The 144,179-nt window shown below is 41.3% G+C and overlaps 1 protein-coding gene across 1 annotated transcript; it reads left to right on the forward strand.

The window, feature by feature from the left end:
• Positions 1-66,081: 66,081 nt before the first annotated feature.
• LOC134347693 (tissue factor pathway inhibitor-like) lies at positions 66,082-111,895 on the forward strand. Its single transcript, XM_063050081.1, has 5 exons — positions 66,082-66,359; positions 76,330-76,530; positions 95,849-96,028; positions 106,096-106,281; positions 111,482-111,895. The coding sequence occupies exons 1-5, from the start codon at positions 66,296-66,298 to the stop codon at positions 111,493-111,495; spliced, it is 645 nt and encodes a 214-aa protein (XP_062906151.1). The 5' UTR covers positions 66,082-66,295; the 3' UTR covers positions 111,496-111,895.
• Positions 111,896-144,179: the final 32,284 nt, after the last annotated feature.

A 144,179-nucleotide genomic window follows, 5' to 3' on the forward strand; every position in this document is an offset into this window, starting at 1 on the left:
TATTCCCATTCTTTCTTCTTATATTTTTATGTTCATACGGTTAGGGTTAATGAGTAGTGGACATGCTATGTTGGCTCCAGAAGCATAGCAACACTTCAAGGCTGCCCGGGCAAAATCTTTGGATGATGTTGGTCATTAACACAAAATGCTGCCTTACACTGAATGCATTGATCTTTTGATGTGCCTGCCACAAGAAAAAAAGCTAATTGTTATAACAGTGGGACAGAAGCTGTCTTAAGCTTGGTGGCACATGCCTTCAAACTTTTGTATCTTCTGCCCACTGGGAGGGAGAAAAGAGATAATGTCCAGGATGGGTAGGATCTTTGATTATGTTGGCTGCTTTACTGAGGCTGTGGGAAGTACAGGCAGAGTCCATGGAGAATATGCTGGTTCCCGTGATGTGCTGAGCTGTGTCGATAATTGTTTCTTGGGTCATAGACAAAACAGTTGCCATAGCAAACCATGATGCATTCCAACCTTTCAGACAGTGGAGTCACTTAGATCCTCTGAAACTTCTTTTTCATACGCTGTTTGCCAGGGCTAAGGGTTTTGTGGATTCTGAATTGGCTAAGGAGGCCCATTTGGGTACCACACACTGTTCCACAGATGTGGTGAGATGGTTGACAAACCAGGTAGGTGGCTGGGTATGCTGTGACATGGTGTGTCCCTTACTCAATTTATGGGTCTCTTAAGCATGGCCAGAGATCCTTATTTCTGGAATTTCTGGAAGCAATTCAAAAAGCACAGGATATATACAATCCAAAGAGGAAGAAGTATTCTAAAGGAAAGATAACACAATTGTGGCTCACAAGAGAAGTCAAAGCCATCATGAAAACCAGAGACAGGACATATAATAGAGCAAAAATAAATGGGAAGTTAGAGGATTTGGAAGCTTTTACAAACCAACAAAAAACTATAAAGTCATTAAGAAGGTAATAATGGAATACAAAAGTAAGCTAGCTGATAATATTAAAGAGGATACCAAACGCTTCTTCAGGTACATAAAGTGTAAAAGAGAGGACTGCTGGAAAATGAATCTGGAGAGGTAGTAATGGGGACAATGAAATGGCAGACAAACTGAATAAGTCTTTGGCATCAGTCTTCACGGTGGAAGACACTAGCAGTAAGGTGGAAATTCCAGATGTTAGGGGACATGAAGTGTGTGATGTTACCATTACTAGAGAGAAAGGTCATAGGAGACTGAAATGTCTGAAGGTAGTTAAGTCACCTCAGCCTGATGGTGTACACCCCAGAGTTTGGAAAGAGGTGGCTGATGAGATTGTGGAGGCATTAGTAGTGATCTTTCAAGAATCTCTATATTCTGGAATGGTTCCGGAAGACTGGAAAATTGTAACTGTCACTCCACTCTTCAAGAAGAGAGAAGGGCAGAAGAAAGAAAACTATAGGCCGGTTAGTCTGACCTCAGTGGTTGGGAAGCTGTTGCAGTCAGTTATTAAGGATGAAGTTTCAGGGTACTTGGAATCACATGATAAAATAGACCTTAGTCAGTACAGTTTCCTCAAGGGAAAATCTTGTTTGACAAATCTGTTGGAATTTTTCAAAGAAATACTAAGCAGGATAGACAGAGGAGAATCAGTTGATGTCATATAGTAGATTTTCAGAAGACTGTTGACAAGGTGCCACACAAGAGGCTGCTTGACAAGCTATGAGTCCTGGGTATTACAGGAAAGATTCTAGCAAAGATAAAGCGGTGGCTGTTTGGCAGGAGGTAAAGTGTGGGAATAAAGGGAGCCATTTCTGGTTGGCTGCCAATGGCTAGTGGTGTTCCAGAGGGGTCTGTGTTGGGACCAATTCTTTTCATGTTATATGACAATGATTATATGATGAGCGTTGCAGAGCTCTGGGCCTATATTCACTGGAACTCAGATGAATGAGGAGTAGCCTAGTTGAAACCTATTGAATGGTGAAAGGCTTTGATAGAGTGGATGTGGAGAGGATGCTTCTTATGGTGGGAGAGTCTGAGACCAGAGGTCACAGCCTCAGAAAAGAGGAATGTCCTTTTAGTATGGAGATGAGGAGAAATTTCTTTAGCCAGTGAGTGGTGAATCTGTGGAATTCTTTGCCACAGTCATTTGTAGGGGCCAAGTCTTCATGTACATTTAAGGCAGAGGTTGATAGATTTTTGATTGGTCAGGGCATGAAGGGAGAAGGCAGGAGATTGGGGCTGAGAGGAAAAATGGATCAGCCATGACTCAATGGGCTAAATAGCCTGATGCTGTTCCTATATCTTTTGGTCTTATGGTCTTAGTACCACCCAGATGTCCCTTCTCCAGTTTGAGTGATCAAATGCCAAAGATTTCTAGGAGAATGGGGGGAGGGGTGAGATGTTGTGCTTTGTCAAGGAGCCTTTGAAGATGTCTTTGAATTTTTTCCTGTGGCAATCTCACCCCCATGACAGAGCTCAGAAAAGAATGCCTCTTTCAGCAATTTGGTGTCGGGCAAGCAGACAAAGTGCCCTGCCCAACATAGACTACTGAGTGTAACAAGGGCATAATTGCTGGGATGTTGACCTAGCTTAACTGCTCACAGTGAGAGGAGCAACTGAGACATTTACAGAGAATCTGAACACCTATGTATAAATGGGTCCCACAACCTCAGATACCACCTGCCCCATCAGTGGTAGAGTTGCTTCTTGCACTGAATTTGAAGGAATTTGCTGAGACCCCTGTATGTTGGTGACAGCTTTCCAGTGGTTTAGATTTGACTCTCCCTGTGAATTGAATATCAAGAAAGGTGGATCTATATTAGAAATAAAATTGAAAAGTACAACGGGACAATAAGGACAACAAGGACAATAAAAAAATCCAAATAATTTTAAAATCCACCGTAATATTCAGAGTAAAGAAAATGGAAATGAGAATTTTAAAAAAAACCTTCACCTTGCTTGGCTTCCAACCCCATTGTTACTGTCATCTTACTTTCATCCTTGGCATGGATTTGAAAAAAAATATCTCAGCTAATGATACCTGTGGAAAACATCAAGTGCACTAATTTGGTTCTAGTTTTATGACAACACTGCCAGGAGACAAACGGTTAACAGGGTGGTACTTACAGTAGTGATAATGAGGCTATGGATTTTAAAGCCATGTGTAGGCTGCTCTTATGTTCAACTGAACTGTACAGACTCCAGCATTATCTGAATACAAGTCCATTAGAAATGAACAGCTGAAAATATATTTTAAGAATTATCTTTATGTAATGAACCATGTAATGACATTCTTCCTCCTCCCTCAATTTTCAAATGTGCTTCCAATGTATGTTAAATTTTAAGCTTTGTGTATGCTGCACAAACTCAAATTATAAAATATATATTTTTCAGGGTAGTAACATTACAAGAGGGAATTTAGACAATGACCTATTTTAATCTTTTCCATAAATTTCCTCTTACGTGAACACTTTTGTGGCATGTACTTCCTAAATAATTTCTCAATACTGAGAATTGGAAAAAAAAATAATTGCCTGTCATGTGTTAATTCTTCTGTAACCATTTGCTTGAAGGTATTTATGATTGACCCAAAATGATTGAACATCAAGTCAGTTCTCTGCTCTGCAGGGAAGCAGAGGTTGGGAATTACTTCAGAAGCAACAATCTAAATGCTTGATACTGTCACACACTATTAAGCAAGCATGCTAAGTGTTGTATATGGAGTACATTTGCATTTAAACACAAACCAAATTAAACACCTTTCTTCTAACAAACTTTTATTCCAAACTTTCTGGTATACTTGATGCATTACCATTACTTAAGATAAACAATCCATAGTAAAATACCTGAGAAATATTGTGCTGCAGGCAACAACAGGTGGGCCATTGGAATGAATCAGTATCACATTTATTGTCATTGACATAAGTTGTGAAATGTATTGTTATTATATATGTGTATATGTATATATGCATAGCTATTGCACAGTACTGTAGTAATTTTATGTATTGCACTGTGCTGCTGCTACTGTAAAAGAACATGACATTTGTGAGTGATGATAAACCTGAATTCGATGTGGGTCTCTATTTGGGCTGAGAGTGGTAGGGGGAAGGGAGAGGGGAATCACGGTTGGGAAAAGGGAAGGAAGAGGGGAGGGAACAGGCAGCACCAGAGAGACATTCTGTAATGATCAATAAGCTGATTGTTTGGAATCAAATCACCTTTCCTGGTGTCTCAGGGCTGGCTATGTCTACACCTGCACCACCACCCACCCACCCTTGGTACTCCTTCTCTGCTACTTGTCCCACACCCTCCTGTGGTGCTCTATCCTCACCGTTCCTAACATTCTTTGCTCCAGCCAGATTTGCGAACTCTCTTTCCACTCCAGTACTGTGCAAAGTCTTGGACACCCTAGGAAAAGAGATGTGCTTAAGGCAGTTGCACTGTGCTGTATGAGATTTTTTTAAAAACAGCTTTTGGTTGAAACTAGCGGAATAGCAATTCTGGATTATGTGTTACGTAATGTTTGAGATTTAATTAGGGAGCTTAAGGTATAAGAACGGTGAGGAGACAGTGATCCAATATATGACAGTTTTCACCCTAAAATTTGAGAAGGGAAAATCAGATATATCAGTATTACAGTGGAGTGAAGGGAATTAAAGAGGGACGAGGGAGGAGCTGGCCAAAGTTGATTGGAAGGGGACACCAGCAGGGATGATGGCAGAGCAGCAATGGCTGGAGTTTCTGAGAACAATTTAGAAGGTGCAGGAAAGATACGTTGCAAAGATGGAGTGCTCTAAAGGGAGGATTAGGCATCTGTGACTGAAAAGGGAAGTCAAAGACAGCATTAAAGCAAAAGAGAGGGCATGTAATATAACAAAACTTAGTGGGAAGGTAGATGATTGGGAAACGTTTAAAAACAAACAGATGACAATTAAAAAAAGACATAAAGAGGGAACATTTGAAAAATGAAGGTAAGATAGCCAATAATGTAAGAGGATACAAAAAGTTTTTTTCAGAGATAAAGAGTAAATGAAAGACATGAGTGGGTATCAGACCGTTGGAAAATGACACTGGAGAAATCGTAATGAGGGCAAAGAAATGGCAGATGAACATTATAAGTGTTTTTAATCTGTCTTCACTGTGGAAGACACTAGCAGAATGCCAGAAATATGAGAATGTTAGGAGACAGAAGTGAATGCCATTGCTTTTACTAAGGAGAAGGTGCTTGGGAAGCAGAAAAATCTGAAGGTAGATAAGTCACCTAGACCAGATGGGCTGCATCCCAGGGTTTTGAAAGAGGTAGCTGAAGACATTGTGGAACGTTAATAATGATCTTTCAAGAATCACTAGATTCCGTAATGGATCTGGAGGAATGGAAAATTGCAAAAGTCACTCCAGTCTTTAAGAAGGGAGGCAGGCAGAAGAAAGGAAATTATAAGCCAGTTAGTCTGACGTTAGTGGTTGGAAAGATGTTGGAGTCTTTTACTAAAGATGAGTTTTTGGGGTACTTGAAGGTGCGTGATAAAATAAGCCAAATTCAGCATGGTTTTCTAAAGTGGAATTCTTGCCTAACAAATCTGTTGGAATTTGTTAAGGAATTAACAGGCAGGATGGACAAAGGAGAGTCAGAAGATGTTGTTTATTTGGATTTTCAGAAGGCCTTTGACAAGATTAAATAAATCAGGGGAGAAAACACGCCGCTCTTGATTTTCATAAATTGACTTACTTCTCCATCTATTCTTACAGCGGCAGTTTGTTCCTAGTACAGATTTCTGATTAGGCGGAGGTCTTTCGAATCTAGATCTAGAGTTTTCTGTAATATTTCAAATAACTGATTTTTTTAACGTGTACAGTGAAACAATATTACAAAAAATAAGAGACATCTTGGGAATCAAAGTTGGCGGTTTTTTTTGGCGTGTGCCTGTGTGCGTGCGAGTCTGTGCGTCTGCGTCTGCGTGTGTGTGAGTGCGCGTCTGTGTGTCTGTCTGCGTGCGTCCGTGATGATGTCTTTTTCATGGCTTTTTACAAGGCGCAGAGCGAGACAGAGACTGTGTAGCACGTCACTCCTCACACAGACATTTTCACAGTATTTTTCCCTTTTATTTTATGAGGTTGAGTTGCGATCTCGACACTCAACCCGGCGCGGATGGAAAGCATACTCGGGAGTGGACCCGACTGGCTTTGAACCCGGGAACCTCCACTCCCAGGTCCGGCACCAATGTCATTGCGCCACCAGCCAGCCCAAAACATCAATAATTTCAGATATGCAGATGACACTGTGTTAATTACAAGTACGGAGGAAGAACCACAAAACTTAATTGATATAGTTGTTGAAGAAAGTGCAAAAATGGGTCAATCTATCAATTGCAAAAAGACAGAATGTATGGTGATATCCAAAAAGAAGGAGAATCCTATCTGTAGGCTGAGCATAAATGGGGAAGACATAAAACAAGTACAGAACTTTTGCTACTTAGGAAGCTGGGTGACATCAGATGGCAGGTGTGACATGGACATCAAAAGAAGAATAGGGATGGCAAAAGACACCTTTATGAGAATGAAGAGTATACTGATCAATACTAAACCAGGCATGACAACCCACCTCAGAGCACTAAAATGTTACGTTTATCCAGTTACGTTATATGGCTCAGAATGTTGGACAATACCTAGTAACATGAGGAAACGAATTGAAGCAGCAGAGATGTGGTTTTTGAGGAGGATGCAAAGAATATCATGGATGAAACAAATATCTAACAAGGATGGCATGAACAGAGCAAACACAAAAAGAGAAATAATGTATGAGATCATGAAAAGGCAACGTAACTTCATTGGACATTTGATTAGTAAAGAGGAGTTAGAATGCACGGTAATTATGGGAAAGATTGAAGGGAAGAAAGCAAGGGGAAGACAAAGACACATGATGATGGAGACAGCAGCCAGAGAACTGGAAATGAATAGCAATGAATTGTTCCACTCGACCCGAAACAGGAGTGTGTGGGCCATGGCAGTCAAAGCTCAAACTGGGCATGCACTTGAGGATGATGATGATTTGACAAGATGCCACACATAATGCTGCTTTACAAAATTAGAGCCCATAGTTTTACAGGCAAGGTACTAACCTGGATAAAAGATTATTTAACTGGCAGAAGCAAATAGTGGGAATAAAAGGGGCTTTTTCTGGTCGGTTACCGGTGACTAGTGGTGTTCCACAGTGGTTGGTGTAGGGAACACTCTGTTTCAGGTAATATCTTAATGTTTTGGATGGAAGAATTGATGCTTTGTGGTCAAAGCACTTCCTCACAGTAGACCTGAGTGCTGTCAAGCAATAGTCATTGAGGCAGCTCACCCTGGTATTCTTGGGCACCAGAGTGATTGATGGTCTTTTGAAATAGATGGGAACCTCTGATTGTGACAGTGAGAGGTTGTAGAGGCCCTTGAACACTTTGGCCAGTTGGTCGGCACGGGTTTCCAGTCCCTTGCCTTGCGAGTGTTCACCCTTTTGAAGGATGTTCTGCCATCAGCTTCTGAGACAGAGATCACGGGGTCTCCAGATACTGTGAGGATTAGGAGTTTGGTCAACATGCGTCTAAGGAGCTAGGTCAGCGTAAGTAGAGACATTTAACAAGTTGAGATTCACAGTGTTGTGACGGTAATTAGCACTGAATAGATTCAGAAAGGGTAAAGGCTGGAAAAAATGGCCTCATCAGATAAGTAACTCTGGCGAGGATGAAAAGTCTAGAGTTATGACGCCTGGCCAAAGATATGGACACGGAAGCGAAGCAAATAGCAGTGTTTAACAGAGAGAGATTGAGACATACAAGAATCAGGATGCTGCATTCTGGAGCAAAAATGAGCTAATGGGGGAACTCACTGGATTAGACAGGATCTTTGGAGGGAAATGGACAGTCAGCATTTCAGGTTGGAATCCATGAAACAGACTGAAAGAGTAAGTGAAGACGGTCAGTATAAAGAGGTGAGGGGGAGGGGTGGGGTAAGAGCTAGCAAATGATATGTGGATCCAGGTGAGGAGGGATTGATTAGCAGATGGAGTAAGGTGGAGATATCTATAGAGGGTGGGAGATGGTCTGTGGAGGCAATAATGTACTGCAGATCATAGAATCTGATAAGAAAGGAAGGTAAAGAATAAAACCAAATAAGAAAGGTAGGGAGAGCAGATGGGGGGAGTTGGATAGGGAACCCATTGGGAGAAGTGTATAGGTGATGGGTGATGGGGGAGGGGAGGTGGAGAAACTGGGTGATAGGGCAATGGAGAGGGGATGTGAGAGGATCTGGATAGATCAGAAGCAGAGAGAAATGGGCAGCGGAGGAGCAGGCTACCTGAGAATAAACAATTCAATGTTACTTCCATTAGGCTGCAGACTACCCAGTAGAACATAAGGTGCTGTTCTTCTAGTTTGTACTGTTACGTACCCCGTAACTGGGTTGCCAAACCAGCAGAAATGGATCACTCAGTTGGAGTCTGGAATACCAGAACTAAGAAAGTTTTATTAAAGAAACAAGCAACACAGTAATCGAAAGGATAATAAATGCAACAATTCAACAATGATAACCACACATGTGCACAGAATTAAGATAACAGCATCAATCAAGCTCTATCGTTGTCTAGGGGTAAATGACCAATTTCAAAATGACTCAAAGTTCAGTCCAGTTTGTAGTTCAGTTCGCAGTAATCGTTGCCATGGCGATGGACAAGGTGGGGGAAGAGAGACATAGAATAGGAACAACTGATCATTCAGAACACTGCTTCACTCACAGACCAGCGGGATGGCTCACAAACAGCATTTGGGCGGGTCCTTGGTGATGTCACCTGAGGTCACCGACTGTGACCCCTCCTCCAGATGCGGTCGATCCTCTGCAGTGAACCCGGCACCCAGGCAAGGGCGGACACACACCGGGTTCCCGCTGATCGTACCTTTCCACCCTTGTCGTTGTCTGGTACTTCTCACCACTCGTGAGAAGCGCACCGCTTCCAGGGTCTCGTTACCTCGGGTGGCGTGTGTGTCTGTCTTAGCGAACCTGTCCCTTTTTATCCCCCTGCTGGGGTATCGCCTGTCCATCACTTCAAACAGTTCAGGGTTCAAAGGGGGGAGCCGCTCCAGACAGCTCTTCCTCCCACATCCCTTCATTACACATCTCCAGACGCTGCTCCATTGTTCCTTATCTCTCCTTCCCCTGAGGGCAGGTGGCAGACCAACTGCTGATGCCACTGATGCTAGCCCAGGCCAGCAAACATCTTAATTTTATGTGTATTCTCGTAACACTTCCCCCCTTTAAGGATTTTTACCGGGAGGTAAAAATTACAAACATGACTACATTATCGGATACATACACAATATACATCTTTAACAGTTATTTAGCTAATACAGAGAATTTGAAGCTGTCAACACCTTGACAGACAGTCATCACATTTTCTGTTCCTTTTACACGTGTTATTAATAATCCCTTAGACCAGGCTCCAACTCAGCAAACTTCATAGTGGCCAAAAACACTGATGAATTGCGACCAATGTAACCTCTCATTTGGTTTTGTCCCGGACCACAATAACAAGGGTCGTCCCATTCCGACTCAGTTTTCTCTCGCAAGGGCTTAGTAGGAGGGGGACGGGTATTGACCGCAGAGTTATTGCAAAACTTCCTGCAGTACCCCACCATCTCCAAGAGCCTTCTGAGGGCCCTCTTGTCTGTCGGGGTTGGGAGGTCAGCGATAGCCTGCACTGCAGCTTGCATCGCTGCCAGCTGCCCCTGTGTCACCACAATTCCCAGGTAGGTGACCCTCGTGTGGCCGAATTCATTTTTTTCAAGGTTCACTATCAAGCTGGCTTCAGACAGCCGTGTTAAATTGCCAATACACACCTCTGTGTTCATCAGCCCTTTAGTCACTGAATTACTCAAAAAATATGGGTGTTGTTTACTAGGCCGCCCTATTGTAACCACAATCGCCCAACGTCCCAGTTCTTTGCATTTCCTCGGGACAATCAAACACATGGGCGCGAGTCGTTTAATTACTCCTTCGGGGATTAAGGGAGAGACCTTATCAGTAGACCTGGCCAAAACAATAGCCTTCTCCCATCTGACCGATCCCATCCTAATCTTTTCAAAATGGTTCTTTTCTCTTAACAGGGGGCCCCTAGCTTCATTGATTTCCACGCTAACACCGACTAGGTTTGTTAGCATAACAAAAGCCGGTGACCGTCTCAGTTCGCGTCGGTCATGATCAATAACATTCTTCCCCCTGGGCAGCCGGTAAATCTCTTTCATGATTCCACCAACTGTTTCCTCCAGCACCGCAAAATGTCCACCGGGGGGTACCTCGTGGGCCATGTTAAAAACCTCATCCCCATAACTCTTTTGCACCACCCCCCACTCCTCATCTGCGGATGCTGTACTTGATTTCCCTTTCTTCCTTAGCACTTCCTCATCCGCACAATAGCTTGTCAAGGCTGTGTCAGAGAGAGCGGTCTCTGCAAAACCCATCAGCCCCTCGTCTCGCTCCTGCGTCTGCACAAATTCTTTCCTGGCTACTGCTACGTCCGTCCCAGCTCCCTCACTACCTCTTATCTCACTACACCCTGTCTCATACAAGGTTGGCAGAAATGTTTCAGCCAAATTCACCATCGCGGGCGGGGCCTCCATGCTGGCAGGCTGACCCGTCAATCTCACGACTGGGAACACGATTCCTCCGGCGATGTCATTACCGAGCAAGACTTCCACGTCTTTCATCGGTAATTCGGACCTCACCCCGATCGTGACTAGTCCAGAGACCAGGTTGCTCTGTAAATGTATCTGGTGCAAAGGGACTGACTCTGTCCCTTCCCCAACACCTTTGACCTCTACCTCCCCAGTCTGGGTCTCTGAGCTAAACTCTAATACACTCTTCAGTATTAGTGACTGACACGCTCCCGTGTCTCTCCAGATCCGCACTGGAACTGGTTTTAACCCCTCCTTCACTGACACCAGTCCGGCCGAGATAAACCTCTCGCGCCCTTCCTGGACTTTTTCAGACCTGTCCTTCCCTAGCGGTTCGCTTAACAGCTCAATACAGCCATTCAAAATTTCCGCTTTTCCTTTCCCCGTCTCCTTCCTTGGGGCAAAGCACCTGGACGCAAAGTGTCCGACTTTCCCACAATTATAACAGACGACCCCAGGAGACTTCCTACCAGACTGCTCCCGGTCTACCTTATCCTTTTCACTAGTCCCCGGCTTACTTTCTGACTTTTCCGGTGGACTCTCCCCGCCGTCCTGACTACCCTTCTGGTAGCCTTTACTCGGGGCAACCTTCATTTTATGCGTCAACGCATACTCATCCGCTAACTTAGCAGTTGCGGCTAACGTGGCTGCCTCTTTCTCATCGAGGTAGGGTCTCATACCCTCAGGGACACAACCTTTAAACTGCTCAATCAGAATCAGTTGCAGCAGTCTGTTATAATCCCCCTCTACCCCTTTCGAGGCGCACCAACGCTCACAATATGTTTGCATCTCACGAGCAAACTCCAAATACGTGCGGTCCCACCGCTTCCTCGCATTCCGGAACCTCTGCCGGTATGCCTCCGGGACCAACTCATAAATCCTGAGGATGGCCTCCTTCACCACCTCATACTTCTGGGCATCTTCCGCGGATAAAGCGGAGTAAGCTTGTTGGGCTTTCCCTTTCAGTACACTCTGAAGTAAAACAACCCACTTATCCCTCGGCCAGTCCTGACTTATAGCTACTTTTTCGAAGTGGAGAAAGTACCGATCCACATCGGTATCGTCAAATGGGGGAACCAGCCTTACCTCCTGGGTCGCCCGGAACCCTCCACCTTGGTTCGGCACGAGCCCCTGCTCGGCCCTTATCTTTAACTTCTCCAGCTCAAATTCCCTTTCCCTCTGTTTCTCCTGCCTTTCTAACTCTCTCTCCTGCCTTTCTAACTGCTTCTCTTCGTGTTCTAACTGCCGTACCCGGAACTCGTGCTCGAGTCTCAGTTTTTCAAGCTGTACCTGTACTGCGTCTCCAGCAGGTTTTTCAATAGACACCTCCCCCAGCTCACCTTGGGGAAACACACCTTTAGATACATAGTGCTCTACAATAGCTCTGTGTATCTCCTCTCTCCTCATTGTCGACTTCACCTTAGCAAGATTCACCCGTTTGGCCACAGCTATCAATTCCGATTTCCTGGCATCCTCTAATGCCTCCAAGGTCGGCGCCTTTATAAATTCCTCAACCTCCATTTCTGCTGTTTGTCTTTTCTTTCTTTCGGGAATTTTAACCCAATCAATTTACTCCGTCCCAAATTTAGCGTTCAAAATCGCGGACGAGAACCCCACTTATGTTACGTACCCCGTAACTGGGTTGCCAAACCAGCAGAAATGGATCACTCAGTTGGAGTCTGGAGTACTAGAACTAAGAAAGTTTTATTAAAGAAACAAGCAACACAGTAATCGAAAGGATAATAAATGCAACAATTCAACAATGATAACCACACATGTGCACAGAATTAAGATAACAGCATCAATCAAGCTCTATCGTTGTCTAGGGGTAAATGACCAATTTCAAAATGACTCAAAGTTCAGTCCAGTTTGTAGTTCAGTTCGCAGTAATCGTTGCCATGGCGATGGACAAGGTGGGGGAAGAGAGAGATAGAATAGGAACAACTGATCATTCAGAACGGCTTCACTCACAGACCAGCGAGATGGCTCACAAACAGCATTTGGGCGGGTCCTTGGTGATGTCACCTGAGGTCACCGACTGTGACCCCTCCTCCAGATGCGGTCGATCCTCTGCAGTGAACCCGGCACCCAGGCAAGGGCGGACACACACCGGGTTCCCGCTGATCGTACCTTTCCACCCTTGTCGTTGTCTGGTACTTCTCACCCACTCGTGAGAGGCGCACCGCTTCCAGGGTCTCGTTACCTCGGGTGGCGTGTGTGTCTGTCTTAGCGAACCTGTCCCTTTTTATCCCCCTGCTGGGGTATCGCCTGTCCATCACTTCAAACAGTTCAGGGTTCAAAGGGGGGAGCCGCTCCAGACAGCTCTTCCTCCCACATCCCTTCATTACACATCTCCAGACGCTGCTCCATTGTTCCTTATCTCTCCTTCCCCTGAGGGCAGGTGGCAGACCAACTGCTGATGCCACTGATGCTAGCCCAGGCCAGCAAACATCTTAATTTTATGTGTATTCTCGTAACAGTACATTTTATCAAACTTGGAATTCGTTATACTGGAGGTGTAGTGTTTGAAACCGAGGAGCCTTCATGGAAATGTTCATTTGGAATCAAAGATTGAAAGTTGAAGGGGTATGTTGGAGAGAAGGCAAAAGGTGGGATGGGGAGGAGGAGATGGTGGTAAAAGGAAAGTAAAGGGAGCAAAGAGTCGGGAGGAAGTTTTTAGAATTTACCTCTGTTCTGTATCTGTTTATTAATTAACATCACAGCCTTCTAGTTTATGGGTATCAGCTTGATAAAAACCAATGTAGCTGTATTGAGAAGCTCAAAAGGATATCTGCCTTATTAGTGAGGTGTTCTGGTAGATTAAACTCCATCAACAAATTGAGCTAAAGTCGATTTACAGGCAAAGTCAGAGGAAATAACCACTTCATTGATCAAATTACATTATCTTCCACAATGCCATTCTTTAAGAGATAAATGGAGAAGGAAGAATTAGATTTTTTCTTTTGTGAAGTATTTTTGTAATGAAAATCTATTTCAAGTTATTAATCTGCATCTAAAGGACAATGCATGGGCATAGCAGGCCTAAATGCAACATGTATGATCAAAAAAGGAACAAATTAGGTAATGCTGAATTCAGAATTACACATCTCAGATGATTTGAGGATTTAAAGGTTTTGGAACTTAATCAAATACTGGGTTGGAAGAAAATGAATAATCCCAAACTGTGGCTAATGGGATTTTTTTTGTGTGGATAGTCTGTGTTTCCCAACAACAATAGGGACTGAAAAGCAAATAAGAGAGTGATTCTATAATATAAATAGTCAAGGAAGTTAGTAGATATTTTAACCAGAGAAATTAGTATTTATAGGGCATATCCTCAATACAGTGATTATTTTGTTCATTCTTGTGATTAGGTCTTCATTTTACCCTTATTTATGGAAATTTAATCAGAATCAGGTTTAACCTCACCAGCATACATCATGAAATATGTTGTTTTGCAGCAGTATACAGTATTGCAATACATAAAGAAAAAGCTATCAATTACAATGAGAAATGTATATATAAGTCATGCAAAAGAGAGCAAAAATAGTGAGGCAATGCAAATGAGTTCATTGTCTCACTGTCAATTCAGAAGTCTGTTGGGGGTGGGAAAGAAGCTGTTTCTAAAATGTTGAGTTTGTGCAGGCTCCTGTATCTCCTCCTTGATGGTAGCAATAAGAAGGCATGCTTGAAGAACCAGTATCAACACTAACCTATCATCAGAAGAAAGCAGTAAAACAATCCTGAACTTAGTTTACTTATGAATTTGTAGAAAGTGGTTTTATAGAGAAATGCAGAATAACCAAGAGAAAATAAAAGCTGTTTTAATTATAACTGTCAAATAAATCAAGGATATTAGCAAGACAAATCTCAAATCATTTTAAATACCTAGCTAAATGCTATTTAGTTTAAAGAAAACTGGCTCCAGATTCACCCAAAGTTTGGCAGTCCCAAATTGACTTTCAGTTGCATACCAACGGAAGATCTGACGGATTGTGTAACAAGCTGCTTCAGGCACTGCTAATGGCTATTTATTACATTTTGTTCCACCTACCTATCAGAGGTAACAGAAAAGCCCCAGTCACAAATTCCATCCATAAACATGAAAAGCATTGGATCTGCAAAGCAGTGGACCAGGGGTCATTCAACCTGTCCAGAGGCTACAATGCCAGCATTTTAATCCAAAAGAATTCAACAACCCTGTTATTTTTGTGCCTTTTCAAAATCTGCTGATTTATCTGCTCCTCAGTGTCCTGATGATCTGGATGGGGGGTGGGGGGTGGTGGCGAAAGAAAAGTTCCAATAGAGTAATTGCTTCCTTTCTGTTACTGCTTTCAAAATCAGCTTCAGGTTTAATACCTCTGGCATAATGTATATAAATATTAAATTCAATGGGTAGTGCAAAAAGAGAGCAAAAAATAATGAGCTAATGATCATGGGTTCATTGTCCATTCTAAAATGTGATGTCAAAGGGGAAGAAGCTGTCCCTCAAATGCTGAGTGTGTGTCTTCAGGCTACTGTATCTCCTCGTTCATGATAGCAATGAGAGAAGGCATATCCTGGGTGATGGGAATCCTTAATGACGGTCGCTGCCTTTCTGAGGCATTGCCCTTTGAAAGTGTCCTCGACGTTGGGGAAGCTAGTGCCCATGATGGAGCTGACTCAGCTTACTTACAAACCTGTGCAGCAGTTCCTCCATACCAGATGGTAATACAACCGGTTGGAATGCTCTCTACAGTACATCTGTAGAAATTTGCAAGAGTCATTGGTGACATACCTAATCTCCTCAAACTCTAGATGAAATATAGCTGCTGTCATATCTTCTTTGTAAAATTACATCAATATATTGGGGCCAGGCTAGATCTTCAGAGATCTCCAGGGACTTGAAACTTCTCCCCCTTTCCACTGCTAATTGGTGTGTTCCCTTGACTTCCCTTTCCTGGTCCACAATCAATTCATTGGTCTACTAACACTGAGTGCAAAGTTGTTGTGACGCTACTCAACCAGCTGATCTATGTAGCTCACTCCTGTATCCTCGTCACTATCTGAAGTTCCACCAACAATAGTCTTGTCATCGGTAAATTTAGAGATGGCGTTTGAGCTGTAGAGGGAGTAGAGCAGTAGGCTAAGCACACACCCTTGACATGTGCCATTGTTGACCGTCAGCAAGGAGGAGATGACATTTCAGATTTGCACTGACTGCAGCCTCCTGATGAGGAAGCAGAGGGAGGTAAAGAGGTCCAGGTTTTGGTGCTCATTGAGTAGAACTGAGCGTATGATTGTGTTGAAAGCCAAGCAGTAATCAATAAACGACAGCCTAGGTTCAGCCAAGGGACCTAGACACAAATTCAAAGTTCAAACTTTCAATGTTCAAAGTCAATTTATTATCAAAGTACATATATGTCACCATATACAACTTCTTGATTCATTTTTCTCATGGGCATACGTAATAAATCTATAATAGAATAAGAAGCATAATAGACTCAAAGAAAGACTGCAACAAGCAACACACACAAAATGCTGGAGGAGCAAGCAGCGTCTAGAAGTACAGCTGACATTTCAGACCAAACCTTCAGCTGATGATGATGCTCAGTCTGGAGATAACTGAGATATTGAAGTTGGGCGTGACATTAATGAAGCTTTCAGCACATGATGTTTTCAGGAAAAAAACATGCTTAACATAGTGATACCACATTCCCTTCCTTAAATCAGGAATTAGCTGTCAAAGCTCTGGAAAGAGGATTAATTTTAATTTGGGAATAAACTGTCTCTCAGTCTTAAATTCTCAGTATGAATGCCAGGAGGACACATTCAGTCCTGCCGAAGCATCTTAGCCCGAAACGTCAACTGTACTCTACTTAGATGCTGCCTGGCCTGCTGAGTTCCTCCAGCATTTTGTGTATGTTGCTCAGATTTCCAGCATCTGTAGATTTTTCTCTTGTTTAAGCCTGCACCAACTTGGGCATTCTACCGGTGTGCAAAACACAACAGAAAGAAATAATAATAATAAACAAAAATCAATAAATATCGAGAACATTTGATGATGAGTCCTTGAAAGTGAATCTGTAGGTTATGGGAAATTTCAATGATGGGGCAAGTGAAGTTGAGTGAAGTTTTTTTTTAGATTATGAGGACACTCAGTCCTCGTTTATTGTCATTTAGTAATGCATGCATTAAGAAATGATACAATGTTCCTCCAGTATGATATCACAGAAACACAGGACAGACCAAGACTAAAACTGACAAAAACCACTTAATTATAACATATAATTACAACAGTGCAAAGCAATACCATAATTTGATAAAGAACAGATCATGGGCACGGTAAAAAAAAGTCTCAAAGTCCTGATAGCCCCATCATTTCATGCAGATGGTAGAAGGATGAAAAACTCTCCCTGCCATGAACCTCCAGCGCTGCAAACTTGCCGATGCAGCACCCTGGAAGCACCTGACCACAGCCAACTCTGAGTCCTTCGGAAAACTTCGAGCCTCTGACCAGCCCTCCGACACCGAGCACCGAGCACCATCTCTGCCGAGCACCTCGCCCCCGCCCCGGCCACCAAACAACAGGCAAAGCCAAGGATTCGGGGCCTTCCCCTCCGGAGATTCTGGATCGCACAGTAGCAGCGGCAGCGAAACAGGCATTTCAGAAGTTTCAACAGATGTTCCTCTGTGCTTCTCACGTCCGTCTCCATCAAATCAGGATTGTGCATGACATCCTACTTGACAGATAACCGATATCCATTCCGGAGTGGCCACTGCGCATTGCTGTTGCGCCACCATCTTCTCTTCTGAAAGTTATTCCCTTTGGTTCAAGAGCCTGATGGTTGAGGAATAATAACTGTTCTTGAACATGGTGGTGTGAGTCCTGAGGCTTCTGTACCTTCTTCCTGATAGCAGCAGCAAGAAGGGAACATGTCCTGGGTGGTGGGGAGTGGCTGATGATAGATGCTGCTTTCCTGCAACAATATTTTGTGTAGATCTGCTCAATGGTGGGGAGGGCTTTACCCACGATAGACTGGGCCAAATGAAGTACTTTCTGTAGAATTTTCATTGAAGGGCATTGGTGTTTTCATACCAGGCTGTGATGCAGACAGTCAATATACATCTGCATTACACATCTATAGAAGTTTGTCAAAGTTTTAGATGTCATGCCACGACATTTTAGATTCTCAGACTCCTGAGGAAGCAGAGGTGCTGCCTTGCTTTCTTAGTAATTATACTTATATGTTGGTGCCCAAGGACTGGTGCTCTGAAATAATAACACCAGGGAATTTAAAGTTGCTGACTCTCTCCAACTCTAATCCTCTGATGAGGACTGACTCATGGTCCTCTGGTTTCCTCCTCCCAAAGTCAATAATCAGCTCCTTGGTTCTTGCTGACATTGAGTAAGAGGTTGTTGTTATGGCACCACCCAGCCAGATTTTCAATCTACCTCCTATATTCTGATCGTCACCACCTTTGAACAGGCCTACAATAGTGTTGTCATCAGCAAACTTCAATATGTCATTGGAGCTGCGCTTAGCTACACAGTCATAAGTGTAAAGCAAGTAGAGCAGGGGGCTACGCATGTGGCCGTGAGGTGCATCTCTGCTGATGAAGATCATGGAGGAGTTGTTGTTGCCAAGCCAAACTGACTGGGCTGTACAAGTCAGGAAATTGATTATCCGATTGCTCAAGGTGGTATTGAAGCCAAGGTCTTGGAGTTTATCGATTAGATTTGAGGGGATGTTGGAAAACTTCTACAAAGTAAAATGTTATGACATAGGGGACGGCAGAGTTTCAACGGCAGAAGAAGGTGAGTGGGCTGCCATCCAGAGACTGAATCCAAGGAAAGCATTGGGTCTGTATGGAGCATCTAGGTGAGTACTGAAGACTTGTGCTGACGAACTGGCTGGTGTGTTCATGGACATCTTCAACCTCTCACTCCAGCTGTGTATGGTACCCACCTGCTTCAAGCAGGCTTCAATCACACCAGTACCTGAGAAGAGAACTGTAACCTTCCTCAACGACTATCACCCAGTGGCACTTACATCCACAGCGATGAGGTGTTTTGAAAGGTTGGTGTTGAAGGATATCAGCTCCTGTCTGAGTGGCAACTTGCATCCACTCCAATTTGCCTACCAAAGCAACAGGTCTACGGTGAATACCATCTCATTGGCTCTTCACACAACCCTGAAACCATGGAACAGCAAGGATGCTTACATCAGGATGCTCCTTATCAATTACAGTTCAGCATTTAATACCATTATCCCCTTTAAACTAATTAGAAAACTCTACCACCTGGGCCTCAGTACCCTCTTGTGCAACTGGATCCTGGATTTCCTCACTTGCAGACCCTAGTCAGTTTGGATTGGCTGAAACATCCCCTCCACCATCTCCATCAGCACAGGAGCACCACAATGACGTGTACATAGCCTCCTGCTCTATTCACTTTACACCTATGACTGTGTAGCTAAGTACAGCTCCAACACCATTTACAAGTTTGCTGTTGACACCACTGTTGTAGGCCATACCAAAGATGGTGATGAATCAGCATACAGGAGGAGAATGAAAATTTGGCTGAGTGGTGTTATAACAACAACCTCTCACTCAACGTCAGTAAGATCAAGGGACTGATTGCAGACTTCAGGAGAGAGAAACAAAAGGTCTATGAACCAGAACTCATCAGAGGATCGGAGGTGGAGAGGGTCAATAACTTTAAATTCCAGGGTGTCACTATCTCAGGGGATCTGTCCTGGACCCAGCATATAAATATAAATGCAAAGAAAGCACAACAATGCCTTTATTTCCTCAGGAGTCTGCGGAGATTTGGGCATGTCATCAAAAACTTCGGCAAACTTCTACACATATGAGGTGGAAAGTGTGCTGACTGGCTACATTATGGCCTGGTATGGAAACACCAATACCTTTGAGCAGAAAATCCTACAAAAAGTAGTGGATTCGGCCCAGTATATCATGCATAAAGCCCTCCTAACCATTGAGCACATCTACATGAAGTGTTGCCGTAGAAAAGCAGCATCTATCGTCAAAGATCCTCACCACCCAGGCCATGCTCTTTCCCTGCTGCAGCCATCAGAAGGTACAGGTGCCTCAGGACTCACACCATGAGGTTCAAGAACAGTTATTATGTCTCAACCATCAGGCTCTTGAACAAAAGGGGATAAATTCACTCATTTAAGGACTGTAATATTGTTATCTCATACTCGTATTTATTATTATTTATTTAAATTTGCATTTGCACAGTTTGTTGTTCATTGATCCTGTTTACAGTTACTGTTCTAAGGATATGCTAAGTCTGCCCGCAGGGAAAAGATTCTCAGAGTTGTGGGTGGTGACATGTCTATACTCTGATAATCAATTTTGAACCTTTGAGCTTTCATTGAATGCTGTACAGCAGTCGATAAGAAGCATCCTGATGTATACATCTTTGCTGTCCAGATGTTCCAGGATTGAATGGAAGAGCCAATGAGATGGCATCTACTGTGGACCTGCTGTTCCAGTAGGCAATTGGATCAGATCCCTGTCACTTTGCAGGCAGCAGTTGATATGTTTTATCACCAACCTATCAAAGCACTTCACAGATGTAAGTGCTACTGGATGGTAGTTATTCAGGCAGGTTACCATTTTCTTCTCAAAGCCTGCTTGAAGCAGGTGGGTACCTCAGACTCCAGAAGCGAGAGGTTAAAGATCCCAGTGAACACTGCAGCCAGTTGATCAACACAGGTTTTTAGTACTTGGCCAGTACCTGTCTGGGCCGGATGCTTTTCTTGGTTCACCCTCTAGATGTCTGCTCACACTTTGGCCTCAGAGACTGAAATCACAGAATTATCGGTGGCTGTGGGAATTCTTGACGGTTCCTCCATATTTTGATGGTCAAGTGACGATAGAAGGTAATGAGCTCATCTGGAAGTGAAGCCCTGTTGTCGCCTGATTTTACTTTATAAGAGGTGATAGTATTCAAACCTTCGAGGTATTTCCATTATCTGTGATCCAAGGCCGAGGTGGAGAGCCAGTGAGATTACACCCACTGTAGAACTTTGACAGCTGAGGAGGGTGTGTAGACTGAACCAGGGACAGGGATGGACGGAGTAAAAGTGCAGCTAAACAAAGGAATGTGTAACAATGCTGGGCTGCAGGGTGTTTGGAAATGGACTTGTGCAAGGGTAATGACATGCACGTTTGGAATATGATGAGCAGTTCGGGCCCCTTATCTGAGAACAGTTATGCTGGCATTGGAGACGGTCCAGAGGAGGGGGCATGAGAATGATCCTTGGAATTAAAGGGTTAACATACGAGGAGCTTTGATGGTTCTGGGATTGTACTCACTGGAGTTTAGAAGAATGAGGGGTATCTCTTTGAAGCCTATTGAATATTGAAAGGCCTAGCTAGAGTGGATGTGGAGAGGATGTTTCCTGTAGTGGGGAAATCTAGAACCTGAGGGCACAGCCTCAAAATAGAAGGTTGTCCCTTTAGATCAGAGATCAGGAGGAAATTTTAACCCCAGGGCATTAATTGTGTGGAATTCGTTGCCATAGACAGCTGTGGAGGACAAGTCATTGGGTATATTTAAAGTGGATATTGATAGGTTCTTGGTTAGAAAGGGTGTCAATGTTACGGGGAGAAGGCAGGGACAATAAATCAGCCATTTTGAAATTATGGAGCAGACTCAGTTTGCCAAATTTCCTAAATCTGTTCCTACGTTTTATGGTCTTATGGCACTAGGCAGAGTGAAGCAAGAGGCAGTCTGAGAAGTGAGAGTGAACCAAGGTCACAGAGGCAGCAGAGTGAACTGGAGTGGAGATGGCAAACTGAGTGCTGAGCCAGAAGGGTGGAGCTCAGGCGGACCTGAAAGGCTAGCGGTCTGGTGCACCATGCAGGGGTAGTCACGAGTAGGAGTAGGCAGGGTGAGAGGGCAACTAAATAAGGAAGGAGCAGCAGCAATCAGCTGTGCCGTGAAGTGGAGTGATTGCGATTGGACAGGGCAACATAAAAACAAATGGCTATGACAGGGTTATGGACAAATTGATGCTGGTAAACAGGATTAATACAGTGAGGTGTAGAGACATCATAGGCATGTTGGGCCGAAGGGACTATTTCTATGCTGTGTACAACTAGATCACACCCCTTCTCTTGTCACTGGTAGAGATAACCAGAAGATGAAGCTCTTGACTCCAATGGCCGGCGTGAAGCACAATCACAGTTCCGAATGGGCAGGAGAAAAGCCAGGCATCAAAATAATTTGATAAAATAAAAATTGTACAATATAGTTTCAAGATATAGTATGGATGACACTAAGGAAATTTTATGGATGTGCCAACAGGTCTAGAATTTCAGTGTTATTTGTCACAAATGGCAGGGTGCAGACTGTCACCCACCCTCTATCGGAACGATTCTCTGTGTAGCAAGTGTAGAGACTGCAATCTCATGGGCTGTGGAATGGCATTCACAAACATCAAACAGACGTACAAAAACATAAAAATGTTAGCAAAATATCCCCCCAAAATTAATCTTATTCAGGTGTTTTAGTTAAATAAAAACTGTAAATTACATAAACCTGTGTGTGTCTCTTTCCCACAAGCATTCCTCCCGCTTGAAATGAATGGAACTATTGAATACTTGCCTGCTCTAAGCTGCCAGCCTGCCTCAGAATGAGTAAACAGATTTCCCACTATTAGGCAACTATAGAAGATTGGGTTGCTACCACCGAATTGTACGGTGCAATTGTGAAATCACCCTTAGGAAGTTTGAGATTTGCACGCTATGTATGAGTCCTGAGCTTTTGGACATTATGGAGGGAATGACAGCAGATCTGTTTGGAAATACTGACATTTCTGCAGAGTATCCACGCCAGCGGAGAATTCCTATTGCAAGCCTATGGTACATCTCAATCCATTTGCTTGCTTGAAATTCCAATTCTGCATGCTGTCCAGGGCTAGGAGTGGAAATTTCTGACCTCAGCTAATGAGAGTTGATGGGACAATGTTATCTTCTCTCATAAAACTAACTACTTTTTCCCTGACAACTCATCATTCAAGCCTTTTTATCCGTTTTTTGTAAAAAAAAAAGACATTTTCCAAAAAGAATTTTGGTCAGATATCATATTGCTAAAAAGTCGAGTTTGTTAAGGAATTTTTCACCCACCCTACAAATCCATAAATCTCTTTGGGAAGCAACAACATTCTTTTAAAATGAAAAACAGCTTTGCTGAAAACAACATAATGAATTTTAGTTGTGGAAAATCACAGCTGTTACATTCTGGGTAAAGCAAGCCAACAAGCTGGTGAAAACGTTGTTTTAACATGACATAAATAAGAACAAGTGATGAGATTTTTAATGGTTTTTTTTACAATATAATTACCCAGTTTAATTTACACTCTCATGTGGAGTACGGATTTCTACCAGGCTACACTGTACCAAATCTTACCAAGTTCAGCAAATCTGCTCTCTTGGCAGACAACAAAGCAAACAGTGAAACCTAATGATTTAAGAATGCACATGTTGTGTGACCCTGTTTCTGTTACGTTCCCCTTCTCTATTTTGTAGCCTTACTGTAAAATTTATGGACACAATTATCTGGAAAAAATTGTTGCAGTTTATACCCGAACACAGTTGGCAGAATTAAATTTTTTTAAAATCAGAAAATGCCGAAAAAAACACAGCAGTCTAGGCAGCAGGGATGTACAGAGACATGTATAATATTTCAAGATGATGACCTTTCTTAGGGAGTTGAAAAACTTAGAGACAGTCAGAGAAGGGGGGAAAGAAGGAGAGAACAAATGAGATGCCCTGGATAGGGTGCAGGTGGAAAAAAAAGCTGCAAGGAACAGATTTGTATTAGCAAATGAGGGCAGTGAAGGCTGCTAAGGACTGGTAACACTGGACAACAATTTTTTTCAAAAGTGTTGTTTCCCCGGTTTTTTTGTTTGCTTATGATAGACTGCTTGAAACTGAACACAAATACAATTTCAGACTTCTTGTATCATCTAGTAATAAATGCTTTGCAATAGTTCAACTAAGCTAAAAATGCTTTATTAATGATTTTCATTTGTATGCAGTGTCCGAGCCTTCTTGCTTCAGTGCCCAACAATAATCAGCCAGCATTGATGGATTCCAATTGCCCTGATATCATTTCTCCATGACCGCATTGTACTGGTGAAACATTTCACTATGCTTGTCATTGACATAGAAAAAACATAGAAAACGTAGAAAATAGGTGCAGGAGTAGGCCATTCGGCCCTTCGAGCCTGCACTGCCATTCAGTATGATCATGGCTGATCATCCAACTCAGAACCCTGTACTAGCCTTCCCTCCATACCCCCTGATCCCTTTAGCCACAAGGGCCATATCTACCTCCCTCTTAAATATAGCCAATGAACTGGCCTCAACCGTTTCCTGTGGCAGAGAATTCCACAGATTCACCACTCTCTGTGTGAAAATGTTTTTCCTAATCTCGGTCCTAAAAGGCTTCCCCTTTATCCTCAAGCTGTGACCCCTCGTTCTGGACTTCCCCAACATCGGGAACAATCTTCGTGCATCTAGTCTGTCCAATTCCTTTAGGATTTTATACGTTTTCATAAGATCCCCCCTCAATCTTCTAAATTCCAACTAGTATAAGCCTAGCTGATCCAGTCTTTCAACATATGAAAGTCCTGCCATCCCAGGAATCAATCTGGTGAACCTTCTTTGTACTCCCTCTATGGCAAGGATGTCTTTCCTCAGATTAGGGGACCAAAACTGCACACAATGCTCCAGGTGTGGTCTCACCAAGGCCTTGTACAACTGCAGTAGTACCTCTCTGCTCCTGTACTCGAATCCTCTTGCTATAAATGCCAGCATACCATTCGCCTTTTTCACCGCCTGATGTACCTGCATGCCCACTTTCAATGACTGGTGTATAATGACACCCAGGTCTCATTGCACCTCCCCTTTTCCTAATCGGCCACCATTCAGATAATAATCTGTTTTCCTGTTTTTGCCACCAAAGTGGATAACCTCATATTTATCCACGTTAAATTGCATCTGCCATGAATTTGCCCACTCACCTAACCTATCCAAGTCACCCTGCATCCTCTTAGCATCCTCCTCACAGCTAACACTGCCGCCCAGCTTCATGTCATCCGCAAACTTGGAGATGCAGCATTTAATTCCCTCATCTAAGTCATTAATATATATTGTAAATAACTGGGGTCCCAGCACTGAGCCTTGTGGTACCCCACTAGTCACTGCCTGCCATTCTGAAAAGGTCCTGTTTATTCCTGTCTGCTCTTTGCTCTTTGCTTCCTGTCTGCTAACCAATTCTCTATGCACATCAATACCCTACCCCCAATACCGTGTGCTTTAAGCTTGCACACTAACCTCCTGTGTGGGACCTTGTCAAAAGCCTTTTGAAAATCCAAATATACCACATCCACTGGTTCTCCCCTATCCACTCTACTAGTTACATTCTCAAAGAATTCTATGAGATTCGTCAGACATGATTTTCCTTTCACAAATCCATGCTGACTTTGTCCGATGATTTCACCACTTTCCAAATGTGCTATTATCACATCTTTGATAACTGACTCGAGCATTTTCCCCACCACAGATGTTGGGCTAACCGGTCTATAATTCCCCGGTTTCTCTCTCCCTCCTTTTTTAAAAAGTGGGGTTACATTAGCCACTCTCCAATACTCAGGAACTAGTCCAGAATCTAAAGAGTTTTGAAAAATTATCACTAATGCATCCACTATTTCTTGGGCTACTTCCTTAAGCACTCTGTGATGCAGACCATCTGGCCCTGGGGATTTATTTGCCTTTAATCCCTTCAAATTATCTAACACCCCTCCCTACTAACATGTATTTCCTTCAGTTCCTCCATCTCACTCGACCCTCTGTCCCCCACTATTTCCGGAAGATTATTTATGTCCTCCTTAGTGAAGACAGAACCAAAGTAGTTATTCAATTGGTCTGCCATGTCCTTGCTCCCCATAATCAATTCACCTGTTTCTGTCTGTCGGGGACCTACATTTGTCTTAATCAATCTTTTTCTTTTCACATATCTGTAAAAGCTTTTACAGTCAGTTTTTATGTTCCCTGCCAGTTTTCTCTCACAATCTTTTTTCCCCTTCCTAGTTCAGCCCTTTGTCCTCCTCTGCTGAACTCTGAATTTCTCCCAGTCCTCAGGTGAGCCACTTTTTCTGGCTAATTTGTATGCTTCTTCTTTGGAATTGATACTATCCCTAATTTCCCTTGTCAGCCACGGGTGCACTACCTTCCTTGATTTATTCTTTTGCCAAACTGGGATGAACAACTGTTGTAGTTCATCCATGCGATCTTTAAATACTTGCCATTGCATATCCACCGTCAACCCTTTAAGAGTCATTAAGTGACAGCTCCAAGATCTGCAGGGAAGTTTAAATGGGAATGCAGAAAATTAAACTTCAGTGACATGTTGCACTTCATGTTTTTGTTTGCTTGAAGCATGGTGTCAACCAGTTGCATGTAGTTTGATGCTCTGTAGTTGCCAAGAAAAATTTTCAAAATCATCCTTGAATGCCTTCCATGTGATTTTCTCACTAGAAGTTCTTCGAATTGCCTGTCATTGATGACCTGTTTGATTTGTGGACCAGCAAAAATGCCTTTCTTATTCTGGGCATCAGTTATCCTGGGAACCATCTGTATCAAATATCCTTCACGGAAATCGATAGCCTTTCTAAAACCTGCCTGCCATGCAGCATCTACCTTACCTAAGCATGCTCGGGCATGCCTGGACAAGATAGAAAACTTTTTAATTTACATTGTGGGCAACATTTTTATTGACTTGATTTATGAATTGAAATAACAAATATTGGTGATTTTAAAAACAATGGTGCATGACAGGGAAATTTTATGGTGATTTTCATGATCAGCAGAGTAAAATCCATATCATACACCCAAAAGTATTCAGGAAGAAAACTATTTGTAGTCCAGTGTAATTTGTTTGGATGAGATACAAAGAGAGGGAGAGGCAGGAGAGAGAAGAACAAACAGAATCTGGTTGGATCCGTGAGATACAGAACACAACAGCTGCTAGAAATCTGAAATAAAGGGAATTGCTGGAAAAGGCCAGTAGATCAGGGAGCAGTGACAATGAAAGAAAATACTTAGATGCTGGAAATCGGAAATAACAAAAACTGAAAATGTCACAGCGTTCGGATATGACCTACGTGCAGAGAGAGAAGGACTGAAGTGTGTCGATGGGCAAGGAAATCAATAAATGCAGTGCCAAACAGGGCCATTAACTACAACTTTCAAATGGAAAACCAGATACCAAAACTGTGGCTGAAAAGAATATCCAAATATAAAATGTATACCGCTCATCTCCAGCCGTCAGTCAACTTGATAGTCCATGTTCCTACGCAAGGCCGAACGCAAGCATGTTGCAGTGCATTTCTCAAGTCTCGACAAGCGCTACAATGAGAAGAAGGGAGTTAAGTATTGCCATGATGAAATGGTAATTAGTTGAAACATGTATATTCACCAACGCAATCACCGAATCTGCTGTGCAGCCTACCTGCGGGGGCGTGTAACCCTGCAGCAGAGTCCATGGGGCCCCCCCACCCTAGTTGCAGCTCCTGAGGCTCCACAGACCTGTGCCTGCTGGATGTCCCAGATGAGAGACTTGTCCAAGGTGTCCTCTGCTGGGATCCAGGACTGTTCTTCAGGACCATACCCTTCCCAATCCAGAAGGTACCGGACTTTACTCTGTAAGATGCTCAGAGATGTCGCACAGTATAGACCAGGGAGACATTCACCAAGTCGGGGGGTGGGGGTGGATTGTGGGGTGACTGGAAAGAGGTAGGAAATGGCTTGAGCTGGTAAACTTGGGTCACTGGGTAGATCTCCATTGAGGCTGGTAGAAGCAATCTATATGAGACCTTGTTGACAGCCTTTTCTACTACAAATGGTCCCATGTAGCACAGAGCTAATTTGTGGCTCTCAACTTTCCGGGGAAGATCCCTTGATGCCATCCAGACCTCCTCTCTTTCCTCTCCTGAGTCAAAAGGCCTCACCTGTCGGCAGAGCCAGGCATGGCAGAGAAGTCCTGGCTTATCTCCAGGTGTGCTTGTAGTGCGGGATCAGCTGTTCAGCAGCAGGATCTGCTATGTCAGTCTCCTGGTCAGGAAAGAGTGGTGGCTGGAATTTGTTCTGGCATTCAAAGGGGGACATATCCGTGGAGGATATTGTGGGTATTCTCTGTCCAGACCAATTGGGAGCTCCAGGACGTGGGGTTGGAAGAGGCAGAGTTGTCTCCAACTCCTGATTTAATCTCTCAGTCTGGCCACTGGATTCGAGGTGGAAACTAGAAGAGAGGCTGGCTGTGGCTCCTACAAGGGAGCAGAAAGACTTCCAAAAGCGGGAAGTGAACTGTTGTCCATGATCAGACACGGTCTTGAGGGAAGCTGTAGAGCCTGAACACAAGCTGAACCATGAGTGTGGCAGTCTCACGAGCTGATGGGAGCTTAGGGAGGGCGATGCAGTTGGCAGCCTTGGAGAATTGATTTACAACGACCAGAATGGTAGTATTTCCCTTACACGGGGGCAGCCCAGTTATAAAATCCACTGAGAGGTGGGACCAGGGACAGTGAGGCACTGGCAGTGGACATAACACACCCACAGGATGCTGATGTGATGTCTTGTTCTGAGCGCAGGTGGGGTAGGCAGATAAGAAGTCATGGACACCCTGGGACATAGATGGCCCCTAAAATTGTCTCTTGATAAACTCCTGGGTCTGTTGACTTCCTGGATGGTTAGGCAGATAGGGGAGTCAAACGATGGGAAAGAAAGGCACATGGATGCAGCCAGCTATCTGTAGAAGAGCAATGGGAGAGGACAGTTTCAATGTCAACATCAGATGCATCCACCTTGAATGGCTGTGATGGGTCTGGGTGGTACAGCACTGGAGCAGTGGTGAAACGTTGTTCTAATTCCAAAAATGTTTGGTCGGCATCATTTGTCCAATGGAATCCTGCAGAGGTCTTCCTGGCGAGTGCATTGATGGGAGCCACATAGAGCCGAAATTCCAGATGAAGTGGCAATAAAAGTTCGCAGACCCCATGAAGCGTGATACCTATTTGCTGTAGATGGCTTGGGCCACTCCATAACTGCCTGGACATTACTCGGGTCCATTTGTCCATTTATAGCCCAAAAATGACACCTGGTCTTTATGGACCTCACACTTCTCGGGTTTGGCAGGCACAATATTTTCGAGGAGCCATCTAAGAACCCTCTGAACATGCTGGATGTGTTCCTGATGAGAGCAGGAATAGATAAGGATATCATCTAAATACACAAAAACAAACTGGTTCAACATGTCCCTAAGCGCATCATTAACTAAGGCCTGGAAAATGGCGGAGGCATTGGCCAGACCAAAGGGCATCACAAGGTACTCATAGTGGCCATTAGAGGTGTTGAAAGCTGTCTTCCACTCATCCCTTTCTCTCATACGAACCAGATTATAAGCATTGCACAGATCAGTTTTGGATAGTATGGTTGCTCCTTGGAGATGTTTGAATGCAGACACCACCAGGGGAAGAGGTTCTTCACAGTGATATTGTTCAGTGGCCGATAATCAACACAGGGTGGAGCTTACCATCTTTCTTGCTCGCAAAGAAGAAACCCGCTCCTGCCGGCGAGGTTGACAGACAGATAAACCCCATGGCCAATGCCTCCTCGATGGATTCTTCCATGGTTGCCGTTTCAGGATGAGAGAGGGAAAAGAGCCAGCCCTGGGGAGGAATAGTGCCAGGTAGGAGGGTTATGGCGCTGGTGTATGACCAGTGTGGAGGCAGGGAGGTGGCCTTCTTTGCACTGAAATCCTCAAGAAGATCAGCATAATTAACTGGAATCCCAGATAGGGCCATATCCTTAGCGGACACAGGAGGGGATTTGTGGAATGGAGAGTTTGAACTGGACACAGACAGGCATGCCAGTCCCCACTCTTGAAGTGCATTAAGAGACCGATCAATCCGTGAGTTCTGTTGGGATAACCAGGGGAGATCAAGTACCAGTGGCAGTTCTGGTGAATCAACCAGATAAAAGGAGAGTTTTTCACTATGTTTGCCTTCAAGCACAAGTTGGAGGGGTTTGGTGGAAAGGTGGACCTGGCCAGTGCCCAGAATTCAACTGGTCAGGGCCTTGAGGCTGATCTTTTCTCTAAATTCCTGAGTTGGAACTCGCCCTCTTTGAGCTAAAGAGATGTCCATGAGATTCCCAGCTGCACTGGAGTCAATAAATGCCTTAGGTTTATGGGTCCGAGACCCCCACGACAAGGACTCCCCTCCCTGCTGAAGGGTATCCGCTTTTACCAGACACTTGGGGCACACCACGCCGAAATGTCCTGGTTCACCACAATAGAAACAGAAACCTGTTCTCCTGTGCCAATCTCATTCCTTCAGAAATAGGCATATGCGCCCCACTTGCAAAGGCCCCCCCATGGACTGGGCGCCGAGTGATGAAGGAGAGGGTGAGGGAAGATGGTGATCAGACGCCACATAGGAAGCTTGAGACATTCTTTCTCTGCACCACTCAGTTACCTGGTTGTCAAATTGAATAGATTAATCAGGTTATCCAGACTCTCCTGCTTGTCACAGACAGTGATCTCATGCCAGACCCCTGCGTTCAGTCCCGGAAAGCAGTGCTGAGAGATCTCTCGTTCCATCCTGTCTCTACTACAACCATGCGGAATTTGACTGCATATGCCCTCACCATCCCTCTGCCTTGGTACAGGTCCAGGAGTCGGCAGGCAGCCCCTTGACCCCCTACTAAAAGGTCAAAAACACTCCTTAACTCTGCAATGAAACGTCAGAACGACTGGGCTGCAGGGTACCTTGAACCTGTAAAGCATTGAACAGGCTGAGTGGAAATCTAAGAGATTTATTGTATAGGCCAGTTTTCATGCACCATCATCAAAATGACCAGGTTGGGCTTGGAATGCCAGTTTGCATTGGTAATAAAATTTCTGCAGCCATCAGGATCACCAGAGTATCAGCCCAATGATGGAATACTTGGTTCTTGTATGGATGCAGGAGTCTGCGGTGGTACGAATACGAGTATCAGTTCTGGTCCGAGCATGGGAGTGGGAGCATTAGTGGCAAAGATTGCTGGGGCAGCAGAAAAAGAAGGATATGCGAGATGCTGGGAGTGGGACTGACACGGCCAGAGGCCGCTGAGTTACGTTGGTGAGAATGCTCATGGTGGTCCGCTGATGCTGGCTCTCCGCGGTAAGTTTGTGGATGGCGGCTGTGAGAGCGGAAATTGTAGACACCTGACTCCGATTGTCTGCGGTGAGCTGTTGAACATTTGCGGCAAGGGATGATACCTGGTCCTTTTGATGAGACTTTGTCGGCATGAGATCATCTGCCTCATCGCTCCAGTAACTTCACCCAGAACAGATTTAATTGCCTGTAGCTTGTCCCCCACCTGACCAATGAATCTCAGGGCTGTTCTCTCTCAGCATGTTCCGCCTTTGTGTGATTGAGCCTTGCTGTCATGGATATGGCCCACGTGCGGAGAGAGAGAGACACTGAAGCAGGTCAATAGTTCAAAGTCTTTAATTTGTAAATGATTTTAAGGGAAAGGGAAACAATAAATTTTAGGTCAAACAGGGCCGTTAATTAAATCTTTCAAATGGAAAACTAAATGCCAACACCATGACTAAAAGGAATATCTTCCCCTCTGCCATCTGATTCCTAAATGGACATTGAAGCTTTGGACACTACCTCACTTTTTAAAAAGTATACAGTATTTCTATTTTTGCATTTTTTAAAATCTATTCAGTATACGTAATTGATTTACTTGTTAATTTATTATTATTATGTTTTATTTATTTATCATCATTATTATTTTTTCTCTCTGCTAGATTACGTATTGCATTGAACTGCTGCTGCTAAGTTAACAAATTTCACATCACATGCCAGTGATAATAAACCTGATTTTGGTCTAAATATAAAACGAATACCGTTCATCTCCAGCATCAGTCAACTCAATAGTCCACCTTCTGAAGCAAGACTGTATGCAAGCAGGCAGTGTAACGTTGTGGTGCTTTGCTCAAATTTTGACCAGCGCTACGATGAAAAGAAGGGAGTAAAATACTGCCATAATGAAACTGTAATTAGTTGTAATGTGCATATTCACCAGCGCAATGGCTGAATCTGCTGTGCAGCCCACCTTTGGGGGTGCATAGACCCGGCAGCAGAGCCCATGGTTGTGACAGAAAATGCTCAGCAGGTCAGGCTGCATCCGTGCAAAGAGAAACAGAGTAACCATTTTAGGTCAAAGATCCTTCACTTTCTGTTTTTACTTTAGTTTAGGGAGCATCTGCAGAGGAAGAAAAGTTGAATGACATCAGGAATCTATTGAGATAGGCTATTTTGTAATGCTACCATGACACAGTATTTGTCGATGTGGTGTACCTTGAGGTTGTACTGTATACAACATGGAATGTATTGATTGCAAAAGATTACATAATCTCGCAAGAACTTCAAGAAAAGTTCTGTGGAATAAATATTTCATTTGTAAAGACGAATGCAGCATATAATGTTGCATTCACTGGCAATTGGATTGAATGGTCTGCTTTAGTGCAGGGAATTCTATGTAACTAAGCGCTTATGTGGTGGTGCATAATGTTGTAATGTGAGCATTATTAAAAGTAAGTTAATACTAATTAGATAATGAGGGGTTTCTACTTCTGTTCTTTTTACTTCCAGTGGGCTTTGTGCATAGTGTGCCTGCCATGTCGTACGGGTTGTGAAAGCCTCTATATATACATAACGGTTTTGAAGTTCGAGATAAAGTTGTTTCTTGGGCATGAAGTTGTCGAGTGTGCCTTTTTCAAGGTAGAAGTTACCACACATAGCACATCTCTTTATGTAACATTCTTAATGTTTGTCAATTTTCATTCCTTGGTCAGCTTTAACATTCCGAATAGAATTATGCTGAGATGTCCTGGCCCAGTACTTGTATTCATATCAAACAAGTAAGTTCCATAAACAGACCAAGGAATTCTGCACAAAACAACTACTTTGATTCTGTATATTTGAATTAATAATACCTTACACATAACAGTCTTCACCTTGCAAGAACCGCAACAAATAAAAATCAATAAAAATCAGCAATGAGCTAAAGTGCAAATGGAATACAGTAAACAGAAAGTCATAAGTGGCAAATGCTTTGAACATAAAGGCCAAACATTTTAAAAAAGAACATTTCTGTGATATTTTAGATGGTATATATATTAAATTAATTATCTACCTACCAACTTCCTGTAGCATTTGGAAATTTGTCTTAATCCTTTCAATTTGAGTACTAACCTCAGTACTATCCAAGACACCTTGAAGGTGTGGTAGCTTAGGGAAGGTGGCATCCATCATTAAAAATCCCCACCACCCAAATCATGCCCTCTTCACACTTTCACCATCAGGAAGCAGATACAGAAGCCTGAAGGCACATACAATACTCAGCAATTTAGGAACAGCTTCTTCCCCTCTGCCACTTGATTTCTAAATTGACATTGAACCCATGAACATTACCTCACTACTGTTTATTTCTGTTTTTCTACACTACACTTTTTAACTTGACGTAACTCAGTATTTTTCTCTATATTTATTTATCATGTATGTCATTGTACAGCTGCTGTAAAGTTAACAAATTTCATGACATATGAAACCTGGTTGATTCTGACATTGTTAAGTACAGTTAATGAATGAATTGTGCTTCACATTAATTATCACTTTCCTTACCAAAAAGACCAAAGTCAAGAATCAAGGGAAGGATTCCCTTCATTTATTTGGAACACTATGCTACTTAACTGGGACAGGAGATTTTTGCCGAACAGTTTCTATCTAGAGTCAGTCGCATGTACTTGTGTGGCCATTAGACACTACACCGTGCTTAGAGTGAACAGTTTTTAAATAGCGCCAATTGTGTGTGCTTGTGCTCAAAAATCTGTGATGTTTTTTGTCACTGATAGCTGGTGAGAATTAAGAAGTTTTGCTCACTGCAGTTTCAAACGTTCAGGCTTGGGGATGCCAGAAACAGCTGGGAGTGAATATGAAATGATTTTGCTACTTCAACTAGCTAGGAATAACTGTGCGATTGAGAATCTCCGGAGATGAAGGCCACAAATCCTCGGCTTTGCGTATCGCCTGTTGCCAGGGCCAGGGTTGAAACACTCGGCAGAGATGGTGCTCGGTGCTCGGTGTTGAATGGGTGGTCAGAGGCTCGGAGTTTTTCGGACGGACTCGGAGTCGGACTGTGATCGGATGCTTCCAGGATGCTGCATTGGCAAGTTGGCGGCGCTGGAGGTTTACTGTCTGCGTGAGATGATGGGACTTTCGAGAGACTTTGAAACTTTTACTGTGCCATGGTCTGTTCTTATCAAATTACGGTATTGCTTTGCACTGTTGTAACTATATGTTATAATTATGTGGTTTTTGTTAATTTTTAAGTCGGTTTGTCATGTGTTTTCGTGGTATCATTCTGGAAAAACATTTTTATCATTTCTTAATGCATGCATTACTAAATGACAATAAAAGGGGACTGCGTGTCCTCGTAATCATAATCATAGTCATAATAATGAAGAATTTGAAGGTATTAAAAATCATCTTGAAGATTACAATGAAAATGAAGATTTGGAGGATGCAATCATTGAAAGCACTGTATGAAGGCAGTCCATTATTTGTACTAGGTGACTGCACTAATTACGTTCATTTAAAGTCAATTAAAATAACACAGCAGCATACTTTATATGAACTCCTCCATTGATAGCTATTAGGAACTAATACACAGTTTTATAGTACTGTATTGACAGTGTTCTAATTTGTTTAGTATTTTATTTAAATGCATAATTTGAATCAGAATCAGGTTTATTCACAAGCACGTGATATGAAATTTGTTACTGAGTTAAGTGATAGTTTGTCTTTTTTTTAATACCTTTTAAACTATTTCCATGAAACTTTGACTAATTAGGGCAGCTGCTTAATTGGGCCAAAATATACTGGTCCCAATGTGTCCAAACTAACCAGAATCCACTGAATTATATGCAAAATTTACTATTATTGTGTATTCTAAGAGTGTGTCCTAATTCAAAGGCGACTGGCTGCCACAGCAATAAAGTTTAATTTGTGTTTCCTTTTCTGATTATAATGTGAAAGTTTGCTGTTTAATGGATCATTCCAATTTACTCTATGACTGACACATTGCTTGCAGCAAGGACATCTATGTAAAGTTGACTGAATTGGCATGAGTTCAGATTCAGATCAACATGGTATTTGCCAAAAAAAGAAACAATATCAGCTCAAATTAATGCATTTTGGCAGAAGGAGATCCACATTTTAGTGATACTTACTCTTTGCATTCATTATTATTGCTTGATTGATAATAAAAAGACTGTTGTTAATGAGTAAGATTAACAGCAACATCTGTTGCCTGAATGCAGAGCCAAACATGGAAATCAAGATACTGTGTTTTCAAGGATACCCAGTTCCTCCCCCGAATGGAGACTGTTTAAAGACCAACTGCATGGAGTACTGGACAGATATGTTCCAGTTAGAAGGGAGGACAAGGATGACAAGGTCAAGGAACCTTGGATGCTAAGAGAGGTGTTGAATTTAGTCAAGAAGAAAAAGGAAACATACAGCATGTAATGTTTAGAAAGCTAAGATCAAACAGAGCCCTTGAGGATTATAAAGAAGCCAGAAAAGAACTCAAGCAAGCTTTTAGAAAAATCGGGAGGGCCATAAAAAGTCCTTGGCAAATAGGATTAACGAGAATCCCAAGGATTTTTACACATGCATCAAGAGCAGTAGAATAACTTGGAAGCAGGGGCAATACCACTCAAGAATAAAAGAAGGAACATGTGTTTGGAGGCAAAAGATGTGAGTGAGGTCTTGAATGAGCACTTTGTATTAATATTTATGAAGAAGAGCTTGGAGGATGGTGATATTAGTGCAGAGTGTACAAATTTGCTTGTGTACTTTGTGACAGGGAAGGTGTGATGCTGGGCCTCTGAAGAACATTTAGATGGATAATCTCTCCAGAGCCTGATTGGATATATCTCAGGTTATTGAAGAAGGTAAGAAATGGGATTGCTGGAACCTTGACCAATACCTTTGTGTCCTCTCCAGCCACAGAGGTCCCAGGGGACTGGCAAGTAGTTAATTATTCAAGAAGGGAAACAGGGATAACCCTGTGAACTATAGAACAGTGAGTCTCACGTCAGTGGTAGAGAAGTTCCTAGACAGACTTAGAAATTATGAGCAGTAATAAAACCATGGCCCAGTTAGAGGCAGACCACATGGCATTGTGCCTCACTGAGTTTTTCAAGGAGGTGATAGAGGTACAGATGAAAGGATTGAGCTGTGCATGTTATCTACATGAACCATAGTAAGGCATTTGACAAGTTCCCTCATGGGAGGCTCATCAAGAGGAGTAAGATGTGTAGATTCATAGTGAACTGGATGTTAGCATTCAGAACCGGCTTGCCTATAGAGAAAGAGGGTAGTGGTCGATGGGACTTATTCTGGCTGGAGGTCCATGACGAGTGGTGTTCTGCAAGAATCCATACTGGGACCTTTGCTGCTTATGATATATATAAATAACATGGATGAAAATATTGATCTGTGGATTAGGAAGTTTGCAGATGATATGAAGATTGATTTTATTGTAAATCACATAGGGGACTGGCAAAGGACTGTAATATTGATCAGTTGCAGCTATGGACAGAGGAATGGCAGATGGAGTTTAACTTACCCAAGTGTGAAGTGTTGCTGTGAAGTATTGCACTTTGGGAGATCAAATATCAAGAGGCAATACAAAGACCTTTAACAGCGTTCTTGAGCAGAGGGATTTTGGGATCCAAATTCATAGTACTGAGAATGTCTGCACAGGTTGTCAAGGTGGTAAGGAAGGCATATGGCACACTTGCCTTTATTAGTTGAGGAATAAAGTTCAAGAGTCAAGAAGTTATGTCGCAGCTTCAAATGCTCTGGTTAGACCACATTTGGAGTGTTGAATCCAGTTCTGTTTGCCCCATTATCAGAAGGATGTTGAAGCTTTGGAGAGGATGCAGAAGGGGTTTACCAGGACTCTGCCTGAATGAGAGGGAGTGTGCTTTAAGGAGAGGTTAGACAAATTTGGACTGTTTTCTCTGGAGCAACAGAAGCTGAAGGGAGATCTGATAGAGGTTTATAAGTATTATGAGTCATAAATAGACAAGCAATACCTTATTCCTATGGGTGAAATGATTAATACAAGAGGGCATTTAAGGTGAAAGGAGATGTGATTTCAAAGGATATGTGAACGGCAAGTCGTTTACACAGAGAGTGGTTGGTGCCTGGAATGTCCCACCAGGGGTGGCAGTGGAGGCAAATATAACAGAGGCATTCAAGAGCCTCTTAGGTAGGCACATGAATGTGCAGGAGATAGAAGGGTATGGACATTGTGTAGGCAGAATTGATTAGCTGGGCATTTGATTACTAATGCTATTGGTTTTGCACAATGGATTGAACAGCTGGCTCTTATGCTGTAATGGTCTATGTTTATGTTCTAGAATGTTCCAGTCTTCAGTTCTTATTGTAAATTACAAGCAGTTAATTGAAGTTAAGAGCACAGACTGGAGATTACATATGCAGCAGGCAATGTTAAAACAATGGGATTGTGTTAATGCCCTGCATCAGTTATGAGTTTAAGGAATTTGCACCATTGAAACATTGTGAACATTTTGTAAGATTAGGGAGGTTTACAATTAATTTGTCTCAGCAAGTGTATTTGAAAATTCAGAGGTGTCTCCCACAGTAGATATGCAATTCAAAGGAAGCATTCTCAACCTAAAGTTTTGAAGTAAACAATGTCATTGTAACTATTGAAACTGTATTGAATCACCTGCTGTGACCATTGATCTTAAGGTATAAAATTGTGATGTACTTTGAGTTTGGAAGACTCTACCATGAGGATCTCCAGAAGAATGCTTGGTTGTTGTGATGAATAAAGACATCTATATCACCAGCTTTAGTGTCTCTCCAGTGACTTTGATCCCAGTCACAACAACAATAAATATATTTAAAAAAATCAGTGCAAAAGAAGAGCGACAAAATGGTAGTGTCCACTGACTGTGCAGAAATCTGATGGCGGACAGGAAGAAGCTCTCCTAAAAATGTTACGTATGCGTGCTGCACTTCCTCCCCAATGGGAGTAATGAGGGCATGTCTTGGATGGTGAGGATCCTTAACGATGGATTTAGCCTTTTTGAGGCACTGCCTTTAGAAAATGTCTTTGAGGTGGGGAGGCAAGTAGCTGTGATGGAGCTGATAAAGTGACAGACCTTTACAGCTTTTTAAAATCCTGTGCATCAATACATTTATACTGTATGTAGCCAGTCAGAATGCTCTCTATGGGACATCAGTAGAAATTTGCGGAAGTCTTTGATGACATACTGTGCCAAGTCTCCTCAAAATCTTAATGAAGTATAGCTGCTGGTGTGACTTCTTCGTGATTTTATCAATCTGTTCCATGTATTGATTTATCTGTATATCTAGATTTCCCTTAATACAGTAACTATAGAAATCATACTACTGCATTGAAACTAACTCTTCAGGCCATCCCCTCTGCACTGACCATTAAGCACTCTCTACAGTAATACTATATTTCCTCCTCACCCACCAATTTTCCTACTGCCCGCCTACACTATGGACAATTTAGAGGTTTCAAAGTACAAGTATTATCAAAGAATGTATAAATTATACAACCTTGAGATTCATCTGCTTCCAGGCAACCACAGAGCAAGAAACCCAAAAGAACCCAATTTAAAAAAAGGCCAACACCCAATGCACAGAGATAAGAGAGGAAAAAAACACAAGTCATGCAAACAATAAAAGCAAGCAATAACATTCCAAACCAAATTGAGTCCGTAGAGCCAGAGAATGGAGCAGCCTGAGTAAACCTATAGCATCAGTCTCAATTCATCACTCAGCGGGACAAGTCGCCGTCAAACTGGCAGACAAGAAGCGCGTAGCAGCTGGAACAGTCTCGTAGCCTGAGCACTGTGGAGAGAGGAGTAAACGTTGCAGAATGACATAGGAAGGAAAAGCAATGAGGTCCTGAAAAGAGAATTTAGAGAGCTAGGTAGAAAGCTGAGGAGCAGGAACTCCCGGATAGTAATTTCTGCATTGCTGCTTGTGCCATGCTCCAGTGAGAGTAGAAACAGGATGACGTGGCAGATAAATGTGTGGCTGAGAAGCTGGTGCAGGGAGCAGGACTTCAAGTTCTTGGATCATCGGAATCTCTTCTGGGGGAGGTATGACCTGTTCAAAAGTGACAGGTTGCACTTGAACCCGAGGGGGACCAATATTCTTGTGGGCAGATTTGTTAAAGCTGTTGGAGAGGATTTAAACTAATTTGGCAGGGGGGTGGGAACTGGAGTGAAGGGACTCAGGATAGGACGGATGGTAAAAGGTAAAGATAGCATGCAGTCAGATTGTCAGGAAGGACAGGCAGGTGATGGGACTTAGTTGTAGCCAACAGGCTGAGTATCAAAACATTGGCGATGCAGAATCAGAAAGGATAGCAAACACAGTACTCAAGATGTTATATCTAAATGTGCATAGTATGAGAAATAAGGCGGATGATCTTGTTACATCAGATTGCCAGGTATGATGCCGTGGCCATCACTGAATTGTGACTGACAGATGGTTGTAGTTGGGGGCTGAATGTCCAAGATTACACATTATATTAGAGGGATAGGAAGGTAGGCAGAGGGGGTGGTGTGGCGCTACTGGTAAAAAATGGCATCAAGTCAGTAGAAAGATGAGACATAGGATTGGAAGATGTTGAATCCTTGTGGGTTGAGTTAAGAAATTGCAAGGGTAAAAAGACATTGATGACAGTTATATACAGGCCTCCCAACAGTGGCTGGAGGGTGGACCACAGATTACAACAGGAGATAGAAAAGGTGAGTCAAAAGGGCAATGTTATGATAGTCATGAGAGATTTTAACATGCAGGTTGATTGGGAAAATCAGGTTGGTAATGGATCTCAAGAGAGTGAGTTTGTTGAATGCCAAAGAGACAGCGTTTTAGAGCAGTTTGTTGTTGAGCCTATTAGGGGATTGGCAAAAATGAATTGGGTGTTATGTAATGAACTGGAGGCAATTAGGGAGCTTAAGGCGAAAGAACTCTTAGGAACCAGTGATCACAATATGATCGAGTTCAACTTGAAATTTGTTAGAGAGCAACTAGAGTATAATGTAGCAGTATTTCAGTGGAGTACAGGAAATTATATTGGTATGAGAGAGGAGTTGACCAAAGTACACTGGAAGGAGCTACCGGCAGGATTGTCAGCAGAGCAACAAGGGTGTGCATTTCTGGAGAAAATGAGGAATGTGCAGGATATGTGTATTCCAAAAATGAAGAAGTACTCAAATAGTAAAATAGTACAACTGTGGCTGACAAGGGAAATCAAAGCTATTGTAAAAGCAAAAGAAAGGGCATTCAACAAAGCAAAAATTAGTGGAAAGGTAGAGAATTAGGAAGTTTTTAAAAACCTACAGACAGCAACTAAAAATCATTAGAAGGTAAAAGATGAAATATGAAAGGAAGCTAACAAATAATATCAAAGTGGATAGTAAAAGCTGATGAACTAAATGAGTATTTTGCATCAGCCTTCACTGTGGAAAACACTAGCAGTATGTCTGATGTTGCAGCGAGGGAATGAAGAGAAGTGGGTGCAGTTACAATTACAAGAGAGAAGGTGCTCAAAAAGCTGAAAGACCTAAAAGTACATAAGTCACCCGGACCAGATGAACTGCATTCTAGGGTTCTGAAAGGGGTAGCGTTAGAGATTGTGGTGGCATTAGAAATGATCTTTTAAAAAAAATCTTTGGACTCTGGCACGATGCCAGAGGACTGGAAAATTGCAAATGTTACTCCACTCTTTAAGAAAGGAGGAAGGCAGCAGAAAGAAAATAATAGACCAGTTAGCCAGACCTCAGTGGTTGGGAAGATGTTAGAGTCAATTGTTAGGGATGAGGTGATGGAGTACTTGGTAATACAGGACAAGATCATACAAAGGAAGCATGGTTTCCTTCAGGGAAAATCCTGCCTGACGAGTCTGTTGGAATTCTTTGAGGAGATTACAAGTAGGATAGATAAAGGGGAAGTAGTGGATGTTGTATATTTGGACTTTCAGAGGACCTTTGTCAAGGTGCCATACATGAGGTTTGCTTATCAAGTTAAGAGCCCCTGGTATTACAGGAGAGTTACTAACATGATTAGAGCATTGGCTGATTGGTAGGAGGCAGTGAGTGGGAATAAAAGGATCCTTTTCCGTTGGCTGCTAGTGACTAGTGGTGTTCCGCAGGGGGTCGGTGTTGGGACAACTTCTTTCAATACTGTATATAAATGACTTAGATGATGGAATAGATGGCTTTGTTGCCAGTTTTGCAGATGATACGAAGATTGGTGGAGGGGCAGGTAGTGTTGAGGAAACAGGTAGGATGCAGCAGGACTTAGACAGATTAGGAGAATGAGCAAGAAAGTGATAAATGAAATGCAATACAGGAAAATGCATGGTCATACACTTTGGTAGTAGAAATAAATGTACAGACTATTTTCTAACCGGGGAGAAAATCCAAAAATCTGAGATGCAAAGGGAATTGGGAGTCCTTGTGCAGACCACGCTAAAAGTTAACTTAGAAGTCGAGTCAGTTGTGAGGAAGGCAAATGTCATTGTCAGCATTCATTTCAAGAGGTCTAGAATACAAGAGCAAGGATGTGATCCTGAGGCTTTATAAGGCACTGGTGAGGCCCCACCTTGAGTATTGCGAACAGTATTGGGCCCCTCATCTTAGAAAAGATATGTTGGCATTGGAGAGGGGCCAGAGGAGGTTCACAAGGATGATTCTGGGAATAAAAAGGTTATCATACGAGGAATGTTTGATGGCTCTGGGTCAGTACTTGCTGGAATTCAGAAGGATGAGGGGGGCTCTCATTGAAACCTTTCAAAGGTTGAAAGGCCTAGACGGAGTAGATGTGGAAAGTATCTTTCCCATGGTGGGGGAGTCTAGGACAAGAGGGCACAGCCTCAGGATGGAGAAGCACCCTTTCAAAACAGAGATGCGGAGAAATTTCTTAAACCAAAGGGTGGTGAATTTGTGGAATTTGTTGCCACATGTAGCTGTGGAGGCAGGTCATTGGATGTATTTAAGGCAAGATTGATAGGTTCTTGATAGGACACGGCATCAAAGGTTACAGGGAGAAGACCGGAAACTGGGGTTGAGGAGGAGATAGAAAAAGAAGGATCAACCATGATTGAATGTCGGAGCAGACTCGATGAGTCAGATGGCCTAATTCTGCCCCTATGTCTTATGGTCTTATGGAATCGACCTGTCCCTTGCCTCTGGTCCTATATCCTGCCTTTTCAGTCTATCTGGAGCAGCGCTAAAGATTGTCCAAACCTGGGTCCTCCCCCTCATTAGGACCCAGGCCTTGTTCTGGGTCTGTACCCCACTGCTCAGCCCAAGGCTGTTCTCGATTTTTCCAAATTGGCTCAGTGCTTAGATTGATCCAACCTCGCTCCCAGTTTAGGTGTTCGGGCCCCGAAACTCCTCAACATTGACTCCTCATCGATTCGCTCACTCCAACTCCATCTCTGACTCTGACACCATCTCGACCATGCGTCGACCTCCCTTCTCCTCGAACAAGCCACGCTTCGACTTTGCATCGCTCCAGCACTGCTCAACCCTTGAGCCAGCCTCACCTTCATTCACCTTTTCATTGTTTGCGGTGATAGTTTACCAGAATTTACCACAGAAGAAGTGTTATTCATAAAGTACTTAGTTGTATTTCTTCCCTTATTAACCACCAGAAAGCTGCCTCCCGACTTCAGCATCTCTATCTTAAACCAGAAAGCACAGAGGAACATCTGGAGAAATTTCTGAAACGCCAGTTCACTGCTGTTGTTACTATGTGGTTGGGAATCTTTCGGAGGGTAGGCCTCAAAGTCCCTGGCTTTGCCTGCTGTTGGTGACCGAGGTTGAGGTCGAATCGTTCGGACAGAGGTGGCGCTCAGTACTCGGTGTCGGAGAGCTGATCAGAGCTCGAAGTTTTCGGATGACTCAGAGTCGGACTGTGGTCGGCATGGCAGGAAGAGTTTTTCTTCCTTCTCCCGTCTGCGTGAGATGTGGGACATTTGAGAGACTTTGAACTTTTACTGTGCTCTTGGACTTCTTCAGCAAGTTATGATATTGTTGCACTGTTGTAACTATATGTTATAATTATGTGATATTGTTGGTTTTTTCAGTCTTGGTCTGTTCTGGTTTTGTTGGTTTTTTCAGTCTTGGTCTGTTCTGTGTTTTGTGATATCACACCGGAGGAAATATTGTATCATTTCTTAATGCATGCATTACTAAATGACAATAAAAGAGGACTACGTGTCTTCATAATCTAAAAATTAATGTCCCAAGCAGCATATTTTTCATTTGTGTAGCACTCAAGGAAACCCATTCTGTCACAGGAAAACCTAGCAAATTCAGAAAAGAATTCAGCTTCCTGGAGCTCACAGATCTCTTGTGGCGGACATTTAATTTGCATTTAGGTCTGAAAGGAGGAAAAGAGTTTGCAGTAAAGCAGCGTCCATTATCAAGGACTCCTACCATCTAAGGCCATGCTCTTTTCTCACTGCTGCCATCAGGAAGGAGGAACAGGATATTCAGGACCCACACCACCAAGTTCAGGAAGAGTTTTTACCCCTCATCCATCAGGCTCTTGAACTACAATAGAGGGGCTAACTTCATTCAACTTCTCACAGCCCAACGCTAATCACACAATCTATGAAGTTGCTTTTAAACACTCTTCAACTGACAGTCTCAATATTGGTTGCTTATTTATTATTATTATTGCAATTTTCTTTTTGTATTTGAGAGTTTGTTGTCTTTTGCACACTGGTTTTTGTCCATCTTTGTTGTGTGTGATTTTTCATTGATTCTATTGTATTTACTTTGAATGTCTGCAAGAAAATGACATATATGTACTCTGATAATAAATTTTCTTTGAACATTGATTTTCAGTTCCGGGCTTTATTTGAATTCCTTCACCACTGCTATTAAAATCCACATTGATTTCCTGTCAGAGGACTCTTGAAAAGTCAAGAGAATTTTATACATTTTTTTAATTAGAGACTAACTGGACGACAGCAAAAAAACACAATTCAGCCTTCATTTCAACATCATTCAGTACTTCCAATGTGGGTCTAAACAAGCAGCTTGAATTATATGTACAACCAGAAGTATTTGTAAAAAAGTCAACACGAGGTATATACAATCATAAGAATTTAAATGAATTAGTTATTTGAATTGCAGCCTGAGCTACCAATGACATCATTCACACATTTAAAACAAATGCTAATTATTTACGACAGACCTACCAGCTTGTGTTACTTACATTATATTGCTATATAAGGTTCTGTCACTTGAACTATACTGGAAAAGAGAATGGGTGAAAAATGTCAGGTTAATATGTACTGTCATTAACTTTTGGAGTTTTCTGCTTTCATTGGTAGGAAGGCAACACAATTATGATGTGTAGAATTAAATCAATGTTTCATATGTACTAGTATTGGTATTTGTATGTTATTATCACATATAGCAAGATACATTCAAAAGCATGTCTTGCATACTGCTTATACAGATCAGATCATTACAAAGTGCATTGAGCTAGAATAAGGTAAAACAGCAATGCAGAATAATCTATAAAGACTACCAATATTGTGCAGTACAGGGAAACGATAAAGTGCAAGATCATAACAAGAAATATTATGAGGCCAAGAGTACATCTTATTGTATAAGAGGTCTGTTCAAGAGTTTGATAGCTGTGGGACTGAAGCTATCCTTGAGCCGGGTGATATGTGCTTTCATGTTTTTCTATCTTCTGCCCAATTGGAGAGGGCAGAAGAGAGAATGCCCAGGATGGCTGGGGTCTTTGATTATGCTGGCTGCTTTACTGAGGCAGCAAGATATACTGTATTGGCAGAGTCCATAGAGGGGAGGCTGGTTCCTTTGAAGTGCTGAGCTGTGTCCACAACTCTCTGCAGTTTCTTGCGGTCATGTGTAGAGTAGCTGCCATACTAAGCTGTAAAACATCCAGATAGAAGGCTTTCTATGGTGCATCAATAAAAATTGGTACAAATCAACAGGCACATGCCAAATTTCTGTAGTCTCCTGAGAACGATGGCATCATCATGGTTGGTCTTCACACCTAGGAACATGAAGCTGTCCACTCTACCAACCTCAACACTGCTGATATAGACAAGAGCATGTGCATTGCTCCCATCTCTGGTCAATGACCAGTTCTTTTGTTTTGTTGACATTGAGAGAAAGGCTATTGTCATGATACCATGTCACTAAACTCTCCATCTCATTCCTGTACTCTGACTCTTCATTATTTGAGATGTGACCCATTATAGGGGTATCATCTGCAAACCTGTAGATGGCGTTAGAGCAGAATATGGCCATGCAGTCATGATTTACAGAGGCTGGAGCCGAGGGCTGAGGATACAGCCTTCTGAGGTACCAGTATTTAGAATAAATATTGTGGAGCTGCTGCTGCCCATCATTACTGATTGTGGACTGATGGCCAGCAAATCAAAGATCCAGCTGCAGAGGCAGGCATCAACTCTCAGGGTCTGGAGTTTGGAAAAGAGTTTGCTTTGAATAATAGTATTGAAGGCTGAACTGTAGTCAATGACCAATAGTCTGATATTAGTGCCTTTACTGTCTAGATGCTCCAGAGATGAGTGTAGCATCAGGGAGATGGCATCTACTGTAAATCTGTTTCAGGCGGAGACAAATTGCAATAGGTTGAGGTTGTATGGAAAGCTGGAGTTGGTGAATGTCAAAGTCAGCTTCTCAAAACACTTCATTGTGGTAGATGTTATGAGCATCTGGGCAGTAGTTATTAAGTAGTTATTTTGTCTTTCTTGGGTACCAGGCTAATAGTGGTCTTCTTAAAGCATCAGGGTATCATAGCCTGAAGCAGGGAGAGATGGAGAAAATGCATTTCATGCTACGTGAATATAGAAGTACTGGAACATGGTTTTAACAGGAAAACCTATCCTTGTGCTTCTAGAAAACTTCAAAAACATGAACTGAAATCTACCAATTAGTAACTGAATATTTTGTGTTTAATTTCTTCTTTGTTCACATAAAAACATAGAAAACCTACAGCACAATACAGGCCCTTCGGCCCACAAAGCTGTGCCGAACATGTCCTTACCTTAGAACTACCTAGGCTTACCCATGGCCCTCTATTTTTCTAAGCTCCATGTATCCATCCAGGAGTCTCTTAAAAGACCCTATCGTTTCCGCCTCCACCGCCGCCGCCAGCAGCCAATTCCACACACTCACCACTCTCTGCGTAAAAAACTTACCCCTGACATCTCCACTGTACCTACTTCCAAGCACCTTAAAACTATGCCCTCTCATGCTGGCCATTTCAGCCCGGGGAAAAAGCCTCTGACTATCCACATGATCATTGTCTCTCATCATCTTGTACATCTCTATCAGGTCACCTCTCATCCTCCGTCGTTCCAAGAAGAAAAGGCTGAGTTCACTCAACCTATTCTCATAAGGCATGCTCCCCAGTCCAGGCAATATCCTTGCAAATCTCCTCTTCACCTTTCCTATGGTTTCCACGTCCTTCCTGTAGTGAGGTGACCAGAATTGAGCACAGTACTCTAAGTGGGGTCTGACTAGGGTCCTATATAGCTGCAACATTACCTCTCGGCTCTTAAACTCAATCCCATGATAGATGAAGGCCAATGCACCGTATGCCTTCTTAATCACAGAGTCAACCTGCGTAGCAGCTTTGAGTGTCCTATGGACTTGGACCCCAAGATCCCTCTGATCTTCCACACTGCCAAGAGTCTTACCATTAATACTATAGTCTGCCGTCATATTTGACCTACCAAAGTGAACCACCTCACACTTAGCTGGGTTGAACTCCCAAAACTTACCAAAAACTCCACCTTCTCCAAAAATTAATGAATCTGACAATTTTCCAATTAGCTGAATTCTTGAGGTGCAGGTAGAATAGAAGATGTTTGTGCTTTATGATAACTAGTAAATAGGAAAACCAATGCAGTCACAATGAGCAATACAGCTACTTTCACAGTCACCTTTCACTGTTACCAACCATATATTGAAGGATTTACTAAATATTGTATCATTTTTATTCGCCTCTTAAAATAAATACATTGCCTTTTCTCATCACACATTTTATTTGTTCTTTTAGACCTCTATCAAATGTCATCTAAATATTGCTACAAGGCAGTGAGTCTTCTCGCAATCACAACCAATCTTCTGATGCCTACCCCATGTGAACTTTCTTAGTAAGACAGATCTTCACTGACTGACAAAGCCCAGCAAATGGCACAGCCTCTCCACTTACTTAAAAGCAAGTCCTGCATCATAAATTGTTTTAACATTGTCTCACTCATCAATATTTGAAAACCATTCATCTGTTCTTGCTTTTAAAACTACTTAAGAAAACATTTGGAAAAAATAAATACTAGAAAGCACAAAAAAAAGCGTTAAAATTGACTCAATTAAAGGAGTTGAGAAGGAGAACTATAAGAGAAGAGGAGAGGGGTGAAAGACTGTTGGAACCAGATGGGCATGGTGGTAACCTGCAGCTGCAGTGTGTCGATGGAACCAGGAGGTGTCAGAACAGGCGTAGGAGGATCACTGGGATGTTAGAATCTGACTTGGGGAAGCATAACCAGTACAAACTGGAGAAGTCACACCAGGGCAGGGTTGTGAACTGTATTCTAGCTAGATGGGAAAAGGGTTGAGGGGATGGGAAAGAGGAGGGGTGGTGGTGTTTGATGGTGTCATCTGTGAGTGTATAAAATCCAATAACCCTAACATCAGCACAAGAAGTTATATGGCATGGAAATAGCCCTTCGGCCATTACGCCAGGTCCTCAGGCTTCCTCTCACAGGTTAGTTGGTCATTGTAACTTGTCCTGTGATTGGGTTAGGTTTACGGCAACCTGGCTCAAAGAGCCGGAAGGGCCTACTCCATGCAGTATTGCTAAATAAAATAAAATGATAATGCCAGCTTTTTGTCAATTTGAGTATATTAATCCTATTTTTCCTGCATTAGGTTCATGTCCCTCCAATCCTTGCATATTCACTCTTAAATGTCCTATGACTATGACTCTTAAATGTAGCAATTGTGCCTGATTCTACCATCTCCTCTACCATTTCTGCAAATCAACTATGCTCTTTGTTAAAAAAAATCCGTCCAAACCCCTTTAAAATTCCCACCTTTCACCTTAAAACCATACCCTCATGTTTTTGAAACACCTACCTCAAGAAAAAAATTCTTACTATCTACACTATCTCTAGCTCTCATAATTTTACTTTGCTCTGTCAGACAAACCCTCACCTCTTTGCTGCAGGGTACAAGGCCAGTCAATCCAATCTCTCCCCATGACTAAAGACCTTCAATCAAGATAAAATCCTGGTGAATCTTCTGTGCACTCTTCCCAGTACAATCTTATCCTTCCTATGATGTGGTTACCAGAACTGCACATAATAATCCAAGTGCGGCCTAACCAGTGTTTTGTAAAGTTGCGATATTATGTCCCAAATTTGGAAGGTAAGTCTGCCATATGTCTTCTTCACCAACCTATTCAACTATGAACTTTGATTCCTAGTTCTCGCTGTTGAGCAACATTGCTTAGTGCACTACCATTTACTGTATATGTCCTACTTTACTGAATTTCCCAAAAGACATTACCTGCCATTTCTCAGGATTAACGTCCATAACACCACAAAGTCAGGAGACACAGGAGCCATGAATTCCCCAGATTCACCAACCACTGGCTAAAGAAATTCCTCCTGATCGCTATTTCAAATGGACTTCCCTCTATACCGAAGCTGTGCCGTCTGGTTCAAGACTCCCCCGCTATAGGAAATATCCTCTCCACATCCACTCTATCTAAGCCTTTCATTATTCGACAGGTTTCAGTAAGATCATTCTCGTTCTCCTAAACTCCAGCAGTACAGTAGCATAGTGGTTAGCACAATGCTTTACAGTACAGGTGACTGGGGTTCAATTCCTGCCACTGCCTGTGAGGAATTTTTTTTTTGTTCTCTCCGTGACCCATGTGGATCTCCTCCGGGTGCTCCAGTTTCCTCCCACAGTCCAAATATGTACCGGCTGGTAAGTTAATTGGTCATTCTAAGCCATCCAGTAATTAGGCTAGGAGGATTAAATCGGGCATTGCTGGGCAGTGCGGCTCAAAGGGCGGGAAAGGCCTATTCTGTGTGGTACGTCAATAAAATAAATTACAACCTCCGCAGCATTATTTTCCAGCAGTCATGCCTCTTTTTTACGTTATCCAAAAAAAACACTTCTGGTATCCTTTTATATTATTGGCTTGCTTACCTTAATGCTTCATCTCTTCCCACTTTATGACTTTTTAGTTGTCTTTAATTGGTTTTTAAAAGCTTCCCAATCCTCTAACTTTCCATTATTTTTTGCTACATTATATGCGCTATCTTTTGCTTTTATGCTATCTTTGACTTCCCTTGTCAGCCACCATTGTGTCATTAGAATACTTGTTCACCTTTAGGATGTACGTATCCTGTGTCTTCTGAACTGCTCCCAGAAATTCCAGCTATTGTTGTTCTGCTGTCATTCCTTTTAGTGTCCCTTTCCAATCAACTTTGGCCAGCTCCTCACTCTTGCCTCTGCAACTCCTTTTATTCCACTGTAATACTGATACATCTGTCTTTAGCTTCTCCCTCTCAAACTGCACGATAAATTCTATTATAATTCTATCATATTATGATCACTGCCTCTGAATGGTTCCTTTACCTTTAGTCATAGTAGTCATAGTCATAGTCATACTTCATTGATCCCGAGGGAAATTGGTTTTTGTTACAGTTGCACCAACCAAGAATGGAGTATAAATAAAGCAATATTAATCCATAAATAATTAGATAGTAATATGTAAATGCCAGGAAATAAGTCCAGGACCAGCCTATTGGCTCAGTGTGTCTGACCCTTCAAGGGAGGAGTTGTAAAGTTTGATGGCCACAGGCAGGAATGACTTCCTATGATGCTCTGTGCTGCATCTGGGTGGAATGAGTCTCTGGCTGAATGTACTCCTGTGCCCACTCCGTACATTATGTAGTGGATGGGAGACATTGTCCAAGATGGCATGCAACTTGCACAGCATCCTCTTTTCAGACACCACCGCCAGAGAGTCAGAGAGCTCCCTAATTAAATTTGGTTCATTACATAGCACCCAAACCGGAACTGCCTTTCCTCTCAGCCACAAGGCACTTTAAAAAGCCATCTCGTAAGCGTTCTACAAATTCCATCTCCTGGATTCCAGCAAAAACCTGATTTTTCCAATCTACCTGTAAGTTGAAATCCCCCATGACTATCGTAATATTGCCCCTTTTACATGCCTTTTCTATCTCCCGTTGCAATTTGTACCCCATATCGGGGGTGCTGTATGGAGGAAGGCAAGGAAGTGAAGATGTGCAGGAGCATTTTGGGCAAGGGGGCACATGTTATATGGGATTCTCTTCTGATGGATTGTGATGTTAAGAATCCATGCTATCTGCTTGGGGACCATTCAAGAGTCATATAACAGCAGGGTAAAAACTGTCTTTGATGCTTGTGGTACAGTATGTACTTTCAGCCGTTGTATCTTCTGCCCGATGGGAAGGGAAAGAAGAGGGAATGTCTGGGTCTTTGTTATGCTGGCTGCTGTACCAATGCAGTAAGAAGCACAGACAGAGGCCATGGAGGGGAGGCTGGTTTCAGTGATGTGCTGAGCTGTGTCCATAATTCCCTGCAGTTTCTTGTGTGTTTGTGTTGGTCACAAACAATTTCTGAGGTAGGTATAAAAAGAGATAAATTAGAGTAAGTAATCTTCTGGTCATAAATGGGAGTCAATCTTCAGTGTATTAAAATGTAAATGGCAAGCAGAAATCAGTTTGAAGTTAAAACAAGTATTGTCAATACAGCAGCTTTGCAAACTCGCTCTGTGTAGAGCCTCGGACCTGTTGGGTTATACCACAAGGCCAGCTGCTCAAGACAATGGGTAATTTAAGCTGGCTCGTTTCAAAGCAGACAAGCTGACTAAATTGAGTGGTTCAAAGACCAGGTCATATTGCTCACCAATAACTGATCTATTAACGCTGGAAAGTTTATGTACTCAGATAAATTAGCTTGACAGCATTGGTTATGCAAATCTGGGACCTATGTCTCCAAAATGATTTAGACCTTTTGTGTAAAAGGGTATCTGAAGAAATGTCATACGTGAGTGAAGTCACCTGAATGGCATAGAAGCAGTATGTATTTAGAGAGCAGTTCAGGCTTATTAGGAATGGGGTAAGAGACATCAAGAGGGCATGAAAGAAACACAAGGTGAACTAGAATCCATTCCTCTGCCTTTGATTTCTGCGATGGATGATTCATTCGTCTGCATTGATTGTATGTTTTTTTTTAGTTTAGAGAACTTGTACCTGTGTGTCCTCCCCCCTTTTAGAAATCCTTTAGAAATGCTTTATGTTTTAGAAATTGTTTGTAATTTCAAAGTGTTTAAGATAGAATAGAAATCCTCTGTTTGAGTTTTAAATGTGCTTTGAGAATGTTGTTTGGATTTAAATGTGTATCTCTGTAAGATCAATGAACTGTTTAAACTATTTTGTTAGCTGGAAGTACCTTCTCCTTGGTAGGGAGGGAGGACACACTGGTCGGATAGTGGGCATTTGTAGGTAAATGCACAATGGAGGGTAAACAGGGGAGTGATAGAGTTTTTGACAATTGGGTTGTTACAATATAATTTCCTATTAGTTGGAGTACCTGTAGCTATTTATATCCGATAGAGTTTAATGTCTTTGTTTCAGTTCAGAACTTCACAGTCATCAAACCCAATACCATCTATCACACAATGAGACCTGAAGTTCTCATGCACTAGTCACTGAAAGCAAGCTTTCAAAGTTCAAAGTTCAATGTTAACTTATTGTTGAAGTATTATACGTACTTGTCAGAAGATATACAACCCTGAGATTCATTGTCTTGCAGGCACACACAATAAATCTGTAGAAACATAACCATAACAGAATCAGTGAAAGATTTCATCAACTTGGGCGTTCAACTGGTGTGCAAAAGACAACAAACTGTGCAAATACAAAATGAAAGAAATAATGGTAAAAATAAATAGGGAATCAATATCTTGATGGCAGCAGTGAGAAGAGAGCATGATCTGGGTGGTGGGGGACCCTAATGATGGACTCCTCTTTCCCGCAACAGCGTTTCGCATAGCTGTGCTCAGTGTGGTGGGGGGGGCGTCTTTAACCGTGATGGACTGGGTCATATCCGCTACTTTTAGTAGGATTTTCCATTCAAGGGCTTTGGTGTTTCCATACCAGGCTGTGATGCTTTCACGTGCATCAGGCTGTTGAAAGGCAACTGCTAATGACAGTCTTCATTACAATAGCAAGCATGATTTGTTCAGTTATACAGGGATAAGTGAAACCCCATATGGAATATTATGTGAACATTTAGTTGTCTTTTCTGAAGAAGAATATTCTTGCCATGGAGAGACTGTGACAAAGCTTTTAACTGACATTTCGATGACAAACTCCACCATCTTCATCTGGGATGATGCTTTTGCATGTCCATTCTGGTGGTATGAATGTCCATCCCATCATCCCATCCTTCTGATTGGTTAGTCCTCAACCAATCAGGTTTCCATTGTCCCACCTTGTTTACACCTGCGATGGCAGGAATTATTTATTTATTTAGAAACACAGTGAGATAACAGGCTCTTTCACTCCACAGGTCTGCAATATCTAATTATACCCATGAGACCAATTAACCTACTGACCTGTACACCTTTGGAAACCCGAACTGCTGGAGGAAACCTATGTGTTCATAGGGAGAATGTACAAATTCCTTACAGCCAGCGGTGGAATTGAACCTGGGTCTCTGGCACTGTACTAGTATCAGCTAACTACTATGTTACCATGCCATGCGCGGAGAACTTGAAACAGTTAGGCCTTTAGCATAGAAGAATGAGGGGAACTCTCATAGAAACCTACAAAATTCTAAAAGTCCCGGAGAAACTATATACAGGGTGAATATTCCCAGTGGCTGAATTGTCCAGAACCAGGAATCATATCCTCAGGATATGGAGTATGCCATTTATTACAGAGACTAGGAGAACTTTCTTCACTTTGAAAGACTGTAGTGCTTTCCTGGTGTATATGATGCATAAACTCTCGGGCTTCCAGCAAGGTCTAGATGTTGATTTCAAAGGATGTTTCAATGACAAACTCTGCCATCTTCCTCAGGGATGATGCCAAGACATACCTAGTCCAGTGGTATATACACGCAACTCCTGTCATCCGTCCCTCCTGATTGGTTAGTCCTCAACCAATCAGGTTTTTGCTGTCCCACCTTGCTTAAAATCGGATTCCAGTTCTTACTTCGTCTTTGTGGAAATTCGTATTCTCTAGTCTTATTTCAATGGCTTCCTTTTTTAGGTGGACTTAAAAGCCATTTCTGAAAGACTACAACTACCACTAAGACTAGGAAATAAGAATTTCAACAAAGATGAAGGTTTCGCTCGAAGTAAGAACGATTAAGTATAATTATAAACAAGGTGAGACAGCAGAAACCTGATTGGTTGAAGACTAACCAATCAGGATGGACATTCATACCACCAGAATGGACATTCGAAGCATCATCCCAGATGCAGATGGTGGAGTTTGTCATCGAAATGTCAGTTAAAATTGACACCTGGACCCGGCTGAAAGCCTGCGAAGAGTTTATGCATGATGAATGTGAGTTTTTAAATATATTAAACATTCAGTAAGGGGTATTCTTCCATTAAGATGGCAGTGCAGTTGGGCACAATGGCTTCTACTAGGCCAACCAAAAGTTTTATTGTCTTTTTTAAATGTATTTTTTAATGATTGAAAGACCTTGCTCAGCATTAAGAACTGAAAGGACTGCAGGACTACCCTGTCAGCAAGTTGCATGTTGGGGGAGAAACTGAAGGATCTGAGCTTGGTGCAGATCGTGCTGCGGCCTATTTCGGAAAGTTGGAGTCAGTGCACAAAGCAGGTGCGCAGTCCAACAGTGAGTGATCATTTTGGTTGCTTTTCTTGTGATTGTAGGACCCCGTTGGCCATCGTTACCGTGAAATGTTGCAAGTCTGATTCACTGATTTGTTGGCAAATGGCAGGGGTGGATGGCAAGGGAACTGTGTGACCTTGATTGTGGCAAAGACCAGGCCTCAATTTGTGGTGTTGCCTGTTTGTGGCTGCCGAAGGGGGAGGTGTTAGATTTGATGCACTCCACCGAAGTGTTGGGAGCAGTGTGGCATGGTTTACATGTTGGAATCAATGCTGCTCTCCGGTGTTTGATTGCAGACTGCTGCAACATTCATGGACTTAGGGAATTGGACTATATTTTTTTGTGTGATCATATTTTACTTCTGTCTTATATGTGCTATATGTGTGTTGAGCTGTGTCTGACTGCTGGTACTGTGTTTTGCACCTTGACCCACAGTAACGCTGCTTCGTTTGGCTGTACTCATGGGTAATTATGTACAGTTGAATGACAATTAGATTTGAGCTTGAACTTGAGATAGATATATTTCCTAATGGGAAAGGGGTCAAGTGACAAGGAGAGCAAGTTGGAACAGGGTCCTATGACAAATGATTGAATATGACTGTGTTCAATGGTGGAACAGACTTGATACACTAAGTGGTCTAATCCTCCTGCTACTTCTATCTTACCCTGAGCTCACATGAATTTTCTATTTCTCTAATTATCATCTTTTATCATCAGTAATTTGGAGCAAATTCAACAGTGAATTCTACAACCTTTCTCACAAAATATTGTTTTACTTTTATTCATCATGCTTTTTGCTGTTTGCACTATTTGTTCTTTTTTATTGCTTGTTGGGTGTTTGATGTTTTCTTTGACTGGATTCCATGGTGTTTCTTTGTTTCATGGCTGTCTGTGGGAAGATGAATCTCAGGTTGTAAACTGAATGTGTCCTTTGATAATAAGTGTACTTTAAATCAATGAATAATTTATTCCATATTGAGTAAAGTGTATAAACAGCCAAAAATATAGCTTCTATCCTAATAGATGAAACACGATGCCTGGCATTTCACATACAACAGGAAGAAAATACTAGACAGTTTATTCAGCACTTCCATTGGGCAATGAATTTCCTTACACAAGTAGTCAGTCCCCACGCAAGGTGGAGCAAATGGAACAGCTCTTGGAAAATACCAACAAAGGGATCCTGATCTTCGAGCTAACGAGATTACCACAAAGATTCAAGTATAAACTTCCATGGCAAGGAGCCTGCAAATACCTTGTAATTAGATGCTCACAGTGAAGACCTGTTGATGTACGTTAAAAGATGGAAAAGACAGAGTAATAAAGGGTCACAGAATGCATGCAAAGTGTGCAAATACAAAAAGAAAGAAATAGTAATAATTAATAAATAAGCAATAGATATCGAGAACATAAGATTAAGAGTCCTTGGGAGTTGAAGCTTCATCTGGGTGAAGCTAAACTGAAACAACGTTATGGTACCCAAACCAGCTCAATTATATGAGAATAGCTTTCCCCCCCTCCCCCCACCGACACATGCCCCTTCTACTTTTAGTAAGGACAACATGTAAATGGAATAGGAATCAATGGCTCAAAAGAAGAAAAACATGCTCAAATGTTGTTTCAGGGTAATTTCATAACATTGAGAATTAAATACTTTGAGTGTTATCATGCATGGACTGGATTCACTGAATGGTGCCATGCCAAAACTGTTACTCAAAAAGTACCTCATAGATAAAGGTTTTTGATACTCACCTCCCACAACTCCATCCTTCCATATGTGTGTGTGTAATGAAATCTCAAATTATGCCACCATGTAAAAAAAACTGAAGGATTAAAATGAGAAGCAAGTATGAATGCTGATGGACAGTGCTTACCCTGTTGTATACAGTATGCGAGAATTACATAGAATTGGCTCTTAGTTTTAAATTCTATTCACAAGCTTCACCATCTCTCAACATAGGTACAAAGTGCTTGTACTGATCTTAAATACAGAACCAGTGCTCTTCCTTGTCATTAAAAGCAGCACCAATATCTCACATCCTCACATTACAGTAAAAATTTATGTAAATCATTAAGTTCATGATTCCTATTTCTGCACAGAATATTGAGGAAAAATATTCCAGCAGTATTTTGGCCACAAGCATTTTGCAATACAGGATACAATAGGTCACCAGCACATGAGGTATTTTCTGAGTTAATAAACAAATCCTTTTCAGTTTCGCTGACTTAAGAAGCAGCTGTGCAAACACTCAAGCTGTTTTTCTAGAGGATGGGCAAGAGGTATAGTGAGAGAGACAGAGGGAGAAAAAGGAGAGAGAGAAAAAGAATGTATGTATATAAGTAACAGACGGTGTACTCCATCCGTTACTTATATATATTCTTTTTCTCTCTCTCTCTCTCTCCTTTTGCTCCCTCTGTCCCTCTCACTATACCCCTTGCCCATCCTCTGGGGTTTCTCCCCTCCCCCTTTACTTTCTCCCTAGGCCTCCTGTTCCATGATCCTCTGATATCCCTTTTGCCAATCACCTGTCCAGCTCTTGGCTCCATCCCTCCCCCTCCTGTCTTCTCCTATCATTTTAGATCTCCCCCTCCCCCTCCCACTTTCAGATCTCTTACTAGCTCTTCTTTCAGTTAGTCCTGACGAAGGGTCTTGGCCCGAAATGTCGACTGTACCTCTTCCTCGAGATGCTGCCTGGCCTGCTGCGTTCACCAGCAACTTCTATGTGTGTTGCTTGAAATTCCAGCATCTGCAGATTTCCTCGTGTATCTGTTTGTCTATTTCTATTCTCTCTTCCTGAAAGAGAGCTGTTCTCACCCCCAGATATTTCCCCTTAGATCCTAGTGTAACTTGACAGTTGTTTGCAGAATATCACAGAAACAGTCTTTTATTCCCCCTCCTTCCCCTTCTCCTATGGACCACTCGCCTCTCCTATCAGATTCCTTCTTCTCCAGTCCTTTATCTTTCCAACCCACATGGCTATACCTATGACCTTCCAGCTATCCTCCTTCTTCTCCCCCAACCTTTTCAGTCTGGCGTCCTCCCCTTTCCTTTTCAGTCTTGAACAAGGGCCTTGGACCGAAACACCAACTGTTCATTCATTTCCATAGATGTTGCCTGACCTGTTGAGTTCCTCCTGCATTTTATGTGTGTTGCTTTTATACATCCTCTGTTCATGCAACTGAATGCAATGAAGAACCAAGACTGGTTGCTGGTACATGTTGAGTCGACAAGCTGCAAAGCTCATTTTTCACCTGGTTTAAGATTTTCTGGAAGAGCTGTTTAATGTCAGCACGCACTTCATGTGGGCAATGTCTCTGTATTATCTGAAAGGAGGATCATTGGGATTTTATTAACTGCATCTAGCAAAAACAAAGACTATCACTGATTGTGGTTTTTTTGTTTGTCTTTTCAATAAACTTGGTGAATAAGTAGATTGCCATGACTGCTTTATCCAACACTGGCTTTCATCACTCTCACATGCTTCTTACTTTAATTCTTCAATTTATTTCACGTTTCATCTGCTATATATAAAACAGTGGTACAGGGCCAGGATTGTTCGCCAGGAACTTAATGCCCATAAATCACATAAAATAATGTTGGCTCACCTTTCTGCTGGCACCAGTGAAGCTGAACGGAGAATAAGAAAGTCAAAAAACACGGACATCACACCTTGTACTTTCCAGTATTCATCCATTTTCTTCCTTCCTATTCAAAATTGCACTATAAGTTATTAGCCTCATCAATATTCCACTCAATATGCCATACTGTCTGCAAATAAAAACATGGCTTAGATTCAAAGTTCAAAGTAAGTTTATTATCAAAGTACATCATATACAACCCTGAGATTCATTTACTTGGGGGGCATACACAGTAAATCCAATAACCATAATGAAAGACTTCACCCAACATGTGAGGGCATATTCTGGAGTTAGGATATATAGCAAATATTAATTTCAACAGCAACCAGGCTTCCGATTTGAATGTGGATTGCAGATTGCAGTTAAAACATAACTCAGAACAATGCTCTCTCTGAACCTGCAGACTGCTGATTGCAAATTCTTCTGATTGCAGACCAGGAAACATCTATTCACCAGAGATGCAATGGTGATTAATATTCAAACTAGGGCACCTGGAGTGTTGGTGTGAAGATTTTGGTGTTTGAAAATTATATTTAACTTAAACGAAGCATTGTCATTGAATGAATGATATCATTGTAAGCATTGAAGTTGTATTGATCTTAAGGTTATAAAAATGTGATGAGTTTAGGAGGTCTCCTCTTTCAACAATGTCTCCAGTATGAATCCTGCATGTTTGGCTGATTAAAGATTTCCATATCCACCAGGTTCAGTGTCTCACCGGTAACTTCATTCACAGTCATGCCACAACAAAGTGGACAATCAGTGTGCAAAAGACAACAACCTGTGCAAATGCAAAAGAAAATTAATAATAATAATAATAAATAAGTAAATAAGCAATAAATATCAAGAACATGAGATGAAGAGTCCTTGAAACTGAGTCCATAGGTTATGGGAACAGTTCAGAATGGGGCAAGTGAAGTTGAATGAGGTTGCCCTTTCTGCTTCAACAGCCTGATGGGTCAGGGGTAATAACTGTTTCTGAACCTGCTGGTCTGTGTCCTGAGGCCCCTGTACCTTCATCCTGATGGCAGCAGTGAGAAGAGAGCATGACCTGGGTTGTGGGGAATGCTACTTTCCTGCGACAACGCTCTGTTTAGATGTGCTCAATGGTTGGGAGGGTTTTACCCATGATGGACTGGGCCGCATCCACCATATTTTTCCGGTCAATATAGGCAGGCAGGCAGTCAATATATGTTCCACCTGTTTTTCACCAAATACCTATAGAAGTTTATCAAGGTTTTTGATGTCATGCCGAATCATTTCAAACTTCTAAGGAACCAGAAGCACTGCCGTGTTTTCTTCATAATTGCACTTGCATACTGGGTCCAGGACATGTCTTCCAAGATGATAACACGGATGAATTTAAAGTTGCTGACCCTTTCCATCTCTGATCCTCTGATGAGGATTGGCTGATGGTCCTCCAGTTTCCTCTTTGTGAAGTCAATAATCAGCTCCTTGGTCTTGCTGATACTTGGGAAAAGATTGTTGTTGTGGCACTACTCAGTCAGATTTTCAATCTGCCACCTATATGCTGATTCTTCACCACCATTGATTCGGCCTATGACAGTGGTGTCATCAGCAAGCTTGAATCTGGCATTGGTGATGTGCTTAGCCACTCAGTAGTAAGTGTAAAGTGAGTAGAGCAAGGGGGTTAAGCACACAGCCTTGTGGTGCACCTGTGCTGATGGAGATTGTGGAGGGGATGTTGTTGCCAATCCGAACTGACTGGGGTCTGAAGAGGAAATCGAGGATCCAATTACACAAGGTGGTACTGAGGCCAAGGCCTTGAAGATTACTGCTTAGTTTTGAAGGGATCGTATTATTTAATTCTGAGCTGTAGTCAAGAAAGAGCTTCCTGATGTATGCATTTTTGCTGTCCAGGTGTTCCAGGGTTGAGTAAAGAGCCAATGAAATGGCATTTGTTGTGGATCTGTTGTGCCAGTAGGCAAATTGGAGTGGGGGAGGCAGGAGTTGATATGTTTCATCACCAACCTCTCAAACACTCCATCACTGTGGGCGTAAGTGCTACTGGACAATAGTCATTGAGATAGGTCACCATGATTTTCTTAGGCACCAGTATAATTGAAGCAGGTTGGTACCTCAGACTGCTGAACTGAGAGATTCAGGTTCTCATTGAACACTGCAGCCAGTTGATCAGCACGGGCCTTCAGTGCTCGGCCAGGTACCCCATCTGGGCCAGATGCTTTCCATGGGTTCAATCTCCTGAAAGATGCTCTTACGTCAGCCACAGAGATTGAAATCACGGGGTCATTGGGAGCTGTGGGTGTTCATAATGGTTCCTCCATTCTTTGACGGCCAAAGCAAACATAGAAGGCATTGAGCTCATCTGGAAGTGAAGCCTTGTTGTCACCTATGTCACTTGATTTCACTTTGTAAGGTGTGATAGCATTCAAACCCTGCCACAGCTGTCAAGCACCCTTCATTTTTCAGGTTTAGTTTGGAATTGTCACTTTGCGCTTGAAATGGCTTTCTGGAGATTGTACCTGGACCTCCTGTAACTTTCTTGGTTGCCAGACTTGAATGCCTTTGATCTGGCTCTCAGCAGATTGCAGATCTCATGGTTCATTCAGGGCTTCTGATTGGGGAAGATTCTGAATGATTTTGTGGGTTCATCCATAATTTATTTCATATGAAATGTACACTTAATTATCTAATATGTAACTTTCTTCCAAGCTTCTGTGATATCAAGGAGGTATATTCTGACAAAGCTACGGCCAGAACCATCTCCCTTTTCATACAGCACACTGACACTTTACCAACCAGATAAAGAGCCTCTTTGGAAACCAGTTGATCAGCACAGGTTAACTGTTTATTCTTCTCCATAGATGCTGCCTGACTTGCTGCATTGCCCCAGCATTTTGTGTGTGTTTTATAATATTTCCAGCATCAGCAGAATCTTTTGTGTTTTGACATTACTGTATTGAGCTAGTGCTTCATTATCAGTGGTGCCGCAGATTTTAGATGAAATACTAAAGTCTTTTGGGTCAACATAAGATATCTCAGGACATAAAGAAATGGAAAAATACACTTATTAAGCACTTTATCAGGTACCCGCCCATCCACTTCAAGGTTCGATGTGTTGTGCATTCAGAGGTGCTCTTCTGCACGCCATTGTTGTAAAGTGTAGCTATTTGAGTTACTATCACCTTCCTGTCAGTTTGAAATAGGCTATTCTCCTCCGGCCTCCCTAATTAGCAAGGCATTTTCACCCACAGAATTGCCCCTCGCTGTATGTCTTTTTTTCTTTTCGCACCATTCTCTGTAAATTCTAGAGCAGGGTTTCCCAAACTTTTTTGATGCCATCAACCAATACCATTAAATGGGGAATCCATGGAATCCAGGTGGGGATCTCATACTCTAGAGATTGTTGTGTGTGGAAATCCCAGGAGATCAGTACTTTCTGAGATACTCAAACCACCCCATCTGGCACTAACACTCATTCCACAGTCAAAGTTACTTAGATTAAATTTCTTCCCCTTTCTAATGTTTGGTTTCAATAACTGAACCTCTTGATCATGACTGCATGCTTTTATCCATTGAGTTGCTGGCACATAATTGGCTGATTAGATATTTGTATCAACGAGCAGGTGTACACATGTACCTAATAAAATGGCCACTGAGTATCTGTGTCACTATTCTTGTCATTATTGCAATGTAGCAATCTCTGTCAGAAAGTGTGCAATGTGCCTATATCGTCCACATGCACTGCTTGGAATCAAAACAGAAGAATAAACCTGTTTGATTACACATTGCTGAGTGACTCAGTCCAACACTGAGTTACACTGAGGACAGAGGAAGAGATTCAAGGATGTTCTCAAAGCTTTCTTGGAAAAAATTACAACATCCCAACTTATCCTGGGAATTTCCAGCTGATGACCACCAAAGATGGAGAAGGAGCATTTGGAACTGCACTGAGGATACCAAATCCATGTGTTGGGAGCACACAAAAGCTCAGCTTAAAGAGCAGAAAGAGCGAACCACTTCACAGACTGCCACTCTTTCCCCTACCGGACATCTCCTGCCAAATCAGTGGAAGAGTCTACAGATTATCCTCACTCACCTCAGTAGCCAAAGAACCAGACTGGAAACAAGTGACTGCCTATAATGAAGAAGAGTAGTATGCAAAATGTCTGCTTGGGCTTGCTTTCAACGCCGATGCTCACCTATACAATTTGAAAAAAAAGATCTCCCAAAGAACAATTTTGCTCCTTCAGTTCACATAGACAAAAGGTGTCATATTATGAATAGTATTGGTCAGATTGCAAAGTAAGTACTGTATTGCATATAGGTCTTGGTCTCCTTACCCAAGAAAGGATGCACTTCCAATAAAGGGAAGGCAGAAAAGATTCATTAGACTTGTTTCAAGGATGGTGAGTTTGTCATTTGAGAATAGTCGGACCAAACTGGTCCTGTACAATACAAGGTTTAGAAAATTTAAAGGAGACCTCAATGAAACTTACAAATTTCTCACAAACCTTGGCATATATTTTGATTGCAGCAATGAAGCTTCCCCTTGAAGAGGAATCCTTAAGACCATAAAGCATAGGAGCAGAATTAAGCCATTCAGTCCATCAAGTCTGCTGCACCATTCAATCATGGCTGATTTATTTTTCCCCTGAATCCCACTCTCCCGCCTTCTCCCTGTAACCTCTGATTCCTATACTAATCAGGAATCTATCAATCTCTGCCTTAAATATACCCAATGATTTTGTTTGTGACAATGAATTCCACAGATTCACTACTCTGTGGCTAAAGACATTCCTCTTCATCTCTGCTGTAAAGAGGTGTCTTTCTAATCCGAGGCTGTGCCCTCTGGCCTTGACTCTTCCATGAATGAAATATCATCTCCACATCCATTTTCTCTAGGCCTTTTAGGATTCAGTAGGTTTCAAGGAGATCCCTCCTCACTCTTCTAAATTCAAGCAAGTACAGGCCTAGAGCCACCAACTGCTTTAATTCCTGGGGCCATTCTCAAAAACATCCTCTGGAATCTCTCCAATGCCAGCATATTTTTTAGATATGGGGCCCAAAATTACAATTTGTGGGACGGTGGGGGGGTGGATCTCAATTAAACCTACCAAATAATGAAAGGCCTAGATAGAGTCAGCATGGAGAGGAAGTTTCCTATAATGGGGGACTCCAGGACCAGAGCGCAGCCTCAGGATACTAGGATGTCCCTTTATAATAGATACAAGGAGAAATTCCGTAAGCTAGAGGGTGGTGAATCTGTGAAATTCACTGCCACAGATGGTTGTGGAGGCCAAGTCATTGGGTATATTTAAAGTAGGGGATAATAGATTCTTGATTAGTAAGCCGTCAAAGATTATGGGAAGAAGGCAGAGGAATAGGTTTAAGAGAAATAGCAATTCAACCATGATGGAATGGCAGAACAAATTTGATGAGCTGAACGGCCCAATTCTGTGCCTATGTCTTATGGTCTTACAATACTTGATAAGCACAGGAGATTCTGCAAATGCTGAAAATGCAGAGAAACACACATAAAATGCTGGAGGAACTCAGCAGGTCAGGCAGCATCTATGGAGAAGAATAAACAGTTGACGTTCCAACTGAGTGGCTTCACTGGGACTCTATGTTTTGACTCCAAATTTTTACTGACTAAAAGTGAGTCACACGGAGCTCTAACTGGAAAATATAAGTCATTATTCACACAGAAAATGAGATAGAGAGATATAGCGATAAAGATAGAAATAGAGAGAGAGAGAGAGAGAGCGCTAGAGGTAGAGATAGAGAGATAGATAGAGATAGAGAGAGAGAGCGCTAGAGATAGAGATAGAGAGATAAAGAGATAGATAGAAAGAAAGAGAGAGAGAGAGAGAGAGAGAAAGAAAAAGTCAGGAAGCATCTGAATATAGTCTGTGTTTTTGCCTGTTCTTTCTTCTTGCCATTTGGCATGATTTGCTTGTTTCTTTATGCAATGGGGAGAGGTTCAGGGATTTGGTGTTCTTGCTGTTTGCACAATTTATTTTTCTGCTTAGGTGGGGGGGTGTTGATGTTCTTGTTGCCATTTGTGTGACTTTTTTTTCTCACGGGGGATTTGATGATCATGTTGCTGTTCTTTCTTGTTGCAGTTTGGCACGATTTGTTAGTTTTTTTGTGTAGTGGGGCTTTGGGGTTTGATATTGCCATTCACATGATTTCTGTTTGTATGCGTGTATATGTGTGGGGGGGCGTGGTTTGATGTTTTTCTTTTAATGACCTTCATAGTTTACTTTGTTTCGTAGCAATCTGGAGAAGAAGAATCTCAGAGTTGTATACAGCATACATACTTTGATAATAAATGAACTTTTGAACCTTAGAATAAACAGTTGATATTTGGCCCGTAGCTACCTGACCTGCTCAGTTCCTTAAGCACATTGTGTGTGTTGCTCTGGAATTCCAGCATCTGCAGAATCCGCAGAATCTCTTGTGTTTATGTTAGAAAGAGTCCAAGAAAATCCTAGGGAATCTCACTCTCCGGACTTACTGCTTTATACGTCATCACAAAGATAACAGCAAACTATTAACTAGTTCATCTGCTGTAATCACTTACTTAACTTCAAAATTTGGAATACAGTCATGTAATTTTACATACTTGCAATTTAAATCTACATATTTGCAACTGTAGCACACTAGCAGCACTATTTTGAATTTTCAATACTGGTGTCTATTTCCTAAAGCTTCTGAATACAAACTCCTGGCACCCAAAACTTACTCCTTTTGTTACAATGTTGAAGGATGGCTCTATCAGTATACAACTATTTTATATAGGCACCCGTTAATCTTGTGAGACTGTGGATTTGCACCTTGGAAGGTTTCCAGGGCACAGGCCTGGGCAAGGTTGTATGGAAGACCGGCAGTTGCCCATGCTGCAAGTCTCCCCTCTCCACGCCACCAATGTTGTCCAAGGGAAGGGCATTAGGACCCATACAGCTTGGCACCAGTGTCGTCGCAGAGCAATGCGTGGTTAAGTGCCTTGCTCAAGGACACAACACGCTGCCTCAGCCAAGGCTTGAACTAGCGACCTTCAGATCACTAGACAAACGCCTTAACCACTTGGCCACGTGCCAACACAGTATACAACTAACCAGATGATTAAGTGATTAAACAGAGCTATCATGAACTGTGCCTTAAGCAGCAGGGTTACAGCTTTAACAATGTGCAAAATGCAGAAACAGTCATCTGCAGCAATGCACACAAATTGCTAGAGGAACTTAGCAGGCCAGGCAGCATCTATGGAAAAGGATAAGCAGTCGACGTTTCAGGCCGAGAACCTTCTTCAGAGCATTCCTCTATTGTCTTCCACCATGTAGTTTCAATGGGACTGGGAATGCCCCACACCTTATTGTTGTCTTCACTAGTCACAAAGTATTAGTTGAAAGTTAAATTATATACCATTTTCTTTTATTTCCTGATTATTGGTTCTCATTTTAGTTAATCTATAATTATGTTATCCAGAATGTAATAACTCATGGTGTCTTCTGCTATGAATTTTCAATGGGACTGGGAATGTCCCACACCTTATTGTTGGTTTCACTAGCCACAAAGAATCAGTTGAAAGTTAAATTATATATAGTTGTTTTTTTTATTTCTTGAAGACTGGTCCTCAGTTTAGTTAATCTGTGATTATGCTTTCCAGAATGTAATAACTGCAGAATAATCACAAACACTCCAACTGTCCAGCATCGCCAACTCACAGCGTTCGTATAAGGCAAATCAATTAGGAGTGAGACATGGAAAATTTTATTTGATATGGAGGTTGTTGAGTCATTGTAAATTTCTACCCTGCTGACCTCTGGGAGCCTCATCCTTGAATTCATTGATAACTGAGCAATAGTGTCTGGATATTACAGGAATAAAGGGATATGAGGGTAGTTCAAGAAAATTGACCTGATAGCTGACTTCTTCTGCCCCTAATTCTTTTTAAAAAGTTATTTAGAGTTACAGCATGGTAAGAGACCCTTCCAGCTCAATGAGCTCAAGTCATTTCAACTATACCCATGTGACCAATTAACTCGTGTGTCTGTGGAATATGGGAAAAACCTGAGCACCAGGCGAGAACTCACTCTTTCATGGGTAGAGTGTAAAAACTCATTACAGTACAGGCAGCGGCGGAAATGATCCCAGGTCGTTGGAACTGTAATAGCGTTGCGCTAACTGCTATATTACTGTACCGTCTAGGTGAAACAAAGTGCAAATTCTATCCTCACCGAATGGTGTAAGGTGGCATTGTTGAGGTAAAAGGATCACAGTTTTATTTTTTGCAGCACTGCTGCTTAAAAATGAGAACAAAACGGTCACTACCCACAACCTTCCCGTGGCATTTTTACTGACCGGGCTAGTGTTAACGTCAAAGTTTAAAAAAAACCCACAAAACTCACTGGGTGGAAAGTTTGCACTCTTCTGGGTGTAACGTAATATCAGAAAATTTCCCCGAATGAAGCTGCGTCTACTTAGTGAATCACAAATAAATTACATATTTGTGATGATTCCCCCCTCCAAAAAAAAACATAACTGTGATGATGTATACCCCTGAGCAAATTCTGAATAACTTTTGACCCAAGTACAAGCCAGCACCGAAGTATGACATGGTTTGGTGTCACCTTCAGTATCTGCCTCACAGGATGCGATAACTTCAGTTTGGACGTACAAGTGCGAGCTCAGATCGAAGCAATCATCCCGCAGCCGGAAGTAGGTGGGATCGTATTTAAGAAAACTTTGGAGAGCCGAGACAGAGCGAGAGAGAGGGAAGCAGCGGCGACGTTGAGCGGCCAGAGGCAGCCCAAGACAGGGACCGTCCCGAGTACGACCATGTTGCTCACCGTGCTGAGAGCCACGCTGTTCCTGCTCATTGCAGGCTGCGGCGCGTTAGCAGGTAAAGATTTAGCGGCCACTGCTCCGGGTAGAACGATTTGCTGTGCTTAAATTCTCGTAGCCGATCAGTAAGAGAGGATTGCTCACCTCTTAAACGCACTCAGTGATATGTGCGAGTACCTTCCCAGGAAGGGGTTCTTGCTTCTCTGGATGTGAAACTGCTGAAATTGTTTTGACTGTGCAACTCCCTGAGGCAATCTCTAAGTGTGGCAAATGCTTACAAGTCAATGGCAGAATTGTTACAAGCACTGGTGCACGTTCTGTGCAGCTTGAAAACAAAACTCCAATTAAAGATAACGAGAACTGGCTTTCTGATGGCCTGACCAGTAATGTGTGCATGATATAGGCCTGCAAGGAAAAGCAGTCACCACATGAAAGAGCAGTCACCACAACACAGTGCAGTGTATCATTGAGTTTCCTTGGCAGGTGGTAACAAGAAAACTCATTTACTTATTACCATTCAAGGTAACTGAAAGGGCTTCGGAGCTAGTGAAGTGTTATTTTGAAAAATAGCAACTGGTGATGTAAATATTGACACCGGTAGTTTGCTCATAGCAAGTTCCAACTGACAGGAATATAGCGAAGCTCAGATAATGTAGTGATGCCTATTGAGAATTACACATCGCCCGAGACATTGATGATAACTTGCATCGTAGAATCTTGAAAACCCACTTGAAAGAATTGACAAAGCATTAATTGAACGTCTCGTTCAAAAGATAGCATCCGCATTTTTGATTTGAGGCATTTCCTTGGAGCTGCACTGGAGAATCGGCCTCAACTTGTGGTTAGTTCCCTGGAATGGGACAAACCTGTAACCTCCTGAGTCAGCAGTGAGAGTGCTTCCTACTGAGTCACGATTGTATTAATACAAGCATCAGTGTCAGACTTTATACTTAGAACTAAATTACATAGTTAGAGCTGTATGGTTTGGACTTTAAATTCGACTGTCAATACTTAGCAGGCGTTAGTTTAAAGAGAGTGAAGGACCTCCAATTCAAAGTAGTTTAATAACGTTAAAACTGTGTAAAACATTTTACAGCTGAGGAGATATTTCTGAGTTGGAGTTGCTTTTCCATTTTAGAAAATGGAAGGTAAAACTTTCTTTAATCTAAAAAGGAACTGAGCAGTGCTGTTGGCAATCTACTAATAGGACAAAAAAGAAGAAAATAGATTGAATAAATTTGCCCTGTGCATTTTTTGTTTGCCTTTAGATTTCAATCTAAAACATTTTTTCCAACAGTTATTGAATCCGCCCATTAAATTATCCAAAACAGCTAAGGTTTGGACAGGATATAGTTAACAACAAGAGACCAAAATACATAAATGTAACATACTGTATACTATAAGATAAAAACCATGAAGCCTATTTTTGTCTGGAAAAACTTAATTCTATGTAGATAAGTGTAATGTTTGGAAAATGCAAAAGTGGACTTCTCAGTAAGCAGGAGAATGTGTTCCTGGAGAACATTTTGTTTTTATTTATTGATTGATTGGAATTGATTTATTATTGTCTCACGTACTAAGATAGAATGCAAAGCTTGTCTGGCAGACTGTTCATCCAAATAAAGGGCATTGATCAAGTGAATAGTCAGAGACTTTTTCCCAAGGCCGAGATGGCTGATATGAGGGGGCAAAACTTTAAGGTGATGGAGATTGTATGGGGGGGGGGGATGTCAGAGGTAATTTTTTTTTAAACACAGAGTGGTAGGTACATGGAATGCCTTCCGAGGGTGGTGGTAGAGGTAGATACTTCATGGGCGTTTAAGAAACTCTTAGGCATATGGGTGGTAGAAAAGTGGTGGGCTATGTAAGAGGGAATGGTTAGATTGATCTTAGAGTAGGTTAGAAGGTTAGCACATAACCTGACCTTTAAAGGGACCTCTACTGTGCTGTAATGTTCCACGTTCTATAAATTTTGTAAATTGAAAATTGTAATTTGCCATTATTGTAGATTATGGACAGAATGGTAAATGCATCCTTTGCCTGAAGAAAGGTGTACTAGAGGGGAAATTACTTAGTAATAAAAAATACAGTCTCAAAAGAGAGTGAATGGTGTGTCAGTAGAACTTGTAAATAAAATATTTTTTCAATCTTAACGATTTTAAATGAAACGTTATAGAAGTAGAACGAAACCTTAATCTAAAGCTAAATAATTGTTAACAAATCACCTGATTTCTCCAAGTCTCCTAGTCTGTAGCCATGGAATTCCCATTAATTTCTCTGGGGTGTCAAATTCTTTAAGAGGTCAGGCCTGCATAGAAACAGAGTGACACCTTTTTGTAATACTGGGGAATTTGCCCACTAATTTGCTGATTTCAGAACAAATTTGTGGAATATTGTTAAATCCTATGGAAGTTTTCTTTGACATGTAATACTCACACCCCTCTTTACATCAGTGGCACAGCAGCGGGAACTGCGAGCAGTTTCAACTCCTGGGATTGCACATCTCACACAACCTCTCGTGGTCCCAGAACATATCCTACACAGTCAGGAAACCTCACCAATGTCTCTGTTTACTGAGATGGTTCAAGAAAGTTGGACTATGCACATCCATACTCACATCCTTTTACAGATGAGTGATTGAGAGCATCCTAACATGCTGCATCTCTGCACGAATGGAAACTGCACTGTGACGGACAGGAAGGCTTTACAATGGGTAGTCAAAATTACGTAATACATCACCGGCACCAGCCTACCTGCCATCAAATACATGTATACAGAAAGATGCCAGAAAAGGTCCAGTAACATCAGGAAGTATCATGCCCATCCTGCTTGTGGACTGTTTGTCTCACTCCCATCAGAGAGGAAGCTTCATAGCATCCATGTCAGGGCCAGCAGACTCAAAATCAATTACTTTCCCAAAGCAGTAAGTCTGATCAGCAACTCTACTCGCCCCTTAACACTCCCCAAACAATCATTTCCTGTCAGTTACTTTATGTACAAACACTCCTGTGCCTAGTGTCACATTATAGACATACAATCAATTGTTGTACATAAGCTATCGTACGTATATAGATTGTGGTTTTTAATTATTGTGTCCTTTATCTTATTGTGTTTTTTTTTTGTATATGCTGCATTGGATCCAGAGTAACAATTATTTGGTTCTCCTTTATACTTGTGTACTGGAATGACAGAACAATCTTGAATCAAAGTTCAAAGAACATTCGTTCTCAAAGTGTGTACACTATATAAATCGTTGAAACTTGCCTTCTTACAAGCAGCCACAAAAAACAAAGAGCGCCAATAGAACCTAGAAGAAAAAAAGACAGTCAAACACCCGATGTGTGGGGCAAAAAAGAACAAATCGGGCAAACAATTTAAAAGTAATCAAAAAAATGCTCAGAGCGTTAATTCACGAAAGTGAGTCACAGCTCTGAAGCCATTTCATCACTGAGGCAGGTCCAGGAGCCCATTATTAGCAGGCCACAGTCTCAGTTCAGAGCAGAGATAAGTAAAGAGCACTAAGTTGAACACTGGTGTGTGTCTCACCTCTGGCCCTGAAACCCGACCACCTCAGTCCGGCCCTGCACTTAAATCGGCCAAGCATCGGCTTGTTCCTTGCTTTCGGGCCAGGGCCCTGCTGCTTCGATTTGGCCCCAGGTCTGTTCCAGCAAAGGCCAATCTTCGGTTCATTCCTCACTCTCAGTCTCAGGCCCGGGCCCCGCAGCCTCAATTTGGCTTGTGCCTGACCTTTCCAACCTGGCCTGGCACTAAATCGACCAGACATCAGCTCATTCCTCACTCTCAGCCCTGGGCGCTGTCGTCCTGATTCAGACTGTACCTACCGTGTCACTGCAACTGTACTGCATGGTGACACCAGTTCACCAAATCCCACAGAACACTGCAAAAATGCCATCATACAGGCGGTTCAAAAGCACAACTTTGAAAGGGAAGTTACAGGCTGCCCGACCTGCTGAGTTCCTCCAGCGTGTTGTGAGTGTTGCTTTGACCCCAGCATCTGCAGATTATTTTGTGTTTAAGTTACAGGCTGTTGATTACAGTGATTGTTGTCCAGAAAAAGTGTGATTAATAGAGTAGTTGGTCCACTTGTTAGATGCCAATAACGTGTCACTGTGTCCCACCAGTGGGTCTGGGGAGATTGATGAGACCGATGTGTCTACAGAACTCACATCGAGGGCTGGGGTGAGAAGTAGTATGCTACTTAGCCATTTGCTGCAGGCTTTCATGTGCTCCTAATGCTTTCACTTAAAGGCACGTTGCATTTGTTTTTCTTAGAGACTTGAGCACTTTTGTCAGATCTTTACTTTTGGTCAGACTGATGGTCTCTTCCTGTAACAGAGCTCTGAACAAAGCAGATGTTTTGGAGATTTTGTCAGATGTGCAGAGATCTGACCTGTGCAATGGAGCTCATTGAGTGTAACTGGAGCCTTAATGCTGGAATTCTGTGGGTGAGGACAGGACATTATTGCTTGTTCTGAGAGTGATTTTGGAGACTGAGCATTGGTGATATTTGTGCTTGTTGTAGGTGGCCCACACCTCTGAAGTGTTTCGGTAGGTACGGTTCATTGGTGCCCTCCAAACTGCCTTTTGTGTCTGCTCTGAGCTCTTAATCTGCAAATACCTTCTCCCCATTCAGACTAAAGTCTGCTGGTGAATTGAATGTGACAGAGAATTACTGAGAGGTGGCTGCTGGGAAATTGCGAGTAGTTATCGTTTATGATTGGTGGGCATTGTTAGGCAGGCTGGTAGAGGTCCATTGTCATGCAGAGATTGAATAGAGGCTCCTTCTTTCATCTGCTTCAGAGAATAAGCTGACTACAAGCTCACTGAGAACAAATGCCACACTGCATACTTCAGCTTGTCTACGGAGACTTGGGTGACCTTTTTTCTGGGGTGTGGTCACCGTACATTGAACCAATCTCCCATGATTCACTCCTGTGGTGTCAGTGGTGGTGAGGTTCAGCGTTGTATAAAGAAGGATTGGAAGAAAAGAATTGGGGAATCGATGCAGCTTTTGTACAGCATCCTTGAATTAGAAGCTCCATCACTTCTGAAGGGAAAAGAAACATCTGTACACGCACCTGAAGACTGAGAATATATGACCTAAGGAGCAGCTGGTGGATAGAGAGAGTGTAGTGGGTTCAGCATCTTGTTGATAGTCACAACACATTTGGGTTCTCCAGTGCTGTCAAGGGCATCTTCGGTCCAAATATTCAAGGCCTTACGCCACTGAGAGCCAGGAACAGACATGGACTTATCAAGGACAAAGATGCAGCCAATGCTCTCTGTAAGGACTGTTTTAAACATCTACAGCTATGTCTGGCCTTGAGCACACTTGGCTCCTTCCCACAGTAGTCCATTCGGTTCAACTTCACTACCAATCCTGATCTACAAAATCTAGCTAAAGAAATGACAAGGTATTTGGAGAAGGCTGTATCCTCACTCAGGTTCTAAAACTTAGCTTGAATCACAATTCACAATTTCACCATCTGTTCAGAGAAGGATGTAACAGGGACATTGGAGAAGCTATAATCATCTTTAAGAAGGTAGACAAGTCTAATTGTAGTATCAATTGAGAGGTGTCCCTGGTGTTTGTCACAATGAAAAAAACTGCCATTGTTCTCTTTAACATCTCCTTTTAGTTGCTGAGGAGCTGCTTCCCAGATTGTAGTGTGCATTCTTTCCATCTAGTGACATAGTGTAAGTGTTCATAAAATGAGGGTTCTCCCTGCCTTTTAAGGTAGCTCTATCATAAATGCATCATCACAATTAACTCTGTCAGCTAGCTAATTTTGTCTAGGTTAAGTTACTATACCAAATTTGCCACCTAAGAATATGTATAGGAAAATTATGTACTTCACTGTAATAATTTTAATCTAAAAGACAAATGTACATTACATCACTGACAACACATCAAAAATTTTTCAAACATAAAATACTGCAGGTGCAAATAAATCTGAAACAAATGTGATAGAAATATTCTGAAGATCAGGCAGTATCTCAAAGGGAGATTATTTCAGGTAGATGCCCTTTTATTGAATATCGGTAATATTTAATTGTCAGTGAATTGCTTTCGTGCGATCTGAGATTCTACAAATGTGATATGAATGCACACACTTCTCACTGCTTTCATTAGATTTTCTGTACCTGGAGCTGCTGTTAAGTAATGCAAGTACAAGAATCTTCGTTAATTATTTCATTGACTCCTCTATGTTATGAAGATATTTTTGAACAATATCGTATTAAGGAACAGCACATTGATTGGAATATAAAGCCACTACCTAAAATTTGATAGTTAGGATTTCTGAATATTGCATCTTGCACCTTGCACTTTAGCCATTTTTTGAAGTTAGGAAATTATCTAATTTTCAGCACTAAAATTAACTGTAGGTTGGATATTACTACTTCGATAGAAGTGGGAGTCCCACTTAATGGACTGTCTGACCTCCTGACACCCCTCTCTAACTGAAAGCTAAGTGATTCATTATCCCTAATCTCTTCTTTCCCTCAAAATGCAGTTAGTTTATCTCCATCCTGAGGGTAAGTGATTCTCAACCTTACAACAAATATCTATGCTCAAAGTTATCCTCAGATAGTTTAACTACTTTGGGATCTGTGCAAAATGCAGCAGATTGTGACAGATGCCATTTCCCTTGAGATTTCCTGAGATAATTGGTGTGCTCGTGTGTATGGTATTGAGAAAAGCTCTTAGTGGAACTTGTGCACACATGTTATTAACACCTAGACCAGCATTTTACAGGAATCCAGAAGGCTGAATCAATATACTTATACCATAGGACATAGGATTTCCTGAACATTCCACATTCCCCAACTTAAGTTGATAGGTTTATGGTTGGATGTGTATCTCCTGGATGAATTTGTCGTGGTTTGCCTCCTTCCTGATAGCACATTATGGAGTTAGAAGGATCAGTGGTTACAGCCTGAGTAACTTGTGGAACTGAAAGTTTGCATTCCTTAGGAATACAGGCAATTCCGTCGTAATCAGCTTCCTGTGCTTTTCTATTTGGTTGTCACAATTTTTAGATTTCTGGAGATAAACCAGATTCCCGATCCAGTGGAAACATTTTGTGAATCTCCGTTCTCCTTAATGCCTAGAAAATTTCAATCAGATTACTTTATAACATTCTCAACCCAGCAAGTACAAGGTGATTTGTGCAATCGCTCCAGCCATTTAAACCTTAGATCAGAATATTTCTGGTAAATGCAACATTTGGACAAACATGTTTATGTTGACGACAGTAGCCCAGAAGGAAGCTCTCTACTGTCTTCACAAAGGCAAATAGCAATGAATGAAATGCATCATGTGTGATTAAAGGCTGAATATCAGCAGCATGGTGACACAGGTTAACACTGCTGTCTCTCAGCTGTAATGACCTGGGTAAAATTGGGGGCTGCCTGAGCAGTTTCCATATTTTCTTCCTGACCGAGTGTGCCTCCTGTTGGGTCTTCTGTTTTTCCTCCACATCCCTAAGGTATATTAAAGACTTAATCAACTCTTGTACATTGCCCTTAAAAAAGCTGAGATTAGCTTTATTAGTCATATTTACATTGAATCATACAGTGAAATGCACTATTTGCATAAAATCAAATCAGCGAGGATTGTGCTGGGCAAGCCCGCAAGTGTCTCCATGCTTCATGCTTCAACGTACACTCAGTGGTTTCTTTTTAGCTACCTCCTGTACCTAATAAAATGGTCACTGAGTACGTTTGTGCTTTTCTGCTGTAGCCTATCCACTTCGATGTTCGTTCCACATGTCGTTAATTTAGAGATGCACTTCTGCGCGCTGCTGTTGTAACACGTGGTTATTAGAGTTACTATCCCCTTCCTGCCATCTTGAACAATTCTGCCCATTCTCCTCTGAACTCTCTCATTTACAAGACGCTTCTGCCCACAGAGCTGCCACTCACTGGACGATTTTTGTTTTTTGCATTATTCTCAGTGAACTCTGGAGAATCGCAAGAGATCAGTACTTTCTAAGAGACTCAAACCACTCCATCTGGCACCAACAATCATTCCAAAAAATGCTTGGATCATCATATTTCTTCCCCATTCTGCTGTTTGGTCTGAACAACTGAACCTATTGACAATGTTTGCATGCTTTTGTGCATTGCGTTTCTCCTAAGTGATTGGCTGATTTGATATTTACATTAACGCACAGATGTACCTAATACAGTGGCCACTGAGTGGCATATCCACAACTCAATAACGCAAACCTGCACGTCTTTGGAATGGGGGAGGAAACTGGAGTAGTTTAGCTTGATAGCTGACTAGTGAAGTTTAATAGTTTTAAAAAAAGAATTACAAGGGAATTGATAGGGAATAAGTTACAGAGTTGTGGGGTAGGAATGGGACTAAGGGGATTGCATCCCTGTTTTTTTTTCTGTGTTTATAAGATCAGAATGGTCTCTCTTTCAACCAATATTTTCTTCATTAAATGTGTCAGCCAGGAATTAACTTTGAATTCCTGTGGTGTTCTACCCATTGCTTTGGAGCACAATGTTTTCTACCTTGTTTTTGATCCACTTGCGTGTAAAGCCCAGTTTGATATTAAACTTTTCTGGCAGTACAGCAAAGGGAAGTTTTTATTCACCCATCCCTGTCATCAATTAGACGCAGTGGGGTGGTTAAGTGGTTTCCCAATTCCTTCCTGAAAGGCCTACGCCCCTTTAAAAAAACTGTTTTCCTCATTTTGAGTGCCGCGGAGAGTACCTCAAGATTCCTGGCTTGTGTGGTTGGCCGCAGTTAAGGAAAGAACCCATGTTGAAACCAGAGACTGGAAAATGAGATGAGTCCAGCAAGGTCAACTTAGTAAGTGGAAGCCAAGTTTGGTATGGTAAATAAATATAGGATTTGCCAGCAATACTCCCCTCTCAAGGAATGCATCTTAAAAAAAAATTGACTGAGGTAAGTTGCTCCTGAGCAACTTTCTTTGCATCTTGTACTTTGGTTGTTTCGATAATGCTGAATAGTTAGGCTAGTTTTCTCAGCATTTTACTTCCCCTTCTATAGCAAAACAATTCTTCGTTACCTACCATTATGGTGAGAATTGATAGAACTGTAATCAAAAAGGCCTGAAAATAAGGAAGATGAGATTTAGATACAATGTGGAATCTGGAATCAGAAAATAGAACCAGATCAATAATAATATTCAAAATGGAATTGAATAAATACACAGGAAGTAAAATTTTACATGGATATGAGAAAGACTCAGGAATAATTTCATAGAGCTAACTATCCTTGGTAGACAGTCCAAGTGGCTCCCTTTGTCTCATGATCATCAATACTGCTATCCCTGTAATAAAAAAATAGAAAAACTGCAGCCATTTGCTTATGTTGAAAGACCAAATTATTTCCACTTCAGATTTTAAGTAGATATTTATTAGTGTATAAACATGCAGGAAGGATTGTTTTTTAAACTTTTTTTTGAAAATTGGAACTGAGTTGAAGCTGGTCAGAATTGCTTTCAGTAATTTAAGATGCAGATTTCTCTCTATATACCTTTTGTGCTTGTTGATTTTCTGTATTCCAGTAAAGCTGCTCATCTCGCTGTTCGTTAGACCCCAACAGGTTAAGGGCTAAGCTGAAAACAAGGGAAACTGTCTTTGTTCTTGAAATGGAAATAAAATTCTGCAACTTTGGTCAACAAAGTAAACAATAAAATTAAAACAAATTACTCAAATAACAGTATGTCTCCTGACTCATGTGATATCAGGTCACATCAAATTTACACTGCTCTTAATGATTTAAGGTGGATTTTTAGTAACATGAGTTTTATCTTCAAAACTTACACATTTGTAAGCAGGCACAAGAAATAGAAAAAATCAAAACAAAATGTAACCTTTAAATTTACTTTAAATCAGAGTCCCCAACCTGGGTTCCACAGACCCCTCGGTTAATGGTAGGGGACCGTGGCATAAAAAAGGTTGGGAAGCCCTGCTTTAAATGAATAAGTGATTTGCTTAACACTATCAACCTTTTTCTTATGTAGATTATTCGCTTCATGAACTACCATATGGCCATGAAATATGCCTGCTAAAGGCCGAGCCTGGACGCTGTAATGCTTTGAACAAGAGATATTTCTACAACATCTTAACACAAAAATGTGAAGAGTTTAACTACGGTGGATGTGACGGAAATGAAAACAACTTTAAAACCCAGAAGGAATGTCTGGCCAAGTGTAAAGTGAAGGGTAGGTTCACTTCTCTCAATGAGGGATTCCAGTTGTAAAGTAAAACCTTGATTCTGGTAACCATACCTCCATGGTATTTTAATGATTGCCACCAATAGCATGTTAGATTGCTAAAGAGGAAAGAAAGAATAATTTCTAAAGTTGGGAAGAGCGAAAAGATTGGTCCTGTCTTTAGGTGTACCTAAGTATGCCATACTTTTCAGTGTAATAATATGAGAGTTTGTTCATAAGCCAACTTTCCATGTCAGGTGTACACAATCTGGAGATGGCCTGTATTAACTTGCAGACAGATATGAAAAACATGTAAAGCTGGAGACTTTATAAATTTAAGCATAACATCATTATGACCCAGTGGCATTTGATCTCTAAACGTTGGAGCTGTATGACACTCTTTACTGGCTGATTTGGATCAGAAGCTGTGCAAAAGGTGAAGGGTGCCTCTCAGTTTCTCTCATCCTAAAACCTAAAATCAGTTTTTCCTGCCCTAGAGTTTCTACTTCATAAGATGTTACATAAATGTTTTTTAAATGGAAATTAGTGGTTAATTCTTTCAATTTTTCAGGGCTTAGGAATGAACATGTAGAGTGGAAAAGTTGAAACCAATGAGTTTGTTATGCACTCCCAACTGTACGATAGATGATCCAGCTAAAAAGCAAAATGTATAGATTTTATGGATTACAGGAAAAAATATTTTATAGACAGTAATTAACAAAAGCCAAATATTTTCTCAATATAATCATCATCAGGAAGTCTTTAATATATTCATTGGGATGCTTACAAAAAATACATACCTGTGATCTGAGCAGAAAATAACGGAACCAATATATAAAAGATTTGCATTAGCAACCAAACCACTGAAACTGGAAATGCCCAACCAAAGTTATTGATGGCACATGGAAATGGGTGTTTGCATTTCTTTTCAGCTAGGTGCAGGCCAAACTCATCCTTCTTCCAGTAAGAAGAACAATGTCGGAGGCTCACTGCTAAATAAATTACCATTACCTGATGTTTGTTCCCTTGTGTGACGAACCCATCAATCATGTCCAGTAAAGAGTTGCCACAGCGGTCCACCAATTCAGAACATGGCTGAAATTGAACATATAACCCCAATGCGAGCAGGCTTTAGATGACACTCCTAATGATTTATATTGCTCTTCTCATCAACACAGTAATATTGCTAACGTAAGCACCCCTAGTCTAAATGTTTGTTGTTTTTTTTGGAAAATAGAGAATTAACACAAGTAAAGGGAAAGATTTGGGAAAGGGATAAAAAAAAAGAAAAAATTAAGTAAGTAAGTACATAGGGATTGGATAATTATGTCTGCGGGCAGGAACAAGCACGAACAAATTGGGATATAAACACCTACAATGGTTGGTATATAGGCTTGTATGCAACATTTTGGACCAGTGGAAATTGTCCAGAAGGGTTGTATGGAAACTATTATTACAATTTTTCTTAACAACTAATTTCATTACTTAGCCTAATAGGTTAGATTTACCACAGTACATAATTATCTATTTAAATGTTTATTTTGCTTTTATATCATCTCAATGTGTACTTAAGAATGTATAAATAATTGTAGTTCTATACATATAAAAAAATGGAAAAGGTTATATGTGTGAAAAAAGTACATGATAATTGTGAATTCCTTATCCAAATAAAATTAAAATAAATAAATAAATCAATCAATCAGAGGAGAAAACACAAAAAAAAAGAAATTGAAAAACATTCATTAGATTGAGTGATGTTGGCCTCTTCTAGCCATAAACCTCTTGGTAGTAAGTCATTTAGAATACTGATGTTTGATTGAAATTTCATTTTAAATTATGGGACCACTTAGTTTATTAACCTTCAGAAATGATCTCCCACAGATATCTCTCTGCCACTCATCATATAATGTTTGAAATCTTGAGCTCATTTTCTAGTGATTTTGTAAAAACTGAGGTGTATACAGTGATTTATAAATATTGCAGATAATTCTAGTTACCTTGCTTCCCGACTCCCTGAAAAGCAACAACTACAGACTTGTTTTCTGCTGATAGTTTGATTTTGCTCTGCTGACCAGCATATTGAAACAGGATAATAATGCTGGAGCTTGTAGTGTGAAGCACGTGAGTAGATGGATCAATACAGAATCTGAAACCTATGAAAATATGCTTTAGACCCAAAACTTCTGCATTCCATGAAATTGATTGAGCAAAACAATTTGATTAATGGCATTGACACTAACCTTTTCAATTGCACAACTTAAAATTTGGCACCTAAAGTCAGATAGTGGAGAGCACCCCTGTGGCCATCCCCCTCAACAATAAGTATTCCATTCAGAAGGGCAAAAAATGCAGGACTGAAGGTGCTGTATTAAATGCATGTAGCATTCAGAATAAGGTGGACGAACTCGTGGTGCATTAAGAGATTGGTTGGCATGATTCATTGAGCATCACTGAGTTGAAGCTGAAAGGAGGCAATAGTTGGGAGCGTAACACCAAAGGATATGCTTTGTATCAAAAGGACAGGCAGGAAGGCATAGGTGGTGGTGTGGCTCTGTTGGCAAGAAATGAAATTACATCTTCAGAAAGAGGTTACAGAGGGTCAGGGAACATTGAGTCTCTGAAGGTGGAGTTAAGAACTTGCAAGGATTAAAAAAAAATCATTATGGGAATCGTATGTAGGCCTCCAAATAGTAGTCAAGATGTGAGGTTGAGGTTGCAAAGGGAGCTGGAAAAGGCATGTAATAAGGGTAATGACACAAATATAATGGGGGACTTAAAATATGCAAGAGGATTGGGAAAATCTAATTGATGTGAGATCGCAAAAGAGTAAATTTGTTTAATGTCTGTGAGAAGGCTTCTTAGAGCAGCTTGTGCTTGAACCTACTCAGGGAAAGGTTATCTTAGATTAGACATTACATAATAACCCAGACATTAGTAGGGAGCTTAATGTAAAGGAACCCATAGAAGACCGTGATCATAATGTGATTAAATTCATACTGCAATATAAGAGGAAGAGGCACAGGTCACATGTATCAGTATCACAATAGAATGAAGAGAATTATGGAGCCATGAGAGAGAGGAGCTTACCCACGTGTATTGGAGGAGAATACTGGTAGAGATGACAACAGAGCAGAGATGGCTGAAGTTTCTGCGAATAGTTCACAACGCCTAGGATAGGTAAGTCCCACAGAAGAAGTTGTTTTCAAATGCCAGGGGTCGGCAACCTTGGCTGACAAGGGATGTTAAGGACTGCATAAAAGCCAAGGAAAGGGCATGTAAGGTAGCAAAAGTGAGTAGGAGGTTGGATGATTGGAAAGCTTGTAAAATCCAACAAAAGGCAACTTAAAAAAAAAAGCTATAAGAAGGGGAAAAGGTGAAATATGAGGGCAAACTAGCCAATAATATAAAGCAGGATACTAAAAACTTTTTCAGTTATATAAAGAGTAAAAGGGAGGTGAGAGTTGATATTGGACTACTGGAAAATGATGCTGGTGAGGTAGTAATGGGGGACAAAGAAATGGCAGATGAACTTAGTACTTTACATCAGTCTTCACTGTGGAGGACACTAACAGTGTGTCACGGGTCCATGAGGGTCAGGGAGCAGGAATGAGTACTATTAAAAGTAAAAAGTGCTAGGCAAGCTGGAAGGTCTTAAGGTGGATAAGTCACCTGGACCAAATAGACGACATCTCAGAGTCTGAGAGAGGTTGCTGAAGAGATAATGGATGCATTGGTCATGATCTTTCAAGAATTATTTAATTCTGGCATGGTCCCAGAGGACTAGAAGATTGCAAATGTCACTCCAGTCTTTAAGAAAGGAGAAAGGCAAAAGAAAGGAAATCATAAGCCAGTTAGTCTAACCTCAGTAGTTGGGAAAGTGATGGAGTCTATTATTAAGGATGAGGTTTGAGAGTACTTAGAGACCAATGATAAAATAAGTCAAAGTCAGCATGATTTCTGTAAAGAGAAATTTTGTCTGACAAATCTGTTAAGAGTTCTTTGAGGAAGTAACAAGCAGGGAGCATGGACAAAGGTGCAGTGGATGTCATTTACTTGGATTTCCAGAAGACATTTGAGGAGGTGTCACACATGAGGCTGCTTAACAAGATAAAATCCGATGGCGTTACAGGAAAGGTACTGGAATGGCTAACAGGCAGCAGGCAGCAAGTGGGAATAAATGAGGCCTTTTCTGGTTGGCTGCCAGTGACTAGTGGTGTTCCTCGGGAGCCAGTATTGGGACAGCTACTTTTCACATTGTTAATGATTCAGATAATAGTATTGATGGCTTTGTGACAAAGTTTGCTGATGATATAAAGATAGGTGGAGGGGTAGGTAGTTCTGAGGAAGCAGTGCAATTATAGCAGGACTTGGACAAATTGGAAGAATGGGCAAAAATGTGGCAGATGGATTACAGTGTTAGGAATTGTATGATAATGCATTTTATTAAATTAGAATTATGTTTATTACCATGTTTAACAGGACAATTGTGCAGACTATTATCTAAATGGGGAGAAGTTTCAAACATCAGAGGTGCAGAGGGACTTGGGAGTCCTCGTGCAAGACTCCCAGAAGTTTAATTTGTAGGTTGAGTCTGAGATGAAGGTGGCAAATGCAATTTTAGAATTTATTTCAAGGGGAATAGAATATAAAAGCAAGGAAATGATGTTGAGTCTTTATAACAGCGGTCCCCAACCACAGGGCCGCAAAGCCTGTGCTACCGGGCCACGAGGAAACAATATGATTTGGCGATACGAGTCAGCTGCACCTTTCCTCATTCCCTGTCATGCACTGTTGAGCTTGGACACACGCGAGGTCATTACGCGCGCGTCATCCATGTCAGTGTGGGAAGGAGATCAACTCCTCGAGCTTGCAAATGACGGCGGGCTGAAAAGTATGTTTGACATAACATCTCTGCCGGCATTCTGGATCAAAGTCAAGGCTAAATATCCTGAGATAGCCACGAAAGCACTGAAAACGTTGCTTCCATTTCCAACATATCTCTGCAATGAATGCAACGAAAACTAAATTGCGGAATAGACTGGACATAAGGAACCCCCTTCGAGTATCGATGTCTCTCATCATCCTTCGATGTTGTTGCAGGGAAACAAGCCCAGGGCTCCCACTGATTCAGCGATATTGGTGTGTTGCAATGATTTTATTTGTTCATATGTGCTCTGTGTTTAATATCCAACCGTTACTTAAATTGTTATGATGCTATTGACTTGTAAGTGACTTATATAACCATATAACAATTGCAGCATGGAAATAGGCGATCTCGGCCCTCCTAGTCCGTGCCGAACGCTACTCTCACCTAGTCCCACCGACTTGCACTCAGCCCACAACCCTCCATTTCTTTCCTGTCCATATAGCTATCCAATTTTTCTTTAAGTGATAATATCGAACCTGCCTCTACCACTTCTACTGGAAGTTCGTTCATCACTTACTTCAAGCTCCCCTGTCCTCTCCGATAATTGACTTATCACTATATTCATGCGCAGAAAATATGCGCTGTGTGTTTAATATTAAATTCGTTAGATAAACCCTTTTAGAAACGAAATTGAGTGTATTAGCCACTTATCACCTATATTCCGGTTGTGATTAACACCCCCTCCCTGAACAGAATCGCCAAAAACGATTTGTAGAAAAAAATCGGCACATACACGTATGCACAAGTCACGCACGCGCACACAGGTACCCGCGCAAGGCTTCATGGTAGTCTTTCTCGGGGTAAACACAACGTATTTGACTGCTACTCTTGTCCGTTGGCAACCTCGGCCGGTCTGCAAGAATATTGTCAATATTAAACCGGTCTGCAGTGCAAAAAAGGTTGGGGACCCCTGCTTTGTAAGATACTAGTCAGACAACTCTTAAGGCTGATTTATACTTGTGCGTCAAATCAATGCCGTAGGTACGGTGTAGCTGTGTACCCTACACTGTACCCTACACCGTACGCTATGCCTTAGCCTGACACGCACCTCCCCAAAAATGTAACTACGCGTCGCGACGATGCAGATTGCAACCACTGTGATTGATCCGCTTGGTAGCATCGCATTTCCTCCTATGCTGCAATAGCTTCCCATTGAGCGACTGAAGGGCAGGGAAGGAACTCTGGCTGCAATGCTTTCCATAAAGCTTTACAGACCTCCGAAATTATGGAGGACCCTGTGCTTGACGCCAGTTTCTAGCTAGCTGCTACAGCCTGTTGACTTCCACCTGAAGCTAAAACTGGAATGGTGATTGCCAGTCTCTGAGTATACTGTGCATACACTGATGCGAAATGAAAGGTTGGCAATGATGAACCAAATCGTCAAATCTACCTGCCGACATCCGAAAATATTTGAAATGCATTTCCTCGTCCATGTCTCTCAGTGGCCGGACAAGCACAGAAAATTCACCCTCCATCGGTTTCAGTTGCCACTGTTTGAAGTTTGAGTTTCTTCGTGTTGAGTTTCAACACGAAGAAACTCAACACAGTGGCATAGAAATCCCACCGCCAACTAGCGTTTTGGCGGTGAATTGCAAAGTGACGCAGACACACCAACGCACAAGTATAAATGCTCACATCGGTGTAGCCCACTTGCGTAGACTACGGTGTGAGCTTGTATGCACAAGTATAAATCAGCCTTTAGAGTATTGGGCCCCATATCGCAGAAAGGATGTTTTGTCATTGGAGAGGATGCGGAGGAGGTTCATAAGGTTGATTCTGGGAATGAAGGGGTTAACATGAGGGGCGTTTGGCAGCGTTGGGCCTGTACTCAGTGGAATTTCTGGAAATTAGAAGAATGCCAGTGGTGGGAGTGGGGGAGGCGGTGGATTTCATTGAAAACTACCGAATGTTGAAAGGACTAGATAGGGGTGGATGTGGAGAAGATGTTTCCTGTGGTGGGAGTATCCAGAAGGCACAGCCTCAAAATTGAGGGGTGTTTTTAGAACAGAAGTAAGGAGGAATTCTTTTAGCCAGAGAGTAGTGAATCGGTGGAATGTTCTGCACAGACTGTGGTGGAGGCCAAGTCCGTTGAGTATATTTAAGGTGGAAGTTGATAGTTTCCTGATTGGTCAGGGCATCAAGGGATGTGTGGTTGAGTGGGATCCGGGATCAGCCATGATGGAATGGCAGAGCAGACTCGATAGGCTGAATAGCCTAATTCTGCTCCTTTGTCTTATGGTCTCATGGTCTTTTTGAAGCTGTAAGTTTAAAAGAGAAGCCAAGATTTTCACTTTTGTAAAATATGTAAGCACCTGCGCAGACTGATTAAACAGAATATATTGTGTATTTTCAAGATATCCTTCTCAAACCCAATTAAGTCACTTTTGAATAAATAGGAAGAAATACAAACTGATCAAAACAAAGGTTTGTGATGTTGGTTATAATTTCCTTATTCCATACCTTCTAGAATTTATAATTTTTATGGGGTATATGTTGAATAAGTGGATGACTGAGATGAAAAGGCTTAGCATATGTGATGGATCTATTGACGTAATACCATAGAGTCATTAATAGCTAACAGTTGTTCCCACCCAAATATTCATGATTAGTTGCCGTCACGTCTTAACATGTTAAATGGCATTTCAGTTGTATCCTCAGTGTGTTTGAAGTTTGCATTTTGGCATCTGCCTGAGCTGATACAAAAAGGCAAGTTCTGTCGAGAGCAGGTGTATAGTATCATTCAGGTTCAAGGAATTATTCACTGTTAAAATTTAGTTACAGGATTAAAACTACCTCTTGAGATTATTTTCAGTATTGATGCTGCAGTACAACTGATCACCCAACATTGATGCCCAAGGATCAGGACAGAGTCAGGGTGCTGCCAGCCGATTGGCATCTTGCCTCAGTAGCAGTGGCTGCAAGGTACAGTTTTGAACAGAGTCCAGCATTACTAGGAAGGTGATTTTGATGCCCATGGAATGGAGTGATGAGTGATCTGGCTCCTGCCTACAGGAAGAGCTTCTGTGCACACAAAACATTTACATATTACATTGCCAGACGAGTTGGTGAGACTAAAAGAATGTGTGATTCATCTTTGACTAATTTTACTGAGGGATCTTATAAATAATCCTTCAGTTCATTTAAATAAACTCCTTCGTCCCCAGACTAATGTTTCCAAGATACTTCAAAGCCTGAATTCAGAGTCCTATTGGAATGCCTGCAGTGGGGCCCACAAGCTTAGAAATGGGGATAAGGCCTGACTCTTTGGCATTGAAACAGACTTTATAAAGTGAGCAATGCTGGAAAATAAACTGTGCTTCACTCCCTTACATTGCTTTCTCTCCTTGTTTTAGTGATGCGTTAAATTGTTGATTTGGTTTACTTTCAGCTGTCTCTGACGATAGTTTTCTTTCCAAATTCTGTTTCATTCAAGTGCAGAAAAGTGAATAGGTTTATATATTTATTTGGTATTTGGGGATGGGGGGAATGCGGTTAATGGTATTATGTCTGTAAAAGAGGGAAGAATGGTAATTGAAAGGACGAGATGTGCATCACTTCCTCATCCATCCCAAAATTTCCACGTATTTGTTCAAGCAATCCTGCCTGAGCTTACCCATAAAATCGAATTACCTCACACATTCTCCAGAAATCAACCCGTAAGATTGAATTACCTCAGACATTCTCCAGAACCCAGCTTGAACTTTTCACATTGGGTAGGTTTCCAGTGTATTTCCATGATGCATGCTTCCAAACCACCATTGATGATGCATGCTTCCCAGACAAAGGCAAAAGCATTGCTTCCAGAATGAAAGTGTTCGTCACTTCTACCACTGCAGTAAGAGAGTGTCTCAGAGGAGTTTGCTTTCTGTGAGAAAGCAAGAGAGCAGAACACTATAAATAGCAGCAAAGTACCATGCAAACAGTTTAACTTGACCACCATTTCCCAACAAGTATGGTACTTTTAAGAGGTTTAACCAATGCAACAAGATATTTCGTGCTTCCAGTTTCAATTTACTTTCATTTTTATTTTTGCCATTTCAGTTTTGGCAAATATGTAAAAGTAACACTGTGTTTGTAGAATGTGCTTTTAAAGGTGACATACAAGCACTCCTTTAAAATGACTTTCTGTTGAAGTACTGTACGTTATCTGTTAGACGATCAGAAAATGAAAAACCAGAGTGTATTTGGGGTTTGCTAACTATTCAGATCAGCTGACTACCAGAACATTTGTGCTTATCTGCATAGTGGAGTTTCAATAATCTGGTCAGTCGCTATGTGCAAGCTCCACACAGATAACATTGGAGATTAGGGCTGTGAGATAGTAGTGACTCAGTGCCGATATTTTCATCCTCCACTAGAAGTTGTGTTTTAGGCTTAAAATGTTACAGGTCCAGTATTGACTGTGATGTGCCATGTGATTCAAAGATATCATTTACAACTCATGACAGGTTGTGTGTTATTTAAAGCAAAATTGCTGCTGATTTGTAGATTCATCGATTTATACAAGGAAACTGGCCTTTTGGCACAACTCATTCACGCTGACTGAAATGTGTATTTAATCTAATTCAATTTGACTGCTTTTGGCCCATATACCCCTATAGTTTCAGATCAGTTTCATTCACAAAGCAATGGACATAAATTTCATAGGATGAATAGTCACAGAAGGAAACCAATCAACCGCCCCCCCCGCCCCCCGCCCCCCATGTCAAGGCATCTCTCTAGTTCCATCATTCAGCCTCTCCTCCATAGCCTTTACTGTTTTACCACATTTTATGTATTTATCTCATCTTCTTTTGAAGGAAACAATGAAACCTGGTTCTATACAACTTGTAAACATGAGAAATTCTGCAGATGCAACTATCACAGCTGTAGGCTGAGGAATTCCAGATTTCGCTAGCTACCCTTAGTTCTCTTCCCCTCTAAGATTAACTTAATTTGTCACACACATATACACCAAAGCACATATTGAAATGTGTTGCTTGAGTTAAATCACCAGCGAGGATTGTGCAAGTGGTGGCACATTGCTGGCACCAACGTTGCATGACCACCATTTACTAACCCTAACTATACATCTTTGGAGTTTAGGAGGAAAGTGGAGGTCCCAGAGGAAACCCATGTGGTCACGGGGAGAATGTACAAACTCCTTACAGACAGCACTAGGAATTGAACCTATAATTACTGGCACTGTAATACTGTTATGCTACTGTGCCACCCCATATTTGCCCCAACTGCCCTAAATTCCCTCCTCCATCTATGAGGTCAACGTTTTTATATTTCTATTGATTCTTTCCCTAGCCTTCTCTCTACCAAAGAAAACTCTAATTTATCCTTCTGATGCTGACCCTCATTCCTGAAACCATACTTTCTGGACCCTTTTTGATTCCACCACAGATTGAACATAATAATCCAATTGAGGCTGGACTAGTGTTTTATAAAGGGTCAGCATAACATTTTTGCTTATCTCCTCTATGCCTTGCAGGTGTGTGCCTCATTTTAGAACCATGTCATTTAATCTACTTCTCCTCTCATTCTTCCTACCAAACTGTATCATCTCACATTTCTCCATTTTAAAAAGTGTTGAATTTTGGCTGGCACTCAACCAGAAAGTTCAATCTAGTTTTTGTTGATCACTGTTTTGAGGGTTCTTTCATTGATGCCATAAATGGGATATTTTGTCAGGTTCTGAGGGACTGTTCCTTTATTCCCAGCAAATAGATTTTCAGCTCCAACAGTAGTCTTAATGTTTGTTATAAGTTTAAGATGTGTGGACATAAACATTGTCTCTGATGATCAAATGCTGTAGTTACACTTTGAGAGAAAATGCGTAAGGAAACACCTGGTGATAAAATGCTTTGGATTCATCCAGTACGGCACAAAGACTACAATGCTCAAAGTGAAATGTATGAGCGGCTGAAGGTGGGTTGAAGAACTGTTAAAAGTTGTAATTGACAGGCAGTTGCTGAAATGAAGTAATAAAAATTTGAGTGAATACGTTGAACGGCTTAGACTGTGGACCCAATGAATTGGGCCTTACTGTTGGAATGATAGTCACAGAGAGCGACATGGGAAATATCCTCGAGCTCACGGAGCCTGTTCCAGCCTTCCCAGCATTCCCATCAACTTCCCTTCCAAATTCTACCACCCATGTGCACACTCGGGATCAATTCACCCACCAACCGAAACATCATTGGGAGGTGGGAGAAACTGCAGCACCCAGGAAAGCCCTGTGTACTCACAGGGAGGATGCAAACTCAGTGCAGGGCTGTATTATTATGACTTGCTTCAGGTGCCAGAAGTGGATCAGTGCTGTATATTTGATTCTGCATGAGAAGGTTGTGCTTTTGATCTTATAATTCTACAGCTTTAGGTTGGGACATACAATGAGGCCCTCAGTTGGGGTCGAGCATGGAGATTTCGTCCTAGCTGTCTATGTTTTACACAAGCCCAGGCAGTACAATATGGAGAATGAGCTGCTCCCCATGAAAGTAGGCCTCCCCTCATCATACAGCCGATGAATCCAAAGGAACGGCAGGGTGTGCTACGGTTTGGCCTCAGTGGCGTTGCAGATATTGCCAGTTAGCATTGAACGATGTAGGAACACCTTAGCGACTCCAGCTGCGGGTTTCTCCTCAGGTTAACCCCGAAGCCTCTCCCTATGAGTGGGAATTGCCACAAGGCAGCGGAGGTTTGAGATCAGATTTTTCATTCTCCGAGGTGACCCTCATCTGCCCAAAGCGGCTGGTTTTAAAGCACTAGTAATCTGCCTTTGCCCTTTCTCCTACCCTAGTAATCTGCCTTTGCCCCTTCTCCTACCCTAGTAATCTGCCTTTGCCCCTTCGCCTACCATAGAAATGGTTCTGTTGAACTTGGCCAAGCCACGCCAGGAGCTGGACTTGGTTGTCAGAGGCTATTTGAGACACACACCATAGGGAGCATTTAGTGGTTGGAGTTGGAGCTTATCCCCTCGGCGATGACAACTTTAAAAACCATTGGGGTACTATTGGGACCTGTGCAGTTATGCAGGTGAGATCTTGCCAATTTTAAAAAAGAGATTAAACTGAGGCTGGCCTTCTATGCCCTCATAGCTTCTGTCAGTTTAGTTGCTTTGTTTAATCATTGGTGTTTTACTTGTGTGAAAGTAGCCTGATGCAGTTTATTCAGGTATAAGCACCCACTTGTCTGATAAGTGCGAAGAGGGTGTGCATAGTGACTAAAACCACAAAACTTTAAGCATGGTTATAAAAAAAATTGTAAACTTAAGTTTTCATTATGATTAACAAAATTAATTTCATGAACATTCATTTTTTGCGGTGGTGTAGCAGTTACCTTAAAATAAACCAACTGCTGACAGACTAAGTCAGGAGATCGACATTGTATGACGTGCTCTGAAATAACAAATTCCACAGCCAAAAAGTAACAAAACTAAATTAGTGATATAATGGAGTAACAAAGTTAGCATTTGAATTAACATATTTAAGTGAAGTTAGCGACCATAAGGCATAGGAGCAAATTAGGCCATTTGGCCCATCAAGGCTGCTCTTCAATTCAATCATGGCTGATCCTTTTTTTTTCCCCTTGTCAGCCTCCTCCCCAACATTTTCCCTGTGTCCAATCAAGAACTTATCAATCTCTGCCTTAAATAGACCCAATGACCTGGCCTCCACAGCTGCATGTGGTAACAATTTCCACAATTTCACTACCTTAAAGACATTTCTCTGCATCTCTGTGTTAAATTGGCATTCTGCTATTCAGATGCAGTGCCCTCTTGTCCAAGACCTAAACCCTCCATGGGAAACATCCTTTCCACATCTACTCTGTCGAGGCCTTTCAACATTCGAAAAGTTTCAATAAGATCTCTTCCCCTGCCCCCGCCCCCCCCCCACCAATCCTTCTAAATTCCAGCACGTACGGACGCAGAGCCATCAAACATTCATTGTATGAAGACCCTTTCTTTCATTCCTGGAATCATCCTTGTGAACTTCCTCTGAACCCTCTCTGATGCCAGCACATCTTTTCTGAGATGAAGAGCCTAAAACTGTTCACAATACTCAAGGTGAGGCCTCACCAGTGCCTTATAAAACCTCGGCATCACATCCCTGCTCTCATATTCTAGGCCTCTTGAAATGAGTGCTAACAATGCATTTGCCTTCCTCACCACGAATCTACCTGTAAGTTAACCTTAATGATATTCTGCAGAAGGACTCGCAAGTCCCTTTGCATCTCAGATTTTGGATTTTCTCCCCATTTAGAAAATAGTTTGCACATTTATTTCTACTACCAAAGTACATAACCATTGTATTTCATTTGCAACTTTCTTGCCCATTCTTCTAATCTGTCCGTCCTTCTGCTTCTTACCTGTTTCCTCAACACTACCTGCCCCTTAACCAGTTTTTGTATCATCTGCAAACTTTGCAACCAAGCCTTCTAGAAACATAGAAACATAGAAAATAGGTGCAGGAGTAGGCCATTCGGCCCTTCGAGCCTGCACCGCCATTCAGTATGATCATGGCTGATCATCCAACTCAGAACCCCATACCAGCCTTCCCTCCAAACCCCCTGATCCCTTTAGCCACAAGGGCTATATCTAACTCCCTCTTAAATATAGCCAATGAACTGGCCTCAACTGTTTCCTGTGGCAGAGAATTCCACAGATTCACCACTCTCTGTGTGAAGAAGTTTTTCCTAATCTCGGTCCTAAAAGGCTTCCCCTTTATCCTCAAACTGTGACCCCTCGTTCTGGACTTCCCCAACATCGGGAACAATCTTCCTGCATCTAGCCTGTCCAATCCCTTTAGGATTTTATACGTTTCAATCAGAACCCCCCTCAATCTTCTAAATTCCAACGAGTATAAGCCTAGTTCATCCAGTTTTTCATCATATGAAAGTCCTGCCATCCCAGGAATCAATCTGATAAACCTTCTTTGTACTCCCTCTATGGCAAGGATGTCTTTCCTCAGATTAGGGGACCAAAACTGCACACAATACTCCAGGTGTGGTCTCACCAAGGCCTTGTACAACTGCAGTAGTACCTCCCTGCTCCTGTACTCGAATCCACTCGCTATAAATGCCAGCGTACCATTCGCCTTTTTCATTGCCTGCTGTACCTGCATGCCCACTTTCAATGACTAGTGTATAATGACACCCAGGTCTTGTTGCACCTCCCCTTTTCCTAATCGGCCACCATTCAGATAATAATCTGTTTTCCTGTTTTTGCCACCAAAGTGGATAACTTCACATTTATCCACATTAAATTGCATCTGCCATGAATTTGCCCACTCACCTAACCTATCCAAGTCACCCTGCATCCTCTTAGCATCCTCCTCACAGCTAACACTGCCGCCCAGCTTCGTGTCATCCGCAAACTTGGAGATGCTGCATTTAATTCCCTCATCCAAATCATTAATATATATTGTAAACAACTGCGGTCCCAGCACTTAGCCTTGCGGTACCCCACTAGTCACTGCCTGCCATTCTGAAAAGGTCCCGTTTATTCCCACTCTTTGCTTCCTGTCTGCCAACCAATTCTCTATCCACATCAATACCTTAACCCCAATACCGTGTGTTTTAAGTTTGCACACTAATCTCCTGTGTGGTACCTTGTCAAAAGCCTTTTGAAAATCCAAATATACCACATCCACTGGTTCTCCCCTATCCACTCTACTAGTTACATCCTCTAAAAATTCTATGAGATTCGTCAGACATAATTTTCCTTTCACAAATCCATGCTGACTTTGTCCGATGATTTCACCGCTTTCCAAATGTGCTGTTACCACATCTTTGATAAGTGACTCTAGCAGTTTCCCCACCACCGATGTTAGGCTAACCGGTCTATAATTCCCTGATTTCTCTCTCCCTCCTTTTTTAAAAAGTGGGGTTACATTAGCCACTCTCCAATACTCAGGAACTAGTCCAGAATCTAAAGAGTTTTGAAAAATTATCACTAATGCATCCACTAATTCTTGGGCTACTTCCTTAAGCACTCTGGGATGCAGACCATCTGGCCCTGGGGATTTATCCGCCTTTAATCTCTTCAATTTACCTAACACCACTTCCCTACTAACATGTATTTCCCTCAGTTCCTCCATCTCACTGGACCCTCTGTCCCCTACTATTTCTGGAAGATTATTTATGTCCTCCTTAGTGAAGACAGAACCAAAGTAACTATTCAATTGGTCTGCCATGTCCTTGTTCCCCATAATCAATTCACCTGTTTCTGTCTGTAGGGGACCTACATTTGTCTTAACCAATCTTTTTCTTTTCACATATCTATAAAAGCTTTTACAGTCAGTTTTTATGTTCCCTGCCAGTTTTCTCTCATAATCTTTTTTCCCCTTCCTAATTAAGCCCTTTGCCCTCCTCTGCTGAACTCTGAATTTCTCCCAGTCCTCAGGTGAGCCACTTTTTCTGGCTAATTTGTATGCTTCTTCTTTGGAATTGATACTATCCCTAATTTCCCTTGTCAGCCACAGCACTACCTTCCTTGATTTATTCTTTTGCCAAACTGGGATGAACAATTGTTGTAGTTCATCCATGCGATCTTTAAATGCTTGCCGTTGCATATCCACCGTCAACCCTTTAAGTGTCATTTGCCAGTCTATCTTAGCTAATTCACATCTCATACCTTCAAAGTTACCCTTCTTTAAGTTCAGAACCTTTGTTTCTGAATTAACTATGTCACTCTCCATCTTAATGAAGAATTCCACCATATTATGGTCACTCTTACCCAAGGGGCCTCTCACGACAAGATTGCTAATTAACCCTTCTTCATTGCTCAATACCCAGTCTAGAATAGCCTCCATCATCTAAATCATTGACATACAGCATAAAAAGCAGTCCTAACACCGACCCCAGTATGACACTAGTCACTGGCAGCCAATCAGAAACTGTTCCTTTTATTCCCATTCGCTGTCTCCTGCCAGTCAGCCAATGCTCTAATTATGCCGGTAACTTCACTATAATACCACGGATTTTTAACTTGGTAAGCAGCGTCATGTGTGGCACCTTGTCAAAGGCCTTCTGAAAGTCCAAATATACAACATCCACTGCATCTCCTTTATCCATCCTACTTGTAATCTCCTCAAAGAGTTCCAACAGGTTCGTCAGGCAAGATTTTCCCTTAAGGAAACCATCCTGACTTTGATCTGTCTTGTTCTTTGTCCATAACATCCTTAACAATTGACTCCAAGATCTTCCCAACCACTGAGGTCAGGCTAAGTGGTCTATAATTTCCTTTCTGCTGCCTTTTTCCTTTCTTTAAAGAGTGGTGTGACATTTGTAATTTTCCAGTCCTCTGGCACCATGCCAGAGTCCAATGAGTTTTGAAAGATCATTACTGACGCCTCCACAATCTTTACTGCTATTTCTTTCAGAACCCTAGGGTCAATTCATCTGGTCTGGGTGTCTTATGTATCCATGGGTCTTTCAGCTTTTTGAGCACCTTCTTCTTTGTAATTGTAACTGCACTCACTTCTCTTCCCTCACACCCTTCCACATCTGGCACACTGCTACAGGTCGACCCTCACTAATCCGGCACCATTGGGACCTGAGGAGTGCCGGATAGTGGAAATGTTGAATTATAGAAGGATCACATTAAGCAATAGCTAACCGCCTCATCATACCTTTAAAGTATCATCTAAATCAGTACAAGTTAGATAATAATGAAACAGAAATATTAAATGAGTAGCAAGTGAAATTGCAATAAAGTAATATATATGTACAGGCACAGATAAAATAAAGGGTACAGATAAATGTACAGGAATTAACTTGTATAGAAAGGTTGAGCACTTCCGCTTCTAAAGTGAGACGCTTAATATACCTTCAGGCAAAGTTACATGTCTGCAAGTGTGGGGTTGTCAGGATCATCAACATATTCATCAGAGACTAACTTGGCAAACTCGTCAACAAGCTCTGCTGCTTCCTTGTCTGCTGAACGTTTTTCACCACACACTGCACGAAACTGTAAGCCATGACGCTGCTTGAACCCATGAAGCTAGCCTTCACTATAGTCACACTCATAATCTAGTCCTAGATCTTCATGAAACACTTCTGCTTGTTCCTTCACCATATCTCCAGATAGTTCAACACCTTCACTTTTATGAAGATTAAAACACGTTATCAGCACTTTATCTAGTTCCGAACTTCTTCCATCTTTCATTTTCTTACGCACATCTGTTTCTTTGAGGCCACTGTCAGCAAAAAAATGTAGCAGTTTTTCTTTCTGTTTCTTTGTATCGTACACTGTGGAGAGCCAATGTTGTAACACTCGCACAAGCTTTTCACCGATACACCACTCTCCATTTTTTTTTTCATGAGTTCAACCTTATCTTTAATGGATAATGTGCGGTGTTTTCGTTTGCAGCACCAAGTGTATTTCCTTTACTCACTGGGGCCATAATTGGGGTGAAAAAAGAGCCAATGATATTAATAAATGGAGGAAAACAAGCAGGAATCGCCTGTCTGTGCTTACAAGAGCGCACCAATACATTAACAGATCTAGCACAACCAAAACAATGCGCAGCAGATTGGTATGGTGGCCTGGGAAATTTGAAATCACAGTTGCGCGGAAAATTTGAAATCAGTGCCAGATTATCGAAGGAACCGGATTACAGGTAGTCGGATTAGTGAAGGTCGACTGTAGTGTCTTCCACAGTGAAGACTGATGCAAAATACTCATTTAGTTCATCTGCCATCTGCTTGTCCCCATCATAATTTCTCCATCCTCACTTTCTAGCGGTCCTATATCTAGTTAGCATTCTGATTACGCCCCAATTAATGTAACTAAGCCAGTTGAACTAAATTAGTGTTCTGTACGCATTTAAGCATACTAATAGTGACCAACGAAAATGAATTACTGTAGTTAAGATCACAAAGATTCTTTGTTAATCATAACCACTACCTGGAACTTATTATTTCTCAAGTAAACTTAGATTCATTACTTTGAATCTGTTTTCATCTAGCCTTTCAATTTCCTTCCACAAGTAGTCTTAAGCTTGCACATGTGCTCTAGTTGCAGAAGTATTGCTAATAGTCAGACTGAGTCAAGAGTGACGTAACCTACTCATCAGACGTGAACTCACTGTTTGTCTTAATTCTCTGGTTTAATGGCTAAGATATTAGTTCTGATTTACTGTGGGTTAGTTTCAGTAAAATATTTGTACCACCGTGGTTTAGTTTCTATTTTCTTTCCTGATAGAGGCTTCATTTGGATCTTGAATAATAGTTAACAACATAACAATACACACCAAAACAACTATAAGATCCAAGGAATGAATGGTCAACCTCAGCTGTAGGTCAAAATAAGTTTGTGGTTTAGCTTTGTTGTAATTCATGCTCTTCATAAAAGACAGATGAACAAGTAAGGAAGGAGGGCAGCAAGTGAGACAGACTTTGGCCTGCTGCTCGCAACATTCAAGGTGTTGTCTGGGAGGAGTTTGGATGTTCTCCCCAAAAATGCATAGGTGAATTCATGGTGCTCCATTTTCTGCCTGCTTCCTAGTTAGTTGACTACCGTAAATGACCTTTCAGTGACAGACACTAACAGGAATTGATGCACTTGCGAAAGAGAATAAGCTGCAGACTGCAGGGCAATGAGAGGGGTATAGGTTTTATGGATTCTTTGGTGGGACCCAACATGGATTTATTGGGCCAAATTAAAATCATTCTGTTTATAAGATTTCACGGCAAATGTCACTCAGAGCTTCAGAAGACATGGATTGAATACTATTTGTGACTGATTTGTATGAAAATAAAGGAATGAAATATAAAAGGTTCTGTCTCTGCTGGCCATTCTGCCACCTGAGCACTGCGCTTTGCAAATCCTTTCTAAGTCACATCTCCCTTTTGCTCCACGTCCGTTTCCTCCTTTAAGACCTTTCAAAAAAATTATCCAACTTCTTAGAAAAGGCTTTTGATTAGTTCTGCTTTTAATCTGCTCTGTGGCCTTAAAGGAGGTGATATCAGAAGAGGTAAATGCCAGGGAAATGAGTACTTTGTGAAAGTGACACAACGGCAGAGAAGCCAATATTATATTAACAGGAGAGCAGGTTTGATGGACCAGATGGCCTCCTCCAGTTTCTTCATTGTTTTTGGTGTCAGTGCATGTCACTGTCAGTTGTTTTCGGTGTGCAAAATACTCCATAATTGTTGCTTTACATTTTTCTAATTGCTAGCTATAAAGCATGGTCTCCATTGTAATTGTGATGGGCCTGTATTCACGGAAGCAATGAAGAAAATCTAGACTTAAATGATATGAAGAAATGCACAACTGATTGCAGATAGCACAAATTGGATTACTTCAGATTGGTGGTTGAAATTTCAATATTGAGTACAAGGACAATATCAGAAACTGTTGGAACTGTGTTTGTGTGATATTAGTAATATGAATATGTGTTTCTTTAACAGATCGGAGAAACCCCTGTTATTTGGAAGCTGATGGAGGACCATGCCGAGCGTATTTTCGTCGGTACTTCTATAATCGACATACGAAAAAGTGTGAGCAATTTATATATGGGGGTTGCTTTGGAAACAGAAATAACTTCCAAACACAGCAGCATTGTGAAGATGTATGCCAAAAAGCAAATGGTAAGCAAATTTGTCCCAAAACATTTTATGCCAAGCTTGCCCTCTATCATATTTGAGAAAAGTGTTTAAGGTTAGAACAATGCATCAAAGTTATCATCTTGTGGTGCTTTTTTTTAAAAAATTGGGTTTTAGGAAAGAATACACTTGCATTTATATGGATTGTTCCAAATTTTCAGAATGTTCCTAAGCACCTTGTAGTTATTTAAGTAATTATTGAGTGTCAAGCACAGTTGTACTGTAAGCAGGATAGCAATTAAGGGGTATGCATCAAGATATCAGTGAGATAAATGATTAAATAACCTGTCATAAGTAGCTAATTAACCAAATAAGTTTAACAAAACTATAAGCTTGTCTCAACCTTAGTAAAAGATGTTCTTGTTTGGAACAGTTCCATGATTTTGTGCTCTCTCTGAGAAGTAAGGCTTATTGAGAGCATAGGTCATAGGATGCTGATGATAGTGACAGATTTGTGGAGGGCTGCAATTGTCTAAGCTGGACTTGCTTCAGATGCTACATTTCAGTGAGTAATCTGTCTTAGCAACATTTGTATTTGATGCAGCAATCTCAATTTTAGCTAAATTTGTGCTAATATTTTGCATCATTATCTGACAATTGGAAATATAGTTATTTTATCCAATTAGTGTTGGTGAAATATACTTTTTTAAAAAAAGTGAACCATGAAACTTTTTTTTGTAATTTATTTTTTATTGAAGTTCATCATCAATCTTCAATTGCAGGACAGTCTTTGTCACCCACCCTGGTCCTGTCTATATTGGGCAAATTGTATCTTTCATAGGCGGCAATTAAAATACGTTAATTGCAGCAACTGAAGCAGGCTTTGCAAGAATGATTACTGTCAGATCCAATGAAATGTGTAGAGGTGACTTTGATTTAGAGACCACATTCAGACTTCCTCAACCAACGGGGTCTCAAGACTCCACTCAGTGTCATCCCGAGTTTCACCTTGCCTTGAGAGGTGACACCAAATTTCATTCTGTACAATCTGAGATGCAAAGTGACTTGGAAGTCCTTGTACAGAACACCCTAAAGGTTAATTTGCAGGTTGAGTCAGTGGTGAGGATGGCAAATGCAATGTTAGGATTCATTTCAAGAGGTCTAGAATACAAGAGCAAAGATGTGATGCTGAGGCTTTATAAGGCACTGGTGAGGCCTCACCTTGAGTATTCTGAACAGTTTTGGGCACCTCCTCTTAGAAAAGATGTGTTGGCATTGGAGAGGGTCCAGAGGAGGTTCTCAAGGATGATTCCAGGAGTGAAAGGGTGATCATACGAGGAATATTTGATGCCTCTCAGTCTGTACTCGCTGGAATTTAGAAGGATGAGGGGGGATCTCATTGAAACCTTTCAAATGTTAAAAGGCCTAGGCAGAGTAGACGCGGAAAGGATGTTTCCCATAGTGGGAGAGTCCAGGGCAAGAGGCACAGCCTCAGGGTAGAGGGGCGCCCTTTCAAAAAGGACATGCGGAGAAACTCCTGTGGCCAATAGGTGGTGAATTTGTGGCATTTGTTGCTACATGCAGCTATGGAGGTCGTTGGGTGTATTTAAGGCAGAGATTGATAGGTACTTGATTGGACATGGCATGAAAGGTTATAGGGAGAAGGCCGAGAAATGGGGTTGAGAGAGGAAAAAAAGGATCAACTATGATTGAATGGCGGAGCAGACTTGGTGGGCCAAATGGCCTAATTCTGCTCCTATGCCTTATGGTCTAACCTGGGGATCTTGTTCATCAGATGCTCTCAAAAACCATCTTGAAAACTTGGCCACAGGCATTAGAAGAAGCCAAAATCAATATCTATTTTAAATATCTCTTCCTATAGATGCTGCTTGGCCTGCTGCGTTCACCAGCAACTTTGATGTATGTTGCATCTATTTTAAATTCCTTGCTTAAAATAGCCAATAATATATTTGGCACTATCTTGGGATGAGTATCAAACTATACAAAACTAATGAAGATGAACTGATGTTATTTTCATAGAAAACTGAATAAAAGATGCATGGTTTATACACTGAGGTGATTCTAATTGAATTCTTAAGTAAAATTTATTTAATTTGGATCTCTCATTTAATTTTATCTCATGCATGTCAAGGTTACAAACACGAGAAAAATCTGCAGATGCTGGAAATCCAAAGCACCACACGTGACGCTGGAGGAACTCAACAGGACAGACAGCATCTGTGGAAAAGAGTAGACAATCGTCATTTGGGGCTGAGACCCTTTTTCAGGACCAACTTCTTCAGGTCCTGATGAAAGATCTCTGCTTGAAATGTCAGCTGTTTACTCTTTTCCATAGATGCTCCTGATCTATTGAGTTCCTCCAGCATTGTGTGTGTGTTGCTTAAGGCAAGGTTAGATAGATTTTTGTATAGCAGGGTAATTAAGGGTTATGAAGAACAGGAAGGTACGTGGAGCTGAGACCACGACCAGATCAGCTCTGATCTTCTTCAAGACGGTTGATTATCATTTGTCAGGACACACATGTAAAGGAGAACAAAATGATTGTTACTCCAGATCTGTTGCAACATTTAAAAATAAAACCCATTAAGCCTAAAGGCACAATAAATACAGTGCTGTGTAAAAATATTTTATATTATAACTAAGAGTTTTTCATAGTACTTGCTGTACATTGTTTTTCCAGTTACTGGATAACACTTAATGCTACTGAGCTAACACAAGGTTAAGTGCTCTTATTTTCTTATTCGTTTCCCAGCCACCTTCCTATTTTAACCAATGTACAGTACTGTGCAAAATGCTTTTATATATATATTTTTTTTTATTTTACATAGATATAAAAGCAATCGTATGAAAAATGTACAAGTAACTGGTGGGTGTGGCCCTATTTACGTTGACTGATTGTATATACATGAAGTGATGTTAGTTGCCACAGTATATGAACATAAGGTGACTCTGACAGGAAATTATAAGGTGACTCTTAGCAGCAGGGCATATGAAAACAGGAGGACAGTGATTATGCCAGTGTAGTACGAGGTGTGGTGTGTCAAGGTAAAGTGGCAGTACTGGGGGGGCGGGGGGGCAGTGAAGGGTGCTGAGGGACTATGGAGAGGAATAGTTGATGTGTATGGAGGAGTGGTGGGGTGGGGTGATGGGTGGAGGTATGCTGGTTTCTGGCATGGATGCTTCAAAGCTTCTTTCGTGTTCACGTGGGACAAACGGTCCACAAGCAGGGCATGTTGAGTGGTGGAGAAGGCTCCACTTGCCAGGTGGCGTACTCTTGTTCCTACTTTTTGTATTCTGAATTGCTAGGTCTGAAGCTTCCCAACATCTAGTCAAAGCATGGCATACCAAGTGAAGTTGTCAGTATAGTTCATAAAGAGGAAAAGGCTCAGACAAAGTGAACACTGAGTTGGTAATACTGTTTTTCTTCTGGTGACGAAAATTTTAGTATCCCAATTCATTGGAACTGAATGATGTTTAGGTTTTACTCATCCAATGGTTGGATGAGATAAGCAGGGGGAATAAACAACAATTCAAATGATGGCATGTTTTCTCTCCAGATATTGAGGTTTCTATGGTTACTCTCAATATTTGATCAGAAATACGTAATCCTGTTGGCTTTATCCCACCCATTCTTCCATTCAAGAAAAACATGTGTGGACAATTCAAGCAATGGTTTGCACTTCCTGTTGATCTTCGTGAATCTGCACATTCTTTCCTCGTGATGGACAACCATGTGAAATAGACAGCAAGACTCAGCTGAAGTGGTATTAAGTAAAGGCTCTAATGTGGCGACCCACTTTCTGGCACACACGAACCGGCTCACAACAGCGCGCGCAGGCAGAGGGCCGGCAGCAAAAAGGGCGCCAGGCCATCTTCACCAGCAGGGGGAAAATCCCACGCGCAGAAAGGGTCTGGGAATTGCATTCCCCACAGCAATCCCGCCCAGGGAGGGCGGGAACGGGAAGGCTTTAAAACGGGCCACGAAGTTTGAATAAATCTCTTTCATCGCAACTCTAACTCACCGACTCCGTGTGGTTATTCTAGCGCTGTGTGTAGCACACCGCTACACTAACATGTAACCAGTTTCATTGCTGATTGATGTGGTGATCAGTTGTGATGTGTGGTTAGACCTCTGGCAGGAAGATCTGGCTGGCTCTGGTGTTTTATTAATACATTTGCAACTCCCACTGCAATGGATTGCCATGCTTGCAGTGAAATAGGACTCTGGTGCTCCTTAATTCTCTGGTTGCTTTCCATTGATTCAGAATCAGATTTATCATCACTATCTTATGAAATTTGTTTTGCAGTAGCAAAACAATGCTAAGACATAAAATTATGAACAATTACAAAATAAGTAGTGCAAGAACAGGAATAAGGTGGTTGGGTTCATGGATCATTCAGAAGTCTGATAGTGGAGGGGAAAAAGCTGTTTTTGAGTCGTTGAGTGTGCGTCTTCAAGCTTCTGTACACCTTCCCCAGAAGTACTAATGTGAAGAGGGCATGTCTGGATGGTGAGGTTTCTTAAACTGCCTTGAGGTACCACTTCTTGACGGTATCCTCAGTGGTGGGGAGGGATGTGCTTGTGATGGAGCTGGCTGGTTCTATAACTGCCACAAAACAACGAAGTTCCCAACAAATGTCAGTGATAATGTACCCGATTCTGATATCAAGAGTCATTGGAGACGTACCAAATCACCTAGCAAAGTGAAGGGGCTGATGTGACCTGTTTGTGATTGCATCAGTGTGTTGGGCCCAGGACAGATCCTCTGAAATGTCGATACCCTGCAATTTGAAGATGTTCACCCGTTCTACCACTGAACTCCCAATGAGGACCAGTTTGCCCGTTCTCCCAACTTCCACTTTCTGAAGTCCATAATCAGTTCCTTGGTCCTGCAGACTTTGTGTGACTCCACTCAACCAGCCATTCTACGGCATTCCTGTATGCCTTCTACTCACCATCTTGTCCATTGATTTGTCTTTTCCACTTCCAGAATCTTTTATATAGCATTTCAAAACCATTACCAAATTTAGTTTGTATTGTTCCCATTGCAGTAGGATTTATACTGGTAACTGGGATGGTGGAAAGTTGGTGATGGGAAATGTTGCTGGTGACAACTGCAGTGAAATGATTCGCTGCCAGACCCAGGAGTGATAGTACAAGGAATCCGCGTTTGTATCTCCTGTTGCAGTACATTACACAGCGCTCTTTGCTTTCATCTGGGTTTACAAGAGAGCTGTGGATTTGTGATAAATTATGAAATAAATCCCTAGTACAGTTTAATCAATTCCATTCACAACCACAACATAAATGCAATTTGACTTCATGTATAAGAAATTAATTGAGTTCTTTTGAAATTGGAGCTTCGTTGATTTCTTATGCAAAATTTAATACTCTTAATTTAAATGACATTTGTATATATTATCTCAGATTCCAGAAGTTTTCAGCCAAGCCTTTTCACTCTTTTGTTTATAAAGCATACACCCCTTAATCCTATTCAGAAGTGTTCTTTTTATACACTGTTTACTGGGCAATAATGATTAATAATAACTTAGAAAATTGCAGACTGAATTTTGAGAATGTGCACTTGCTATTTGCTAATGGAAAACTGGAGTGCAGTAGAAAATTCATCTTAAAATGCGCCCATTTTACAAATTAAAAAGTCATAATATTGATGTCAAAATGTTGAAGTTACAAAGCAAAGGACATTTCTAAAATACTAAATGAGTTACAATGGATAGATACCTGAAGGGAGTGGAGGGATATGGATATTTAACAAGAAGAAAACATTTTTTATAAATTGGCATCAAGACAGGCACAATATTCTGAGCCAAATAGACTGTCCCATGCTGTACTTAAAAGAAAAATTTCCGGGATCTCCGTTAACAACTCCTGAAGGGTTCCAGGTGGAAATTGATCTGCCATTTACGTATTCCAAAATAGGTTGTAGGTCTTGTTCCCTTGTAAATGAGGACTGAGTATTTGCTTTAGGAACCTTCTGTGAAACAAAGAAGCAATAATTGGTGCAAAGGTTGAGCAGCCTTAACCCATGGGTCCTCTGAAGGTGCTGCAGCCACTGACTAAATGTAGATTTATTGATTTTTAGTGAAGATCTTCTAATGGAGTCGGGCAGAGAAGGATTATTCATTTGATTCACGTCAATTTATCGCTTCTCTCCCCTGCCCACCCTTGACTTCATTGTTTATTTGAAATCCAACCTACCATTTCTAGGAATTATCTAAATGAGGCAAATGACTTACTTGACCATTATATCATTCAGTCATATTCAAATGTCAAAAACTATTCAACTACAAATATACCACACCAGATAAGATATCAGTGAAGCCCAAGGCCCAGTTTTGACTTTCGATTCTCATTTGGAGCCCAGACATCCAGGAGTTGTTCCCTTGGTAATTTTAGACTTTGCCAGATGGTGAGGGAAAAGTTTTGGCTTATTATTTAAAATGGCCATTTTCATATCAATTCAGTCTTTACTTAGCGAATGAAATTGACTTTTTAGTCAATTGTTGTACATTTATTTAAGAATTGATTGTGAATTCATTTACATATCGATAAGAGCCTTTCCCAAACGCAATCATCATAAAACTCCAGCATTATCTTGTAATATTAAGAGATAACTATCTGAACGTAATCTTCTTGCTATGCTGGTAATTTTTCAGCAATTATCACAGCTTGGGAATCTAGATGGCATGACCTTGCTGTCAACCTGCAAACATCAACATAAAATTGCTTCAGCAGCAAAAGACTGCCTCTCTCTCCAACCTCAATGTTTTTTTTCACTCGTTACACATTTGAAGGGAATCATGGGAATCGGATAGATAAGATTTAATAGAACATTGTAGCAGCTATTGAGCGATAGCATTTATAAATGCACTCGGTGTCTTCTTTGTTAGGTACCTCTTTACCTGATAAAGTGGGCACTGTGTACGTTTGTGGTCTTGTGCTTCTGGAGCCCATCCACTTCAAGCTTCGACGTGTTGTGCATTCAGAGAGGCCCTTCTGCACACCACTATGGTGACACGTGGTTATTTGAGTTATTCTCGCCTTTCCATCACTTTGAACCAGCTTGGACATTCTTCTGACCTTTTCCATTAACAAGGCATTTTTACCCACTGAACTGCCACTCACTGGATGTTGTTTTGTCTTTCGCCCCTTTCTCTGGAAAATCCCAGAAGGGCACCAGTTTCTGAGATACTCAAACCACCCTAAGTGGCACCAACAATCATTTCACAGTCAAAGTCCCTTAATCACATTTCTTGTCCGTTCCTGTGTTTGGTCTGAACAACGACTGAAGCTCTTGACAATATCCGCATGCTTTTGTGCCTTGAGTTGCTGCCAAGTGATTGACTAATTAAATATTTGCTTTAATGAGCAGATGTACCTAATAAAATCTCCACTGAATATATCACTTGAACTGTAAAAACATTCAAAATTATTCCTCAATTTTTTTGAAAGATTAATACATTCACTATATAAGATCCTTAGTTATTTGGACTGTATTGTGTACATTGTCAAATGTTAACAACTCAGTTGTTTCAGTGATGCCCGAAACGTAGACTGTACCTCTTCCTAGAGATGCTGCCTGGCCTGCTGCGTTCACCAGCAGCTTTGATGTGTGTTGTTTCAGTGATGGTCTGTTTTGGGTTTCATTGCTGATGCTTCTTCATCCCTCATGATGTAGCCCATGCTGGAATATTATCAGTAGATTGAGAAGACACAGCCCTCCTCAACCTTCCTCCTTGATACAGAGTGCACTTGGAGCCATGGGTTTTGGCAAATTGGGATAATGTGACCTTACCACTGGGTTGATGTTTATAATCTCACTGGGACCAAATGTGGCTTCTTAACATTGCCTGCTACACATACTTGGTAATGACCAGATCTTGGGGATTTCGCTCTTTTCCATCTCACTGACCAGGAGGTAGTGTAGGTGCCAGCAAGCCCCAGTAGAGGCTCCAAACTCCCTAAATACAAAGTGACAAATTTGTTAGCCTTTTTTTTAAAACCCTAGTTTTATCAGAAAAAGTCTGGTGTGCTGCTTCTCCTTTAAGATTGCATCAAGCTTATTCTAACACAGCTACAGAATTTTCTTCCATACTCGGATGCTCATGAGTACAAACCAATGCCACTTAGTCCCTGGAGTTTCTCAGATAGATGGCCTGCCTGTTTCTGAGCTGTATTCACCTGTCCAGCAACTGCAGGGATAGTGCAGGAAACTTTATATGCATAGCACAAAATTGTAACATTGACCCTTATCTGCAGATGGATGAATAAGGCAGCAGAAGCTGAAAGCTATATTATTGCCAGAATACAATAATAGCTTAGACTAAGAATAATCGTTACCTGAATGCTGTGTTTCCAGAAACTGGAGTACAATGGGATTTGGGCCTTTAATTTTGGGGTGTTTTGAAAGAATAGGTGTGTTTTGCCTGCCTTTCTCAATTTAAATATTTCATAGTCTTTCAATCAGGTAATGAGAAAGGGAAGAAGTTAGAAAGACTGAGTACTTGATGAATTCAACCAGCAGCTATTTCAGTATGTATAATAAGAGGATACGTGGAATGCACAACTGGGGTAGTTGTGCATTCCACGTATCCTCTTAATAATTACACATACTGAAATAGCTGCTGGTTTTCTCTTTACTTTTATTAATTTGTATTTCTGGTTTGCACTGGTTCTGGTAATTCAGATCTGGTACTGATGTTAGGAGGGTTTTCTGCTCTCTTTGGGTTGCTCCCTCACAGGCACTCTTAAACTGGCGTTGCTCTGTTCTGCAGTAGGTGAAATTAGACATTTAAAGGATCAGTACAAGTCTGATATTTGTCTTCTCCAGAAAGCCATGTAATACAGAAAGACCATGGAAGTTGATGAAAGAAAAGACATTAATTCCACCCCCCCCACCCCCCAGCATGAGAAAGAAATGAAACAAAACTCGCAGACCCCAAAATTCGCCCCCCCAGGAAAAAAAGTAATAATAGCATCAAATTCCCACTCCTCCCCCACAGAGAAACAGCGACAATAACAATAGCTGATCCCCTCACTCGCAGAAAAAAACAGCGATAATAACAATCCCCAACCTGACACCCTCACTCGCAGAGGGAAAAAAAATCAACAGTAACAATCCCCGATCCCCACACTTGCAGAAAAGAGTTGTGACAGTAGCATGAAACCCCCCTCAACTTCCCTCTTACACACAAAAAATGACTAATCACCCACCCGTCAATCGGCACAAGAAAGAGAACAGCAAAAAACTGAAGGAAACCAATATATAAAGTACAGTTCAATAATCAAAGCTCAGAATATTGTAAACATACATTCATCTACATATGAGGAAAGTGGCCGCACAACAGCCCTTCTGTGAAGAGTGACCGCCACCTGTGTCAGAACGCTGCCGGCCCGGTCCAAATGCGCCTATCTAGCTGCTGACCTTTGTGGCCCTAGTGGCCCCCTCTTCATTCACCTTGATGCTTCATTCTTCCTCACTGCTTTGGGATGGAGTCAGTCATAACACTGCGCCTCACCTTTCTCACGGGTCAGTTTGTATTCTCCATCCTTTTCGGCCCCCATCTCTGACCTCCACAAGGTAGCTCTCTGGACAGAGCAGAGTGCTGGGCCCTTTGATCGCGTTCCAAACTGTACATCACAGGCTCCAGCAGTTCCTGTAATACAAATCAGATGAAGAAACAAGCGCAAGTGTAGAAAAAGTGAAGTTAGTGGAGAGATTTGCTATCTGGAAGATATCACCTGAGGAATCATTCAGTGGCGCCATTTTGACTGGAAGTTCACTTGAACAAACTGAAAATAGTAGATTGTTCAATGCAGAGAGAAAAGAATATTTAAATTGAAATGGTGATGGAAGGTGCGCTGCCTGAAGCTGTGATATTCTCTCTCAAAATGTGTGCTAATAAAAATGGCTGATTTAACTTGTGCTAGGAAACACTAGCATTAGGTGATCATTGGGGCCCATGCAATTTTACAGAATGACCATCTTTGAATGGACAATTATTTTAATGTAAATATCTGGCTTTCAAATGCATTAAGCTTAATTGTTCTGTATCTTTTCATGATCCAGGAATGCCTTCGGATATCCCAGTCATCTGCAGGCCCCCAGCAGACAGAGGCAACTGCAACAAAACTATGACCAGATTCTTCTATAATCATCTCACTGGCCTCTGTGAGACCTTTACCTACAGTGGGTGTGGTGGAAATCAAAACAAATTTAAAAGAAAACAGCAATGTAATAAGACCTGCAGAAAAGGTAGGTAGTGTAAATTTATAATATCTATTCTTGTGCTGCCTGATTCTGAAGTAGAAACTGGTGGGTAAAGATAACTATAACACAAGAGCCTGAATTACTTCGAATACAATGAAAACTACTTGCAGCGTGGCTACAGACTCTTCCGGCCCAACGTGCCTGCGCTGCCCACTTACACCCATGCAACCAATTAACCTACTGCGAATGTGGGAGGAAACAGGAGCACCTGGAGGAAACCCACACATTCACAGGGAGAACTTACTGACTATGGCGGAATTGAACCTGGTTCGCTGGCACTGTAATGGCATTATGCTAACCGCTATGTTACACAAATGGACAGTAATAGATCAGGTCATGTACTGAATGGATGATCCAGTTAGTAGTGAATGAACTGAACTGACTTAGACTTCATGCTAGTGACAGTTGCTCACAATTGCCATCATGCTTAGGATTCCTCTGTATGTACTTGCAAATACACAAACTGCAAAGATGCTGTCAGTGCTTCAGTGCTGTCTGGCTAACAGCTTGTGTCTATTCCAGCAGGGAAGGTTACTGCAGCAACATTTGAATTTATTTAGAATATCAGCAGTTAGTGCAAATGACTGACATAAAGCTGAGCACAAATTCTGCCAAATGATAGTAGGTCCAAACCAGCCATCATCTGTTTTCAATGATAGTTTGGCTACATCTCACTAAATGCACCTTAAATGTATATTTCTTCATGATGTTTCTCTACTGAGAGCTAAATGCTCCAGACGTGTTTTTGGTGAATCAAAGGCAGACAGCTCCCCCTACTGAGGGAGCAGGAAAATACCTCAAAAGTTTTTGTCTGTAGTTTGTATTTGTGCCTGTTTTTTTGTGTTGCTAGGAGGGTTGATCTGCTTCCAAGTCCTTCCAAGACTCTTATAGCAAATTTAGAATGTGAAATGTATATTTGTATTCAAAATAATCAGGTGTGGTGAAGTTGTACAATGTGTGCAAACCGACAATAGTTCTATTATATCAAAGTCAAATTAGACAGCAGTGATCCAGTTACTTCCAAGTGTTAAACATGTATTAACTACCTGAATTTAGTCACTAGCATGAGCTTTGCCCCTTCTCACACTCTCTCTCTCTCTCTCTCTCACACACTCACACACACACACACACACAAAACAACGCAACTGTACCAATCAGAGACAGGGGATGCTGGCATCTGGAGTTAAAAAGCCAACTGCTGGAGGCCTCATTGGGTCAGGAAGCCTTTGAGGGTGGGAAATGGGTGATGCATTGGCTGTCTATTTCTCTCCACAGATGCTGCCTGACCTGATGAGTTACTCCAGTTGTTTAGTTAGTACAAAATAAAGAGATGATAGCTGGAAGGAGAATTGATAGTGCACCATATGCTAGAGTTGCATTCTTTTTACCCTAGGAGGGGGTTTCAGAGTTTCAAGTGCAATTAATAGACCATAAGACATAGGAGCAGAACTAGCCTATCTGACCCATCGAGTCTTCTTGCCATTTAATCAAGACTGATCCTTTTTTCTATCTCCTCCTCTATCTCCAGTTCCCGGCCTTCTCCCCGTAACCTTTGATGCCATGTCCAATTAAGAACCTATCAATCTCTGCCTTAAATACACCTAATGACCTGGCCTCCACAGCTACACGTGGCAACAAATTCCACAAACTCACCACCCTTTGGCTACAGAAATTTCTCCGCATCTCTGTTTTGAAAGGGCACCCCTCTATCCTAAGGCTACGCCCTCTTGCCCTAGACTATTCCACCATGGGAAAGATCCATTCCACATCTGCTCTGTCTAGGCCTTTCAACATTTGAAAGGTTTCAATGAGATCCTCCCCCGCATCTTTCTGAATTTCACTGAGTACAGACCCAGAACCATCAAACATTCCTCATATGATAACCCTTTCATTTCTGGAATCATCCTTGTGAACCTCCTCCAATGCCAGCACATCTTTTCTAACATGAGGGGGCCAAAACTGTTCACAATACTCAAGGTGAGACCTCACCAGTTCCTTATAAAACCTCAGTAATACATCCTTGCTCTTGTATTTTAGACCTCTTGAAATGAATGCTAACCTTCCTCACCACCAACTCAACCTACAAGTTAACCTTCAGGATATTCTGCACAAGGACTCCCCAAGTCCCTTTGCATCGCAGATTCCTGGATTTTTTCCCCATTTAGAAAATAGTCCGCACATTTATTTCTACTACCAAAGTGCATGACCATGCATTTTCCAACATAGTATTGCATTTGTCACTTTTTCTTGCCCGTTCTCCTAATCTGTCTAAGTCCTTCTGTATTCTACCTGTTTCCTCAACACTACCTGCGCCTCTACCAATCCTTGTATCATCTGCAGGCTTGGCAACAAAGCCATCTATTCCATCATCCAAACCATTTATACACAGCATAAAAAGTGGTCCCAACACCGATCCCTGCGGAACACTACTAGTCACTGGAAGCCAACCAGAAAAGGATGCTTTATTCCCACTTGCTGCCTCCTACCAATCAGCCAATGCTCTATAATTATGCCAGTAACTTCCCTGTGATACCATGGGACCGTGGGAACTTGGTAAGCAGCCTCATGTGTGGCAAAGGCCTTCTGAGTCCAAGTATACTGCATCCCCTTTATTTATCCTACTTGTATTCTCTTCAAAGAATTCCAACAGACTCGTCAGGCAGGATTTTCCCTGAAGGAAACTATGCTGACTTTGTACTATCTTTTCCTGTGTCACCAAGTCCTCATCCTTAACAATGGACTCCAACATCTTCCCAACCACTGAGGTCAGGCTAACTGGTCTATAATTCCCTTTCTGCTGTCTCCCTCCTTTCTTAAAGAGTGGAGAGACATTTGCAATTTTCCAGTCCTCTGGCACCATGCCAGAGTCCAATGATTTTTGAAATAATAGTTGTATTTTATTAGACCAATTAAAATACGACCTTGTTGCTTTGGTGGTGATATATGTTGGTCTTCCAGCATAGTGGGGATAAAAGACTAGGAAGGGTAAGAGCTAGAAGTGTAAGGCAGTGGAGGTAGTTGGAGAGGGGTTCTGATCAGAATGCTGGGTCCTCAGTGGGTTTTCTATTGTCTAGAAAAGTCACTTAACTAAATTTTCACCTTCACCTGAATAGAAGAAAATTGGGGTCCTAAACAATGGTTAAATTGTCTCAAAGCTTTGTAAGGAGCAATAGAAGAGCACAGTACTTTTTTTTCCCTCTCTGTAAAGTATAATACAACGTCCTTTACTGTCCTTTGCTTTATCCATCTGCTAGCAATAATGTGGGCACAGTCCTCAGGAGCATCAGGGGAAAAGCATCTTTGAGAAGAAGGCGATGATGAACAGAAGCAGCATTGCTGAAAGTCCCCATTAGTCATGTAGTTGGGGACAAAGTTATCAGAATTGATTTATTATCATTGACATGTGGCATGAAGCTTGTTGTTTAGAGACAGCAGTACAGTACAATATAAAATTTAATATAAGATACAAAAAGTAAATAATGCAAAAGAGGAATAGCAAGCTGATGTTCGTGGACCATTCAGAAATCACAGGTGGGAAGAATCTGTTCCTAAAACAGGAGGTTCCTGTACCTCCTCCCCAATTGTAGTAATTAGGAAAGGACGTCCTTTAACGAGGGATGCTGCATTCTTGTGGCGCCATCTCTTAAAGAAGTTCTCGATGGTGAGGAAATTGTGCCCATAATGGAGCTGGCTGAGTCTACAACATAACACAAAATCATGTCTTCAGTAGAGCGAAGCCTCACCTGAGTTACAGCAGCTCAGGGAATGAAGCAGTCGCTGTCCTGTGATGTGGCAAATCTTATTCCCGTCACCCAAGTGCAAGGCAGTAACGAGAGAGTTTAATCACCTCCTATGATGGTCATTGACTTTCCCTTGCTGAATGCCCCATTGTTGACCAGAAACTAGATATAAACTGTCATAGCCTGGGTATCCCACAGCGACACTCAAAAGCTTTTACTTGACCGATAAGTTCAGGAGATGATGAAATATCTCGATTTTCCTGGATGAGTGCAGCTTTATAAGAAGCTCAACAAGGTAGTTTTCTTAATTAATAATCCAGCATCCCCTGAACATTATCACACTCCATCACTGGCACAGCACAATTTCAGTGTGTTTATCATTTGGATAAGTACTTGAAAGGATAAATATTGCAGGACTGCGGCAAGAGACTGGGTGAGTGGGGCTCGTTCGATTGGTCTCGCACGGGCTTGTTGAGCTGAACGGTCTCCTAGCAGCCCGTAACTTGGGTCCACCGACACTTTGCTCAATGGTATCGGCCCATGGCATAAAAAAGGTTTAGATCCCCTTCTCTAAACCAATGACAAACCAATTGTCCCTTTAAACTTTAGAGGGTCAGTTGGTTTGGGTACAGCCAGGAGGTCCAGTCTGGAGGCATTGCTCCTGGGCACATGGAAACTTTACACCCTTGAGTGTCATAACAAGGAGAGGAGACTCCACTGGAAAGGATTAGGCTCATGTACTGTAACTTTAGAACAGGGTGGTGGAGAGACTAAAAGGAAAATAAAGACATGGTTATGGTGAGTGGGAGCAGTTGTGATGATGGGTGTTCACAAAACTGATTTAAATTGCAACTTAAATATCCTGCCCAAACATAATTAAGCAAGAACAAGTATAACAGTCATATTATTTAATAATCACCTTTTGGTCGGTCTGTCTCCTCCTGTCTTTCTCCCCTGCCCTCCCTGACTAACACACCGTGTGACTGCATCACCATTAACTCAACAATATAATTATACGCTATCCGATTTATGGAAGAATAGTTTTGTACATTATCTCAAAAAAATTAAATTGAGTAAAAGATGCTTCTTTCTATTCCTTATGAATTAATTGCATTTACATACTCCCCACAAACTTTATGGGCCGAATTTGAGCTTAATCTGTAAATGCAGATTACAAACCCAGCTGAGTAATTACGTCTTGCTTGTTCATCTCCTCCTTGAATTATTGCATTTTAATTACTCAATGTTTTCGAATTGCATGATGTGAAAGTCTGAATGTGAGGAGTGTTCTGCGTAAGGGCTGCAGAGAGCTCCCTAGCCTGCCTTCCCAGTTTTGCTGGATACATTCTTGTGTACGCCTTTATACACCTCACAGTGCAAAGGTGATCACATTTAGAGTGTTTCTACAATCAAATTTAAATAAATTTCATTACTTTTATTTTCAGAAATCAATCATTGAAGCTCCTAAGACTGGCTGTAAATACAGACAACATTCAAAGAAACTCTGAAGAAAATCAGATGACTGCAGGAGGCCTTGGAATCATTTGCCATTAAAGATGCAATAGTTTTGCACTATTAATATCTTTGTTTTCATGACTCTACTTATCTGTTGATATTTGTTAAGGCAGTTTAAGTTAACCTGATAGCATGACCTGATAAGTTAACAATATTTATCAAAAAGCAATTAGAAAGAACACAACTCCAAACCGTATATGCAATGACAGGATGATGGAGTAGCTGTTGGGTCTGAGATTTCCCCAGGGCAGCATAGATATCTTTAAAGAACTGAATATGGCACATTACTGGGCAACTTGCATTAGACATCGTATAAAGCCGCAAATCATATTTAGATACCAGGACAGGCGGGGGGGGGGGGGGGGGGGGGGGGTGAGGTGCGGTGGAAGCCATCCAGTGTCTTATTCATCTGAAATCATCTCTTCTACGTGTTTTATAAAGTCAGCGGAGAGATAGAAATTGGCTTTATTTGTCACATGTACATCAAGACATACAAGAGTTAAGGTGGCATAATACTATTTGTATAACTAAGTTATACATTTCCATGTCTATAATCCAATAAAAGTTATATCTAATTATTGCTTAAAGATGACAATGACCATATCATTTTGAAGGCTGTTATGAATAATTTGGTTATATGGTCAGCCTCTTTTGTTGTAACACAACTTACTGGAAAACACGCATGCCATGGTCTTTATGTTTGCATTAAGTTTTAAAAAGAGTGGTTCCCAATTCTCTTGGTTCAGTATATTCTTAATAACCTGATTAAATATTTGAGACCTATTTGGATCTTCTGTTGCCCATAGGTAACTACATTTTACAATAATCCTCCCAAAGGAGTAAGACTATATGAATATAGATTGCTCTGAGAACAGGAGCTGAAGTACATTAGCCTTTCTAAATCATAATGTGTTGTCTTTGAGCTTGCTATTCTTAAAATAAAAATATCACCATTTACCAAAGGTAATGTTGAAAATGCTGCTTGGTTGGATACAGCCTGCTGTTTAAGAACGTATTGTATGGTAACCATAATCTTATCTAAAATATGTAGCTTTTATCACATTTTGAAGTAAACAAACTTTCTTTCAATGTATGTACATATTTACAGATTGAGGTAAAAGTTGCCATGTTAAACTGAAGGTGAAAGATATTCTATTGTGCATTAATAAAGAATATAATTATTAAGCAAAGATCCAATATATTTTATAACATGGGGTACTTCAAAATCCATCAATGTGTTTAGCTTTATGAAGTGTTCTGAGCACTTCACCTGATTTACTGAAGAAAAACTCAAGATGACCTGAATTTGCCCAAAATGCAATAGCATAGCCGCATGATGTTGATTGTTCCCTAAGCCAACCTTCATTTGTCAGCCTAGATAGTGGATTCTGCTAGTATTGTGCAACCATTGTCCATGAATTTGCATAATCACAAAGAGCTACCCACTAACCTGGTGGAATTGTGTCTTGATCAACAAGTGCTGACAAATTGAATTTAGCAACACTCAGTTTTCAAAGGTGGATTATACTACATGTTCCTTGTTGTCGCCCTGTTATCAAGAAAGTAAAGTAAGTATTTTAAAGCAAAAGAAGTTCTAAATTCCTTTGCATATTTTTTTCCAACCCATAAAAACAGAAACATTGTCCCTTTTAATAGATATACCTCATCGATCTGACCACAGATGGTTTCTGCATTGGTGTTTTTTATTCTGATCCACTTGGTGCAAATGAACGTCATAGTACATTGGAGAGAGATAGTGTTTATGATACAATATTTTTATTACTTGAAGAGGAATCTCTAGTTCCATGGTTATTGAAGAGACTTCCTAAGGCAATTAGGTTTAAAACCATTTTGAACATTTCATCTTTTGCCAATGGTTATTTTTAACCGTGACAGACCTAGCTCAATTTCTATCTTTATAGAGTTAAAATGGGAACTCATTGGAATGGGTGAATGTCTGGGACTTTGCTTTGAGAATAACAGAGTTCATTTTTATGGGATAGATCAGAGAAGACTGACGTATGCAAATATGTAGAAACTTGAAGTTGTTATACTGGTTTCTTGGTTCATTGTCGTGCTTCACCCCAACAGTAAATGCAAATACGCAAACTGCAACTATTAAACGAAAAAAAAACCTCAAAGGCCAATTTTAAATGATTGTCTTGTGCTCAATTACATGTATATAGATGCAAAGAAAAACTAACTTGAAACAGCATCACAGGCATATAGTATATAAGCTGCATTCACAAGAATCAGAATTGGGTATAATATCACTAGCATATGTCATGAAATTAGTTGTTTTGCGATGCATAATTTAAAAACAATAAATTACAATGTGTGTGTATATAAGTTCAAAGTATATCTATTATCCAAGTATTATGTTATATGCACAGACATCCCACCCTGCAAAAACTCATTTCAGGGAGGTAGCACCATCAATTTGCGGGAGACTTCCGGAACTTCCAGGAGAGGTGGGATGTCTGTATGCAACTTTGAGGTTCATTTCCTTACAGGTAGCTGCAAAACAAAGAAACCCAGTAGAACCCATTTAAAAAAAAAACTGTCAAACACACAATGCCCAGAAAATAAAACAAATTAGGCAACCGGCAAAAGCAAGCAAGCAAGCAAAAACTGGAGTTCATGAAAGTGAGCGCACAGCCACAAAGCCATTCATCACTGCAGCTGCTCCAGTAGCCTGTTAGTTGTAGGCCACTGACTCCCTCAGTTCAGTACAGAGATGAGTAAACCTTGCGAAGCAGTGAGATGAACAGGCCCTGCTACTTTGCTATGCTCTCGAGCCCAGGCCCCCAACACTTAAGTTGGGTCCATACCCAACCTTTCCAATTTAGCCCAGTGGTTAAATCGGTCAGATCTCGGGTCTTTCCTCGCTCTCGGGCATGGGCCCCACCACTTCAATCAATCTCGCCTCGGTTCTGCCACATCAAATGGCTAAACACTGGCACATTATCCGCTCTCGGGCCTGGGTCCTGCCACCTTGATTGAATTGGACACACCCCACCTCAACTGTCCTGCATCCTCGAGGCTTAAGATCACACTGAAAAAATGCCAGGTGGTATAGACAGGCATTTCCAAGGTTCTACGTACTCTGAAAGAGAAGTTGCAGGGATTGTTCACCAGAAAAATTGTGATTAATAAAGTTGCTGGTAGTTTTGTTTGTTACCGACAACCAGTTAGCCTGACCTCAGTGGTTGGGAAGATGTTGGAGTCGATTGTTAAGGATGAGGTTATGGAGTGCTTGGTGACACAAGACAAGGTAGGACCAAGTCAGCATGGTTTCCTTGAGGGAAAATCTTGCCTGACGAACCTGTTGGAATTCTTTGAGGAGATTACAAGTAGGATAGATAAAGGGGATGCAGGAAATGTATATTTGGACTTTCAGAAGGCCTTTGACAAGGTGCCACAAGTGAGGCTGCTTACCAAGTTAAGAATCCATGGTCCCATGGTATTACTGGAAAGGTACTGACATAGTTAGAGCATTTGCTGATTGGTAGGTAACAGTGAGTGAGAATAAAAGGAACCTTTTCTGATTGGTTGCCAGTGACTGGTAGTGTCCCACTGCAGTCAGTATTGGAATTGCTTTTTATGCTGTATATCAATGATTTAGATGATGGAATAGATAGCTTTGTTGCCAAGTTTGCAGATGATACCAAGATTGGTAGAGGACCAGGTAGTGTTGAGGAAACAAGTAGGTTGCAGAAGGACAGACAGATTAGGAGAATGGGCAAGAAAGTGGAAAATGAAATACAATGTTAGAAAATACATGGTCATGCATTTTGGTAGTAGAAATAAATGTGCTGAATATTTTCTACATTGGGAGAAAATCTAAAATTTGTGATGCAAAGGGATTTGGGAGTCCTTGTGCAGAACGTCATTAAGGTTAACTTGCAGGTTGATTTTGGTGGTGAGGATGGCATATGCAATGTTAGCATTCATTTCAGGAGGTCTAGAATATAAGAGCAGGGATGGATGCTGAGGCTTTATAAGGCTGGTGAGGCCTCACCTTGAGTATTGTGAACAGTTTGGGCTCCATATCTAAGAAAAGATGTGCTGGCATCAGAGAGGGTTCAGAGGAAGTTCACAAGGATGATTCCAGAAATGAAAGAAAGGGTCTTCATACAATGAATGTTTGATGGCTCTGGGTCCATACTCGCTGGAATTTAGAAGGATTGGTGGGGCGGGCGGGAGGAGGGGTGTGTGGGGGATGTGTGTATTGAAACCTTTCAAATGTTCAAAGGCCTAGACAGAGTAGATGTGGAAAGGATGTTTCCCATGGAGGGTTTAAATCTTGGACAAGAGGGCACAGCCTCCGAATAGAGGGGCACCCATTTAAAACAGATGCAGAGGAATTTCTTTAGCCCAGAAGGTGGTGAAATTGCAGAATTTGTTGCCACAGGCAGCTGTGGAGGCCAGGTCGTTAGGTGTATTTAAGGCAGAGATTGATAAGTTCTAGATTGGACACTGGGAAGATGCTGGGGAGGGGAAAAAAGGATCAGCCATGATTGAATTGAGGAGCAGCCTTGATGGGCCAAATAGCCTAATTTTGCTCCTATGTCTCGTGGTCTTGTAAATCGCTAACTTCACTCAAATATGTTAATTCGACCGCTAACTTTGTTACTCCATTATATCACTAATTTAGTTTTGTTACTTTTTCCAACATTACAAGTTCATTTATCTTTACTGATTTTCTAATAAAGTACCGAAAGCACCTTTTGGCTTTGGAATTTGTTATTTCAAAGCATGTCATACAGTGTTGATCTCCTGAATTCTCAGCAGTTAACTTATTTTAAATCAACTGCTACACTACTGCAAAACATAAATGTTCATGAAATTAATTTGGTTAATTGTAATGAAAACTTACAATTTTACAGTTTACAGTTTTTTTTATAACCACACTTAAAGTTTTGCGGATTTAGTCGCTATTCACATCCTCTTCGCACTTATCAGACGAGTAGGTGCTTATACCTGAATAAACTGCATCAGGCTACCTTCACACAAATACAACATTCAATGATCAAACACAGCGACTAAACTGACAGAAACTACGAGGGCATAGAAGGAAGGCCTCAGTTTAATCTCTTTTTTAAAAGAGGCAAGATCTCACATAACATTCCTTCATTACCGCCATTCTCCCAATAGTACCCCAAAAGTTTTTAAAGTTGTCATCGCCGAGAGAAGTAATGGGGATAAGCGTCAACTATGTATGAAATGCTCCCTATGGTGTGTGTCTCAAAAAGCCTCTGACACCAAAGTCCAGCTCCTGGCCTTTACATGTGACTTGGCTGCTAAGTTCGACCGAACCATTTCTATGGTAGGAGAAGGGACAAAGGCAGATTACTAGCACCTAAAGCTGTAGAATTATAAGATCAAAAGCACAACCTTCTCAAGCAGGATCAAATATACAGTACTGATCCACTTCTGGCACCTAAAGCAAGTCATGATAATGCAGTCCAGCACTGAGTTTGCATCCTCCCTGTGACTACACAGGGGTTTCCTGGGTGCTCCAGTTTTTTCCCACCTCCCAATGGTGTTTCGGTTGGTGAGTGAATTGATCCCGCGTGTGCATATGGGTGGTAGAATTTGGAAGGGAAGTTGATGGGAATGCTGGGAAGGCTGGAACAGGCTCCGTGAGCTCAAGAATGTTACCCATGTCCCTCTCTGTGACTCTATCGTTCCAACAGTAAGGCCCAATTCATCGCGTCCACAGTCTAAGACGTTCAACATACTCAAATTTTTATTTGACAGGCAACTTCCTGTCAATTACAACTTTTAACACTTCAACCAACCTTCAGCCTCTCATACATTTCACTTTTAGCATTGCAGTCTTTGTGCTGTACTGGAGGAACCTAAAGAATTCTATCACCAGGTGTTTCCTTGTGCAGTTTCTCTCAAAGTGTAACTACAGCATTTGGTCATCAGAGACAATGTTTACGTCCACACATCTTAAACTTATAACAAACATTAAGACTACTGTTGGAGCTGAAAATCTATTTGCTGGGAATAAAGGATCAGTCCCTCAGAACCTGAATATCCCATTTATGGCATCAATGAAAGAACCCTTAAAACAGTGATCAACAAAAACTAAATTGAACTTTCTGGTTAAATGCCAGCCAAAATTCCACACTTTTTAATATGGGGAAATGTGAGATAGAAACATAGATATAGAAAATAGGTGCAGGAGTAGGCCATTCGGCCCTTCGAGCCTGCACCGCCATTTATTATGATCATGGCTGATCATCCAACTCAGAACCCCGCACCAGCCTTCCCTCCATACCCCCTGATCCCCGTAGCCACAAGGGCCATATCTAACTCCCTCTTAAATATAGCCAATGAACTGGCCTCAACTGTTTCCTGTGGCAGAGAATTCCACAGATTCACCACTCTCTGTGTGAAGAAGTTTTTCCTAAGCTCGGTCCTAAAAGGCTTCCCCTCTATTCTCAAACTGTGACCCCTCGTTCTGGACTTCCCCAACATCGGGAACAATCTTCCTGCATCTAGCCTGTCCAATCCCTTTAGGATTTTATACGTTTCAATCAGATCCCCCTCAATCTTCTAAATTCCAACGAGTACAAGCCCAGTTCATCCAGTTTTTCTTCATATGAAAGTCCTGCCATCCCAGGAATCAATCTGGTGAACCTTCTTTGTACTCCCTTTATGGCAAGGATGTCTTTCCTCAGATTAGGGGACCAAAACTGCACACAATACTCCAGGTGTGGTCTCACCAAGGCCTTGTACAACTGCTGTAGTACCTCCCTGCTCCTGTACTCCAATCCTCTCGCTATAAGTGCCAGCATACCATTCACCTTTTTCACCGCCTGCTGTACCTGCATGCCCACTTTCAATGACTGGTGTATAATGACACCCAGGTCTTGTTGCACCTCCCCTTTTCGTAATCGGCCACCATTCAGATAATAATCTGTTTTCCTATTTTTGCCACCAAAGTGGATAACTTCACATTTATCCACATTAAATTGCATCTGCCATGAATTTGCCCACTCACCCAACCTATCCAAGTCACCCTGCATCCTCTTAGCATCCTCCTCACAGCTAACACTGCCACCCAGCTTCATGTCATCCGCAAACTTGGAGATGCTGCATTTAATTCCCTCATCCAAATCATTAATATATATTGTAAACAACTGGGGTCCCAGCACTGAGCCTTGCGGTACCCCACTAGTCACCGCCTGCCATTCTGAAAAGGTCCCGTTTATTCCCACTCTTTGCTTCCTGTCTGCTAACCAATTCTCTATCCACATCAATACCTTACCCCCAATACCATGTGCTTTAAGTTTGCACACTAATCTCCTGTGTGGGACCTTGTCAAAAGCCTTTTGAAAATCCAAATATACCACATCCACTGGTTCTCCCCTATTCAATCTACTAGTTACATCCTCAAAAAATTCTATGAGATTCGTCAGACATGATTTTCCTTTCACAAATCCATGCTGACTTTGTCCGATGATTTCACCGCTTTCCAAATGTGCTGTTATCACATCTTTGATAACTGACTCTAGCAGTTTCCCCACCACCGACATTAGGCTAACTGATCTATAATTCCCCGGTTTCTCTCTCCCTCCTTTTTTAAAAAGTGGGGTTACATTAGCCACCCTCCAATTCTCAGGAACTAGTCCAGAATCTAACGAGTTTTGAAAAATTATCACTAATGCATCCACTATTTCTTGGGCTACTTCCTTAAGCACTCTGGGATGCAGACCATCTGGCCCTGGGGATTTATCTGCCTTTAATCCCTTCAATTTACCCAACACCACTTCCCTACTAACATGTATTTCGCTCAGTTCCTCCATCTCACTGGACCCTCTGTCCCCTACTATTTCTGGAAGATTATTTATATCCTCCTTAGTGAAGACAGAACCAAAGTAATTATTCAATTGGTCTGCCATGTCCTTGTTCCGCATAATCAATTCACCTGTTTCTGTCTGTAGGGGACCTACATTTGTCTTCACCAGTCTTTTCCTTTTTACATATCTATAAAAGCTTTTACAGTCAGTTTTTATGTTCCCTGTCAGTTTTCTCTCATAATCTTTTTTCCCCTTCCTAATTAAGCTTTTTGCCCTCCTCTGCTGAACTCTGAATTTCTCCCAGTCCTCAGGTGAGCCACTTTTTCTGGCTAATTTGTATGCTTCTTCTTTGGAATTGATACTATCCCTAATTTCTCTTGTCAGCCACAGGTGCACTACCTTCCTTGATTTATTCTTTTGCCAAACTGGGATGAACAATTGTTGTAGTTCATCCATGCAATCCTTAAATGCTTACCATTGCATATCCACCGTCAATCCTTTAAGTGTCATTTGCCAGTCTATCTTAGCTAATTCACGTCTCATACCTTCAAAGTTACCCCTCTTTAAGTTCAGAATTAACTATGTCACTCTCCATCTTAATGAAGAAATCCATCATATTATGGTCACTCTTACCCAAGGGGCCTCTCATGACAAGATTGCTAATTAACCCTTCCTCATTGCTCAAAACCCAGTCTAGAATAGCCTGCTCTCTAGTTGGTTCCTCGACATGTTGGTTCAAAAAACCATCCCTCATACATTCCAAGAAATCCTCTTCCTCAGCACCTTTACCAATTTGGTTCACCCAATCTACATGTAGATTGAAGTCACCCATTATAACTGCTGTTCCTTTATTGCACACATTTCTAATTTCCTGTTTAATACCATCTCCGACCTCACTACTACTGTTAGGTGGCCTGTACACAACTCCCAGCAGCGTTTTCTGCCCCTTAGTGTTACGCAGCTCTACCCATATCGATTCCACATCTTCCCGGCTTATGTTAAGAATGAGAGGAGAAATAGACTAAATGACATGGTTCTAAAATGAGGCACACACCTGCAAGGCATAGAGGAGATAAGCAAAAATCTTATGCTGACCCTTTATAAAACACTAGTCCAGCCTCAATTGGATTATTATGTTCAATCTGTGGTGGAATCAAAAAGGGTCCAGAAAGTATGGTTTCTGGAATGAGGGTCAGCATCAGAAGGATAAATTAGAGTTTTCTTTAGTAAAGAGAAGGCTAAGGAAAGAATCAATAGAAATATATAAGCATTGACCTCACAGTTGGTGGAGGGTTTTTAAGGCTAATTGGGGCAAATATGGGGGGCACAGTAGCATAACAGTATTACAGTGCCAGTGATTATAGGTTCAATTCCTAGTGCTGTCTGTAAGGAGTTTGTACATTCTCCCCATGACCAGATGGGTTTCCTCTGGGAACTCCACTTTCCTCCTAAACTCCAAAGATGTATAGTTAGGGTTAGTAAATTGTAGTCATAGAAACATAGAGAATAGGTGCAGGAGTAGGCCATTCAGCCCTTCGAGCCTGCACCGCCATTCAGTATGATCATGGCTGATCATCCAACTCAGAACCCTGCACCTGCCTTCTCTCCATACCCCCCGATCCCTTTAGCCACAAGGACCATATCTAACTCCCTCTTAAATGTAGCCACTGAACTGGCCTCAACTGTTTCCTGTTACAGAGAATTCCACAGATTCACCACTCTCTGTGTGAAGAAGTTTTTCCTCATCTCAGTCCTAAAAGGCTTCTCCTTTATCCTTAAACTGTGACCCCTCGTTCTGGACTTCCCCAACATCGGGAACAATCTTCCTGCATCCAGCCTGTCCAATCCCTTTAGGATTTTATACGTTTCAATCAGATCCCCCCTCAATCTTCTAAATTCCAGCGAGTATAAACCTAGTCAATCCAGTTTTCCATCATACGAAAGTCCTGCCAAACCCAGGAATCAATCTGGTGAACCTTCTTTGTACTCCCTGTAAGGCAAGAATGTCTTTCCTCAGATTAGGGGACCAAAACTGCACACAATACTCCAGATGTGGTCTCACCAAGGCCTTGTACAACTGCAGTAGTACCTCCCTGCTCCTGTACTCGAATCCTCTTGCTATGAATGCCAGCATACCATTCACCTTTTTCACCGCCTGCTGTACCTGCATGCGCACTTTCAATGACTGGTGTATAATGACACCCAGGTCTCGTTGCACCTCCCCTTTTCCTAATCGGCCACCATTCAGATAATAATCTGTTTTCCTGTTCTTGCCACCAAATTGGATAACTTCACATTTATCCGCATTAAATTGCATCTGCCATGAATTTGCTCAGTCACCTAACCTATCCAAGTCACCCTGCATCCTCCTCACAGCTAGCACTGCCGCCCAGCTTCGTGTCATCTGCAAACTTGGAGATGCTGCATTTAATTTCCTGGTCTAAGTCATTAATATATACTGTAAACAACTGGGATCCTAGCACTGATCCTTGCGGTACCCCACTAGTTGCTGCCTGCCATTCTGAAAAGGTCCCGTTTATTCCCCTCTTTGCTTCCTGTCTGCCAACCAATTCTCTACCCACATACCGTGTGTTTTAAGTTTGCACACTAATCTCCTGTGTGGGACCTTGTCAAAAGCCTTTTGAAAATCTAAATATATCACATCTACTGTTTCTCTCCGATCCACTCTACTAGTTACATCCTCAAAAAATTCTATGAGATTCGTCAGACATGATTTTCCTTTCGCAAATCCATGCTGACTTTGTCCGATGATTTCACTGCTTTCCAAATGTACTGTTATCACATCTTTGATAACTGACTCCAGCATTTTCCCCACCACCAAATGGTGGTCATGCAACGCGGGTGCCAGCAATGTGCAGCCACTTGCACAATCCTCGCTGGTGATTTAACGCAAGCAAGACATTTCAATATATGCTTTGGTGTATATGTGTGCGACAAATTAAGTTAATCTTATAGGGGAAGAGAACTAAGGGTAGCTAGCAGGGTGCCGTTGAATTCTGGAATTCCTCATGTTAATGAGTTGTATAGAACCAAGTTTCACTGTTTCCTTCAAAAGGTGGTGAGATAAATACATAAAATGTGGTAAAACAGTAAAGGCTATGGAGGAAAGGCTGGACGGTGGAACTAGAGAGATGCTTTTACATGGGGGGGGTGCTGATTGGTTTCCTTCTGTGACTATTCATCCTATGAAATTTATGTCCAATGCTTTGTGAATGAAACAGATCTGAAACTATAGGGGAATATGGGCCGAAAGCAGTCAAATGGAATTAGATTAAATACACATTTTGGTCAGCATGAATGAGTCAGGCAAAGAGCCGGTTTCCTTGTTGTATAAATCAATGGATCTACAAATCAGCAGCAATTTTGCTTTAAATAACACACAAACTGTCATGAATTGTAAATGATATCTTTGAATCACATGGCACATCCTGTGTCAATATTGGACATTTCCCAACCTAAAGCTGTCTTTTAAGAGACTCCCAAAAAGAGTCTTTTAAGAGAGTCCTGGATAGGTGCATGGACCTTAGAAAAATAGAGGGCTATGGGTAATCTAGATAATTTCTAAAGTAAGGACATGTTCGGCACGGCTTTGTGGGCTGAAGGGCCTGTATTCCGCTGTAGGCTTTTTATGCTTCTAAAGCTGGGAAGATTACAAGCCTAAAACACAACTTCTAGTGGAGGATGAAAATATCGGCACTGAGTCACTACTATCTCACAGCCCTAATCTCCAATGTTATCTGTGTGGAGCTTGCACATAGCGACTGACCAGATTATTGAAACTCCACTATGCAGATAAGCACAAATGTTCTGGTAGTCAGCTGATCTGAATAGTTAGCAAACCCCAAATACACTCTGGTTTTTCATTTTCTGATCGTCTAACAGATAACGTACAGTACTTCAACAGAAGGCATTTTATAGGAGTACTTGTATATCACCTTTAAAAGCACAGTTTACAAACACAGATGTTCATTTTACACAGTTGCCAAAACTGAAATGGCAAAAATAAAAATGAAAGTAAATTGAAACTGGAAGCACGAAATATCTTGTTGCATTGGTTAAACCTCTTAAAAGTACCATACTTGTTGGGAAATGGTGGTCAAGTTGAACTGTTTGCATGGTACTTTGCTGCTATTTATAGTGTTCTGCTCTCTTGCTTTCTCACGGAAAGCAGACTCCTCTGAGACACTCTCTCACTGCAGTGGTAGAAGTGATGAACACTTTCATTCTGGAAGCAATACTTCTGCCTTTGTCTGGGAAGCATGCATCATCAGTGGTGGTTTGGAAGCATGCATCATGGAAATACACTGGAAACCTACCCAATGTGAAAAGTTCAAGCTGGGTTCTGGAGAATGTCTGAGGTAATTCAATCTTACGGGTTGATTTCTGGAGAATGTGTGAGGTAATTCGATTTTACGGGTAAACTCAGGCAGGATTGCTCGAACAAATACGTGGAAATTTTGGGATGGGTAAGTAAGTGATGCACATCTTGTCCTTTCAATTACCATTCTTCCCTCTTTTACAGACATAATACCATTAACCGCATTCCCCCCATCCCCAAATACCAAATAAATATATAAACCTATTCACTTTTCTGCACTTAAATGAAACAGAATTTGGAAAGAATACTATTGTCAGAGACAGCTGAAAGTAAACCAAATCAACAATTTAACGCATCACTAAAACAAGGAGAGAAAGCAATGTAAGGGACTGAAGCAAAGTTTATTTTCCAGCATTGCTCACTTTATAAAGTCTGTTTCAATGCCAAAGAGTCAGGCCTTATCCCCAAGTTTGTGGGCCCCACTGCAGGCATTCCAATAGGACTCTGAATTCAGGCTTTAAGGTACCTTGGAAATATTAGTGAGGGGATGAAGGAACTTATTTAAATGAACTGAAGGATTATTTATAAGATCCCTCAGTAATATTAGTCAAAAATAAATGAAACACATTCTTTTAGTCTCACCATCTCGTCTGGCAATGTAATATGTAAATGTTTTGTGTGCACAGAAGCTCTTCCTGTAGGTAGGCGCCAGATCACTCATCACTCCATTCCATGGGCATCAAAATCACCTTCCTAGTAATGCTGGACTCTGTTCAAAACTGTACCTTGCAGCCACTGCTACTGAGGCAAGATGCCAATCGGCTGGCAGCACCCTGACTCTGTCCTGATTCTTGGGCGTCAATGTTGGGTGATCAGTTGTACTGCAGCATCAATACTGAAAATAATCTCAGGAGGTAGTTTTAATCCTTTAACTAAACTTTAATCCTGTAACTAAATTTTAACAGTGAATTATTCCTTGAACCTGAATGACACTATACATCTGCTCTTGACAGAACTTGCGTTTTTGTATCAGCTCAGGCTGATGCCAAAATGCAAACTTCAAACACCCTGGGGATACGACTGAAATGCCATTTAACATGTGAAGATGTGACGACAACTAATGATGAATATTTGGGTAGGAACAACTGTTAGCTATTAATGACTCTATGGTATTATGTCAATAGATTCATTACATATGCCAAACCTTTTCATCTCAGTCATCCACCTATTCAGCATATGCCCCACAAAAATCATAACATCTAGAAGGCATGGAATAAGGAAATTATAACTATCATCACAAACCTTTCTACATTGTTTGGATGAGTTTGTATTTCTTCCTATTTATTCAAAAGTGACCTAATTGGGTTTGAGAAGGGTATCTTGAAAATGCACAATATATTCTATAATCAGTCTGTGCAGGGGCTTACATATTTTACAAATGTGAAAACCTTGGCTTCTCTTTCAAACCTACAGCTTCAAAAAGACCATGAGATCATTAGACAAAGGAGCAGAATTAGGCCATTCAACCTATCGAGTCTGCTCCGCCATTTGATCATGACTGATCCCGGATCCCACTCAACCCCATAACCTGCCTTCCCACCATATCCCTTCATGCCCTGACCAATCAGGAAACTCAACTTCCACTTTAAATATACCCAACGGACTTGGCCTCCACCACAGTCTGTGCAGAGCATTCCACCGATTCACTACTCTCTGGCTAAACAATCTCCTCCTTACTCTGTTCTAAAAAGTCGCCCCTCAGTTTTGAAGCTGTGCCCTCTGGATACTCCCACCACAGGAAACATCTTCTATCTTCTCCACATCCACCCCTATCTAGTCCTTTCAACATTTGGTAGTTTTCAATGACATCTACTGCCTCCCCCCCCCCCCACTGCCCCCGCCGGCATCCTTCTAAGTTCCAGTAGTGAGTACGGGCCCAAATCTGCCAAACGCATCGCATATGTTAACCCCTTCATTCCTGGAACCATCCTTGTGAACCTCCTCTGGACTCTCTCCAACGCAACACGTCCTTTCTGCGATATGGGGCCCAAAACTGTTTGACAATACTCTAAGAGCGGCCTGACTAGTGTCTTATAAAGAATCAGCATCATTTCCTTGCTTTTATATTCTGTTTCCCTTGAAATAAATGCCAACATTGCATTTGCCTTCTTTATCTCAGACTCAACCTACAAATTAAACTTCTGGGAGTCTTGCACGAGGACTCCCAAGTCCCTCTGCACCTGATATTTGAACCTTCTCCCCATTTAGATAATGGTCTACACTATTGTTCCTTTTAAACATGATTCTGATCTACTAAGATGCATTATCATACAATTCCTAACTCTGTATTCCATCTGCCATTATTTTGGCCATTATTCCAATTTGTCCAAGTCATGCTGTAATTGCACTGCTTCCTCAAAACTCCCTACCCCTCCACATATCTTTGTATCATCAGCAAACTTTGCCACAAAGCCATCAATTCCATCATCCAAATCATTAACAATGTGAAAAGTAGCTGTGCCAATACTGACCCTCGAGGAACATCACTAGTCACTGGCAGACAACGAGAAAAGACCTCTTTTATTCCTCTCCTTTGTCCACTCTGCTTGTTACTTCTTCGATGATCTCTAACAGATTTGTCAGGTAAGATTTACCTTTAAGAAAACCATGCTGACTTTGTCTTATTTGATCATTAGTCTCCAAGCACCCCAAAACTCCAACAATTTACCAACCACTGAGATTAGGCTAAATGGCCTGTATTTTCCTTTCTTTTGCCTTCCCCTTTTTAAAGAGTGGAATGATATTTGCAATTTTCCAGTACTCCTGGACTATGCCAGAATCAAGTAATTCTTGAAAGATCATGACCAATGCATCCATTATCTCTTCAGCAACCTCTCTCAGGACTCTGGGATGTAGTCCATTTGGGTCCAGGTGACTTAATGCACCTTAAGAGCTTTCAGTTTCCCTAGCACTTTTTCCTTTGTAAATAGCAATGGCACGCACTCCTGCTCCCTGACAGTCATGGACCTCTGGCACACTGCTTGTGACTTCCACAGTGAATACTGATGCAAAGTACTCATTAAGTTCATCTGACAATTCTTTGTCCCCTATTACTACCTCACCAGCATAATTTTCCAGTGGTCCATTATCAACTCTCACCTCCTTTTTACTCTTTATATAACTGAAAATTCTTTTAGTATTGTGCTTTATATTATTGGCTAGTTTGCCTTCACGTTTCATCTTTTCCCTTCTTACTGCTTCTTTAGTCACCTTCTGTTGGATTTTAAAAGCTTCCCAATCATCCAACTTCTCACTCACTTTTGCTGCCTTATATGTCCTTTCAAGGGGTTTCAAAGGTACATTTAATGTCAGAGAAATGTATGCAATATACATCCAGAAATGATTTTTCTTTGCAACCGCCCACGAAAAAAAGGAGTGCCCCCAAAGAATGAAATACAGTTAAATGTTAGAACCCCAAAGTCCCCTACAGCTCCCCTCCCTCCTGCTCATAAGCAGCAGCAAGCAACGATCCCCTCTCCCCCCACCAGCAAAAAAAAAGCACCAGCACCCACCACCGAGCACTCAAGTGTTCAGCAAAGACACAGGCTTGCAATACCCAAGGACTACTCGTTCACCCAGTATTCGATATACCACAGGCTCTCTCTCTCTCTCTCTCTCTCTCTCTCTCTCTCTCTCTCTCTCTCTCTCTCTCTCTCTCTCTCTCCCTCCCTCCCTCCCTCCCTCCCTCCCTCCCTCCCTCCCTCCCTCCCTCCCTAATAAGGGAGAAAGAGATGTCTCTGTTTCACAGCGAGAGGGGAGACATAACAAACAACTCGCTGGTTGTATCGCTTTTTCTGAGCTCTGTGCCCAAAGATCTCAGGTCTCCGGGCACACAGCCTTAGATTTTCCAACTCCCACTACACACCAATCTCCTGCCAGGACACCTTAGGCTCTTAGGCTGCGCCCTTGGCATGTCAAATAACAGCCAGTCGTGAAACCCTGAGAGTGGGTCCCGCAAAGAACCGTAGTCAGTATGTAACTCCAAGTCAGGGTCTTCAAAAGAACCCTGAAAGGGAAAAATAGAGATATTAATGAAGATGCAAGCAAAGCAGTCGCTGTTAGGGGCCATTGACTCTCCTTCTCCTCTTCCTTGGTTTTTATGCAGTCCTTTACTTCGCTTGTCAGCCACAATTGCCTACCCCTGCCATTTGAGAACAACCTCTTCTTTGGGACATGTCCATCCTACACCTTGTGAACTATTCCCAGAAACTTCAGCCACCTCTTTTCTGCTACCATCCTCGCCAGAATCCTCCTCCAATCCACCTGGGCAAGCTCCTCTCTCATGCCTCTGTAATTTCCTTTATTTCATTGTGAAACTCATACATCTGGCTTATGCTTCTCCCTCTCAAATTGCAGTATGAATTCAATCATATTATGATCACTGCCTCCTAAAGGTCCCTTTACATTGAGCTCGCTAATAAGATCTGGGTTATTACACAACACCCAATCTAAGATAACCTTCCCCCGAGTAGGTTCAAGCACAAGCTGCTCTAAAAAGCCATCTCATAGGCATTCAACAAAATCCCTCTCTTGCAATCTGACACCAACCTGATTTTTCCAATACCCTTGCATATTGAAGTCTTCCATTACAATTGTGTCATTAACCTTATTACATGCCTTTTCCAGCTCTGTTTGCAATTTCAAGCCCAGATCCTAGCTACTATTGGAGGCCTATATATGATTCCTATAATTTTTTTTTACCCTTGCAAGTTCTTAACACCACCTACAAAGATTCAACATTCTCTGACCCTATGTCACCTCTTTCTAAAGATTTAATTCCGTCTCTTACCAACAGAGCCACACCACTGCCTATGCCTATGCCTTCCTGTATGTTCTTTTGATATGAAGTATATCCTTTGATGTTAAGCTTGCAAGTATGGCCTTCTTTCAGCCATGACTCAGAGATGTCCACAATGTCATACCAACCAATCTCTAATTGCGCCACGAGTTCCACTTTATTCCAAATGCTACATGCATTTAAAAACAGCACCTTCAGTCCTGCATTCTTCACCATTTTGCATTCTTCACTCTTTTGAATTTTGCCTCTGTGGTACAACTTAACTGCATTTGTACCCAGTCATTGGCTTGTCCTTCCTTACATTCATGTTACATCCATTATCTACTTGTAAACCTGCTAGCTTATCCTTAGCTCAATCATACTTGTACCCATCCCCCAGCCACATTAATTTAAACCACTCCCAACAGCTCTAGTAAACCTGCCCAGAAGAATATTGGTCTCCCTCGGATTCAAGTGCAACGCGACACGTCCCTTTTTGTACACATCATACCTGCCCTGGAAGAGATCCCAATTATCCAGAAATCTGAATCCCTGCTCCCTGCTCCAATTCTTCTGTCACCTCATTCTATTCCTATCCTCACTGTTGCATGGTCCAGGCAACAATCCTGAGATCACTACCCTTGAGGTCCTGCTCCTCGGCTTCCTGCCTCGATATGTTGGGCCCAGGATGGACCTCCAGAGATGTTGAGCCAGCAACTTGAAGCTGCTCAGCCTTTCCAATTCTGATCCCTTAATGATGACTGGTGTGTGTTCCCTCAACTTCTCCACACCGAAGTCAACAATCAATTCCTTGGTCCTACTGACATTGAGTATAAAGTTGTTGTGACACCACTCCACCAACTAATCTGGCTTATTCCTGTACATCTGCTTGTCACCATCTGAAATTCTGCTAACAATAGTTGTGACATCAGCAGATTTTTAGATTGCATTTGAGCTGTGCTTAGCCACATAGTCGTGGATGTACAGAGAGTAGAATAGTGGGCCACAAACATTTCCTTGAATCCTACCAAGTATACCACTAGCTCCTGATGCCTTGAGAAGGTTCACCCTCTTGAAATGTGTTCTGAAGTTACCTTCCGAGACAGAGATCCCAGGGTACCAGTATAGTTTTACTCTCCCTTTAAAAGTGAGCATTAAAGGCATTGAGCTCATCTGGTTGTGAAGCATAAAGCCATTCATGATGTTAGGTTTCATTTTGTAGGAAGTAATAGCTGGTGAACCCTGCCAGAGCTGACATGCATCCAATTCTGTCTCTAACCTCAAACAAGATTGTTCTTACACTCTTAAACAGCCTTCTGAAGTTCATATCTGGATTTCTTGTGCAGTTCTGGATCACCGGTCTTGAATGCCACAGACACCAGTGAACACCAGATCTCCTGGTTCATCCATGGCTTTTGGTTTGGATATGTCCTGTATGTTCTTGAAGGCACACATTCATAAATAAATTAGATGCAACTTTTACAAGAAAGAACATAATTAGAAACAAAAAATTGTCATCTTAGGACAAAGAGATTAGAGTGGTTCATGGCCCACAAAATGATAAGGTAATATCTATGGAGGAAAATAATGAGTGAATGTTTTGGACTGAGGCCCAAGAATAAGGAGGATAGAGAGTAAGGAGTACGAACAGGTGATAGGTGAAGATGAAGGTGGGTAGGTGGGCAGGATACTAAGCTGGGAGGTGATAGGTGGAAAAGTAAAGTACTGAAGAATAAGAAGTCTAATAGTGGACCATGGAAGACAAGGAAGGAGGAGGGGAACCAGAGGGAGGTGAAGAGATGAGAAGGAGTGAGAGTGTAGCCAGACTGTGGAATGGATAAAGAGAGAAGGAGGAGAGGTGATAAGTTACCAGAAGTTGAATAAATCAATGTTCTATGCTACCAGTTTGGAGGTGACCCAGATAGAATACAAGGTGTTACTCCTCCAACCTGAGTTTGGCCTCATCATGGCATTACAGGAGGCCAAGGACAGACATGTGAGAATAGGAATGTGAAGCTGAAATGGGTAGCCACCAGGAGATCCTGCCTTTTACAGTAGGCAGAGCGAAGATGTTCAACAAAGCGGTCTCAAAATCTGTGTCAGGTCTCATCAATGTTGAGGAGGGCACACAGTGCGTACCGGATACAAAAGATGAACCCGAAAGACTCTCAGGTGATGTGTCATCTCATCTGGAAGGCCTTTGAGGGGCCATGAGTGGTGGTCAGGTAGGTAGTGTAGGAGGGCCAGACAAAACACTTGTCATGCTTGCAGTGAAGGGGGGAAGGAAAAAATGTGCTCAGTGGTAGGAGCCCATTGGAGATTTGGAACCTTTTAATCCTGGCTTCTGCCCCTTCCTTTCCAGTCCTGATGAAGGGTGTTGGAATGAACTTCCAATACCCTTCCATAGATTCTATCTGATTTATTGAGTTCGTCTAGCATTTTTTTATTGGTTGCTCTGAATTTCTGCAGAATATCTTGTGGTTATCCAAGTGGTGATTGTGTTGGTTAATTGTAGCAATTAAGATTGTGCAGGTTCTTTCGAGAACAAATTGGAGGGAAGTAGCTGCTCTTGAACTTGGTGGCGTGACAATTCCGGCTGTAACTCCAGCCTGATGGTAGCTGTGAGAAGATGACCTGGCCTGAATGGTGGGTCCTTGATGATAGATGTTTCATTCTTGAGGCAGCATCTCCGGTAGATACTGCCACTGATGGGGAGGGAAGTGTCTGTGATGTTTCGGGCAGAGTCCACTACTTCTTGAACTTCGTATGTTCCTGCACATTCAAATTGCTGTACCAGACACAGGTACAACCACTCACGGTACCTTCAACATTCATTTTGTAGAAATTCATTGGTGTGTGCTGATAAGCTGAACCTCCTTAATCTCAAAGTACAAAGTAAATTTGTTACTGAAGTATATATGTGTCATCATATACAACCCTGAAATACCTTTTCTTGTGGGCATACACTGTAAATCCAAGAAACACAAACAAAATCAATGAAAGACCGTACCCAATAGGACAAACAACTAAGGTGCAAGTGACAACAAAACGTGCAAATTTAAAAGATAAAAATATAATAATAAATAAATAAGAACAAATCGAGAAGGTGAGATGGAGAATCCTTGAGAGTGAGTCCTAAATTGTGGGAACATTTCAGCAATGGGGCAAGCAAAGTTATCTCCTCTGGTTCAAGAGCCCTGATGCTTGAGGGATAATAACTGTTCCTGAATCTGGTGGTGTGAGGCATGAGGCTCCTGTACCTTCTTCATGATGGCAGCAGCGAGAAGAGAACATGACCTGGGTGGTGGGGAGTCCCTGATGATAGATGCTGCTTTCCTGCAACAACATTTTGTGTACATGTGCTCAATAGTGGGGAAGGTTTTAACCCATGATGGACTGGCTGTATCCACTACATTTTATGGGATTTTCCATTTAAGGGCAATTGTATTTTGATACCAAGCCATGATGCAACCAAATAATTTACTCTCCATCACACATCTACTGAAGTTTGTCAAAGTTTTAGATATCATGCCAAATCATCAGAAACTTATAAGGAAGTAGAGGCACTGCCGTGCTTTCTTCATAATTGCATTTAGATGCTAGGCCCAGGACCACTCCTCTGATGAAATGATAACACCGAGGAATTTGAAGTCGTTGACCCTCTCCACCTTTGATCCCCCAGTGAGGATGGGTTCATGGATTTCTGGTTTCCTCCTCCTGAAGTCAATAATCAGTTCATGGGTCTTGCTGACATTGAGTGAGAGGTTGTTACTGTGACACCATTCAGCCAGATTTTCAATTTCCCTCTAAAATGCTGATTCCTCACCACCTTTGTTTTGGCCTACGATATTGGTGCTGTCAGCAAATTTAATTACAGCATTGGAGCTATGCTGAGCCTCACAGTCTTAAGTATAAAGTGAATAGAGCAGGGGGCTGGGCACATAGACTTGTGGTGCACCTGTGCTGATGGAGATTGTGGAAGAGATGTTGTTGCCAATCTGAACTACCTGAATCCTAAGAAACGCTGGTGCGTTTTCCTTTTGATTGCATCTATGAGCTTGGCCCAGGAAAGTCGTCTGATATGTTAACACCCAGGAATTTAAAACTTCTCATGCTCTCTGCTGCCGAATCCCAATGTTGACTGCTGCATGTTCGCTTCCTTTCTGAAGTGACCAATCAGCTCTTTAGTTTTACCGACAGTGAGTGAGAGGTTGTTGTTACGGCACCACTTCAACCAGGTATCCTATCTTGCTTCAGTACACTGACTCATCACCATCTATGATTTGCCCAACAACAAGCTGAAAACACTGGTTGAAAATGCTAGTTTGAAGAGGGGTCTTTGAGCTGAAAAGTTAACTTTATTTCTTTTTTGACATTAGTTAAGTAATTCTAGCATTGTTTTAATTTTCCAAGAGCCTTATCATAATATATTTAGCATGGAACTGTACTTTACCGGATGTAGAAGTACTCAATAACTAAGTACACCTGGGATGGTAAGCATTAGTGTTTTCAGGTGCAAATACACTAAAACTCCAATACTCCAATAACCAACGATTTGCAAATCTCAGTGGTTGAGCATCTGGCTCACCAGATAATTTTTGTTATATTCCCCATCTGCTTACCAGGGTCTGGTGTGCCACAATTTCCTTCCACATACCACGGACCCATTGTAATTATCTTTGGATGCTATAAATAATAACTGCAAAACTGATATGAGATCTTTAAAAAGAATCATTGTTCATCTAAACTTCCCAATTTTTCATCCCTAATATCTTCTCTGACAGCTCAAAGTTAAAATTCGTGATTTTCCTTCCATTTTAAGATTCTGCATATTTCTGTGGGGACTCTAATCTGAAAGCTGAAGAATCTTCCTTACAAACAATACAAGTTCTCCATAGAGTGTGCTGGAGTGTATCAGGCACGTGATGATAGCGAGTCTCTGTTTAAAAGTCCAGAGAAATTAATATAATGAGCACACAAATTAAGAATCTCAACTCCATTTTTGTTCCTATCCCAGTAATCCTTTCACTCTTTGTTGATCTTCATTAAACCAGTTCAAAAGTGCGGCATTCACCAACTCACCTCCCCATTTAAAGAAGATAATTTGCAGCAAACCCCAAGATAAAAAAAATCATCTCATTTCTGTCTTCAAACTTGGAAGTAAATTTATTTTCTATATACTTATATGTTGCCATATACAACCCTAGTAGTTCATTTTCTTGTGGGCATACTCAATAGAAGACTGCACCAACGTGGGTGTTTAACCAGTGAGCAAATACAAAGAAAATGATCATTATAAATAAATAAACAATAAATACCGACAACATGAGATGAAGAGTACTTGATAATGCATCCATAGGTTGTGGACTTATGAAGGGGCAAGTGAAGTTGAGTGAAGTTATCCGCTTTGATTCAAAAGCCTGATGTTTGGTGGGTAATAGCTGTTCCTGAAGCTGGCGGTGTGAGTCCTGAGGCTCCTGTGCCTTCTTCCTGATGGCAGCCATAAGAAGAGAGCGTGTCCTGGGATCTTGATGATGGATGCTGCTTTCCTGCAACAATGGTTCATGAAGGTGTGCTCAATGATGGGGAGAGCTTTGCCTGTGGTGGACTGGGCCGTATCAATTACTTTTTGTAGGGTTTTCTATTTAAGAGTATTGGCGTTTCCATACCAGGCTGTGATGCAGCCAATCAATATACTGTGACGTTCTGGGGGGGCGGGGGCGGGGGGCGGGGAGAGAGAGGGGCATGGTCGACAGCCTGCCCTTGCATTTCGAATGACTAACACTGTTTACTGTTCTTGTGTTAAAATGCTTTTGTGGAATTATGATGGGAAGTTCCAGTTCATTTATTGTTACATTTTAGCTTGGGTTATACAGTCATTTGCGGGTCACCCTGACTGTAACCGGGGTGTGTGATGGTCACCTCCCCGTCTGTGTGAGGCTGATTGGATTCATTTTCCGGATCATGGTGCCCTGTCTGTTTTGTGTCTATCACAATAAAACCATTGTTGACTGAAAGAGCTTCCTCGTCGGTCATTATGGACTAAATGCTCACCACAATACACTCCTCTACACATCTACAGAAGTCTGTCAAAGTCCTGAGACCCTGTCTGCAAATGGAGTAGCAGCAGTTTTGTGCTGCTCTTAGTTTTCTTTCTCTCCCCCTAGTTTAAACTTCAATTTTAAAATTTTTATTTGCTGATTCTTGAGGGGGAATAATATGTCTATGTCTACGAGGAGTGGGAAGAACCTGTTTGAACCTAGTGACAAAGGTAATGGAAAAGGAAAGATGCCAAAGGAAAGATCTGATGAAATGCCACCATGGGCTGAAGATATCGTTCGGACACTGAATTCAACTAAAGATCAGAATGGGTCAATTAAAGACCAACTGGAAAAGAATAATAATGAAATTAAGTAATTTCTGGGAAAACTTAAAGACTTGGAATCTCAAGTTATTACACATGAAAAGGAATTGAAGATAACTAAGCAAAAATTGTTTGAAGTTACAACCCGTTCGGAAAGATATCAAAATAAGATTATAGACCTGGAAACTAGGTGTCTCTGACAGAATATATGAATTGTTGGACTGCAAGAAGGAGCTGAAGATGGAGATTTAACTGCTTACTTTGGTAAGCTTTTTCATACTTTATTTCATACCATTTTATCACAGCCACCTGCTTTTGAAAGAGTACACAGGGAATCAATACTAAACTTAAAGATGGTGCTAGTTTTAACATTATTTTGGTTCTATCTTGTTTAATAGATGATGGAATGTAAACACTTTCCTTTGCTGAGACTTTATCGTCTTTCTTACAAGGTCACTCTACTTTTTTATTAACTGGGGGAGGGAAAGAAAATACAGACAGAGCGGTCCTTGGCTTTGTATTCTATCATAGATTGCTTGCCTTTTTTTTGGGCTTCCGGGGGGGGTGGGGGGTGGGGGGGCTTAGAGTTGGGAGTTTTTTCCCATTGGGTGGTTCCAGAGCATGCGTGTTTTTTTGTGTGGTTGTATTCTTCATCGCTGCCATTTTTGATCATCCCGTATTGGTATGTGCTCTGCGCATGTATAAAGTAGAATAAAATTATAGTATGGTATTTAAACGAATTAATATAGTAAGTTGGGATGTACGTGGTTGGAATCATCCTATCAAATGGAAAAAGACTTAAAATTATTAATCAATTCCAGCCTGATATAATTTTTGCTCAGGAGACACGTATCAGGGTGGGAGGTCAAAATAGATTTTTTGGATGGTGGAGAGGCTTGCAATTCCACTCTACCTCGCAGAGTAAAACTAAAGGCGTGTCTATCCTTATTAAATCCAATATATTTATTCAAGAGGATATTGAATCAGATTCTAATGGTAGATTTTTAATTGGTAAAGGAGTGATCTGTAACAGAAAAGTCGTTTTGGTTAATCTGTATGGTCCTAACTTAGATGATCCTTATTTTTTAAAAAAGGTATTTGCTTTACTGCCTGATTTAAATGAATATATGTTGATAATGGGCAGGGATTTTAACTGTTGTTTAAATCCTATGATTGACAAGAGCTCAACCAATCAGCGACTTCCAAATCGTTCACTGTCACTTATTAACTCCTTTTTGATCGATTTTGGGTTGATCGAGTTGTGGAGGCATCTGCAGCCCAATAACAGAGAATATTCCTTCTTTTCACATGTCTATAAAAATATTCATGGATTGATTATATTATAATTGATCCCTGCTTTTTGCCTAATGTCAAAAATTGTGAAATTGCTCTATCTGATTGTGCGCCTCTGAGTTTGTCCTTTGAATTTGATGATGTCATTCTTGCCCATCCACCATGGCGCATGTCTCAGACATTATTGCAAAACTCTGACTTTGTCAGTTTTATTGAAAACCAGATAAAAGATTTTTTTCTTTTTAATGATATGGGGGTACATCCAAATTAATTATATGGGATACATTTAAAGCATTTTTACGTGGTCAGATTATTTCTTATTCAGCTAAACTTAAAAAACAGACTAAAGTAGAATTAGATAAAATTTCAAAACAAATTAAAGATTTAGATAATATCTATGCAATTTCCCCTAATATTGATTTATTCAAACAAAGGGTGGAACTTCAATCACAATAAAACCTATTATTAACTCATCCCATTGAAGGCTATTTGCTTAAGTTAAAAAGCCAATTTTATACGTTTGGAGATAAAAACAATAAACTGCTCGCATCTCAATTAAAAACGGCTGGAGCCAAAAGGGAAATTTTGAAAATTTGTAGGAAAGATGGTACCCTGGCTCAGGAATATGAAGAAATTAATAAGATTTTTATACTGAACTTTATAAATCTCAATGTCCAGCAGATTCTTCTGAAATGAATGCTTTTTTATGAAAGATTGCTTTTCCTAAAATTTCTGTTGAGGATCAAAAAACTTTTGATGCCCAGATTACTGAAGCCAACATTCATAAAGCTATTTTTCAATGCAGTCTGGTAAGGTCCCTGGACTTGATGGTTATCCTGTAGAATTTTATAAAAAATTTGGAAAATTGCTTTCTCTGTATATGTTGGAAATGTTTAAGGATTCTTTTGTGAAAGGTGATTTACCCTCCACTTTTTATGAGGCTTCTATTTCTTTAGTTCTTAAAAAGGATAAAGATCCCACTGACTGTGCCTCATACAGACCTATTTCATTACTGAATGTCGATGCTAAGATTCTGTCAAAGATAATGGCTAATCGGTTGGAGAATATTTTGGGTAAAATTATTTTTTAAAGATCAAACAGGCTTTATAAAGGGTCGTTATTCTTTTTCAAATGTTTGGAGACTATTTAATATTATATATTTGTCCTCTTTTGAAACTCCACAATGCGTCATATCTTTGGATGCTGAAAAAGTGTTCGATCGAGTCAAATGGAAATATTTATTTAATGTTTTAGAGAAATTTGGCTTTGGTGTTAATTTTAATAATTGGATTAAAATGATATATTAAGCTCCTATTGCTACTGTTATCACTAACAACTGTAGGTCTCCTTTTTTTCAGCTTTCACGGGGGACAAGACAAGGCTGTCCATTAAGTCCTTTGTTATTAAATTTAATATTAGAACCCCTTGCTATTGCTTTTCGTGAAGCTAAAAATATTCATGGAATTTTTGCAAATGAGACCATGCATAAGATCTCTCTTTATGCTAACGATCTATTGGTTTATATATCTAATCCCGACGAATCTATTCCTGCCTTGCTAAAATTATTCAACGAATTTGGAGATTTTTCAGGATATAAAATAAATTTTAGTAAAAGTGAATTGTTTCCTTTAAATGAATCTGTCTCTATATATGATAGTACTCTTTTTAAAGTCACGGATTCTTTTAGATATTTAGGTGTTATAATTACTAAAAATATAAGGATCTTTATAACGTCAATTTTGTTCCCTTAGTAGACTCTATAAAGTATTTACTTAGTAGATGGAGTCCACCTACATTTTCACTTGTTGGTCGTATTCATATAGTTAAAATGATGACTTTACCAAAGTTTTAAATATTTTTTTCAGAATATCCCTGTTTTTTTGACTAATAAGACTTTTGATCGGATTGAGTCCATTATTTTATCTTTTATTTAGAATAATAAAAGACCAAAGATTAGTAAATGTCACTTACAAAAGTGGAAAAAGGATGGCGGTCTTGCTTTGCTTAATCTAAGAATGTATTACTGGGCTGTTAATGTGTGATACATGTCCTTTTGATTATATGGGTTGATAAGAACAATCAGCCAATTTGGCTAGACCTGGAACTGAAAGCTGTGAAACAGTTTTATTTAACCTCGTTATTGGGAGTTGCTTTACCTATACAATTAGCAAAAGTTGCTAATTTAAACCCATACCATGTGATTAAGCATTCTTTACAAATTTGGCTCCAGTTCCGCAATTTTTTAATCTTAAAAAATTTAAACTTTGTAGTTTAATTTATCGAAATTACTATTTTAAGCCTTCTTTGAGTGATCCAATTTTTTTACTTTGGAAAAATAAAGGTATTAATTCTTTTTTGGATTTATTTAAAGAAGATAGATTGACGTCTTTTGAACAAATAGTTGATAAATATTCTCTTTCATACTCACACTTTTTACAATATCTTCAAGTTAGACATTTCTTACAAAAATATTTAAGTAATTTTCCTTACTTATTGGATGCTGACCTGTTAGATACTATTTTGAGTATGAACCCTTCGACGAAGGATTCTATTGGAAGAATTTATAATTTATTATTACAATGGGATAAGCGTCCTTTATTTAAGATTAAACAGGATTGGGAACAGGAACTCAATTTGACTTTTATGATGGAAGATTGGATGCGGATTCTGAAGCTGGTTAACTCTTCTTCGATCTGTGCTAGTCATTCACTGATTCAATTTAAAATTGTACATCGTTACTATTTGACGAAGGAGAGACTGTCTAAAATATTTCCTAATGTTGATAGTTATTGTGATAGATGTAAAACTGAGACAGCTGCACTGACACATACGTTTTGGTCTTGTTCTATACTGGAACAGTTCTGGAAGTCAGTTTTTTTGACAATTTCTAAAGCACTTAAAATTAATCTACAACCTAACAAATTAACTGTGCTTTTTGGAATAATTCCTCAACATATCCATGGTATTTCTGTGTCTGACTAATATGTTATTGCATTTGTTACATTGATAGCTAGGAGGTCCATTTTGTTGAGGTGGAAGGATACATCAGCTCCCACTTTGTCACAATGGTTCTCTCAAGTGATGCTATGTCTTAGTTTGGAGAAAATTAGAAGTCGAACCTTTGAACCTTATTTTGATTTTGAGAAAAGATGGGGCTCATTTGCTCGTTATTATCATTTGAGCTAATTGATAGATTTTCTCCACGATCTAATTGTAAATTTTTTGGTATATTTTTCTTTCTTGCTGGCGGTTTGATGTTTATTTTTAGAAGCTTTTTGCATGATGCCTGGCTCCAGGGTTGTACACCTAATGGAGTCCCCCCTCCCACTTTTTCTGCTTAGTAGGGTTTTTTTTATTATCACAAAATTTTTCAATCTTTAAGATAATGTTTTTTTTCCTTGAGACATTGTAAGTGCTGTTAATTCGACATACTCGTGTTATTTTTTTGAATAATAAAAAGATTTGAAAAGAAAAGAAAGCAAAATTTCAGATCTCATGCCAAATCATCGCAAACACTTGAGGAAATAGAGACACTGCCATGCTTTCTTTGTAATTGCAGTTGCACGCTGAACCCAGGACAGGTCCTCTGAAATACTAACAGCGAGGAATTTATATTTGCTGACCCTCTCCACCTCTGATCCTCCAACAAGGACAGGCTCCTGGACCTCTCGTTTCCTCCTGTTGAAGTCAATGATCAGCTCCTTGTTCTTGCTGCCATTGGTGAGAGATTGTTGTTATGGCACCACTCAGCCAAAATTCAATCTGTCTCCTATATGTTGATTCAACTCTACCTTTGATTTGGCCTATGACAGTGATGTCATCAGCAAACTTGAATATTACACTGGAACTATGCTTAGGCACAGAATCATAAGTGTAAAGGGAGTAGAGCAGAGGACTAAGTATACAGCCTTGTGGTGGACTTGTACTAATGGAGGAGATGTTGCCAATCTGCTGATTGTGCTCTGCAAGCGAGAAAATCTAATTGCACAAGGAGGTATTGAGGCCAAGGTCTTGAAGCTTATTGATTAGTTTTGAAGGATTTATAGTATTGAATACTGAGCTGTGGTCAATAAAGAGCATCCTGATGTTTGCCTCTTTGCTGTCCAGATGTTCCAGGGTTGGTGAAGAGCCAATGAGGTGGCATCAGCTGTGTTGCTCCAGTAGGCAAATTGGAGCAGATCCAAGTCACTTCTCAGGCAGGAGTTGGTGTATTTCATCAGCAACCTCTCAAAACACTTAATCACTGTGGATGTAAGTGCAACTGGATGATAGCAATTGAGGTAGGTTACCACATTGATCTACCTACCTTTTTAACAATGACTCACAGTTTTATATAATTTTACATGAGGAAACCTCCTTGATAAGGCCCTCAAGATCATTTATGTTCTTTCAAGTAATCTCTCACTCTTCTGAACTCCAGAACATAGAAACCTAGCCTGTCCAACTTATCCTCATGAGACAACCGGCCGATTCCAGGACTAGTAAACCTCTCAACTGTTATCAGTACATTTACATCCTTCTTTAAATCAAAAGACACATTTTCAGATTATTTCTCATCATACCTTTATTAAAAGAAATAAAATAGTTTTCTCTACTTTTGCATTTGAATCCTTTTAGTAGTGAACAAATATTCTATTGATAATTAATTATAGCATATTAGCTTTTGTGAATCATGCATTACAACCAACAGGCCACTCTACATCTCATGAAATCTGATGTACTCCAACATCTTCCCAACCACTGAGGTCAGACTAACAGGCCTATAATTTTCTTTCTTTTGTTTCTCTCCCTTCTCTAAGAGTAGAGTGACACTTGCAATTTTCCTTTCCTCTGGAACCATGCCAGAATAAGTTGATTCTTGAAAGTTCATTACTAATGCCTCCAAAATCTCTTCAGTCGTCTCTTTCAGAACCCTGGTGCAGGTGACTTCTGACCATTCAGTTTCCCAAGAACTTTCTCCCTAGTAATGGCAACTTCACATACTTCTGCTCCCTGACACTCTTGAACTTCTTGCATACTGCTAGTGTCTTTCACAGTGAAGACTGATGCAAAATACCTATACAGTTCATCCACCATTTCCTTGTTCCCCATTACTACCTCTCCACCATTGTTTTCCAGTGGTCTGTACCCACTCTTGCCTCTCTTTCACACTTTATGTATCTGAAGAAACTTTTGGTATCCTCTTTAATATTATTGGCTAACTTACCTTCACTTCCCATCTTTTCATTCTTAATTACTTTTTTAGTTGCATTCTGTGTTTTTTTAAATCTTCCCAATCCTCTAACTTTTCCTTTTTTTTGCTTTATTATATGCTCTCTCTTTGGCTTTTATGTTGGCTTTGAGTGACTTTTCTTGTCAGTCACAGTTATGTCATCCCATCTTTACAATACTAATTCCTCTTTGGATTGTATATATCCTGTGCCTTCTGAATTGTTTCCAGAAATTCCAGCCATTGCTGCTCTGCCATCATCCCTGCCAGTGTTCTTTTCCAATCAATTTTCACCAGGTCCTCTCTCATGCCTCGCTAATTCCCTTTGCTGCATTGTAATACTGATATATCTGACTTGTTCATCTTGCCACCCATAAAAAAGATCTTTGTCTTCTCTTTGCTTCCAGTGAGCCAAGTAATCATCAACATCATGAAATTTTTATTTTCTGATGCAGCACCTTATCTTCTGGATATCTAAATTTAGTATATTCAGAAAGTTTTGCTTCTGAATGGCAATAAATTGGTTAAACATAATTTCCCTTTCATAGAATAATTCTGATTGTCCGATTAGCTGTTTCTTTTATTGCCCTGCTAATAATAGCTTCTGACATTCTTCCATGACAAATGTTTCGTTAACAGCATGTAGTTTTCGTTTTTTGCCTCCCTCCCTATATGAATGAAAAGCTTACTTTTGCTTTTTTTAAAAAAAATCTAATGAAACCTCTATGAATTTCAGGGAGTTTAAGAAAACTAAAATCAATGTATCAATATCTGTTAATACTCTAGGATGAAATCCCTCAGGACACAGTAATTTATCAGCCTGAAACTCTCCAAGAATTTGTTGAGCATCAGTTCCCTGGATATTGTAGTTTTTCTGAATTCTTCTCTTCCTGCCAATTCTTGGTTAACAGCTGTTTCTGGAATATTGCTCATATCATCGACCATGAAGAATAACGCTTCTTGCTTTTCATTATTAATTCCCCAGGCTAACTTTCTATTGAACCAATGCTTATATTGCTTAAACTTTTAAAAATACTTATTGAAGTTGTTAGTACTTTTACAATTCTAGTCAGCTTTAGCTACACAGGACATTTCTATTTGTTTGCTGTAGAACAACACACATAGAACAGTACAGCACAGGAACTGGCCCTTTAGTTCATGACATTATACTGAAGCAATTAAGCTAATGATGCTTAATTGCACTAATCCATTCTGCTTGCCTTTGGTCCATGTTCCTCCATTCTCTGCCAATTCAAGTGCCTATCTAAGAACTTAAGTGCCTCTATCGTATTGTCCTCCACCATCACCCACCAATCTCTGCTTAAAATATTAATCCTTTGAACATCCTCCCCTTTCTCTTTAAACGCTTGTCCTGTAATATTTGACGTTTCTATCCTGAATCAGATTCTAACTGTCTACCTTATCTATGCCCCTCATAATTTGATAATGCCATCAGATCTCCCCTCAGCCTCAGACAATCCAGAGAAAGCTACCCTAGATTGTTCAACCTGTCCTTATAACACATGCCCTCCGATCCTGGCAGCACCCTTGTAAACTTTTTCTATAGTCTCTCTCCAACGCTTCCACATCTTTTCCATAATAGGTGAAGGGGCAGGTCGTGTTGCGGAAGCAGAGAGGCTATAGAAGGACTTAAATAGATTAGGAGAATGGACGAAGAAGTGGCAGATGCAATACAGTGTCGGGAACATGTATGGTCATGCACTTTGGTAGAAGAAATAAAAGGGTAGACAATTTTCTAAATGGAGAGAAAATTCAAAAATCTGAGGTGCAAAGGGACGGGAGTCCTCATGCAGGATTCCCTAAAGGTTAATTTGCAAGTTGAGTCAGTGGTGAGGAAGGCAGATGTGCTGTTGGCATTCATTTCGAGAGGACTAGAATATAAATGCAAAGATGTAATGTTGAGGCTTTATAAGGGACTGGTGAAGCCTCACTTGGAATATTGTGAGCAATTCCTAAAAAAGGATATGCTGACACTGTAGAGGGTTCAAAGGAGTTCACGAAAATGATACTGGGATTGAAAGGCTTATCATGTGAGGAACACTTGATGGCACTGGGTCTGTACTCACTGAAATTTAGAAAAATGAGGGGGGAATCTCATTGAAACCTATCGAATGTTGAAAGGCCTCTGTCTGGAGAAGAACAATCTCAGAGCTGTATACTGCACATATACTCTGATAATAAATGAACTTTTGAACCTTTAGAGTGGATGTGGAGAAGTGGTGAATCTGTGGAATTCATTGCTGCAGGCAGCTGAGGAGGCGAAGTTGTTGGGTATATTTTAGGCAGCAGCTCATAGACTCTTGATTAGTCAGGGCATGAAGAAATACGGAAAGAAGGAAGGAGACTGGGACAGAGAGGGAAATGTATCAGCCATGATAAAATGGTGGAGCAGACTTGATGTGTCAAATGGCCTAATTCTGCCCCTATATCTTATGGTCTTATGGTCTTTAATGGGCCAACCAGAATTGAATGAAATACTCCAGATGTGGTCTAACCAGAATTTTTAAAATCTGCAACATATCTTGCTGACTCTTGAACCCAATGCCTTGACTTATAATTGGATGCATGCTATATGTCTTCTTTACCACCCTTTGGATTTGTGCAGCCACTTTCAGGGAGCTATAGATATGGACCCCAGGATTTCTCTGTTCATTAATACTGTTAAGGATCCTACCACTAACTGCATATTTTCCCTTAGCATTGCTTAAGCTTTGTAGGCATTTGCCAATATAATGACTGATGAGAGTT

The sequence above is a fragment of the Mobula hypostoma genome, chromosome 6 (assembly GCF_963921235.1).
Source record: "Mobula hypostoma chromosome 6, sMobHyp1.1, whole genome shotgun sequence".
NCBI classification, from domain to species: Eukaryota; Metazoa; Chordata; class Chondrichthyes; order Myliobatiformes; family Myliobatidae; genus Mobula; species Mobula hypostoma.

Excerpts from the sequence above, each read along its gene's own strand:
- LOC134347693 (XM_063050081.1), top strand. The coding sequence starts at position 66,296 with ATGTTGCTCACCGTGCTGAGAGCCACGCTGTTCCTGCTCATTGCAGGC. Across the intron at positions 76,531-95,848 it reads GGCCAAGTGTAAAGTGAAGG|ATCGGAGAAACCCCTGTTAT; the intron begins GTAGGTTCACTT and ends TTTCTTTAACAG. Across the intron at positions 96,029-106,095 it reads TGTATGCCAAAAAGCAAATG|GAATGCCTTCGGATATCCCA; the intron begins GTAAGCAAATTT and ends TTCATGATCCAG.